Source organism: Peromyscus eremicus, chromosome 1 (genome assembly GCF_949786415.1).
Source record: "Peromyscus eremicus chromosome 1, PerEre_H2_v1, whole genome shotgun sequence".
NCBI lineage: Eukaryota > Metazoa > Chordata > Mammalia > Rodentia > Cricetidae > Peromyscus > Peromyscus eremicus.
The window spans coordinates 37,056,307-37,200,485 of NC_081416.1; the positions used below are offsets into that span (position 1 = coordinate 37,056,307).

At 41.6% G+C, this 144,179-nt stretch overlaps 2 protein-coding genes and 1 pseudogene across 3 annotated transcripts; 2 read left to right on the forward strand and 1 right to left on the reverse strand.

Moving 5' to 3' along the window:
- Window positions 1-51,931: 51,931 nt before the first annotated feature.
- On the forward strand, window positions 51,932-98,793 carry LOC131908429 (zinc-regulated GTPase metalloprotein activator 1). Of its 2 annotated transcripts, none has more exons than XM_059259474.1 (15): window positions 51,932-52,192; window positions 55,778-55,864; window positions 58,418-58,514; window positions 60,592-60,683; window positions 66,002-66,061; window positions 67,248-67,285; window positions 73,027-73,073; window positions 74,615-74,701; window positions 78,134-78,178; window positions 83,879-83,935; window positions 87,603-87,651; window positions 95,767-95,835; window positions 95,938-96,003; window positions 97,434-97,563; window positions 97,874-98,793. In XM_059259474.1, exons 1-15 carry the CDS (start codon window positions 52,042-52,044, stop codon window positions 97,978-97,980), a joined length of 1,182 nt encoding a protein of 393 aa, XP_059115457.1. In that variant the 5' UTR covers window positions 51,932-52,041; the 3' UTR covers window positions 97,981-98,793. The 2 variants fall into 2 exon arrangements, with proteins under 2 accessions (XP_059115457.1, XP_059115465.1); XM_059259482.1 differs by lacking the exon at window positions 51,932-52,192 and adding an exon at window positions 52,279-52,299.
- A 1,675-nt stretch (window positions 98,794-100,468) lies between these two features.
- On the reverse strand, window positions 100,469-103,961 carry LOC131902815 (oligosaccharyltransferase complex subunit OSTC-like; annotated as a pseudogene).
- Window positions 103,962-109,774: 5,813 nt separating this feature from the next.
- Window positions 109,775-111,121, forward strand: LOC131896752 (forkhead box protein D4-like). Its single transcript, XM_059247529.1, has one exon. The coding sequence runs from the start codon at window positions 109,775-109,777 to the stop codon at window positions 111,119-111,121; it is 1,347 nt and encodes a 448-aa protein (XP_059103512.1).
- The last annotated feature ends 33,058 nt before the right edge of the window (window positions 111,122-144,179 follow it).

Consider the following 144,179-nt stretch of genomic DNA (forward strand, 5'->3'; position numbering starts at 1 on the left):
GTTTTTGTACAAATTAGAAGGAAGTGTATCCAAATGTTAAGAACTATTAATTTATGAGTGGTGGAAATGTGGGTATTTTTTTCCTTTTGGCTTACTACACTTTGCTATTTTACTTTTACTGTGCTTTTGCTTCAGAGACTTTTAAATTCTACGAGGGAACAAGGGAATGTGGGCCAGGGAGATGACTCAGTGAATAAAAGCACGTGCTTGCACAAGCCTGATAATGGATAACGTGTGTTCAGTAAAATGCCTGGAACCCAAGGAAAAAGCCAGATGCAGTGATGCACATCTGTAATCCCAGCACTCCCTCTGTGGTGAGATGGGAGGGAGAGGCAGGAGGAGCTAGTGAACCAGCTAGCCTGGAGAACACTCCAGCAGAAACAAGACACACCTTGCCTTAGTAAGGAGGCAGATGAGAACTTGTAGTTGGGGTTTTGGGGTTTTTTTTTTTCCTCTTTGGTCTTTGGGGACCTGCTCCCTGCTCCCAAATAAATACACGGAGTCTTATCATTTATGAATTCCCAGCCTTAATTAGCTTGGCTTAATTCGAGCCAGTTTTTCTTAAGTTAAATGATCCCAGATCTACCTTTTGCCTCTGGTTTTCACCTTTGTTTATTCTATATATCTTTCTTTTCTTCTTACTCCATGGCTGTCTGTGTTGCTGGGCAGCTGGCCCCTGGTGTCCTCCTCTCCTTCTTTTCTCTCTCCTCTCTTCTTATATTTATTCTCTCTGCCTGGCAGCCCCACCTATCTCTCTCCCGCCTTGTTATTGGCCGCTTCAGCTCTTTATTAGACCAATCAGGTGTTTTGGGCAGGCAAAGTAACACAGCTTCACAGAGTTAAACAAATGCAACATGAAAGAATGCAACACATCTTTGCATCATTAAACAAATATTCCACAGCATAAATAAATGTAACACATTTTAAAATAATATTCCACAACAAGAACTGACTCCCAAAAGTTGTCCTCTGATTTCCAAATACACACACTCACACACAGTGTCTCTGTTCTTCTTGCAATTTCTGTTCTCCCTTCCGCTCCCTCGGGTAATTACTTTATGGAGTTGCACTTGGGTACAAGCGTGTGTGTGTGTGTGTGTGTGTGTGTGTGTGTGTGTGTGTGTGTGTGTTTATTTGCAATGATGACCCTCAATTAAAAGAATGGAGACCTGGAAACTGAGCATGGTGGTGTATGCTTGTAACCCAAGCACTTGGGTGGATGAAGCATAAGGATCATCATGAGCAAGCTGACAGATAATAATAAGCCTAGATGCTTATAGGACCAGGAATAGTACATTTCTCTTGCTCTAACCTGTAATAAAATTGCCTAAATTATTACTTAGTGTCTAATTGTTTGCCATTGAAAAGACCCCAGTGGCCCTACTTCTTCAGAGTTCTCCAGCAAGGAGACCAGTAGGCTCACCTCCTGCCTTTTCATGCACGTGTGTTTGTGACATCATCCCATGCCCTCTCTAGCTCTGTATGGAGAGCTGAGACAGGAGACCTGGTCTCTGAGCTCTATCTGTCCCTGGGGAGCCATATGACGCTGTGTTTCCACTCCATGGGCTCACAAGGAAGTAAACATTGCCTTCAGAAATGCATGGGGAGGGTCCTCTGCAAGACAGTTACTTGCTTTTAACCACTGAGGTGTCTTTCCAGCCCCAAGCTGTTGATTTTCTTTAAACTTTATTTTATTGATTATTATTGTGTGTATGTACGTGTGAGTGAAGGGGTGCAGGCATGACCACCAGAAGACAACTTTATGGGGTCAGTCCTTTCCTTCCACCTCCGTGCGAGTTCTAGGCATCAAATGCAAGTTAACAGGCTTGCACAGCAAGACCCTTTACCATTGAGCCGTCTCCCCACCCCTTCTTTTTCCCTCTCTTCCTCTCTTTCTTTCTTTCTTTCTCTCTTCTTGCCTTCCTTCCTTCCCTTTCTTTTGTTTGTTCGTTCTTATTTCTTCAGTGCTGGGCTTGGTCCACGCTGGACAAGTGCTCTGCCACTGAGCCGTACCCTCAGCCCTCTTTTTACATTTTAGTTTGAGACAGGGTCTAAGTGGCAGAGGCTGCATTTGATCCCATGACCTTCCTGCCTCAGCCTCCTAAGTAGCTTGAATTACAGGTTGGTACCTTGGAGTTGTTCTTGAATGAAACCTGTATGTAATTTTATTCTTCTATAGCCCCTGGTTTTTATCTTCCAAAAAACTCATCCTAATGACTGGTATGCCTAATGCTTTGTTTTACTTTTAAAAACTTGTAATTGTATTATCATGTGTGCATGCTGTGTGTGTGTATTACCATGTGTGCATGCTGTGTGTGTGTATTACCATGTGTGCATGCTGTATGTATTATCATGTGTGCATGCTGTGTATTACCATGTGTGCATGCTGTGTGTATTATCATGTGTGCATGTTGTGTGTATTATTACCATGTGTGCATGCTGTGTGTATTATCATGTGTGCATGCTGTGTGTATTATTACCATGTGTACATGCTGTGTGTATTATCATGTGTGCATGCTGTATGTATTATTACCATGTGTACATGCTGTGTGTATTATCATGTGTACATGCTGTATGTATTATCATGTGTGCACGCTGTGTGTATTATTACCATGTGTGCATTCTGTGTGTATTATTACCATGTGTGCATGCTGTGTGTATTATCATGTGTGCATGCTGTGTGTATTATTACCATGTGTGCATGCTGTATTACCATGTGTACATGCTGTGTGTATTATCATGTGTGCACGCTGTGTGTATTACCATGTGTGCATGCTGTGTGTATTATCATGTGTCATGCTGTGTGTATTATTACCATGTGTACATGCTGTGTGTATTACCATGTGTACATGCTGTGTGTATTATCATGTGTGCAGGCTGTGTGTATTATTACCATGTGTGCATTCTGTGTGTATTATTACCATGTGTACATGCTGTGTGTATTATCATGTGTGCATGCTGTGTGTATTATTACCATGTGTACATGCTGTGTGTATTATCATGTGTGCACGCTGTGTGTATTATTACCATGTGTACATGCTGTGTGTATTACCATGTGTACATGCTGTGTGTATTATCATGTGTGCACACTGTGTGTATTATTACCATGTGTGCACGCTGTGTATGTATTACTACAATGTGTGCATGCTGTGTATTATTATCATGTGTACATGCTGTATGTGTATTATTACCATGTGTACATGCTGTGTGTGTATTATTACCATGTGTACATGCTGTGTGTGTATTATTACCATGTGTACATGCTGTGTGTGTATTATTACCATGTGTACATACTGTGTGTATTATCATGTGTGCATGCGGTGTCTATTATTACCATGTGTGTATGCTGTGTGTATATTATTATCACGTGCATGCTGTGTGTGTATGAATGAGGGTGCTTGTGTTAACAGTGAATGTGTAAAGTTCACAGGACAACTGTGGAGAACCAGATCTGTCTTTCCATCTAGGGTAGGTTTCTAGGTGGTCAGACAAGTGCTTTTGCCAGCAAAGTCATCTGAATGGCATGTCTTTCTCCTTTCTAGAAAATTTAATTTTTTACTGTTTTATTTTCATTTTTATTCACAAATAATAACTACCTATTTATTGAGTATAGTGTGATACTTCAATATAATACAAGGTACACTAATCAAATCAATAATAAGCATTTTCAACTGTTATCATTTATTATAATTTTTATTTGAGAGTTCATGTACCATTACAATAAAATATGATCACATCCACCCATTTCCCTCCTCCAACTCCCCTCATATTCTTTCAACATGTCCCCCTCCCAACTTCACATCTTTTTTTTTCTTTTTTAGTCGCACTAAGTACAGTTTGTGCCGCTCATGTGTGCACGGTGTGGGGCCACCCATCTTCAAGAAAGAATGATTCTCTCCACTCAAGTAGCTCTCAGCCGCCACTAGTTCCTCATTAGGGGGTGGGGACTGGAGAGCACCTCCCTCACAGGGCTGGAATTTTGGCTGTCTGACACAATGCTTGGTAGATAGTAAATATTGTTACTTCGTTATTTTAAAACAAAACCAAGACACATCATGATGTGGTGAGTAGGAGGGCAGGATTCTGGAGACAGACTGAATAGAAATCCCAGCTCTGGCCTTAATTAGCTGAGTGAGATGGAAATTTACTTAACTTGTCTCAGTTCCATTTCCCCATTTATAAAATGGAGACAGTAATCGTTTCTAATTCATAGAGGTGGGTGAGTTATGATATAAACATTTAGATCCATATCTGCCACATAGGAAGTGTGGTAGTTTGAATGAGAAATGCTCCCCGAGGAGCTTAGGTATTTGAACTCTTGATCCCTTGTTGGCAGATCTGTTTAGGGAGGTGGTGTAAACTTACTGGAGGAAGTACGCTTTGGAAGTTTAAGGCTGGGCGGGGGTGGCGCACTCCTTTAATCCCAGCACTCGGAGGCAGAGGCAGGCGGATCTCTGTGAGTTCGAGGCCAGCCTGCTCTACAGCACGAGATCCAGGACAGGCTCCAGCTACACAGAGAAAAACCCTGTCTGGGGGGTGGGAGTGGGGAAGAAAGTTTAAGTTTTTCCTCACTTCCAGACTGCTGTTTCTGCTTCATGTTTACAGTGGAAGACGTGATCTCTGGGCTCCCTCCTCTGGTAGCTTGTAGCCATGCTGCCCCCTGCCTCCATTACAGACCCTCTCTCTGGAACCATAAGCCAAATTAAATTCTTCCTTCTGTAAGTTGCTTTTGGTCATGGTATTTTGTCACAGCAACAGAGAAGTTGACTAATACAGTAAGAACTATAAAAGACATATTTTCTATTTCTTTCCATCTTGGATGTCCAGAAGGTCATGAATGCCCCCCTCAACAGTTTATATATTTTCTTGATTTATCCAAAGTTCTTGTTTTACTTTAACATCTGATCAAGTTCTACACCTATTCTGTGTTTGAAAGAAACAAGTGATATGGGATTTGGCTTGGTTGGTAAAGCACTTGCCTAGCATGCATAAGGCCCTAGGTTTAATACCTAACACTGTATAAAAGGAAAAAGAAACCAAGGTATTGTTTAATAAATCTTCACATTATTACTAACAATTTCCTACATCTACAAAGGCAGTAAATTTCAGTAATCAAAGAAGTAATTAACAAGAGAGTGCTCCTTGAAGGACTAATACATCTAATACAGCAGTTCCTAAAGTCCCAAACACAAACATTATTGCGACTACCTAATTCAGATCTAGTCTCTCTTCTGTATGAAATCAGGAAAAAACTAAAATCAAGACAAATGCATATTGTTCACCAGAAAGTAAACTTTATTCTTCCAACTGAGAACAACTGAGTGGTAGTTTTATCTTCTATCACTCTGAGCTACAGGTTCTAGAGAAATGTTTCAGTATATACAAGGGATACAGTCATATGAGATGCTCCTAAGCATGTCCTACCTGATGACTTCCAGCACTTGAATCTAGGCTTATGAGAGCATGAGAGAGCCAGAACAACCATGGGGAGACAGCTGCTGGCAGCCTTCTTGACTTCCTCTGGTTTTGGCCCTGTCCCTGCACTGGGCAATGAGGCTTGCAGGAAGCCACAGAAATTTGAATGCACTGGGAAACATTTTTCACAGACTGTAAGACACTGCTCACTCCTTGGTGAGGCTGGGGCACAGAGCCTAGCTCTTCACAATTGTAATTTTTAGTATGTCAGATTGCAATATTTCATCGACAGAAAGAACAGTGGTTTTCATGACAAATATATTAAGGAATATCATTGTTAAATAAAAAGGTGAAAATATGAACTTGTACTAAAAAGTCCTAATGGCCATATTTCGATACAATCTTACTTTTGGAATTTGAGCTATTTTAAAAACTAAGAGACACACATGTAAGGTAAAAGATTTTCTCCATGCTTGACACCACAAAACATCATATTGTCTACATACTATGCACTACCCAGAAACAACATTGTCAATGCTATTACTGAAATGATTTCTTAAGGCTGATTCTTTGCTTTTAAAGGAAATTCTTAAAACACGCGCATCAAAATAGCAGAGGCTTAATGAAGAGTGCTGTCCTGGGAGCAGTCTGTAGTCCTGACTACCACTGTTGATGGTATGGCCTTTCACAAATGACAAGGCCTTGTGCAACGACATCTCCTGCCTTACTTTCCCTTCTCCTCCAGTTTCATTTCCCTCTCCAGGGTAAAACACCTCCAGCTTAGGGGAGGAAAGGGTTTATTTGGTTTACAATGTCAGGTCACAGTCCATCACTTTGGGGAAGTCAGGGCAGGAACTCAAGCAGCTAATCACACCCACAACCAAGCACAAAAGGAGCATACACACACTCTGGCTTGCTCAAGTCTGCTTTCTTCACTGAGACACAGCTCTGGACCGAGTCCATGAAATGGTGCTGCCCACAGCTGCCCACACCGGCTAGGTCTTCCTCCATCAATAGAGAATCTAACACAGCCATGCCCACAGGCAAACCCTCTGGAGACAGCCCATCATTGTGACCTGGATTGTGTCAAATTGACAATTAAAGCTAAATGCATCTTCTGTACAAGATGGCTTGAGTGCCCTAAGGTTTTCTGATAACACAACATCTGGAACACAGTGTGTGATCTTTAAGTGGTGGGTTTTAATGTTATATTACCACTAGGCACATTTTCTTAATAATCCACTCTTCTGAAAGTGATGCCTGCCAATATACAGAAAGGTATAAAAGAGGAAAAGAGAACTCTAAGAACAGAAAAATGCAATTTATCCTCTTTCTGGAAGATTAGAAAACATCTTCCATTTTACCTTCCTACGTGGGCACTTCCAGTCAATTAGAACAAACGTTCTGTTCCAATAATTATGTCTGAGGTTCTCAGCACAGTATTGAATATGTGAGAGACATCAGCCCCAAGGAAGCTCCAGGGGGCCACTGGCCTCCCCAAACCCACCCTCAAACGATCTCTGCCTAGAAAACCTCCAACTGCAGCTTTCCTTCTTAGGCTCTCGGAGATGTTGGTGTGAGAGATGGCAATGACCATGGCGAAGCTAGGCACTGATACAGCAGTTAACAGTTATTTAACATTTACTCGGAGCCAGGCAGTGTCAGCACCCTGTCCCTACTCTACTCCACTGAATCCCCCTCACAGTCAGAAGAGGGAGAAACTCTGGTCGGATATCACGATTATTCCCATTGACACAGCACCCAGGGATGGTGGTGGACATCTGCAATCCCAGCAACTGGAAAGCTGAAGCAGGAGAACTTTTTGGAGTTCAGGGCCAGTGTGGGCTACAAAGTGAGACCTTGGGGAGACTGAGGGAAGCCGGGGAAGGGGTCAAAGTCGAGAAAGATTTAAAATGTGTATGCCCAATGTTATATAGTCAGTTTACAAATAAACAGCCCGTTTGTGAGCAAATTTGATTGTACCCTGGCTCTTGGTTTTTCTAACACTGTTTTGTTCGGGTGATTGTCTTTGTTTTTTTGTTTGTTTGTTTGTTGCAAGATCTCTGTATGAAGCCTAGAATGGCATTGGACTTGTGATCTTGTTTCAGCCTCCTGAGGGCTGGGATTATAGGCAGTCCACCACATCTGACTCAAGACCTTAATTCTTAACCCTTGAGTTACACCAACCCCTTAACTCCTTGCAAGAGTGCCTCCAGGGTTAACTTAGGCCTGGGCCAGTCACTTTAGATCAGTATCACTCCACCTGAATCTCTCACATTCTTCCTGCCCTTGTTCCTGTTTCCTGACTTGTTTCTTTCTCATGACAAAGTAAGGAGAAGCAAGTAAGCAACCATGACATCCCCCCAAAACTCCTATGAATAGCCCTTACTGCCCCGTAACAGCCGTGGAACCCCAATTCAGAAAAAGAGCTCTGGCAGGAAGACTGTCTGCTATAATTTATGACTTTAGACTAGCACCCTTTAGCCTGCAACACTTGTATACAGTCCACATTAATAATTAAACTGATTTGACAGATGAAATAGTGAGGTATGAGAAATGGTTTGTTCGCAACTACACAGTGCAGCTCCATAGGCCCTCTGAAGTCCTTAACTGCTCACTATTAAAGGATGGTGATTCCTAGTAGCTCAGGCTCCACTCACTAGCAGCCCAAAGATGAACTTACTGTGAATCAACTTCCCACAGGCTCAACTGAAAAAAAAAAAAAAAAAAAAAAAAAAAAAAAGCCAAAAACAAAAACTGGAAATCTTCCCGAGGGCTGCCCTTCACAGTGGAGTTCCACATTATCTTTTAGCCAGGCAGTCTTGATTTCCCAGGTCAAGGCAAAAATGCCCCTGAATGCTTGTCAGCAGTTTTCAGTGGGGGAAGCGCTGCCACTCAAGTCTACTGAGAACTCTGAGCAGTCAACACATACAGAGAGAGCCTGTACAACTCTGATTATAAATCGGAGATACCTGTGTCCTTCACTTTGCTGGCGCGCTCTAAGTCTTTAAACGTCAGCTCATTCCTTGTTGCTTATTTAAATGAAGAATTTTAAAAATCACTTTTTCCACTTCATTGCTGGCTCCCTTTGGACCAAGGAATAAAAATAGCGATGTCATCAGGAGCCAAGATCTTTTCTGGAAGGGGGGCGGGGTTAAAAGCGCCCTAACCCTGGCACCGACCGACGGGTCTGCTTCAAAGCAGAGCGGATTTCAGCCACTTCGCTTCTTTCCCCTCTTCCCCCCCGAACTGGAAGGAAGGCGCAATTTGCAAGACAAGTCTTGGCGCGCGCGCCACTGCGCTCTGGGCTCGCACGGCGCTCTCCCGGCCCCGCCACCTGTCAGAACAGCGAGGGGGCGGCTCGAGCCACGCGGGGTTGGGGAGGTGGCGCGAGAGGCTGCTCCGGGAAGCAGCCCAGGTGACTGAGGACAGTGGGGACCAGGCTGAGTCCCCGCGCGCTCGCCGCCCCGCCGCCGCCGCCGCCGCCTCGGGGACCCGCGCGCCCCGCCGCGGACTCGGCTTACCTGTTGATCTTGAGCGCGAAGGCGCGGCGCTCGGCGCTCGGCAGCGTGGCCATGGCGCGCGCGCGCGCGGCTCGACGGCCTCGGGACTCGGCGGGGCTGCGGAGGGACGGGACCCGAACGCACAGCCGCTGCAGCGCCCGTCGCGCCCGCCGCCAGCCTCATCTGTCAGTCGCGCCGGGAAACTTCCGCATTTCCACCTTGGCGGCGCGGCTCCCGGCGCGGGGGAGGGGGAGGGCCCTGCACCGCCGCCCACAGCGCCGCCCGGCCTGGCACGCACCGAGCGCTCGGCGAGGGTGTGGACGGCGCGCGGAACCGCGATCCGGATGCTCCGAGTCGCCGGCCGCAGGCGCGCGCTTCCCGCCGCTGACCCCGGGCGGAGAGGAACGCCGGCGGCTGAGCGGGGACCGCGAGCGCTGGCCGGAAACGCCGGCGGCCGGAGCCACTGGGCAACTGGGGCAGCGCGCCCGGTCCAGGAGCAGCCTGGGGCTCTGGAGGGGACTCCCGGAGGGTTGACGCCATCCCTGGGAGACAACAGTTTAAAAACAACAACAACAACAACAAAACCGCAACCCCGTAGGACCCTAGTCAACTTTTTTTCCAGCTGAATGCACACTATCAGTCATGGAACACTTTATTATAATAGATCCATCCCAGGAATGAATATTATAAGTTATATGATTTTTCTTTCTACAACCTAAGATACCCCCCTCCCCCGGGGGAAACACTACACACAGCATTGAGATTCACCTGCATCTCAACTGAGCTGAGTTTCACTTGCAGAAACTTGACCAGCCCAGCCCTGGCACACAGGTGAAATCTGGAAGAAAAAAAAAAAAAATTCCCAAAAGACGAGGATGGAAAAAACCTGTGCCTATTTCAAGTCATTTCTCTTGGTCCAAGCTGTGCTGTGTGAACACTCTGTGTGTCTCTACTTGTCAACTTGCCTTCGAAAATATGAAAGGGGTGTATTTTTGGTTCAAAGCTGTAGTGTCTAGATATGGAAGCCACAAGCCACATGTGGCTGCTGACCACTTGAATTTTTGGTTAGTCTGAAATGAGATGGGTTGGAAAATAAATACACACCGGGTTTCCAAGACAGTACAGAAAAAATAATGAAAAAATGTCTTAATAATAAATTTTTGTGTTGATTGCATGTTTAAAACCATCCTTTGGAATCTGTTAAGTGAAGAAAAAAACATATTATTAAAGGTAATTTCACCTGTTTGTTTTTCCCTGTACTAAATATGGTCCGAATTAAGAAATACTTAGGCAGCTCACATTTGCTGGCACATTGCATTCTTACTGGGCAGCACTGGTCTAATACAACTTAATTTGTAACCTGATACTAAAATGCTGTGGACCATATATTGTCTGCTCTTGGCAGCCTCTTCTTCCTCTGCTTTTGGATATGTAGGTAGTTGAGTAAATCTTCAGGGCTGGTTAGGTAACTCTCCCCTCCCTTATACCAATGCCTTCAAGCACATAAGACAATGTGCATTAGCATAAAAATATAGAAATTATCAAAACAGACCCTAAGAAAACATGTCTCTACTTAAATTTTTTTAAAAAAAAAAAACATAACAAAGCAAAACCAACTATTAATTGTAACCCAAACCTGTAATCCCAGCTCCTCAGAAGGCTGAGGCAAGATGATCATAAAGTCAAGGCCTGCCTGTGGGACAAAGTGAATGCAAGGCCACCGTGGCCAACTTCATAGACCAGTAGTAGTAGTAGAGAACTTGCCTAACATGCTCAGGGGTCTGGGTTCATTTCCAGTGCCAATTTCTTCCTCCTTCTCTCCCTTCCTTCCTCCCTCCCTCCCTCCCTTCTCTCTCTCTCTCTCTCTCTCTCTCTCTCTCTCTCTCTCTCTCTCTCTCTCTCTCTGTTTTTTGAGACAGGGTTTCTCTGTATAACAGCCCTAACTGTCCTGGAACTCCCGTTGTAGACCAGGCTGGCCTTGAACTCACAGAGATCCGCCTGCCTCTGCCTCCGGAGTGCTGGGATTACAGGTGTGCACCACCATGCCCAGCTCCAGTGCCAGGTTTTTTGTTTTGTTTTGTTTTTGTTTTTGTTTTTTGTTTTTTGTTTTTTGTTTTTTTTTTTTTAAAGGCCTTTGTTGGGGAAGTTCCAGCAGATATCTGCAGCTGTTTTGAGTCTGGAGTGTTACATCTAGCTTTGATCTGGCTTTTGTGATTGCTACCTTTTGTCTGCGTACCTTCTGTTTGAAGTATGTAAATCTTATCTGAGAGTTTCCTAGGGTTGCAAAGCCTTATGTAAAACTTGGTTGGGAGAGGACCTGCAAACTGGGATGTCTTTTAACTGAGAATTTGCATTTGACATTGTCCCTTTGGGGACCTTAGATAAGAGGTCTTGGTATAGGAAATTGACTTGCTAAAAGTATGAATTGGATAACAATAAAAGGGTCCTTTGCTAGGCTACAGTATGTCAGTCCTCAAGAGGCTGATCCGCCTCAGCTGGAAAATGCTAAAATCTGTCCTTAGAATGCCTCTGTGTCTTCTTTCCATGGACCAGCGTAAACCCACACCGGATAGTGCCAATTTTTTAAAAGGCCTTTTTTCAAAAAGCTGTTGTTTCTGACTTGCAAAGGTCTCCTAAAGATATTTGCTAAAATAGAATTTATGGGGAAATATTTGGGTAGAAAAATATTAAAAGAATAATTATATAAATGTATCTTCAATCTGTAATCAGTAAATAATCCATTGAGAAGTTTTTACTGGAGCTTTTGGTCCACTTACAGATGGACTTGTCTGGGTTTCTATATGTTTATGGCATGAACTTCCATATAGAATCAAAATATATACTTGCTTCTACACAAACACAGGTAAAATGTAATGAGAACATCTCAAATTTTCAGAATTTTCCACTAAGAAAACTTGTTTGAGATGGTCAGGAGAATAGCATGAAATATTACACCTTGCCTCACATTATACTATGTTCAACTTAGTATTTGATACCCTAACCATGGAGGTTAGACCAGCATCGCTATCCATGTTGTTAATTCATACTTAGAAATAACTCTGCATTTTCTTAACGGTTGCCTAACTCATCAAGAACGTGTTATCTGTGAAGTTAGCATAGCCTTATCTGCTCTTGAGCGTCTTCACGGTTCCCCAGCAAACTTCAGAAGCAGCCATACAAGTGTCTTCCTTCTGAGTTCTCAATTCTTCTCTAGTTCCCTAATCTGAAGCTTCTCTCTTTATGCCTCTGGCACAGCTCACTCTGCAAGGCTTCCCTTCCTCATTTGCAGGCCTTTCCTGACCTTCCTCTTTCTCTAGAGCATTGTGTCATTCAATTTTGTTTTTCCTTTTCACAAAAATCTCGCTCGACTCCTACGACCGACTAACCATACATCAATTATCTTAAATTCTCACTTAGGTTTCCCCAAACTTTATTTTCCTTTAAATGACATCTTGCTGTATTATTGAACAAACAACTAAATAACACCTGAACCAGGCACCCTTTATAAATTAACCAGTTAATTAATTAATTCATAACAACCACTAAGTAATGTCATTATCTCCACTCTACAACTTGAGGAAACTTAGGATCAGATGGATGGCAGTGACTTGTCCAAGGTCACAGAGTAGTGAGGACAGGGCCATTTCCAGTCCTAAAGTTCTGCCTATCACCTGGACACTTGCACTTAAAGTTTCCATCTTCAAGCTCCACAAAACTAAAATTCTCTATTTCCCCTACCCAACCGGAAGCTGGCTGTCCCTCTATAATCACTCGTTTCTGTTGTTGGCAATACTTCTCTGTATTTCAGGTTTAAACTTTGGAGTTATTTAGTAGGGGAAAGCCATCGGTTGGGCTATGGCTTCAGCTTTGAGTTAACTATGATCCCAATGACACCATCTTTGGATCAGTCCTTTGTCTTGGAAGAACATCACTAGCTTGCTGCTCTCTGAACTATAAGAAGGTGTCAGTTGTGGTGATTTATTGGACCCTAATAAAATTTGCCTAAGATCAGAGAGACAAAGGTACAAGCCACCGCCATGTCTTACCTCTAGGACTCCTCAGGCTGAAAAGCTTCAGTTCCTGTCTCCTCACACCTTATATACCTTTCTCCCAGCCATCACTTCCTTCTTAGTACTTCCCAAGCAAAGGCATGAGATCTCAAGTGCTGGAGTTAAAGGTGTGCGCCACCACTGCCTGGCCTCTATGCTTAATCTAGTGGCTTGTTTTGTCCTCTAATCTTCAGGCAAATTTTATTAGTGTACACAATATATCACCACAGTCAGTTCCAGCTTTGTCCTCACCTTTATCTTGCAGCTCTAATCACCTGCCAAGGGCTGCCATGCATTCTTTATAAAGTGTCACTTTATAAACATACCAGTGTTCTCACTGCTTTCCATCCTGGCCTATGAGTTCATGTCAGGATAACAAAAACCAAACTTGAAATGGCTCCCCTACCGTACTCGTTGCTCATTCTGGTTTAATTGGTCTCTGGCACTCGGTTAAGTCCCTGCCAACTACCCTTAGTAGTTGCTCAGCAACCTCTGTGATCAAGTATATCCTCCCCTCAGTGTGTGACAGGCCTGCATCAGTCAAAGCAGGGCAGATCCCCAACTCACCTCTGGGAAGACAGTGTTCTTTCTTCTGGGGCGCGCTCTATCTCTGTTAGTCTCCTGTTCTCTTTATCCTACATTACCTGGTCTCTCTCCATCTTCAGTGTGTGAGACAAATTTTCATGTCCCACACAAGGGAGAACTTCTTTCAGTTTGCCAGCACTCTTTAATTGGTTAGGAAGTATATCTCACTGTCAATAAACACATCCTAGTAGAATTCAAGATGCATGAGGGATGGTCTATAGAGAAAACTGAGGCTGTTTTTATATCTCTTCCCTTCTTCCAAAAAATGGTATCTCCACAATCTCCCAAGATTCCCCAGATTGTGCTCAAATGTTACCTTCCACGATACTGCCTAGCTCCTTTTCCAAATTTGTTCTTCTCTGTAAACCATACCTCTCCTAATATCCAATATTTACATGTTGAAAGGTTAAATGAATGAAATGAGATTCTAGTAAGAGGACAATATACTTTTCATGGTACAGTGCAGGCTGACTACAAGATGTTGTCGAATGTAATTTTTAAGGTGTGTTACTTTTGTTTATGTTGCATTTGTTTAACTCTGTGAAGCTGTGTTACTGTGCATGTCTAAAACACCTGATTGTCTAATAAAGAGCTGAACAGCTATAGTGAGGCAGGAAAGAGAAATAGGTGGGGTTGGCAGGCAGAGAGAATAAATAGAAGGAGAAATTTGGGAGAAGGAAGGAGTGAGAGAAGGAGGAGGACTCCAGGGTCCAGCCACCCAGCTACACAGCAAGCCATGGAGTAAGAAAGAAAGAAAGAAAGAAAGAAAGAAAGAAAGAAAGAAAGAAAGAAAGGAAGGAAGGAAGGAAGAAAGAAAGAAAGAAAGAAAGAAAGAAAGAAAGAAAGATAGATAGATAGATATACAGGAATAGAGACAGATAAAAGCCCAGAGGCAAAAGGTAGATGGGATAATTTAAGGAAGGCTGACTAGAAACAAGGCAAGCTAAGGCTGGACATTTATAATTAAGTATAAGCCTCCATGTGTGATTTATTTGGGATCTGGATGGTGGGCCCCCAAAAGAGTAAAAAACAAACAAAATAACACTGTGTTATATATTTTGCTTATTTTTAATTTATCACCTTTCATGCTGATCGTACAAAAGTTCCACAAGTATAGCAGATATTTGTGTTTGGCTCATGGTTATATCTCCAGTGTCTAGAACAAAGCCTCACACATAGCTGGTACTCAACTAAGTAAGTAGATGCACACATTCACTAACTACTTGTTAAAATGAACCTAAGTAAAAGTGTTCAAGTTGCCACATGTCTTTCAGAAGGTAGCAAGATCAGTATGTGTTGTTCTCTTGTGCATTTTAATTGGCCTTTTGACGAATATTTTCCAGCTCTATTTTGTATTTATTTCACATCAGCTGTTATGGAATTTTACTTTAACTATGTGAAGGTGTGTTACATTTGTTTATGCTGCATTTGTTTAAATATGTAACAATGTGTTGCATTTGTTTTACCTTGCCTGCCTAAGGCACCTGATTGGTCTAATAAAAAGCTGAACAGTCAATAGCTAGACAGTAGAGGGACAGGAGGGACTGGCTGGCAGAGAGGATAAGCAGCAGGAGGAACTAAGACTCGAGGAGATGAGAACAGGAGAGGAAAGGAGGGAGCCAGCCAGGCAGCCACCAGCCAGCCAGACATGGAGGAAGCAGGAAAAGTAGCACATACAGAATGAGAGGTAAAAAGCCCCAAGGCAAAATGTAGATGAAGAGAAACCGGTTAAAATAAGTTATAAGAGCTAGTGGGACAAGCATAAGATAAGGCCGAGCATTCGTAACTAATAATAAGTCTCCATGTCATGATTTGGGGGCTGGCAGTCCAAGAAAGCCTGTTACAACCAGCACATATTATATTTTAGTATTTTCAATATAAGATTTGGACTGGATCCAAATGTGGGGATTCTGCATTCAGAAATAGTCAAACTACACTCTACTGTAACTAGAAGGATTTTGGATTCATTCAAAAATGCATGAATTTCCTCATTGTCTACACTACTATTCTCCAAACACTCTCCAAATGGTCACCATAGATCAAGCTGTGTCCTGGGTGACAGCTGGAACAAAACAATGAACAATACTGTTTTCTGACTTCCTAGAACTCATGGTCTAGGAATGAGACACTCACACAGAAGGAACAGGAGGCCCGGACTCTGCAATAGCACAGGAACCTATTGCTGTACAAAAGTCTGGGAGAGTGAGGAAGCCCAGGCAGGAAATGACTTAGTCTTGAGGGAAGAAGGGAGGCAGAGAGATTGACACCGAACAAGATTGGCTTTGTTGCCATAGTGATGTGGGAACTGAGACTCAACGCACAAGTTCAGCGGGCAGAGAAGAGTTATTGAGGATATCTCAGGCAGAAAGAGCACCATACCACACAAGCACAGAGACAGGAGACGCCAAAGTCCTCTCAGAGGGAAAAAAAAAAAAAGTGGAGAAAAATGAAGCCTTGGTAGACAGAGCCTGAGTGCCAATAACAATTGCTTTTTGCATATGCAGGTTATTCCTCTGGAAGAAATCTCTTTCCACCTGGTTTTCCACAATGAGGATGCAGCTGATATCCAGGAGATATGAAACAGCCTGAGATGGGCAATATACCTCCTAGTTCTGGCAGCTCTTCTCAATTTGTACACAAACACGGATGCTGATGGAGGGAGGCGTATTGTTTTTGAGAAGTAACTTAGGCAACACTCGTGTATGGCTTTGCTCATCCTGGTGACCAATAACTGACAAAAAGCAGTTCTAAGGAGAAGGGGTTTATGGGGCTCACACTTTGAGGGCACAATCCATCCCAGTGAAGAAGGTGTGGTGCTGTGGGATGTATGGCAAATGTGTTGCTAATTAATCAATAAAACACTGATTGGCTGTTGGCTAGGCAGGAAGTATAGGCGGGGCAAGGAGGAGAATAAAGCTGGGAAGTGGAAGGCTGAGTCAGAGAGACACTGCCATCCGCCACCATGACAAGCTGCATGGGAAGATCCCGGTAAGCCACGAGCCATGTGGCAGGGTATAGATTAATGGAAATGGATTAATTTAAGATATAAGAACAGTTAGCAAGAAGCCTGCCACGGCCATACAGTTTGTAACTAATATAAGTCTCTGTGTTTACTTGATCGGGTCTGAGTGGCTGTGGGACTGGCGGGTGAGAGAGATTTGCCCTGACCGTGGGCCAGGCAGGAAAACTCAAGCTACAGTGTGGGTACAAGGTCCGGCTCATGGGCATGGCAGTAAAATGTGAGACTCCTTGCTCACATCTGGGCAAATCAGGAACCAGAGAAAGGAGAATGCTTGTAGCATGAATCTTAAATGGTCTTATTAATAAAAATAAACCCAGAGCCAGATATTGGGGTGAATGCTGAAAGATCAGAGAAGCAGAACAAGCCACAGCTTCCTCACCTTGCCTATTCCTCAGCTGATCCTGTTTCCTCAAACTGGAAGCCTCTGTGTCCTCATCTGGAATGGATCTCAGCTGAACTGCTGCTCAAAAGCCTGAAAGCTTAACCAGCTCTAGTTCCTGGTCCTCACACCTTATATACCTTTTTGCTCCCTGCCATCACACCTGGGATGGGTGTGTCACCATGCCTGGCTGTTTCCAGTGTGGCTTTGAACTCACAGAGATCCAGACGGATATCTGCCTCTCGAATGCTAGGATTAAAGGCATGTGCTACCACTGCCTAACCTCTATGTTTAATATTATGGCTGTTCTGTTCTCTGACCCCCAGATAAGTTTATTGGGGTGTACAATATATCAACCACAAATGCTGGCACTCATTCTTCCTTTTTCATTAAGTCTAGAATGGGAGTGTACTGCCCACATTTCAGGCAGGGTTTCTCCCTCTGTTAATTACCCCTGGATATGCCCAAAGGTGTACTTCACTAATACTATGGACATTTCTTAATCCAACCAAGTTTATATTCACAATTAACTGTCACCAAAATCATATAGAGAGGTGGGATTTATGGGGGGCCATAAGTTGAAGTATTGGTCCTCTAGACTAGCTACTTCTGCCTCTCCCTGGAATACCATATGGTTCTACAGCAGTGGTTCTCAACCTTCCTAATGCTGCGACCCTTTAATATAGTTTCTTACGTTGTGGTGACCGCCCCCCCAACCATAAAATTATCTTGTTGCTACTCCATAGCTGTAGTTTTGCTATTGTTATGAATTATAATGTAAATATCTGTTATAAAGGATATCTGATATGCAACCACTAAAGGGGTCGCGACCTACATGTTGAAAACCACTGCTCTGTAGGGTCTCTGTTCACTTCTGACTCCCCAGCATCTCCCTGTCCGCCACCCCCCTCCTCCTGAAGGATCAGTCTCCTATCCTTTGGTTAGTTCTCACGTTTGAACAGTTTCTCAGGAATCCTCTAAACCCTTCCACTCCTCCAGTTCCTTCTGCTTCTGCAGGGAGCGAGCAGCGCTGTCCTGTGTTTGAGTGGTTAGGTGGTAGACGTCCATTCCGGGCTGCAGCTGACCACCTTCTCCTTCAGAAAAGCAATCTCCTTCTGAAGACTCCCTGGCAAGTCTGCATGAAGAAATAACTGTCCCGCTGGTTTGTACTGGTCTGACTTCTTATAGCCCTCACGATGCTAAAAGAGAAACTCCTGCCTACCTCTTCTTACCTTCAGGCACACAGCAAAGCAGTATCATGCTGGACTATGTCTTTTCTGTCTTCTTCCCCCATGTATAGTAAGTAGGTCCACCGGGTCTTCAGTAGTTTAAGCCAGAGGATCTGTGAGCATCGTGAAACATCAAATCCACAACTCTTACTGGAGTCACATGGAAGAGAGCCTTTCTTCTTCTTCTTCTTCTTCTTCTTCTTCTTCTTCTTCTTCTTCTTCTTCTTCTTCTTCTTCTTCTTCTTCTTCTCCTCCTCCTCCTCCTCCTCCTCCTCCTCCTCCTCCTCCTCCTCCTCCTCCTCCTCCTTCTTCTTCTTCTTCCTCTCTCTCTCTCTCTCTCTCTCTCTCTCTCTCTCTCTCTCTCTCTCTCTCTCTTTCCTTTGGTTTTTTGAGACAGGGTTTCTTCGTGTAGTTTTGGTGCCTGTCCTGGATCTCACTCTGCAGACCAGGCTGACCTCGAACTCACTGAGATCCACCTGGCTCTGCCTCCCGAGTGCTGGGATTAAAGGCGTGCGCCACCACCGCCCGGCAGAAAGCCTTTCTTATTCCACAGAGAAGGACATAGGAAAGGGTGCAATTCTGCATCTGTGGTGGCCATCAGTGGCTATCAGGCCATCTGCCTCCACCAAGAACTGCCCAAGCTGGGAGGAAAGCAGAGCTACCAAGTGAAGAGGAGGAGACAAATTCCCAACAAGTCCTCTGGCCATACTTGGATATTCCGTCATGTGAGCAAATAATAAAACTAGTATCTGTTGAGTAGGCTGGTGTACCAAGAAAGAATATATTATTTTCATTAATTCTGGCCTTGAAAAAAAATGAAGTAGGCATGACATTGCCTCCATTTTAAAGAGGAGGGCGCTGAGGCATAGACTAAGCAACTACACAGCTAGTAATTGGTTGTAACAGGATTGGAATGTGGGAAGTTTGGTTCTAAAAGCCGTCCTAGTGACCATTCCACTGTGCTGCCTTCTGAAACAGAGCACAAGAAAGAAAATAACCATTTTCTCACAAGCATGTTAGCTTACTCTTCCTCATTGAATATTTAGTAAGTTTCTGTCCATTACATACATAGTGATTTATGAAAATACGCTTTTGCTTATGGGGGAGGCAGGATAATGTGGTTGTTTCTTTCTGACATCAAACTACCTGGATTCACATCCCTAGTCTTCCACTTCTAGCTATGTTAGTTTGCTTTGCATTGCTATAACAAAACACCTGAGGTGTAGGATGTAAAAAGAGGAAAAAATATTTTGACTCACCATTTCAGGGGCCTGTGACAGAGCAGAACATCAGGGTAGAAAGCATAAGGAGAGCAAAGTTGTTCATTCTAGTTGCCAGGAAGGCAGTCAGTGGGGGGTGGGAGGGTAGGTGAGGGGGTAGTGAGGGTGGTGGGGGTGGTGAAGGGGGCCATGAGTGAGGGGAAAGAGAAAGACATTATCTATAGTTTCTTCAAGATTATGCTTCCAGAGACATTGCTTCTTTTACCTTAAAGATTTCACCAGCTGGGAACCAAGTCTATAACACAGGAATTTTAGGGTGACTGTTCAGATCCAAACTCTCACACTGACTGTGTGACTTTTGGAACATTACACAATGTCTCTGTAACTCAGCTTCCTCATCTAGAAAACGGTTAATAGCACCTACTATCTTTTCCACAGAATCTGTTATAAAGATCGAACACTGCAGTGTCCTGAGGGCAAGGGACACGATATTATTTCCACTATTATCATTATGTGTGTCTATCAGTAATGTCTATATGTCTACCAACAAGACAAAAAAAGTCTAACTGAAAGACAGAAAAAGATGGTGTAGAACCGGATAAACCACTCAGCAGTGCCATCAAAAGCTGGGTTCTTTTGGACCCGCGACATCATCTTCAAGCTTTCTGTGGTTCTCCCATCCTTCTTGCAACCTCATGACTATGAAGTAGTGCCTGGGACTCTGAGCAGCTACGTCAGCAAGGAAGGAAGGCTGGAAGTCCGGGAAGTCCGGAAGTCGGAGACTTTCTCCAGGAAGAGGCTCCATCTTTCTCGAAGTCCTCTGGGAAACCTGTGGAGAATGCTCCCTGGCCTAAAGTGGGTCAGATGCCCCTCTGCAGCTGCTGGAAAGGTGTCTGCCCTGGAGGAGAAGATAACCTTGGTTAGCTCAGAGCTGATTCTTGGGAGCTAACAGAACAAGAGGAGGGAGGGGAGAACAGTGGTGTGGGCCGTGAACAAAGGCTGCTGCTCGGTTTTACTCAGAACCTTTTCCAGTAAGAGGGATGAGACACAAAACAGAGCGCACATTGCTGTGAGCGTCTTATGCTCTCTAAACGTAGTTTCTATGGCTTTTATTATTATGTGTCATCTGTGTGTCTTTAAACCCTATCAACAATCTTTCATGTGTTTATTATTATTTCCTCATAAACAGATTCCAGAAGTAGAATTTAATTAGGCCCAAAGTTGTAAACTCCTACCAAATGTGCCTTAATCTAATCATGAGGAAACAGACAAATTTAAATTGAGGAACATTCATTGCTTATCTTCTTGGGGGAAAAAAAAAGTATCATTTTCATAAGACACAAAGGATAGACGAGGAATTGGTACCAATTAAAGATCACAGGCTCAATGAATGCATGAGGGATCCTGGAGTGGTCCCTGGGTTAGGAAAACCTGCTCAAAAGAAAATTGCTGAGACATTCAGCACAATCTACATATGAAGAAGTGAATCTGTGTTTGATAGTGATGTCGCACCAAAGTTATATTCCCTGAATAAGACGCTCATGCATAGTTATATAAAATAATATTCTTAGGCAATACTGAGTTAATCAAGGTACAAGGAGCATCGTACAATGATGCAATGATTCTATGGCTTACTGCCAGATGGTCTTCAGTGATATTAATAACATTAAATAAAATGTAAAATAATTAAAAATTAGAGAATGTAGGTGAAAAGTAAACAGAGTTTGATTCTGTTGTGTTTTCAAAATAAAAAGTTTAAGATGACATGTTATCAACATAATTTTGGCTTTTGTTGGTTTGTGTCAATTTGTAAGCAATGTTATAAACGACTTTATCCTGGTGTATTAACATGGAGCATTGTCTCTTTTAACTCTTTGCCACTTTAGTAGGCTAAAAGTATTTTAATCGGCAAAAAATACATTTGTATGTGTGTATTAGGTGAACTGCATATTTTTTATGTTCACTGCATAGTTTTTATTTTCAAATCATTGACTAATTAATTTCCTTTTTATTAAGTCTTTAAGTTAGCATACAAAGTGATGGGTTTTATTATTGCATTTTTATGCATATAAGCCATTATCCATTTTTTCTTATTCATCTATCTCATAGTTGTATTTTTTTTTATTGAGTAATTCAGCATGTCTATTAGGCTCTTGTGTTCTTTTTTATTTATGTTCATTTTTAAATTTTAAGCTACTAGTCTGGGGTATCTGTGGTCTCCTTAAATACATTAAGCCGTTTGAAGGACAGAAATGAGGTACATTGACAGAATCTTTAGAACTTTTATTGACCCCAGATATCTGTCAATGTTAAGCCAAAGTTTTTGTGAACGGTTGAAGTGCTTTTTCCCATTTTAGTATTAGCCAATTTCCTTCCTGTCTGTGTCCCCACAACTCAAGCCCCTGCTTGTCACTGTAGCAATTCAAGCATTATGAAAAAAAAAAAAAAATGCCCGGATATCTCTAGAAGAAGGAAAGGCAAGATATGTGGTAGTCTCTGCCAGACTAGCTTGGCTCAGTTCCTCCTGGTCCTTGCTCACAATGCCCAGGCAGAACACTGGTTGTCATACTATGTTGCAATTAACTGTGGGGCCCCTGTGACTCTCAGCATAACAGTACTGCTGCTGAGTAAGAGAGGAACTTTGGATGCTGGATACAGGAGACGTGACTGTGGTCCTATCCCATCACCACTACAAGAAAAAAAGTTCTCAAACATTTTTGGAGTCCAGAATATCTGGAAGAGATCATGATGAGCACACAGGTCCGGACTCAGTGAAGTAGACTAAGGCATAGATCTCCTCATGTCGTCCAAGTTTCCTGAGTGGTTCTGTTAGGTACTGAAGTTTGAGGACCATCATTCTCTGTACTTGAGCTGTCAACCACATTGAAAGTACATCCAAAGATCTGATTAAAAACTTCTCCGTAACTTGTTAGGCCATGGGATATCCCTGGGAGGCCTGCTTTTTTTTTTTTTTTTTTTTTTAAAGGGAAATGGAGGAGGAGCAGATCTGAGGGAGAGCGTTGTGTGGGGGGGACTGGGAGGAGTGGAGGGAGGAGAAACTGTGGTCGGGATGTAATATATGAGAGAAGAATAAAAGAAAAACATTTCTATCAAAGCAAGTGAATTGGCTCCGTGGATAAAAGCACTTTTAGCACAAGCTTAGAGACCTGAGTTCGATCCTCTGAACCCACATCAAGGTGGAAGGAGAGAACCAAATCCGAAGCTGTCCTCTGAACTAACTCCACGTGTGTGCCTAAGAAGTGACTGAGGTAGTGCTGTCTTGTCCTGACTCCATTTGTGTCTGCTCAAGTGCTTTTCAGCCCCTATGAACAGTCACCTTGACAGCACATTCAGAACTTCCCATGACTTTGAACATGGCCCAAATTTGTAACCAAAATACCTGCTGAATGTATGGCCAAACAAATGTTACTAGGTTCCTCTGACCTATATCTGACAAAGAATGATGTCACTGTGATTTTTTCCTTTAAAAAACACTCTTCGGTGTCAAGAGTCTTTCTGAGGCTCTAACCTACTCTTGGTCATTGGCTGTTAAAGGACTCTAATTTGACCTATGTGTGTGGTCATCTGTAATTTTCTCACCTGGACTATAGCATCCACATGCCCATTATTCACAGATACACTCAATAATAATACATCTTTTTAAGAGGTAGAGGTTCAAATCCACCATTTAAATATATCAATCATTATCTAAGTCTTTGGTTGATTTTTTTTTTAACAGAATGGAGAGGAATGATTTTTTAGAAGGCTTGAATTCTTTTTTTTTTTTCCGTTTTTGTTTTTTTTTTTTTTTTTTTTTCGGGACAGGGTTTCTTTTTGTAGTTTTGGAGCCTTTCCTGGAACTCCCTTTGTAGACCAGGCTGGCCTCGAACTCACAAAATTCTTTTCTTTAATAGAATGGAGAGGAATAATTTCTAGAAGTAGCAGGCAAATTAGGTAATGTGAGAAGTGAGGTAGCTAAAAGGAGTATTAGAACTCAAAAAAGAGAGAGTAGAGATCTAAGAGGGTCTTTGTGCTGGCCTGGGCAGACAACTGTGAGCTAAGAATCCCATATGCTTCTTTCCAGAATTCAATCTCTGTTTAAAAACAAACTCAAAAAACCCTAAGGGCCTTGGATTGGCCCACCCTAACATCTACCCCATCTGTGACCTCCTGGAGTAGGTGAAGGGACTGGTCCTGTGGAACAGTAACTACAGAATCTCCATGACTCAGGGCAACAGCAGGACATCCAAGAGGAGTTTCGCTGAGGGTCCAGTGATGACAGTGTGCCAAAGAACTTGAACCAGACCAATGGCTCATTGCAATGAACATTTTACAGGGGGGCTGATTGGACAAAAGGGTATACTTCGTGACGTACTGCAGCTTCCGATGCCACCAGGATGAATGAAGAGATAGTGGAAAGATGGAGGAACGAGGTGGGTTTGTGTGTTTTGTTTTGTTTTTAATTGATTTTTTTCGCGGGGATGAGGGGTGCTGCAGGGGTGAGGGGAGGATATGGAGGGACTGGGAGGTGAGCAGGATTGGGGTACATGATATGAAATTCTCAAAGAATCAATAAAGAATTATGTTTAAAAACAAAACCCTGAGTATGCAAATACAAATGCTCACATGAAAGTGTCCATGATTCTTCCCTTCTGAGGTAAAAATCCTTGGTTGAAAATATGGCTTAATTACCTGGCGTTGGTGATGCACACCTTTAATCCCAGCACTCGGGAAGCAGAGGCAAGCAGATCTCTAAGAGATCAAAAGAGAGAGAGAGGGAGAGAGGGAGAGAGAAAGAAATAAAGACAGACAGAAAGAAAGAGAAAACAAAGAAGCAAAAGAAAACATGGCTTCACGTCTGAGACCAGACTATGTCCTCGAGATATCAATCACAGCTCCATCTTCCCCCAGAGGTTGTTCTCCAAGCTGTCTGTCTGTCTGTCTGGAGCAGGAATGGAGAGGAAGAAGGCAAGGTCGTTTTCTCCACTTTGTTCCACTTCTTTCTTCCACTGTAGCTGGGGGCCAGTTTCTGAGTTCTTGAGGATGGGGGCGGGGGTGTGGTATGAGAAATGACAACGTCTGAAAGATCTGACATGGTTGGGCTTCCTGTGCCTGGTGGACATTCAATGCTCTCTTTCTTGAGGTGTCGGGAGGTTATTTAAAAGTTTACTCTTTATTCTATCCTAGAGCTCATCATTTCTATTCCTGTGGATAGCTTGTAGCCTACTAACAGGCTTTCTTTCCATTCTCAGAAGTTCCATTCTTCTACACGAGCTACATCTGATCCAGCGGAAAAGCTCATTTAGCCTGGCGACCCTACCAATCTCACTAAAGCCTGTATACTCTGACACCCCAGGCTGCATTACCCCCTGGACTGTGGTCAAGCAGAATCCTCTGGGTCTGGCAGCTGCAGAAAATGGTCATTTTAGGTTCCCTGGAAGGTGTCTTAGAAGCCTGAGGAGGAAGTGGCAGCTTTTCCTCAATCCCTCCATAAAGAGAATGAGGACTCTCCTGAGTAATATTCCTCTTTAAGAATCCTGTGGGACAGAATCAACTAGCCTGGGCTCCTCTAGTCTGGCCTCATAGGGGGTCACAGAGACTGAACGGACAACCAGGGAGCCTGCCTGGGACTGCCCTAGGCCCTCTGCATATATGTGACAGTTGTGTAGCTTGGTCTGCTTGTAGGACTCCTAATAGTGTGAGCAGGGAGTGTCTCTGACTTTTTTTGGTTTTTCGAGACAGGGTTTCTCCGTGTAGCTTTGGTGCCTGTCCTGGATCTCGCTCTGTAGACCAGGCTGGCCTCAAACTCACAGAGATCCTTCTGACTCGGCCTCCCAAGTGCTGGGATTAAAGGCGTGTGCCACCACTGCCCAGCGACTCTGCTCTTTTTAAATGTAGTACTTGAAGCCCTAGCTAGAGCAATAAGATAAGGAAATGTAAGGAGTATAAATGGAAAAGGCCAAGTTATCCCTATTTGCAAATGATATTATGCACAAGAGATTCTAAAGACACTTGCAGCAGCACAGAAGGATACAAAATTAAATTACACAAATTAGTAGCTTTTCTATATGCCAATGACAAACACTCTGAGAAATAAATCATGGAAACAAACCCCTTCCCAGTAACCTCAAGATAGACACATATACATCCATACACAACCCCACAAAACCCAGACTGTATCATAAGCCTAACCAAGGAGGTGAAAGACCTCTGCAATGGCAATTTTAGATCTCTGAAGGAAAACAATAGAAGTTGAAAGCCCTTCCATGCTCGTGGATTGGTAAAATTAATATTGAAGAAATGCCCACACCTAAAAACAATGTGCAGATTCACAACATTGCAGCTACCTGATAATCAACAAGATGCCAAAATACATACAGGAGGAGAGAGCGCTTTCAATAGACGGGTCTGGGAAACACTGGGCATCTACATGGACAAGAATGAAACTAGACCCTTAATCTCTTTGCACAAAACCCAACTCCAACTAGATCAAAGACTCCAGTGTGAAACCTGAATCTCTGAAATTCCTATAGGATTCTCATTCATTCATTCATTCATTCTCTCTCTCTCTCTCTCTCTCTCTCTCTCTCTCTCTCTCTCTCTCTCTCTCTCACACACACACACACACACACATCCCTACGACAGTTTCCCCTTCCTCCTCTCCTCCCTGTCCCTTGTCCCTCTGCTTCCCCCCCCCCCATTCACTCCTCCTCTGTTTCTATTCAGAAAAGGGCAGGTCACCCATGGATATCGACAAAACATGGTATATCAATTTGTAGTAAGACTAAGCACCTCCCCTTGTATTAAGGCTGGGCAAGGTGACCCAGTATGAGGAATAGGGTACCAAAAGCCAGCAAACGAGTCAGAGACAGCCAGGTGGTGCACACCTTTAATCCCAGCACTTGGGAGGCAGAGTCAGACGGAAACCCTTTCCTTGAAAAAACAAAACAAAAAAACTTGTGGATACTGACTTTTGGGGTTGGGGATTTAGCTCAGTGGTAGAGTGCTTGCCTAGCAAGCGCAAGGCCCTGGGTTCGGTCCTCAGCTCTGAAAAAAAAAAGAGACAGTGCTTGAGGTACATGGAGGGAACAGTCTTCTCATTGCTAATTTTAATAAGATTGCTTCAAGTTTTTCTCCATTTAAAATGATATTTGCTGTGGGCTTGCTAGGGCTTTGATTTTACTGACATATGTTCCCTCTGGTCCTGTTTCTCTAGGATTTTTTTTTTCTTTTTGTTTTTTCAAGACAGGGTCTCTCTATGTAGTTCTGGCTGTCCTGGAACTCACTTTGTAGACCAGGCTGACCTCAAACTCATAGTTTGGCCTCTGCCTCCCAAGTGCTGGGATTAAAATGTGAGCCACAACTGCCTTGCTTCTCTAGGATTTTTATCATGAAGGTATGTTGGATTTTGTCAAAGGCCTTTTCTGCATTTATTGAGGGGATCACGTGATTTTAGTCTTTAAACCCATTTCTGTATTATTTTACTTATCAATTTGAGTGTGTTGAGCCATCCTTACCTCTCTAGGAAGGCTACCTTGATTGTGTAGATGATGTTAAATCCCAAACACGAAACTGCTAGAAGAAAGTATAAGGACTACCCTACAAGGGAAGGACTTTTTGAATAGGACTCCATTTGCTCATGAATTAATACTAGCAATTGACAAATGGGACCAAATGAAATGAAAAAGTTCCTGACCAGCAACGGAAATAGTGAACTGAGTGAAGAGGAAGGCCATAGAGCGGGAGACAATTGTTGCCAGCCACACATCCAGTAGAGGATTAAGATCAAGAGTATGTAGAGAACTCAAAAAATGAAGCATTAAGAAAACAACCCCCCCAAAAAAAAAGAAAGAAAGAAAACAACCCAACTTAAAGCCTGCGTTTTCCACCTGTCTCCTCTGACTCAAGGCCCCCACTACTCAACAAGAGGGAATTCATTCTTGGTACTAAAATCCTAGCCCAATACCTGGTGTTAGTGTGATCACTGATTGTAGACAGGAACCTCCTACTACCTTGACTGGACCAGCATAATTCCTAATTACATTCTAAAACTTATCCTTATACTCACAGGTAAGGCCAGCACTCCTCTCATTAAAGGAGCTTCTTTTTAGAGGGTTGTTGGTGGCAGTGGCACATGCCTTTAATCCCAGCACTCAGAGACAGGAGGATCTCTGTGAGTTCAAGGCCAGCCTGGTCTACAGAGCAAGTTCCAGGACAGCCAGGACTACACAGAGAATCCCTGTCTCAGAAAAACCAAAGTTGCTGGGCGGTGGTGGCACATGCCTTTAATCCCAGCACTTGGGAGGCAGAGCCAGGCGGATCTTTGTGAGATTGAGGCCAGCCTGGTCTACAGAGCGAGGCCAGCCTGGTCTACAGAGCGAGATCCAGGAAAGGCGCAAAGCTACATAAAGAAACCCTGTCTAGAAAAAAAGAAAGAAAGAAAGACCAAAGTTATAATTTTTTTTTAAAAAAAGGAGCAGCTGCTTCTTAACCATTACAGATAATCACAACTAGTCAAAGTGCAGAGAATAAGTAACCATGGAGTCCCTATCCCCAAATGGGGTATCTGTAACACAACACTTACCAAAGTGTAGACTGAAGTTTCTTGGTTCCTCCTAGTCCCCACTTAACCCCCCTCCAACTCTCCCCACACACACCCTGGGCAGCAGCTGTTTTTATAAAATAATTAAGAGGCTTAATATTATTTACAAACTGTTCGGTCTATGGCTCAGGCTTATTGCTAGCTAGCTATTACATCTTAAATTAACCCATTTCTATTCATCTATGTATCCCCACATGTCTCATGGCTTTACCTGTGTTCAATTATGTCTTGTTCCCCTGTTGGCTATAAGTGTTTGTCTGGACTCTGCCTTTCTGATCCTTTTCTCCCTGTATCTCTCTTGGATTTCCTGCCTGGCTATATCCTGTGTTGCCATAGGCCAAAACAGCTTCTTTATTAACCAATAGTAGCAGCAATATTCACAGCATACAGAAAGACGGCCCCACAGCACCCAAGGCTCATGGAATGTACTAGAAGAAACAAGAGAAAAATTGTAGGAGCCAGAAGATTGGCAGGACTATGAAATAGTGTCTTTTGGACGTGACAGGGATGTTACACCCATAAACTCCCAACATATGGTTACCCGAACAGGACCACACCTGCCAACATTCCAGAATGGATCAGGGAAGGGCACATAAGGCCCCACCCCGGGTGAAGAGCTATAGGCAGTCAATGACTTGGTGGCTGCTGAGGGAGAGAGGGTCAGTTTTCTTTACGGACAACCTGCCTCCTGATGGTTCATTCTCTAGTGGTTAACCCTCTGCCAAGAATATATAAGCAACATTAACTGGACTCATTCAGGGGTGTGTGTGTGTGTGTATGTGTGTATGTGTGTGTGTGTGTGTGTGTGTGTGTGTGTGTGTGTGTGTGTGTGTAATTACAGAAAAAAAGGGAACATGGATTTGAAAGGCGGTTATAAGGGAGGACATGGAAATGAAGGATGTACTCATGTATGAAATGTGAAAATAAAACCTGTGGGATCTGAGACAGAAATTCCTTAGTAAAAATTCTGCACATAGTGATCCAGTTTTGGAAATGCTATCTTAAAATTTGGTTATTCTGGTGCAACTTACGTTTCAATACCCCTCCCCCACCACTGTATAGCTTTAGATGTTCTATCAGGAAGCCACATTTAGGGAAGTCACTGTTTGCACATTCTATTTCATATGTAGAGCCTCTGGGAAGAGGAGCAGATTATTAGAAAATGACAGATAGTCCGTGCTATATTTGTGGATATAAATGCTATGCTATACAGTCCATATTTAATTCTGTTATTGATGGGTAAAGTTTACTCAGTGTGTAACATACATAGAAGTCTGTAGAAATAAATGAACAAAATAAACATACCTCCATCATGAGGACCTAGGGCAAGGAAGAGAACAGTGGCAGCTACAATCAGCCACATCACAAGTCTTCTTGGTTGTTTCCCCACAATGAACATCCCAACCATCAACACCATAAGCCACTCTTGCCTTTGAAGTTGAGGTGAAACCCTTTGTGTCCATCCAGGATGTTTCTTAAGTTTATTTGTAATGCTGCTTCCATGAGGAGACCATCTGTTCTCATTTCTGGGTAGCCATCTCGTGAAAAACCCCAGACAACTAATATTTAAACAATGACTGTGTCTCTCCAAGGTAGCTTAAAGTTTAGCTGCAGTACCCCTAGACCTGCAGTACCCCCAGACCTACAGGACCCCCTAGACCTTCCCTAATTCTGAGCAGCATCCACAGGAAGATTCTCAAGGCTCTCTAAAGACATATAGTACTTGTCAGAACAAAGCAGTTGAACTTTCTACACACAAAAACAATACTATGTGTGTACAAAGGTAGGCTGTTTTGAAGAGTTACTTTTCCTCATTCTTTATATTTCATCAAATCAATTTTTGGTTTAAATTTGGCTGGCTTAGAGTTTTAGAATGTTTGAGGTGGAGAAAACCATGTCGCTGAGAAACATTCTGCCTGAATTCTGATAATGGTTGGATGACTTTCCATTTCCTTGGGAGTTATGATAAGACCTTTTATCACTTCGATCTCAGAAAATTCCAACCAACCTATTTACAGTAACAACCAGAAATCTGAAATTCATTTCTGAGTATTACTTATATTGTATTTATGTATTTCACTGTGTTTGGTGCATTTATAACTATGTAATAGCGTTTTTCTGTTAACATGAAAGGTTTCAAAGCATGATAGCTTATCATCTGAGAAAAAGACAGCCTTACAGGTTTTATTTAGATAAAAATTCACATCTTAAAGTTGCACAGAGAAAATTAGTATTTTCAAACTTGCCAGCCTTTACTTCTTGGATTAGTAATTTAAAATGTTCAAACTGGCCTGGCGGTGGTGGCACATGCCTTTAATCCCAGCACTTAGGAGGCAGAGGCAGAGGCAGACAGATCTCTGTGAGTTCGAGGCCAGCCTGGTCTACAAAGCGAGTTCCAGGAAAGGTGCAAAGCTACACAGAGAAACCCTTCTTGAAAAAACCAAAAAAAAAAGTTCAAACTGGATATGGTACCTCACACCTATAATCCCAACAGCCAATAGGTACAAGCCAGACTGGCTATAATGTGTGATCAAAGCCATTCTGAGCTATTTGGCTAGAACCTGTCTCTCAAAGGCTAAAGATATAACTCAGAAGTCTAGCATGGCTCTGGGTTTTATCCCCTGTGCTTAAAAAAAAATATATGGTAAAATATTAGCTATGCTCTGAATAATAAATGAAAGGCATCACTGACTTTTATAACATCCTACTCAACAAATGCCTAAAATTACATTAATTCAGGCAGAGGTTTATGTGAAGCCCAATTTGTACATTTATATATACTAGTCAATAGGCACCTGGAATCACATGAAGACTAACAGTATTCACACCATATTTAGAAATCTATGATCTAATATAATAGGGGATAAATATACCAACACATAGTTTTATTATTTTTTACACTTATTTAAATGAGTGTGTGTGTGTGTGTGTGTGTGTGTGTGTGTGAGTGTGTGTGTAGATGCCCATGCCACTTGGCATATAGGAGTTCAGAGGACAGTTTGCAGAGTTGGGTCTTTTTCTTCCACTGTGTGGCTTCTGGAGAGTCAAACTCGGGCATGGTGGCAAGTGCCTTTACCCAATGAGCCATGTCAACCATCCCCAACAAGTAATTTTTACAAAGAGTGATTAGTAATTATTGCATTGCTAAAGGACATTTCTTCCTTCCTTCCTCCTCCCTCACTCCCTTTCTTCCTTCCTTTTTTTTCCCCTCCCTGAGATGGGGTCTCATGTATCCAGCCTGGCCTTAAAGTCACTATGTAGTTGTTGGGGTCCAGCCCTGACCTGTGGAAGGGTCCTTGTAGCGGGGAGTGAGCAATTGAGAAATGTTAGATAGGAAAAAAAATATAGACATGGATGAAGAAAAAGAGACATAGGATAGCTTTGGGAGGGCCCTGGGTCAATACCAAGTCACCTCAAGTTTATTCCTAATGGGCTTTTTATATACTAGCAGGGGAAGCAGCAAGAGACCTCCCCCTTTCAAGATCAAGGTACAAAGTACAAACAAGTGTAGAATCTTAATTTTCAAAACACCTGGTAACCATGCCCCACGGCAAAGCATCTTGTGATTAGGCCCTGAAGCATAAGACACCTGGTAACCATGCCTTTGGCCAAAACATCCTATTATGCAGCCTTGGAGAGTAACATAAACTCTGACTCTCTGACCTTGAGTCAAAATAGAAACAATCCACAAGTTGGAATCTTTGTGGGCTCCCACATGCAGCTGAGAACATTGAGCCTATAGGCCTCTTGCCTCCACCTTCCAAGTGCTGGGATTACAGGTGTATGCCACCACACCTTGTTTGTACAGGTGAACCTGGGAATTCAACCCAGGGCCTCAAACAGACACTCTAGTAACTGTGCTACAGCCTCAACCCGACTAAAGAGGGTTCTTTATGTGCCTTATGAGCGCTTGTATGGCACCAAATTGATGCCTGAGAGGCCATAGAATCTCTCCCCAAAATGTGATGTGTGAGGTGGGCAAAAAAATGTAGGTAGGCCAGGATTTTGCAGAAACTGAAACAGCTGAAAGACTGTTCATTGATACAGGGCATACAGTGTAGGGTGCTGAACTGGAGAAGGAGAAAGGAACAATTAAATAAGCTGGGACATGGAAATGAACATTCAAAAGCCCTGGCAAGAATTAATCTTTAAGATAATACCCTAAAAATGTATAATCTTAGCATTTGAGAAGCTGAGGCAGGAAGATCTTCACAACTTCAAGGACAGTCTGAACTACTGGTGAGTCCCAAGCCATTATGCTTACAGAGTGAAACTGTTTCAAGACACAAAAGAACAAACCAGCATGGTGGGATAAGGGGCTTGGGAATCAGCCATTTTGGATTTGGATTCAAATTCTATCTTCCCCACTGAAAGGCGGTAAAATTGCACAAACCGTTTGTTGTAGCTGAAGTTTTTCAGTGTCCAGCCTAGCCCACAGTCGGGACAAATCTCTTTCACCCACCAGTCCCGCAGCTGCTTGGACCCAAGTAAACACACAGAGGCTTATATTAATTAAAACTTCTGGCCATTAGCTCAGGCCTACCACTGACTACCTCTCACATTTAAACTCAGCCCATTTCTGTTAATCTATATGTTACTACGTGTTCTGTGGCTTTACCTGGGTGCCATTGTTATGCCCAGATAGGGACCCCAAAGACTTCACCACAGACCTTAGGTTCAGAATGCAACAGCATGGTTTATTTCTGTTTGTTTACAAGCCACGGGCAGGGAAGCTCGATCCAAAGCACTCACTCGTAGTGGTGAGGCCAGGAGGAACTTGCTTTTTCTTTGTGTGGCTAGCTTTTTAAAGGCAAAATCCACAAGCCCTTCAGGGGGTTGGGGGAGTTTTGCACGGGTGCAACTGGGATTGGTTTATTTCGATCTCTGTTCTCTTTTAATTGGGTGAGGGTATGTAACCTTTGAATTTACTGGTTGGTGGTTACAATTTATTACTTTGGGGGCAGTCCAGCACAAGTCCCAGGCTTTGTCCTTGAGCCACCATGGGGGCTGGCTGGCCAAGCAGTACTGCACATAACTCTAAGTTGGTGAGGGGCCCCAGAAAGTAAATATCTGGCTGAACTTTGAGCAGTCAGAGTGCGTGCAGAAAGGGAGCTACTGCAAGGACTATGTCTTTTGTTCATGGCCCTCCCAGAAACTGCTTGCTCAAGTCTCAGGAAACTGAAATTGAGGCCTGATCTCTGAGAGAAGACTGAGCAGCCAGTTATGGCATCTGCTTGGTCCTTTCACCATCACATGCTGCTCACTGGACGGCGGGCTGGCGTCTCCTGACTCAGCCTTTTCAGAGCCACAGTTTCCTCATCCTAAAATATAGAAAAAGATGGATACTCTCAGGTTGAAGGGAGGATTAAATAGGCTGACACATATAGCATTGCCTAGGTGGTGTCCACCACACAATGAGCACTAAAAACTCAGTCTGGCCGGGCGGTGGTGGCGCACGCCTTTAATCCCAGCACTCGGGAGGCAGAGCCAGGCGGATCTCTGTGAGTTAGAGGCCAGCCTGGACTACCAAGTGAGTTCCAGGAAAGGCACAAAGCTACACAGAGAAACCCTGTCTCGAAAAACCGAAAAAAAAAAAACAAACAAACAAACAAACCTCAGTCTGTTATTGTTACAAAGTGGCAGCTGGAGTGTTAGTCATAACCTTGAACTACAGTCTATGACTAAGGTCAGAAGGTAGGATATTTCACAGGATCCCTTTGGCTGTAGTTACAACTACTTCTAGTTTCCTTTTCTGTCCACAAGCGAGCTATAAAAGTGAGAAAATATGAGTCAAAGGTATAACTTCTGTTCCACCGACACAGTTGTTGACCAAATACGTTAAGAGTGGAAATGTCCTGTGGCAAAACTGTAAAGCAGGCCTGTTTGTTCATCTTTACCCTCTCGAGCCAGCTTTTAGTTTGCTTGCACAAATGCAAATTCTAAGCAGACGCAATCAGTGAAATACATGTGTGTGCTCTGTTTTTTTGCTGAGACCCAGTAGAAACTACAGTAAAGGAGATGTTTCTGAAGGCAAAACCCACCAGGAGGATGATTTAGGAAGACAAAAAGAATGTGATTTGGGATTGAGAAGCCACATAGATAAAGCAAAAACTTATTTAGTTGGCCTGAGAAAAATGACCGCTAGATATGTCTTGGTGAAAAATGGGAGTTACCTGGTATATGAATTTTCCTTGGGAGATGTTGATGTTGAAAGCAAAAGAGTGTAAAGGGCTAGTTTATGTTTTGGCAACATGGCACTAATATGTGTATCTGTACGAGTCAGCTAACATTGGACATGGGGACGTTGTGAATCAGCACAAAATGGCTGACACCAGATGTCTGGGGACTCCCAACATAAACAGTGATGTGATCTGCTACGTAACTACTTTTGGCAGAGTGCCACTTCTGTGTGATTCTGTATAAATATGGTCTTGGGTCAGAGATAGTAGCTTTTTGCCTTCACCAGCTTGCCTGTGTGTGTCTATAGGTCTGCAGACTGACCAGAGAAATGATTCCACCCAAGTCTACCTTAGTAAACCAGTGAATTTGTTGAGGTTCCAGGATTATGTGTGAGGGTCGTTTACTGGAGCAGCAGCTCAAAGGCAACTACATCCTGTTATGAATGATGGTTCACAAAACCATCTCTGGAGGTCTGTACACAACTTGCAGGCAACTGGGCTACCAGGAGTTCTTCTCCCTAGCAATTGATACTGCTTATGTAACAGGGATGGGGTGGGGTGTGGAGTATGATTCTTGTAGGTTTCAGCAGCCTCCTGAGACTTCTAAAGTGTGTTTACTTTATGAGCCTTATACATTTTGTTTGCTTCCCGAGTCTTAAAGAGACTTTCATCTGCCTCCAAGAGGGACACTATTTCAGTTTGGTGGCAATAGCTACTCAGTATCTGGTTGTATCAGAGGACTTCTTTCTTGCTTTGGCAGTGGGGAGGAAGGTGAGGTGAAGAACAGGAGTGAATTAGAAGTCTGTTTAAGAAGTGGTTCTTCAGTTCCACACAACCCCAGAACTAACCTGACCGAGGCTGGATAAGGTATATGGCCACCTTCTGGAGGAACACTTGGCAAATGTGGACGTGGGGTTCAGTTCTATAAATGGGGAGAATTCTGGGAACATTCATGTTATAACACATTAAAATCCCAAGTCTTTCACTTCCATTTTAATCCATGATCCTGGAGATCAGAAAATCTGTCTGTGCTATCTGACCACTTGCAAAAGAAAGACACGAAGATACAGTTGCCAACATCACCCCGGGACGAGGGTGGGAGTGGGGGGCTTTGGTTTCTTGTGGAGCCTTTCTTCTTGGCTTGCAAGTGGCTGTCTACTCACTGTGTCCTCATAGTCTTCCATTGGCCAATGCCGCTGTGTCTTAATCTCCTTTTCTTTGCTGCTGTGTCTTAATCTCTTTTTCCTATCAGGCCGCTAATACTGAATGAATTAATGCCTGCCTATATGACCTCCTGTTACCCTGATTCCTTCTTTAATGGCCTCATCTCCATGTATTACACTCTGAGGAACTTGTGAACTTGGAGGTAACCCAATCCAGCTAGTGAAGAGTAGGAAAAAGTGAAAATCCTGTAAGAGTCTGGGGTAGGTTTAGAAATAGGCAAAATGCTTAGTGCTTTTTAAGGGATCAAAGCTCATGTCTTTGTGCTAGTTAGTTTTTTGTTGACTTGGCATAAAGTAGGGTCCCCTTGGTAGAGGGAACCTCAGTTAAGAAGATGCCTCCATCAGATTGCCTGTAGGCAAATGTGTGGGGGCATTTTCTTGATTAGTGATTGATGTGGGAGGAACTAGCTCATTGTGGGCAGTGCCACCTCTGGGTAGGTGGTTCTGAGTTGTATAAGAAAGCAATCTAGGCAAGCCATGGAGACCAGGCCAGTAAGCACATTCCTCTATGCCCTGTGCTTCAGTTCCTACCCTGAATTCCTACCTGGACTTCCCTCCGTGATGGAGTATGACCTGAGTTGTAAGATGAAATCAACCCTTTCCTCCCCAAGTTGATTTTGGTTGTGGTCTTTATCACAGTGATAGAAAGCAAAGTAGGACAGACTTTGACTTCAAAAATGCAGACAAGATGCTGATATGCCGTGATGAACAAGGGTAAACGTCAAGCAAGAGAATGATGAAAAAGGTCATGTGACTAAGACAGAAAGCAGATTGGTGGTTATCCAGGGCCTGAAGTGGAGAGCAGACTGATGGTCAGCAGACACAAAAGAACTTTAAATTTTTATTATTAGTGTGTGTGTGTGTGTGTGTGTGTGTGTGTGTGTGTGTGTTGGGGCTAGCATGTGCCACAAAGTATATGTGACAGTCAGAGAATAACTTTGTGTAATTGGTTCTCTCCTTCCATCTTTATGTGGGTTCTGGGGCTTGAACTTATCTTGTAAGGATTGTACAGCCAGCTCCTTTACCTGCTGAGCCAACCTGCCAGTCCCAAAGAAATTTTTGATATAATGAAAGTGTTCTAAAACTAGATTGTGGTGATTTTTGCACAGATGTATAAATGCATTTAAAATTCATTGAGTTGTACAGTTATAATATGTATTACATAAATTATGCATTAACAAAACTATATTTTAAGAAACAAGAATGGATTATAAATTAGCTCACTAAAATATGATTAAAACAACAACAACAAAAGAGATATCAGGGCATGGTGGTACACACCAGCAATTCCCAGCACTCAAAGCGGAGGCAGGATAACTGTGAGAATGAAACTATCCTGGGCTGCATAGTGAGTGCAAGGTCATCTTGGGCTACACTAGAGAGGCCCTATCACAATCAGACAGACAGGCAAGCCAACCAACAAATCAGCAAAACAAAACCCCCAAAGAGGCTTGGGATATATCTCAGTGGTAGAGCACTGGCCTAGCATATATAAGATCTTGAGTTCAATAGCCAGTACTGAAAAGGAAGTGGGTGGGGAAGGGAAGCAAGATATTTGCATAGTTCTAAAGTATCTCAACACTAGGTACTCATTAACCACAGTGGGGAAACAGTAACTTTATGGTGGAGAACGCTGGCAGGCACTTTAACCACGGGATCCATGTCAGCAGGGTAGTTAGGGGTATGTGGACATTGGGTTCTTTCTAAGGTGATATATGGAGAGGTGGTCAACATTAACTTGTAAGCATCCTTGCCAGGAATGTGTAATCTGAATTTAAGCACGAGAAAAACAGTACAAACCAAAGTTGAGGCATGATTACAGAATAACTCATCAATTTGAAAATAACTCACCAAGTCATGAAAATTAACCTTATGAAAGACAGAGACTGAGCAAATAAGACAACAACATGTAGCATGGCTTTGTGGGTTGGTTCCTGGTCCAGAAATCCCAGAAATAAGACTTTATTTTATCTTATTTATCTATTGGGTTTTTTTTACTTTTATTTTTTGTTTTTGTTTTTTTAGATAGTGTCTCACTATGTAGCCTTGGCTAGCCTGGAACTGTCTATGTAGGCCAGGCTGGTCTTGAACTTGTGACAATCCTCCTGCTTCTGCCCACTCCCCACCACAGTACTTGGAATTCAGGAAGGTAACATTGAACCCAGACACAAATAGGACTTTCACAAGACAGATGGCAGCATTTAAATAAGGTCTACAAAATAATTAATGACAGCTTACCAATGTTAATCTTCAGTCTTTGGTGACAGTACAGCAAATGTAAGATTTGCTGAGGAAGCAAGATGAAGGGCATGTGAGCATCTCCTTAAAACAACTGTAACTTTTGTAAGCTGAAAGTTTCAAAGTGCAAAGTCAAACTATAAAGGCAGGTTTCATTTTCAGCTGGGTAAACGGCAGTGGTTTGATAGTGAGAAAGAAACGGTGAAGACCAAAGTTCTACCCATTGCTCCGAAAGCAGCAGCTTAGAGAATACCGAGGATTGAATTCATCAGTTGCTATGTTAACCATTTTCTCTTTCCCTTTCTCCTTCCAAATGGAACCACTGGGTATACTATGCTGCATTTTTCTTTTTCTGCTTAAAGATGTATTTTACTTAATCTAATGTTTACAAAGTATTAATTTATAGCCTATATAAGGTATCTTATAACAATTTGTTCTAAATAGTAATTTATTTGTTATTAATATTAATACTCCAGGGTTTTTATGATTACACTCAAAAGATAGATCTCCATCTGCTTTTTTGCAACAATTTTCATGAATTTTAGGACGTATATTGTGTAATTTTTTGTGTATAATTACATGATTGCAGGCAAATGCATGCATCCAGTGAACAATACAATCAAGGAGTCGCTAATTCTGTCAGTCCCTAAATTCTTCGGTGCCCTCCCTCACTTTAGAACATACTGATCATATAAAATAATGGCTCCATCCTGACATTTTCATACATGCTGTACTGTATTTTGGTCATATCCACGCACATCCTATTTGAACCTTTATGCCCATCCTTCCTTCTCAGTCTCTCTTACTCCTTTGTCCCTTGAACTTTCATGTTCTGTTGGTTTTTTTCTGACTCCACATATATGACACTGGTCTTCCAGAGTCTGGCTTATTTTGCTTAGCATGACAATCTCCAGATCCATCCCTTGTCCTGCCAATGACAATTTGTTCTACTGACTAAATAAAACTTCTTTGTGTATAGGTGCTGCATTTAGAAGTCATTTTAGCTGCTGGGGACCACCTAGGTTGATTCCATTACTTGGCTTCTATAAATTATGCCACAATAAACTCAGATGTGCACAATTCTTTGTTGCATGGTGATTTGGATTCTTCAGATATATACCCAGGAATAGTATAGCTAGATCATACAGTAGTTCTTTTTGTTTGTTTGTTTTTTGAGCAACTTGCACGCTGGTTTCCATTGCTGCACTGATTTCCATTCCCACTAACAGTGTAAAAGGTCCAATCCCCCACCCCCTTTCTTCCTTGCCAATGCTTGTTGCTTTGCTTTTCTTAGTGATAGTCATTCTGACTTGAATGAGGTAAAAATCTCCATGTAGTTTTGATTTGCACTTCTATTTTCTTGGTCATTTATTTTCCTTTATGAGCTTTTCAGTTCATTTGCCTGTTTATGGATTGAGTTACTTGTTCTTCTGATGTTTAATTTTTGAATTATTTATATATTCTGGGTAACAATCCTATCAGATGAATAGCAGGCAATGTTTTTATCCCAATCTGTGGGCTAACTCTCCACTCTGCTGTATCTTTCTCTGTGAAGAGCCTTTTAATTTGATGCAATACCCATCAATCCTTGATATTATTTCCTGGGCTAACAGTGTATCTTTTTAAAATGATCTTGTGTTTTAAGCCTAACATTTTGATTCAGTTTTGCTAAATATTAAAAGAGAAATTATAATTGATCTCTAAATTTGCATCTTAAATGCAAATACTAAAAAGACAGAATCATTCACCCAAGAACATTTGAGCAAAGCATCATGCTAGTGTAAATGCCTCTCAGAGAAGATGGGTGAGTGTGTGCATTCTGGAGGCCTCAATCAGACCACAAACAAAGAGCACTAGCCAGATGGGGCCAAGGTCCAAGTGGGTGCCTCAATTCTGCTGATAGGTTAATTACATGCATGTTTCTATTATGATATATTAAATTTTTTTCTCAACAATATTTACTGAGAAGGAGCAAGCCAACTGCTCACTTTGGAATCTTTGTTTAATCTCCTGACAAGACAGCCTTTCACTTTAAATCATGGAGTGACCATAAAACTACAAAACATATATTGAGGAAATTAGACTGGGTGAGTTTATAAGGCTTGGATGCTATAAGGAATTAAGTTTGTATTTAAGGTGTAGATTGACGTTTCACATCTTACAGCATGGGCTTTTTTTTTTAATTAGAATGCTTCATTCAGGGCTGGGGTTGAAGTTCAGAGGGAGTGTGTATTAACAGTCATGAAGCACCGAGTTCAACCCCAAGTCCCCCAAACAATCACACATTTCATCCAAGATCTTTTTTGCCCATTTTTCCCCTTAGAGACTGCTAAAAATAGAGTTGGTCCTAGCAACTTCTGTAATACAATTAGCCTTACTCTCATGTAAGCCAAATTATTTAGCTATTTCTCTGTAATTGAATAGTTTTATATGCTTCTAAGATTTTGTCCTTAAGACCATGCTTAGAATGTTATAAATGTCTGCATCTATGTGTCTGTAGGACAAATTTCTGTCATAGCATTTCTAGCTCAAGGGTATATGCAATTAACATTTAAAAACGTTTTTCTGGCCGGGCGGTGGTGGCGCACGCCTTTAATCCCAGCACTCGGGAGGCAGAGCCAGGCGGATCTCTGTGAGTTCGAGGCCAGCCTGGGCTACCAAGTGAGTTCCAGGAAAGGCGCAAAGCTACACAGAGAAACCCTGTCTCGAAAAATCAAAAAAAAAAAAAAAACGTTTTTCTTTCACAACAGAGTTGTTGATGTCTATTTCGTTTAAACAATCCTATGTCCTTTTGTAAACAGTAATACAACAAAAATGTAGGTTTTTCTTTTTAAAAGTAGTGACATTTTCCCTGTTATCTGACCAACCTCTCTAAGGTAGCCATGCTATTGCAAGGATGCACACCCTCCCAAATATACTGCATCTGCCAGGTAGAGTTGTAATTGAGTTATTATTAAACTGTATTTAATGAGAAGTTCTGATAACTAAAATAACCAGCTAGAGTAGAAACAAAGCTTATTGTCAAATAAATAAGACACAGCTACTCCAGATACATTCTTATACTGTTTATTTAATTTTTTCATCGAGACAGGGTTTCCTCTGTGTAGCCCTGGCTGTCCTGGAACTCACTCTGTAGACCAGGCTGGCCTCGAACTCACAAAGATGTATCTACCTCTGCCTCCTGAGTGCTGGGGTTAAAAGTGTGCACCACCACGTCCAGCTCTGTCTAACATTTTGAGATGTCTTGCTATATAAAGTCTGGGCTGGCCATAAACTTGTGATCCTCCTGCCTCAGCCTCCAGTGTGTTGGGGTTTTAGGTTTGTACCACCCTGTCTGGTCTCTTTCTTTTTTTTAGACGGTAGTGATTTTTACCTTGGATGCATGTTTTAGAGAGGTACTTAATCAATCTTATATTTGATAAAATTATATGTCTCAATTATGGAATGAAGTGGTTAAAAATAAATGTATATATAAATGTAATAATAAAATTTAAATTAGGTGAGCCTCATGTTTAAAATATAATGCTTTCATTCATGAGAATTTCATATAATGTATTTTGGTCATATTCACCCAGTTTCTACCTCTGTCTCCTTCTAAATCCACTCTCACCTCCCTTCCTACCCAACTTATATTATTATTATTATTATTATTATTATTATTATTATTATTAATTTTTTTTTTAGGTAACCCAATGAGTCCAATTTGTGTTGTCTATATACCTGGTTGTAAGGCCAACCTTTGGAGCGTGGTTGACCTACTCAGCCACACTCTTAAAGGAAACTGAGTCTCCCTTTTCCAGAAGTCTGTCCATGAACTGTCTATAGTTCCTCAGTTAGGGGCAGGAGCTCATGAGCTCCCCCACCCCTCCATGCTAGAATGTTCACTGACTCTACCTTCTGCAGGTCGTGTGCTGGCAAACATAGCTTCCATCAGTTCATGATTGCAGTGGTCCTGTAACGTCCAGGACTGTTTCACTGTAGTCTTCCCTGACTGCTGCCTCTTAGGATCTTTCTGCCTCTTCTTTCACAGTGGTCCCTGAGCCTTGAGGGATGGCATAGATGTCCCATTTGTGGATGAGCACTTCACTGATAAGTATTCTCTGCACTTTGGTCAACTGTGAGGGGTTTTGTTTGTTTGTTTTTTGTTTTGTTTTGTTTTTTGCATTTATCACTGTCCACTGCACAAATAAACTTCTCCAATGAAGTCTGAGAGCTGCACTAATCAGTGAGTATAGAGGCATGAATTTAGAGAGTAGTTCGATACTATTTCTGTTTAGCAAGAAAGTAGTGGGTTCTTGGTCAGATTTATTGTACCAAGCATGTGTTTCCGTCTGTGGAGTGAGCCTTAAATCTGATCAGAAAGTTGTTGATGACTCATGTAATATCTGTGCCACTCTAGCACCCATGGAGAAAGCATCATTCTTATGAGAAGAAAGCATCACCAGTGCACATTTTCCTGTGAAAAAAACCAAGTTCCAGAACAAAGCCTATATGTATTCTTATTTATGTTAAAAGCAAAAGATACATTGTGCTCTAACAAATAAAGCTTGCCTGGGGATCAGAGGAAAAAGCCAGCCACTATATTAAACATAGAAGTCAGGCAGTGGTAGCACACGCCTTTAATCCTAGCATTTGGGAGGCAGAGATTCATCTGGATCTCTGTGAGTTCAAGGCCACACTGGAAACAGAGCCAGGCATGGTGGCACATGCCTTTAATCTCAGCACCAGTTAACCATAGAGGTCTGAAGATCTATACAGACAGACAGGAAGTGATAGAGCTGGGTGGAAAGAGGAAATGATGTAGCTGAGGGGAGAGAGGAAGTAAGACGGCAGGAGACAGAGAGGTAATAAGGCATCAGTATACAGAAGCAGCTCTCTTGGGCTGAGGATTTCCTAGTGGTAAGAACTTGCGGCTGGCTTGTTTTATTCCTCTGATCTTCAGCTTTCACTCCAATATCTGGCTCTGGGTTTTTTTTTTATTAATAAGACAGTTTAACAATTTGTGTTACAATACATATGCATACATATGCATATTAAATTATTTAATATGTAGCTGCAAAGCTATAGGTCACAAATTTAAAACTAGATTGGCATTCATTAAATTGCTCACACTGATTGGACAGTCAGTGACAGAAGAGAGACGGACAGTGGTGAGAAAGATTGCCTTTTCAGACCTCTGTTCTGTTTAAACATCACATCCAGGGGTTATCCGTGCAATTCTGAAGATGGCTAACCAGATAAAAACCTCATATGGGTTATGATTTGTTTCAGAAGCATAAACAGAAATCTAAACAACATGCAGGTTCAATTCCCCTCTTCTGTGGTTTCGTCAAGCCCTTGGCAGGCACTGACCACAATAGGGACTGTTTCCAAGTCCCTGCTCCACTTCCTCCTGTGTGTAGCTCTCATCTTCAGTAACCAGGATGCACTGCAGCCATCACTCCCACATCCTGGACAACGGGACAAAAGGAGAAACGAAGAGAGATGCCACGTTCCAGGTATCTGCCACATGCGTGTGTCCCAAAGCCAGAACATTCTCACTTGGCCACATATAGATGCAGAGGAGACTGCGATGGATGGCCTTCACTTCTGAGTGACATTTACAAAGTTTAACCATCAGAGTTTAGAAGCAAGGAAGAGAGAATATGTCGCATCTGTCTTTCTGGGTCTGGATTACTTAACCCAGTGTAATATGTCCAGTTCTATCTATTTACCCTCAAGTTTTACTCTTCTTTACAGGTTAATAGAATCCCACTGTGTGTATGTACCCCATTTTCATTATCCAGTCGTCAGGTGACGGACGTAGAGACTGTCTCCATTTCCTAGCTATTGTGACTAGAAGAGCAGCGAGCATGGCCAACCAGGTGTCTCTACAGTGGGATACGGAGTCCTTTCGTGGTGTCTCTTATTTGTAGATCTTTAGAGTATATAACCTGGAGTAACTACAGGATCCAGGAAAGTAAAATGGGACCATGGGGTGGGGTGGAGGCTCCCAAGGAGGGGTCAGAAGGACACTGGTACTATGAAGGGAGAAAAGGGAAAAATAGGGCCAGTTTAACAGGTGAGGGGAGAAGGGTAACACAAAGGGAAAGCAAGGAAGAGGAGCTAAGTGACAGGATGTTTGAAAAAGCCATGTCATTTTATAAGCTTACTTAAAAATACAGATAATATACGTGTATGCAAATATATTTACATATCTCATTTATATGCAATTACCCTACATGGGGTGATAATGCTCCCCATAAGAGCTATAGACCAACAAAAGCCCAAGTGTCACACAAGGGAAATCTCCCTTTGTGTCCCTGACTGGGGGGATTCAAAGGACCCCCAAACAATATAGACTAGCTATTGCCATTGTCTTTGGTCACCTCACAGAACTTGAAGGTAAGACTCCATTGCTGAAGATACCAACCACTTGAGACCCAGGCCTTGGAGGAATCAAGCTGGTCTGACCTGGAAGCTTCCTCCCTGAAGGCTAGCTCTCATAGGCTCAGAGGGTGCTGTGCAAGCTGCCAAGGGAGAAAAGTAAAGACCTACCCAGCTATAAGGTCTGGGAATCACAATGATTGACCTGGCAAGATATCCCCAAGAATTCGACAGTGGCACTTTTATCGTGAAGATAGCCAACAGCTGTCTGGTTGGACTTCAAGCCAGTTCAGTAGGAGGGAACTTGTGCTGGTTAGTTCTTTGTCACTTTGACACAGTCCAAGGTCATCTGGAAACAAGGAACTTCTGCTGAGAAAATGCCTTGCTATCAGATTGGCCTGTAGGCAAGTCTGCGGAGGCATTTTCTTAATTGATGACTGATGTGGGAGTGCTCAGCCCACAGGGGTGGTGACACCCTTGAGCAGATGGTCCTAGGTGGTATAAAAAAGCAGACTGAGGCAGCCATGAAGAGTAAAACAGTAATCAGCATTCCTCCATGGTCTCTGCTTCAATTCTTTTTTTTTTTTTTTTTTTTTTTTTTCCTGAGACAGGGTTTCTCTGTGTAGCTTTGGAGCCTGTCCTGGAACTCTCTCTATAGACCAGGCTGGCCTCAAACTCATAGAAATCTACCTGCCTCGGTGATTCAAGGCCTATGCCACTACTGCCTGGCTCTGCTTCAATTCTTGCTCCCAGTTTCTTGCCTTAAGTTCCTGCCCTGACTTCCCTTCACCATAGACTACAAGCTGTAAGCTGAAATAAACCCTTTCCTCCCCAAGTTGCTTTTGGTCATGGTGTTTATCACAACAATAGAACTAAGACAGAACTCATCATGCCTGGTACTGTAAACCTAGCCAAGAACTTACAGCTGGAGATGTCTTAGACCCTAGCAGAGGACATACTAATGCCATTTTCCTAAATCAATCTAGCTTCCAACTGCACTGTGTACTAAATACTTATACCCACAGAGAAGTTTAGCTCTCAGCCATCACCAAAGAAGCTTCTTTGTGCAGCAGATTGATGGGGGAATGTCTTTTTGTATGCTGTGAAAATATGTTGCTCTGATTGGTTAATAAATAAAGCTGTTTGGCCAATGGTGGGTCAGAATAGGGTTAGGCGGGAGGAAGAAGAAAGGCAGAACAGAGAGGATGCTGCCAGTTACTACCATGAGAATCAAGATGTGAGCCATGTGGCAAAATATATATTTATAGAGATGGGTTAATTTAAGATACAAGATCTAGCTAGCGAGAAGCCTGAGCCAATAGGCCATACAGTTTGTAATTAACATAAGCCTCTGTGTGTTCATTTGGGTCCGAGCGGCTGTGGGACTGCAAGGATATGGGAGCCGGGTGGACACAGGAAAACTTGCAGCTACAGCAAATGGATGCTACTACAGAGATCCACAACTGGAACAAACACAGAGAATAAGTGACAATAGGGTGGGTAGCCCCAAATGATACATACACAGTACAACCCCCTATACCTAAGGCTCGGGGACATCATGGAAGAGGGGATGGGAAGATTGTAAGAACCAGGGGACCAGGATGCCTGCTGTGAGAAGGTGTCTTCTAGACATATGACAAGAATGCTATACTCAGAAAATCTCAATGCATCTTCCTGAACAAGATCTGCACAATGACCATACCGGTAGAGATGGATGGGGAAAACTTCATGAGACCTCATATGTAGATGAGGTAATCGATGGCTACACACACACACACACACACACACACACACACACACACACACACACACACACATACACACTCACTCACTCCCATTATTAATTATAGAAGAAGAGGTCATGAATTTGAGAGAGGGTGGGAAGATACTGGAGAAGTTGGAGAGGGAGGACTTGAAATGATGTAAATGCAGTGTACCCATATATGAAAAATTCTCAAAAATTATTTTTTTAAGTAAGGAAGGGGAGGACAGGTAATAGAGTCCTTAATCCAGAACTTCCCAATTAGTTCAGACTTTCTCTGCGCCACTAAAACAATATGGTCACTATGTAGAACAAGAATGCTGAAAGTTGCTAATCTGAAGAAAGTTCCCTAGAGAAAGATGATATCATGAGGTGGAGAGGAGGAAGTGACTTGAAAACTCTATGCCGCCTCCAGTTTGGAGCAGTCCACACTGAGACTCCAGGGTGGGAAGGAAATGTTAGATTAAAAGGAAGTAAACTAATCCAAGGAAAAATTCATTCGTCTCTCCCCAGAAAAATTTGGTGACCGCTGTGTTCTGAAGGCATCCCCTATATTTGTATGTTGAAGTTTGACCCCCAGTGTGATTAGTATTAAGAGGTGAGGCCTGCGGGCGGTAGTGGCGCATGCCTTTAATCCCAGCGCTCAGGAGGAAGAGCCAGGCGGATCTCTGTGAGTTCGAGGCCAGCCTGGTCTCCAAAGCGAGTTCCAGGAAAGGCTCAAAGCTACACAGAGAAACCCTGTCTCAAAAAAACAAAAAAAAAAAAAAAAAGAGGTGAGGCCTTTAGGGGTGAGTGAGTCACAAGGTTTGTCCTCATGGAGGAGATTATTGATCCCATAAAACAAAAAATGGACGGGAGATTTTTCTTGTTTGCCCGCTGAGGACACAGCACCTATCTCCTCCGGAGGGGCCCAGGCACCAGACCTTCAGCAGACAACAAACCTGCCCAGGCCTTGTTCTTGGACTTCACGGTCCCTAGAACTGTGGAGTCAATTCTCCTGCAAGTTCCCCTGTCCCATGTTCTGTTATAACATCCCGGGAGAACTAAGGCAGTGGGGAATTTAGGCAGAGGGAGTTGGAGGAATCCGAAGATCCGGGTCTCCAAGTCAGGTAGCACACACAGTGTTTGTTAAGTGAGGGTCACACTCTTTAGGGGAGATTGGGATAGGGGCATGAGGAAGAAAGGTGGAGAGGTTTCATGCATTTCTGTGGTTTTTGTTTACATTCAAGAAATACTGAGCAAGCACCTGCACGTTTGGAGTATACTTCCTTAAAACTGTGAATGTTAGAAAGTAAAATTTAAAGCCACAAATGATAGCTTCAAATTTCTATTGATAAGAAGATTGCTTAAACTAGTTCCCTAAGCAATTACAGCATAAATTATTTCAGTGTGTGTGTGTGTGTGTGTGTGTGTGTGTTTGTTGGTGTTGTTGCTCAGGGTAGCTGCTTGCTTGGTACTATTAGATCTTAGAGACAGTGGTGCTCCATTCCATCTAGTCTGCCTGCAGGCTTTCATTAGTGTTTTGTTTTGCTGTTGAACTTGTAGGAAGCTGGCTTTTTAAGTGACTGACATGTAAATTTTTTTTTTTTTTCAAGACAGGGTTTCTCTGTGTAGCTTTGCACCTTTTCCTGGAACTCACTTGGTAGTCCAGGCTGGCTTCAAACTCACAGAGATCCGCCTGCCTCTGCCTCCCGAGTGCTGGGATTAAAGGCGTGCGCCACCACCGCCCGGCCAAATTAAGACTTATTAATAGCATTATTCAACCACCACAAGGTAACAAAGTTCAAAAGTATTACCAATAGCCTTTGACATGAAAGCCGTACCTCCTAAAACATGTAAATGTACATATTTCAACTGCCAGCCAATTTCAATATTCTGGTGAGGAGATATTATTTCTTTAGAGTGGTTGTGTATTTTAACACAAGATTATCAAGTACTGAGTACCAACAGTCAACCTTAACTAAAGCAGTCACAAGAGTGGTTGCCATTACTCTGAGGCCTTTCAGATATGTCCCTAACATGTTCATGTGCACTCAAAAATGCATCACACTGGTAAACCTTAAAAACTTATAAAACTCTTTTGTTTATTTATTTGCTAACTAAGAAGTGGGCTGATTGTGAAACTCTCAGTTTCCTTTCCTCTAAGCCAGGAGCTATTGCTGGCTGTGAATGCCCCAATGCAGGAAGTTGCAAAATAGAGAGAAAGAAGAAAGGCGAGCTGGCATTATTTTCCCTCTGCTTTAGATATTGTCACAGTGCTTACCTTTTCTCATGGCGACAGATGTAACTATTCAAGGAAGAAAAATGAAGCAATGGGGAGTGACAGGGAAATATGCCCAAGGACTTTGGTACAGCAGGGTGACACACAGCTGAGCCGTTAGAATCTAGACTCCCTGGGAGCTTATCTGTTTTGCTCCTCATTAGCAGGGATCCTACTCTGAAAAGATCACATACCATCCAACTTAGGTCTCTCCCGACTTGGGCAGGAATAACGTAATAATTTACCCTTCTGAGCTTCAGCCCCTGTTCTGGATGGTAGTAGGCTTATGGTAATTGTGATGCACAAAACTGCCAAGCAAGAGTTTGCTGAAACGCTGAGAGGTTTATAACTCAAATTTAAGATAGTGAGTTGTTTTGTTTTGTTTTTTTTTTTTACTAAACTTTATTTAGCACAGTGCAAGAAAATATTACATTACTTTGCATCAGGAGCTGATAAACCACAGCTTGCTGCTTCCCTTGTTTTGTATGGACTACAAGTTGTGAATGGCTTGCACAGTTTTAAGGAAACTGAAATTTAAATTTTAAAGGTTGTAGAAATCTGTCTTTTCCTTTATTTTACAAATACATTGCCCCCATATTTGCTTTTGGGCCCATTAAGTCTTAAAGTGTTTATTACATGTTTGTTTGATTTTGTTGTTTTTAAAGCTTGCAGATCCCTGGGTTGGCAGAACATGGAATTTCTGGTAAGGCAGATCTGGAGTGAGCCACAGAACTGTCACTTACTGTTTGGATGACCTTGAGCATGCTACTTAATTTCCTAAGTTTAGTTTCCCGTCTATGAAGTGGGCATACAAGAAGTATTTACCGTAGAGTTAAATGTATTTAATATACTTAATATAATATTCATTAGATAGTAAGAACTCCACGCATTGTAATTATTGCTGTTATTATTATTTTACCGTAAATTTATTTTGAGGATATAAAAAATATCAAAGCTGAGTGTGGAGAGAATTTTAAGATAAATGAAAAATTGTGATATATTCTACCATATTATTTGCAGGAATTGATTCTACTTACTTTAAAAGACATTTTGAATTGAACAATAATAACAAAGGCTCACTTAGAAAAAATGGTAAATCTTCTGTTGTGATAGAAGCAATAAAGTCAGACCTGGCTGCCTAGGAGAACTGAAGCTCTGAGTCTTCGAGTCAGCCAATAGATTAAAACCTTGCTCTTCAGAAATATGCTTGCTAAATTCTGCTCAGTTACTAGAGTGAGAAAAGAAAATAGATCCATAGATTCAATGGATAATTTTTGTTTGTTTTGTTTTTCCAGACAAGGTTTCTCTGTGTATCAGTCCTGGCTGTCTTGGAACTCACTCTGTAGACCAGGCTGGCCTCGAACTCACAGAAATTTACCTACCTCTGCTTCCCAAGCGCTGGGATCAAAGGTGTAGGCCACCACTGCCAGCACAGATAATTATTTTATTGCAGGGGAATATGCAAAAACACTAAAGGAACCATTTTGCCAAGTTGTAAGCTTTATGTTTGTACCTGAGATCAGAACTTGAAACTGATAAAGTCATCAATTCCCTGTGAAAAACAAAATCTTCCCAACATTTGAGCAAATGATGGCCCTTAAGTAAAAAAAATAAATAAATAAAAAATAAAAATAGTTAAAAAAAACTCAAGTAAGATACAATTGACTAACTTAATAATGTGCACAATGCAGTGGTTTTCAGTGAATTCAGGATTGTTCTACCACAATAATGACCAAGTTTGAAACATTTTTTGTTTTGTTTTGTTTTTCGAGACAGGGTTTCTCTGTGTAGCTTTGTGCCTTTCCTGGAACTCGCTTTGTAGACCAGGCTGGCCTCGAACTCAGAGATCCACCTGCCTCTGCCTGCCGAGTGCTGGGATTAAAGGTGTGCACCACCACTGCCCGGCCTTGAAACATTTTTATTACCATAAAAATACATGGTATCCATTAGCAGTGCCTCTTAAACCCCCAGTTCTTTGCCACTACAGACCTGTTTTCCGTCTCTAGACTTGCCTATCGTGGGCATACTATACAAATGGACTTACACAATGTGTGGTCTTTGTGAATGGCTTTATTTTTAGGATGTTTTTGAGATTTGTTCCCCTGGTAGCCAGTCATCAGTACTTTGTGCTTGTTTGTTCCCAATTCATTTTTCCCTGTCTGGATACACCACTTTATCTGTCAGTTGATGGGTATTTGGGGTACACTGAACACCCAGTGTATTTTCTTTTGGGCCACCAACCAGCTCCCAAATCATGACACAGAGACTTATTATTAGTTCTGAATGATCGACCTAGCGTAGGTATGTTTCTAGTTAGCTCTTTTAACTTAAATTAACCTGTTTCTCTTTATCTACTTTTTGCCTTGGGGCTTTTTACCTCTTCTTACTTTCTTGCTGTCTCTATGTCTGGCTGGCTGATGGCTGCCTGGATTCTCTCTTCTCTTCCTTCCTCCTTTCTCTTCTCTCAAGCCTAGATTTCTCCTACTATTTATTCTCTCTGCCTGCCAGCCCTGCCTATCCTTTCTCCTGTCTAGCTATTGGCTGTTCAGCTTTTTATTAGACCAATCAGGTGCCTTAGGCAGGCAAGGGGAAACAAACACAACACATCTTTTCATAATTAAACAAATGCAGCATAAACAAATGTAACACACCTTTACACAGTTCAAGTGATATTCTGCAGCATAAACAAATGCAACACATCTTTGCCTAGTTAAAATAAGATTCTACAACAAACTCTTTCTACTCTGAGAAAAGCCTCATTTTGACACAACATTGCTTGCTAGCCATCTGGACTGAACTGTCCTCCTAAGGCCAAGCATTAAATATGGCCCAAACACATAAAAACATGCTCAATCTTGTTCATAAACCAACAAAATGCAACTGGTGATCATACTGGGGTATTATTTTGTATGTAATTGGTTAAGGATTAATGTCTGCTAATACTGGGCATTAGATCAATACAATCTCTTCCATTGTTGGGAAAATGTATGAATGCCTCAAAACAAAACAGCAACACCTAAAAACAATTGACAGGAAATTCAGAAGTGAAGCTGGAAATACAGCAACCCCCAAGAGATTATACACATTGTATGACACTCTTTTTATGAAGTTGAAAAACAAGCAAAATTAAACAACATTATTTATGTGCATGTGTATAAGGACACAACAAATATGCAAAGGAATGTTCAGCAATTCCAAGCAAATTCATGATTTTAGTTAGTATTCTAGGTTAGAATAGAAGAGGTGCAATTTAAGGTTTTTGGGTTAGGGGTGCTGTGAAGGAGTCCACTATAACAAATGCAAAGTAGTGTTCTCCATGGATTATTATGAGCCATCAAATTAAATAATGGACTGAGTTTACCTGATATCTAAGTAAACAACAAGAAGTAAACAAAACTAGCATAAATTATTACATTTTAAAAGATCAGATAGCTATACTGTGTAATTATAATTGTAAAAAGTTGCGATAGTTATCCTTCTGGTAGAAAAGTTACAATTTAGAGCATGACTTCATAATCACTCTTTTCCTTGTGAATGAAAAAAAAAAAAAGGACTTACTGAGAGTAATTAAAGTCTGTCCTGTGGGAACGGCTTTGGTGAAGCCGCTCCAAGTCCTAACCTGCCTAGCCTCAACCCTAGCGACAGACAGACAGTAGCTAGCTGCAGGAGCCCTCTCCAGCTTGGAGGCAAGAGAGCCCCTAGCGACATATCAATACAGTGCAGCTTGGCTCGCCCTCAGAGGACACGCCCCCAGAGCGTGCCTCACATCCGGGGGTGTGTCCCGCCCTGTGAGGGGCGTGTCCATTGCGAGTGTGGGCGGGCTCATCTCAGCATAGGGGCGTGCCTTCCTGGGAAGGCGCGTCTAGTTCAAGTCGGGGCGTAGCTGAAGCGTCAGGCTATGCGTCGCGTCGTGGTGACGTCATCAGCGCCGCGCTGACTGAATCCAGTCGCAGGAAGTCTGCTGTGGCAGCTTTTTTTTCCCGCTGAGGGGCGGTGTACTGCCGGTGGCATGTTACCGGCTATGAAAACTGTGGAGGCGGAAGAGGAGTACGCGGAGGATTGTCCCGAATTGGTTCCCATTGAGACCAACAACCAAGAAGGAGAGGAAAATCTTGACTTCTTCATTAAGATTCCAGTCACAATTATCACCGGGTATTTAGGTAATTAATGGTCGCTCGGAGAAGGCCGTGACCTGTGCTCTCGGAGGGGGGTCTGCCGTGTCTCCTCAGGCACCCGGGTCTCCCGGCCGAGGACGAATGTCTTCGAGGTAGGGGCTGGGGTCTCTTTCCCCTCGCGTTTTCAAAGGCGGTTTAGAAACTCAGACTCACCTTACTGTCCTTGTGGCCTCGTGATACGCTGGCTTCTTACCTTTGTGCGGCTCATCCACCTCAGTTTAGAAGGAAAATGATAAACGTCATCTGAGTTTGTTTTCTCAGCTGAGAAAAACAACAACAACAAAACTGACAGTCTATTGTTATTAAAAGATGCCCTGATCCAGAAAAAAAGGAAGGAAATAAAAAGATGCCCTGTATGCAAAATGCCTCACACCCTGCTTAGCTGAGGAGAGTCCACTTCTCAAGAACCAAACTCTTCCAGCCATTAGTGGGACGTTTTTACCTGTCGTAACCTGCCCCCACCCTCTTTTGGGGGGCTGCTTGCAAAGCCCTGCAGGACTTAGAGTAAGATCTTTGCCTTGAACACTTCCTTAAGCTGGGACTACAACAGGGGACACCCGAAAACACGGATTTGCGAACAGGGTGCAGTTTTCTGAAGGACAGTTCATGTGCTTATTTTTCGTTGGGAACGTTTCCAAATATCCTTTTAAAACAGTATAGGTAACAGAGGGCAACAACAAATGACTAAAAATGTGAATTAACTCATCCCTGTGTGCTGCAAGAGACCTGGCACTCCTTTTACATCTGACTAAGAAATCACTGGTGCCTCTCACCACCCGTTTTTTTTTTTTTTTTTTTCTTCTTCTAGAGTCAGACCAAGTATATTCTAGATTTTTACTAGATTTCATAAAGGAATAGTGTTTTGGATTCAGAGGCTACTCCACAGAAGTTGAGCACATTCCTTGTTCAAAGAGCACACTTCAGACTTGCCCCTCTGTCCACATTTTGTTTACTGGTATGTGAAAGGAACAGTCAGGTAATAGTCTGAAGCTTGGGGTCAGGACTAACCCCAGCAACCTCCTTGTTGCTGACTGAACCTAGGGACAGCGTGCCTCCTCTGCCATTTTTTTCTTTTGGAAATAGTGGGAACACTGTTGCACCTGCCGTCTACGTTTTCCTTCCTAGTTTCCACCTATTTCTCCGGCTTCCACCCTTTAGTTTCATTTCTGTATAGTTTCTGTTTTGATGTCCTACAGACAGCTCCAGACTTAACATGTCCAGCATTCCATACACTAATATCTCCTCAAACCCTGCTCCTGAGAATCCAAACCACCTGCAACACTAACTGTGTCTCCTAACTACAGTAGTACCGAGTCTCCCTGCTCCTTAATGTAGCCGTGTGCTAGCCCGACTGATCTTTACAACGTGTTAGTTTGATCGTGTTACACTCTTTAGTGGCTTCTACTTGGATGGAAGTTCAGGTTCCTTAGCAGGAGTTCAAGGACCTTTGTGGTCTGGTTCTTGCCTACCTCCTTAGCCTGTCAGATGGCCCAACATATTGAACTCATTTTACTTTTTTTTTTTTTTTTGGTTTTTCGAGACAGGGTTTCTCTGTGTAGCTTTGTGCCTTTTCTGGAACTCACTCTGTAGCCCAGGCTGGCCTTGAACTCACAGAGATCCGCCTGCCTCTGTCTCCCGAGTGCTGGGATTAAAGGCGTGCGCCACCATTGCCCGGCTCATTTTACTTTTTAAAGCAGCGGTTCTCAACCTTCCTAAAGCTGCAACCCTTTAATGCAGTTCCTCATGTTGTGATGACCCCCAAACATAAAATTATTTTTGTTGCTACTTCATAGCTGTAATTTTGGTACTGTTATGTATCATAATATAAATATCTAATTTACAGGATGCAGGATGGTCTTAGGCGACTCCTGTGAAAGGGTCATTTGACTCCCAAAGGGGTCATGACCCACAGGTTGAGAACTGTGTCTTAAAAGTACCCCTTGGAATATTTCTTTCTGTAACTGCTCTGACTAAATAGCCCTCTTAAGTTCTCCATAGTATTTTGTATGTCTCCTCTTAAATGATCAACTTGTGACAAAATAGCTTCCTAATTTATATCTGAGTTCTCCACCCACCCCCCAACATTTTTAAGCTCTATGGAGGCAGAGCCTTAAATTTGATGCACAGTAGATACTTTGAATGAATGTAGATTATATCTTGATGTCTTTTTCTTCATAATGTGGTTAATTATTAAACTAGTAATTCTTCGGAGGAAATCTCTTACATTCATGGCTTTCAACTTTGTCATTGGCCTGTACATAATTATGTTCAGGGCCTCTTGATTTAAGACTTTCCTTATGGTTCTGTGTTCTTTTTTTTTTTTTGGTTTTTTTTTGGGTTTTTTTTTTTTTTTTTTTTTTTTTTTTTTTTTTTTTTTTTTTTTTTTTTTTGGTTTTTTTTCGAGACAGGGTTTCTCTGTGTAGCTTTGCGCCTTTTCCTGGAACTCACTTGGTAGCCCAGGCTGGCCTCGAACTCACAGAGATCCGCCTGGCTCTGCCTCCCGAGTGCTGGGATTAAAGGCGTGCGCCGCCGCCGCCGCCGCCGCCGCCGCCGCCGCCGCCGCCGCCGCCGCCGCCGCCGCCGCCACCACCACCACCACCACCACGGCGGTTTTCTGTTCTTAAACCTGTCTCTCCTTCATGCCACCCATTTATGTTGAGCTTCAAAGCATTTTTAAAAACAAAGTGTCATCTCTTCAAAAACTCTTAAAAGGAAAATGACCTAAAACATTGAAGATATTGGTACCCTGTACTCCCTGACTCTATCCTGGCTATACCCTAGGAAACTTGCAAATGTATTTTAGTAGACATGTGTAAAGCATGTGACAGTAAAACATTGGAGACACTCAAAATGTCTGCCTACAGAAAAGTGAATGATACATTCCAATAACTGAACTACACTGCTGTGCAGTTAAGGTGTTATTGATTTTTTGAAAATATATATTCCATTATGAACTTTGGAATATTTGGTTCACAAGATTAATGTTTTTCTTCTGCTTGAGTTGAACAAACTAGGTTTCTTATGCCACCTGCTGGATAAAGTTAGTGTAGTTTTCCGAATGTCTCTACTGAATAGTCTGTTGTGTACTATCATCTCTGCATCCCATTTTATAAAATCAGTTTTATAGTAATAGACTGCTTAGACATACTAAAAGTAGCTTTATAGTCAACCTGAATTTATAGCTAGTTCATGGACATTGCAATAGGTTGAATAAATTTAGGGAAGTAACCAAGTATTTTTACTTGAGAAAGGGGGCATCATGAAAGAAATCTACATATTTTTTATTTTAGAAGTGACATTTCTTAGAAACCATAATTCATTATTTTTTTATTAGGCATAAGTTTTAGATGTTCTTTATTGCTATATTATAAGCTACAGACATATTAGTCATTAATTAGAAAACTGACTCAATTTGTAAGATTATTTGTACGTATTTATAAAATATACATAAGGAATATTATGATAGTTTTCAAAGACTGTTCTAATCTCTCCTGTGAAGTCCTCTGTGCTATTGTTAGGTATGTCTTGAAAATTAGTCTCTGAGATTTGTTGCTTTAATATATTTTATAGGTGCTGGAAAGACAACACTTCTGAACTACATTTTGACAGAACAGCATAATAGAAAAATAGCAGTTATTTTAAATGAATTTGGAGAAGGTAAGTAAAGTTCATTAACTGTCTAACTGTCGTGTTGTAATAATATTTGGGACCCTTTATTCCACTGGTAAATTGATACTTTGTACTTAAAATTAGATCAGATGCTAATATGAGGCCACTATGAATAGTTTCAGAAAATTAAAATTAATTTTTATTAAGCTAGCCTGGAGTATGCAATGTAGTAGAAGCTAGCCTGGAGTATGCAGTGTAGTGGAAGCTAGCCTGGAGTATGCAGTGTAGTGGAAGCTAGCCTGGAGTATGCAGTGTAGTGGAAGCTAGCCTGGAGTATGCAGTGTAGTGGAAGCTAGCCTGGAGTATGCAGTGTAGTGGCAAAAGGCAACGAGAGAGACCCTACCTCAGCCAGTCGAGAACCACCTCCCAAAAGTTTGACCTCTGCATACAGTCTGTCCACATCAAACACAAGCCCTTCCTCCATACATAATAAGTAAAGTACATTTAAAGAGACTGATTGATTGATGGATGGATTGATTGATTGTGGTGTAAGGTTTCCTGTATGCTAAGAAAGTTCTCACTCTAGTCTCTCTCTGAGCTATGCTTTTAGCCATTAATAATTGGAAGATTTCTTTGTTTTTTCGAGACAGTTTTTCTGTATAGTTTTGGTGCCTGTCCTGGATCTCACTCTGTAGCCCAGGCTGCCCTTGAACTCACAGATATCCACTTGGCTCTGCCTCCCAAGTGCTGTGATTAAAGGCGTGCGCCACCAGCGCCTGGCTGGAAGATTTCTTTTTTTTCTTTTTTTTTTTTTTTTTTTTTTTTCCGAGACAAGGTTTCTCTGTGTAGCTTTGTGCCTTTCCTGGGACCCACTTGGTAGTCCAGGCTGGCCTCGAACTCACAGAGATCCGCCTGGCTCTGCCTCCCGAGTGCTGGGATTAAAGGCGTGCGCCACCACCGCCCGGCTGGAAGATTTCTAATAGTCCTTTTCCAGCTTTTTATTAATAGGTATTTTCTTGTACATTAGTTATATTTATTATTTCTTACTGTTTTTCTTCATTTTGTATGGTTTTTATGGTTTTGCCTTTTGCAACATCCTCAGTATTTTTTAATGTTTTATATAGCCTAGTATTATGTGATACTCTACCATCACCCAACTGAAATATGAACAGAAAATACATAGTTAAAAAAATGTAAATTTTTTTTCTATTTGAAACTTTTCTGTGGCATTGTTCCATTGTATGGAACATCTATCTAAAATCATTCATACTTATTTCCCAGGTAAACTTTACTAAGAGACTTTTTTATTTGAATAAAAGTTTAATTTTTTAAGTGATTACATGATACTTTGGCTAAAAACCTTTGTCAGAATGAAGTAGTGTTTTAATATATATTTAGAATCCTGTGTAACCTTAGAACAGAAACCACCAACTTAGTGAGGAATTAAAAGGAAAACAATCTCATAGGAGGTTGAAGAACATACGAAACCCAGTATTTAAAAGGCATATCAGTATATTTAGAAAGTTTACAATGGATAAGAAGAAAAAATATATTTTTTTTTCTTAACAGCTCCTCTGTTAAGAGAGAGAATTAGACAAGTTAGAGTCTGAAGGAGGAAGGGGATGTAGTTATTAATTTTGGATTTGTCTTCTTAGAACTTAAATTATTTATTTAATATTTTATAAATACTTTATGTATATAAGTGTTTTGCCTGCATGTATGTTTATACACCACAGGAATGCCTGGTGACTGGAGAAGAGGGTGTTGGATCCCCTGGAACTGGAATTATAGCCAGTTGTGAGCTGCCATGTGGGTGCTGAGAATCCAGGTCCTCTGCAAGAGCAACAAGTGTTCTTAACCTTTGAGCATCTCTTCAGCCCCTAGTTGTTAAAGTTTTTAATTTTTTTTAATAATTTTTTTTTTTGTGTGTGTGTGTGTGTGTGTGTATGTGTGTGTGTGTGTGTGTGTATGGAGGCCCTTTGGAGGCTAGAAATGGACCTTGAATCCCCTGGAGCTGGAGTTATAGGTAGTTGCCAGCTATCCTATCTAATGTGCAGTGTGTGTGTGTGTGCTGGAACTGAACTCTGGTGTTCTGCAAGAGCAGCAAATACTTTTAACCACTAACCAGTCTGTTCAGCCCTTGTTTATTTACATTTTTTAGATAAGGTCTCACTGTGTAGCCCAGGCTGATCTGGAAATTGCCCAGTTGTATCTTAGATCCTTCTGCCTCAGGCTCCCAAGTGTTGGGATTGCAGGTGTACACCATGCCTGGCTTATTTAAATCTTAACAGAAAGAAAAGTGAAAATCTTCTAGAGTACCATAATTTGAGTATTTACTGAATTAAATACTGACTTTAGATTTACTTTTTGTTGTTCAAAAAAAGAGAGATTCTGGCTTGCATCACTGAAGAGTCATCTATATTCTTGAGACTTGTAAGCTATTAATAGAATTTGAAGTTTGTGATTGATTTAGAGTTATGAAAGAGTACATGTTCTAAGCTGTAGTTTCTGCGTTGGAATCTACTCTGTTTATAAACATCTTCCTCTTGTTTTTGCTTGGCTAGTGAATATAATCTAAAGGCTGCCTGTTTCTGTTTCTAGGAAGTGCAGTAGAGAAATCCTTATCTATCAGTCAAGGAGGAGAACTCTATGAAGAGTGGCTGGAACTTAGAAATGGTTGCCTCTGCTGTTCAGTGAAGTAAGGAGCGCATTTACTGTGTGCTTGTTGACTGACTTAGGATGTCTCTTGATTATATTTCCAGCTTTGATTTTTCTGTGTAATTTAACTGAATTTACTTACATAGCTTGTACCATTGTATTTTTGGATAGGATATACATTCATTAGATTGTGCTTTCTTTAAGTGTTTTTTGCTATTATTTTCAATTTGTTCTAATGTTCTTATTTTTTCATTGAATTTTTTGTTTTGTTTTGTTTTGCTTTTTTCTTTTTTTTGGTTTTTCGAGACAGGATTTGTCTGTGTAGCTTTGGAGCCTGTCCTGGAACTCCCTCTGTAGACCAGGCTGGCCTGGAATTCACAGAGATCCACCTGCCTCTGCCTCCTGCTGGGATTAAAGGTGTGCGCCACCACTGCTGGCTCTTTCATTGAATTTTTAAAATTATTTTCAGAGTCTTATTTCACATGTTAAAAAAAAAGATTATTGTGAATTTAATGTGTCATTTATCTTATTTCCAAGTATTCAACCTCTTTTTTTCTTTAAAAAGTTTTTATTTTATGTGTATTGGTATTTTGCATGCATGTATGCCTATGTGCCACATTCATGCATGGTGCCCACAGAGTCCAGAGAGGGTGCTGAATACCTTGAAACTGGAGTTACAGACAGTTGTAAAAGTGAATTGAACTCTGGTCCTCTGGAAGATCAACAATTGCTCTTACCCCCCAGTCATCTCTCCAGCCCTTAAGTATTCCGTCTCTTTCAACTAAAAAAATAAATGACTGTCATAAAAAAGAGTAACTGTGGGCTGGGAAATGTCTGTGGTAAGTGCTTCCTACAGAAGCTTGAGGACCTGTGTTTAAAACCTCAGTATCAACATGGAAAGTCAGGTGTGGCAGTGCAAGCTTGTAATCCAGTGCTGGGTAGGCAGGGAGACTGGTAGATCCCTGGAGCTCTCTGACTGGGCAGTCTAGCTGGTGAGCTCCAGGAGCAAATGAGAGACCCTGTCAGAAAAAATGAGGTGGGAAGCCATTGAGAAAGACACTCAACATTGGTATCTGTCCTCTGCATGCACACATGCCTACATATGCAAACACATAAGAAAGAGGGAAGACTCAGCTAAGCCTGGTGACACAGATTTGTAATCCTAGCTACTTGAGAGGCTGATGCAAGAGGATCCCAAATAAAGGCCTACCTGAGCTACCAAGTGAGTCAAAGCTAGCCTGGGCAACTTAATGAGATCCTGTCTCAAAATAAAAAGTAAAGGGAGGACTGGGAACGTAGCTCAGTAGTAGCGTGCTTACTTAGCATATGTGTGGCTCCGTGTTCAAATCCCAGTATCAACATATAAACACACAGAGAAACAGAGAAAGAACCTTATGTTAAGTTACTACTTAAGTTTTCATGGGCAGTTTCTTTTTAGTTTACTAAGCTACCTACCATTGGTCCTAGAAGAGTACCTGAAATAAGAACAACTCAGATAAATTATCTGATAAACTCTTGGATAAATGATAATAATACTACACGTGCTATTGATTTTTCTATATTATAGTGAATTAAATTTCTCCTGCATTATTTACAATCGTAGATGTTTGAAACTGAGTCAAACTTTTTGGAAAGAGGAAATAGTTATAAAGATTTTTTTTAACTTTTGGTATTATGGGAATGAAAAACAGGTAATAAAAGTCTGTAATCCCACCATTTGGGAGGTAGAAGCAGGAAGATTGACAGTTCCAGCCCAGGTTGAACTGCATAGTGAGAGGCTGTCTTTATTTATTTATTTATTTTTTTTAAGAAAATTACAATGTACCCTAGTTCAGACTAGAGTTAAAAGGTATGCAGTGACAGTATTCCTTTAATTTTATTAAGAACTACTCTAGACAATAAATTTTATCATTATTTATACTGGTTTTCTTTTATAAAGCTGTAAAATAAATACTGACTTTTGTTAGATAACATCCCCTTTGCTTTTAGGTTTTGTTTTGTTTTGTTTTTTGGTGTGTGTGTATGTGTGTGTGTACCTGAAAATATTTTTGTGTTGTGTTGTAACTATTTTAAAATGTTTAGGTAGTCAGTTATTACTATGTTTTTGGTATTCTCAGGGACAGTGGCCTTAGAGCTATAGAGAATCTGATGCAGAAGAAGGGTAAATTTGATTACATACTCTTGGAGACCACTGGACTAGCAGATCCTGGTAAGAAATGACATTATTAGTAACCAGCATTTAGTTCTTTGATATCTTAGAGAAATAGTTAAAATGAGATTAAAGCCTTATTTTTGCATATGTTTGTGTGATGTACATCCATATATATGTGTGTGTAGCCAGATTTCTAAGCTGTCTTATTAAGTAAAAAACACAGAGCCAAATATAGGGATGAAAGCCTTAGATCAGGGAAATAGGGAAAGCCACCAGCCAACCTTACCTCACCAATTCTGCAGCTTCCAAATGAGTGACTTCCTGTCTACCCAGGCTTTATTGCCTTGCTTTTCTGCCCTCTCACTGGCTCTTAGCCCAGCTACCTCACTTCCTCTTCCTACACAGCTCTATCACTTTCTGTCTGTCTGTACAGACCTCCAGGTCTCTATGGTTGGTACTGGGATTAAAGGCATATGTCACCACACTTGACTCTGTTCCCTGGTGTGACTTGTGTTCCCTAGTGTGGCCTTGAACACACAGAGATACTGCCTGCTAAGGGATTAAGGGCATGTGCTACCACTGCCTGACTTTTGTGTTTAGCTAAAATGTCTTGCTATTTCCTCTGATCTCCAGGCAAGCTTTATTTATTAACGAACAAATAAAATATCACCACATGTATGCATATTCAAATGTGTGTGGGATTTCTACCTTGGGTGTTGATGATGCATAGTCTTTCAATGAATTAAGAGCTGAGCTTGTCACTTTTGCTGGTCTGGCTATCCAGCTTGCTTCAGGAGTTCCCTATCTCCACCTTCTCTTTGTTTACTTCCCCATGAAGAGTTACAGGTGACTGACTGTGCCCACCAGCTTTTCCGTGGACGATTCAGGTCTAGTCTTGGCTCTTGCTTTACCTGTTGAGCATTTCATCAGCCCTAAAGCTTCACTGTGGGTTTACTTTTTGTTATTGTTCAGAGGAGGAGAAATTCTGGTTTGTGTCCTATAAGAGTCATCTGTGTGCTTCTTGAGACATTTAAGCTGTTAATAGAATTTAAAGTTTTATTAATTGATAGAGTTATTGGCAGGAATAAGTTATTTTTATAAAGATTTATTTTTATGTGTGGGTATTTGTGTGAGTGTGTGCCATATGTATACAGGTGCCCAAAGAAGCCAGTAGTGGGTGTTGGATCCCCTGGAACTGGAGTTACAGGTAGTTGTGAGTTGCCTGACATGGGTGCTCTTGAGATTGGGTAGGGCGTCATTGGTCATTAAGGATGAGGCTCCAGGGGTACTGGAGAGATGGCTCAACAGTTAAGAGCGCTGGATGTTCTTCCAGAGGACCCGGGTTTAGTCCCAGAGCTTAACAGCAGCTGATAACCATCTGTAACTCCACTTTTAGGGGGTTCAGTGCCCTCTTCTGGCCTCTCTGAGCCCCAAGCATGTAGAATTTAAAGTTTTATTAATTGATAGAGTTATTGGCAGGAATAAGTTATTTTTATAAAGATTTATTTTTATGTGGATATATGGTGGGTGTTTGTATGAGTATGTGCCATATGTATATAGCATATGGTGCAGATATATGTGCATGCAAAACACCAGTGCACATAAAATTAAAAAAAAAAATAGATCCCTAATGTTTACATAATACATCAAAAGTCACTAGGGTCAGGCCTCAAATGGTCTGGTAAAAATGTGGGAATTTGTTTTTCTTTTTAGCCATTTTCCCCCTACACTTTATTTAAGGATGTTTTCATTTTTTTCTTACTGTAAATATTTTTTCTGTCAAATTATTTGGTTCTATATTAATGAGACCAGTTTTCTTCATAATGAATTTTATTTTGTTCTTCTAACTAGTCTAATTTTCTTTTTTAAATCACACTAATTTGTTTATATATTCATGTTTACAAGGAAGGGGGCTTGAGGGGGTGATGGAGGGAGAGGGAGAGAAAGTGAACGACTATGACTAAAGAGAGTGAATCTGAATGTATATGCTGTGGTACACGTCTGCGGGAGTTGACTCTCCACCATGGTGGCCAGTTCTCTCTCTTCACCATGTGGGCCCTGGTTTGACAATGTGCGCCCTTGCCTGCTGAGCCATCTCTCGGGCTTCTGATTTCTTTTTTACTGTTTTTGAGTACCTTGCACATCCTAGGTAGGTTCTCCACCACTAAGCTATGCCCTTAGCCCTATTTTAATTGTTCTGATTTATCTTTTGCAGCTATGTTTACTCTGATAATCTTTTTTTTTTTTTTTTTTTTTTTTTGTCTTTTTCTGGAGCTGAGGACCGAACCCAGGGCCTTGCACTTGCTAGGCAGGCACTCTACCACTGAGCTAAATCCCCAACCCCTTATTCTGATAATCTTATGCTTTCCTTATGTCAATAATCGCCCTCATACTTGTTTCTTGTTTGTTTTTTACTATTGTAAATTAATTTATTGGTTAAGCAATGGTGATATTAAATTGATTCCAAATATATTTCATTAGTGATACAAAGCCTCAGAATATTATTCTGCTCCTTTTTTTTTTTTTTTTTGGCCTTCAAGCTTGTTTTTGTATTGTATTGCTTTCATATTTTTTTTTATAAATAGCTACTTCAAAGTTTTATTTGATTTCTTAAATTGTTTCCTTGCAGAATGAATCTTTTGACATTTGTTGTGCTATTAAGTTACTCCGTTCTTTTTCCCTTCCTGGCATTTATCTGTATTTGTTTTCCTCTGCTGAAATCACATACATACTTTTGTACCCCAGATGGGAAGGTCAGAGGACTTTCCTTTACCTGTGTGCCATCGATGAGGAATTCCTTTTAATATCTTCACTATCTTACCCAATTTTTTTTTTTTTTGAGCCCCGGTTTGAAAACTGGGTATTATTGGGACACCTGAAATGAGAAGCTAGTGGAAATGAGTGACCAGACAGACAGATGAGGTAAAATGACTACTAGCTTCTGCCCTCGAATATCCAGTGTGGCTGTCTTGGGTTTGTTCCGCTCACCTGGTAGTGCATAGCCAGCCCTCGCTGGGGGGCATCATTAGACCTCAGAGCTCTTGTTCCTTTTGCCCACGGTCCCACAAAGTAATTCCCCTGACATAGAAGTGACTAAAATTTTTATTCTTGAAATATTTGTGGTTATCATTGACCCCCTCCCCCCTATTGCTTTCCAGTTAGTCCTACGTCTTGCCTTTGGGGGAGATGTTTCTGATAAGTAGTAGGATTTTGTAAACTGTTCTTCTGCAACCTCTTTTGTGGATGGAAATTGAGTTAGCAAAGACCACAGTAACACACTATCTTAGCCATGTTCTTTTGCTGTGAAGAGACACTATGGCCACAGCCACTCTTACAAAGCAAAGCATTTAACTGAGGCTTGCTCACAGTTTCAGAGGTTGAGTCCATTATCCTCTTTATCAGGAGCATGGCAGCACACAGGCAGACATGGTAGCTGAGAATTCTACATCTGAATCTGAGGGCAACAGAGAGAGAGAGAGACACTGGGCCTGGCTTGAGCATTTGAAACCCCAACACCCATCCCCAGTGACATACTTCCTCCAAGGCCACACCTCCTAATCCCTGTCAAGTAGCACCACTCCCTAATGGCCAAGCATTCAAATAGATTAGCCTGTGGGGGCCATTCTATTCAAACCACCACACTCACATAGAACTTTGTTTCCAATTTTGACTATTACACTTCTAAATTTATGGTTAGGGAACTGATCTTTTCTTATTATTTGGTTGTTCTGATAACATTTTGATATTTTAAACCTTTTTTTTTTGTTTGTTTTAATCAGGTTTTGAAGAAGGGAGATTCTATAATGTAGTTCAGAATTTCTCGGCCTTGACACAAATGATGTTTTGGATGACCAGTCACCTTCTGTGAGGGGTGTATCTTGAGCATTATAGAATGTTTAACAGCGCCCCTAGTTCTGCCTGCCAGTAGCGTATTCCTAGAAGCAACTAAAATTATCTTCAGACATTGCCTAATATTCTCTGGGGAGAAGAATCACTTACTCCATTCCCTCATCTTTACTGTTCTTAAGCACCTACATCTATAGTTCAAATAGTTCTTTCTTGTGCATCCTGTAAGGATTGTATCAGATGTAAATGATATTTACAGTAAAAGCTGTAATACACATTTACAATTCATCCTCATAAGAAGTAAGGTTTAAAGCCATTTATTTGAATAAAAAGCAGTAAGGTTTTAAAGTTATGAAAGTATGATCCTAACATACCTATGTCTTTGGCTAAGTAAATAAATTAATACGTTTTTGTATCTTATTGTTTGGTGTCATGATGTGCTAAATTTACTTTCTTCTCCTTTATTAATTAAAACCATGTTTTTAGCCAAGAAAGTGGAAATAATTCTTATTGGCAATTCAGTTGTTTCTCGCTTAGGAGACTGACACTCTCCAGTTCTTAGCTAAATAATTGTCATGGTAAAGTAATTTCCTTGAAGAGGACAGACATTGATTCTGCTCCTGTTACTCACAAATCCTATTTCAGTCAAATTGGAAAACTATTAAGTTTTTGGGAAAAAATCAATAGGTATCAGGAAACCATTAGATCTTGTGGCCCTTGCTATATCTTGCATGAGTAATCACTGTAAACAGCTGACAGGTGTTTCACTGTTGACACAGAGTGATGCTTAGCAGGACCACATCTTGTCAGAGGAGGTAGACAGCTTTAGACAGTGGAATGAGTTCAGTTATCCTTGTTTGCCCCTGTGCTCATTCTTTCAGACAGCACCATCACTAACTGGGATGGGGATGCTTTGAAAAATCAAATGCTTTCCCTTGCTGTCAGTTTCTTTTCCTTGAATCGTGGCACACTAATCAGAATGTGTGGTTTTGTGTTAAACCAGTTCCTGTCAAAAACATTTTAATTTCTTTCTTAGAAATAATTTTCCTTCAGATGCAAATTTTATGTCCAATACTAAGTAAATATATGACAATGAATACCACCAGAGAACTTGTAATTTTTCTTGTTATTTGACTTATTTGGGGCAAGTGATTTTTGGAGTTAATGTGTTTTATTTGCTTTTCCTTGGGAGGAATTTATTATTTGTGAACTGTATGATAATCATATTCAGGAAATAAAAAATGTCATGTATTTTCAGCTATTATGTCCAATTTTATTTCATAGTATATATTGGTAAATTATTTTGGCATCAATAGAAGCATGATGTGTGATGAGTGCTAAGAGTTTATTGTTTTTAGAAGTAGGGAGAGGAATAGAATGCAGTCAGATCTTGAAAAGTCCTATCACTGTAATTCTCATAAAAAGATTGACATATAGGTTTAGTTTAGCAACTGATTCCACTGGTGAAAAATAAGACTGATAATCATGTTTTGCAATTTGAAGAATATTATTATATTATATATTTTCAGGTGCAGTGGCTTCTATGTTTTGGGTTGATGCTGAGTTAGGGAGTGATATTTATCTTGATGGTAAGTTAAAATAATTTGTTTTTAATTAAGATTTATTTTTTGGTTGCGCTCATTTTGTTTATATTGCAGTTTTAATTCCTACACCATTGTTCTTCTCAAACTTGTTTAATTTTTGATGAATCAAGTTTTTGTTCATAGGGGTTCTAAAGTCCTAGACAGTGATAAAACCAGACTGTTAGGTATTGCTCTCAACTCTGGTTCAGGATTTCTACTGAGGCTTTTCTTTCAAAATGCTCCTCCATAGATTGCCTGTGTCCTCCGTTGCCATGGCACACAAAGTATAATGCTAGAACTTTGTAGTTAGTCAAGAAGACAATGGAAAGATCATATTCTTGCTTTCATTTTTCCTTGAAGATAAGACTTCAGAATGTTGTACACATACATACACTATTTAACTCTTGTCAGTCTGAATAAATTTATAAGCTTGATACTACCTTCTTAGTATAGCAACTATATTCACTATATTCATTTCTCCTTCTCTTTATATTTCTTTAAACTAGTCACATAGACTATAGGGTAAGAATCATTGAATCTAGGTTTCATTAGGCAGATGTGTGTGTGTGTGTGTGTGTGTGTGTGTGTGTGTAGGTTTCATTAGGCAGATATATATGTGTGTGTGTGTATATGTATATATGTATATCATGTAGCTTGTTTTGTAGATATCACATTATACTGTTATATTTTTCAAAGTGATTTGACATATATTCAGAAATTACTGAATTAATTGATCTTTTGAGAACTTAGCTACTAGCAGAGGTTAGGAATATAATGTCCTAAGATGCCTCAGATTCTTTAAACAATAAATACTTAGAAAAGCCTCATTTTGACTGTGAAAATAAAAAGAACCTGTCTTGTATAATTTGTCTTATTTCACTATATATTATGGAATGTGTCTTAGTTTGGACTTTAAACTTTTAAATACCAAAGAAGTTTTATTTTATTGTTGACTTAATTTTTAAATTTTATAAATGTTCTAGTTTCTTAGAAACAGAGCTAGTCATTCAATATATATTTGAAACATTTTTGTGTATTCCTGAGATTGAGTTAGTTTGCCATATTGATAAGAGAAAAAATAATTTATTGAATAGTATTTGTGAACTAAAGGATATTTTAGTTTTCCTTCTCAAGTATAGTTGCATAAAACTGATAACTTTAAAGAGTAACTAACATGTTTATTTCTTTGTAGGTATCGTAACTGTTGTAGATTCAAAGTATGGATTAAAAGTAAGTTGAGCAAATATAACTTGCTAATTGTCAAGGAGTCAGAATGGAGGAGTTGGTTGTATTGTTTTCTCTTTCTGTTAAATTTTTCTTAAGAAAAACCTTTTTCAAAATAATAGTCCAAGTAAAAGATACACTTTGATTGTGTGTGTTTATACTGTTATTATATGGTTTTTTGTTTGTTTGTTTGTTTTGTTTTTGTGTTTTGAGACAGGGTTTCTCTGTGTAATTTTGGAGCCTGTCCTGGATCTCACTCTATAGACCAGGCTGGCCTTGAACTCACAGAGATCCGCCTGCCTCTGCCTCCTGAGTGCTGGAATTAAAGGTGTGTGCTACCACTGCCCGGCATTATTATGTGGTTTTAAACATAGTATTTATTTTAGTCTGGTTTGGTGTTATGATAAAAATTGGAGTTATTATAATGTTTTATAATAAGGTTGTAGGGTCAGTATAAAGTTTGGATATGTGTTACTTGTCACTAGAATCCATTCCCACTACAGAAAAAAAAAAAATCAGCTTAATAAAATATATGAGATCTTAGTTTTTGTTAAGAACTGTTAGCAAACATGAACTATAAATTAGTTTTTTTTAAACAAAATACTGATTTATTTAATTTTGAAAAATAAATATTAGTGCATAATAAGAAGAGATTCTTTATTAAATGATACTCAGTTGTGCTTTTGCCAACTGCTGAGGTCTTTAAGTGTATTTATTTAGCCTCAACTTATAAAATGCACTCAAAGTGCTTAAAAGCTTATTGCTGCATAAGATAAAATGGCACTTTCCAGATTTCAAGTGAACTGAGAAAATTTTTAAAGAAACGGAAATGTTGCACAAGGCATTGGAGAATAAGCTTACCTCTGTCCTAGCACCAATCCTCCACCCCACCACCTTTCAGGCATATGGATTGGAACAAGTAGTCATTTCATGGAGGCTGAGTATGGTGGTGCACACCTTTTGTCTCAGGAGTTGGGAGGTAGAGACAAGTGGATGTCAGTGAGTTGGAGGATAGCTTGATCTACATAGTGAATTCCAGGCCATCCAGTTCTATACAGTGAGAACCTGTCTCAGAAAACAAACAGAATTTCTTGGGAGTTAAAAATCAGTGTTTAAACATTAGTTAGGTGTTTTACCTTTTGATGTATCTAAACTTAATTTTTATGTTGGTCCTTCTTCCAACTCTTCAATGAAATTATGTTGTGGGAAAATTTATCAGGTCTGTCCAGATGGCTATCAGTCTACTTTACTGGTCCTTTACACCCCCAACTCTCAGTACCCTATTTGAGACATTTGAATCCTGTTCTAGAGTTTACAATTTAAACTTATGAATAGAATAGGACTCAAAGAAAGTTTGCAAATATTATAGTTTTACTCAGAAAAATTCTAATGGCTGTGTGTGTGTGTGTGTGTGTGTGTGTGTGTGTGTATGTGTATGTGTGTGTATGATGGTCCTACTGTTTAGCCAATGTAGTCTTGAATTTGGTAGGGAACCCAGGCTGCCCTCAAACTTATAATCCTTCTAGATCTCCTGAGTACTGAGATTATAGTTGTGGGTCACCACACCTTGCTTAATAGGTTTCTTCTAAAAAGAATAGTTGTAATTTGTTAAAAAAAAAAATGTCTTTAAACATAGATTTAACTACAGGCATTCAGAGCTGGGTAAGAGGGAGGGAGGAAGAGGAAGGGAGAGAAAGAGAGAGAAACAGACTGACTTAGAAGAACACATACGTATGTGTGAGTGTGCACTTTTCAACAGAAAAAAATAATGTTAATGGCCATTTTCAAATCATATTTTAAGAAAATGTGAATGGAGATAGTAAAAAAACAAAAACCCACTAGAAAACTTAAATTTCCTCATTTTGAACTTTTTTGTTTGTTTGTTTTTTGAGACAGGGTTTCTCTGTTGTAGTTTTGGTGCCTGTCCTAGATCTCGTTCTGTAGACTAGGCTGGCCTCGAACTCAGAGATCCGCCTGGCTCTGCCTCCCGAGTGCTGGAATTAAAGGCGTGTGCCACCGCCACCTGGCTCGTTTTGAACATTTTTATAGGTATGTTTGAATTAATTTCCTCTATAAGTTGATTCACAAATTTGGGGTACATAAGATAGCAGGTAGGACATTTCATTGATTTTTTTTTTTTTTGTATAGACTTAACATGCTTTACCCAAAGTCAAACTCTAATGTTTTTTACTTACAGAAATAGTTTTTTATATATAGTTGGATATAGAGAGGAATTAAATAGAATCTTTTTTTTTTTTAATAGAATCTTTTACTGGCATGATAGAGACCCCAAAACAAAGCAGTGTTCTGAATAATGCAAACACAGTATATGTTTAACCCCTTGCCACTTTGATAAAACCTCTTAAATTATTAAATCAATATACCTACACAAAACTGACATACTGTCAGAATAATGGAAACTTTAGATTTTCCAAGTCAGATGTCAGATAAATAACTTTGCCTTTATATAAAGAATTTGCCAACTTGTTCAATTCCTCTGGTTGCAAAGCTTGACCTCAGTAGCTGCTTGTGATTCAGAGAATTCTGAGGCAGTACAAGTAATGACAGTTGGATAATGGGCAGCAATTTAAGGGTGTCATGCTTCACAGAGCCAGCCCATCACAAGTAAAGCTGAGAAATGGTACCCTGTGGCCAGCCAGCCAAATTGAAACTGAAGTGGTAATTGATATCATAGGCTATCACTCTAATGGGATTGTCACCCATTGATCTGAAATATTCATTTTTTAATCATGGGCAAAGAATTGGACAACTTAAAATGACAGCTCTCTATTCTCAAAGCTTGACATCTAGGCACTGACATTGTTCTTTTCAGTTCTACAAATGTGACAGCATTTAATGCAATAGAATCAATGAATGAAGTTTACACATAAAAGGTCAAGTAAGAGGTTCCTTTCTGAGTCTTCTGTTGTATTGCACAAGCTATTGAAACAATTCAGTCAGAAATCAGTTTGGCTTGGAAAAGTCCAGAAAAATAAATAGACTGACATTATGCGATATTTTTTTCAAAGCTGAAACCACATTAGATGTCTAACCACTCCTTGTGAAAAAACAAAAACAACAACAACAACAAAAAACCATGCTGCTATTTCTCTCCTTTTTCTTTGTCTGATGTCTGACATCTTTGACATTGAATTTGTTTCCACTGTGGTCAGCACAGTTCTTTCTTGGTTAATGAATTTTTAGACCATTTTGATTTATTTTCTCTGTTTGCTCCTGCTTTTTTCTTTATTTCTGTAGGAAAGAACTCCTGTAGCCCTTCTTGAAGTTGTGACTATAGTAGTAATTTATTTTTAATGATTTCTTTTTGTTCCTCATCTTTATTGAGCCATAAGCCACAAATAAAAATTGTATAGATTTAAGATATACAATTTGCTACCCTGATCTGTTTGTGTAGATATTCTAAAACATTGTGAAGCAATCAGACACTAACCTTGTCCACCCACTTACATAGGTACCAGTTTTTGATCACTTGGGAAATTTCTATTATTCCATCCCATAGGCCTAATTATAGTTGCCATGCTGTAATTAGCTTTCCAGAATAAATTTCCAGAACTTATTCCTCCTGCAAAATTAGAACTTGTGTACATTGGCTACCATCTCACTTCCTTATTTTGTTTGTAGTGGTAGGGCACATTGGGAGTTTGAACCTTTACTCTTTGAATATGTTGGTTTGTTGGGTTCATTAGTACTAAAATTATTATTGCCTGTTTTGAAATATAAACAAAAGCTACAATCTCTAGCAGAGATGAGGAATCCTTTGGAGATAGGTGATTTTTTTTTTTTTTTACTTTTATAAAACTTTCATTGTATACCTGTATAGGTAGAATAGAATATCAGAATTTACATTTTTGTTATTTTACAAATGGAGGTCTGACTTATGACCAAATATTTTCTGCATAGCAAACAAGGTTTGGGCCTTTTTTATTAAGCTTGGCTTGGGGAAGTAGAACTTTCATAAGGGAAATGTAGGGCTCATGCCCAGAAAAAGAAATGTTAATCTACATTTACTACTTTTCATATTTAGAAAGCTTTCATATGTGCATAGGCAGGGCATTTATCTCTTTCTGTAATTATCACATGTCCTTGTAATCAAGTTGTACATATTGGCAGGCTTTTCTTTTGGGAGTTTTTAGGTTATTTTTGTTTTTAATCTCTTACCTGTCTAGAGGTAATCAAATGTTAGTCTCTGAGTGAAAATTTATCTTAGATAAATGACTCAAAACATTGTAAGTTGCTTTGTGAAACTGCCAAGTTTTTTTAATTACATTTAAGAAAAATTTTAAAGTCGTTAATTTTAATATCTTTTTTACATGTTACAAAGTCACAATCAGATACATCTATTGATATGCATGCAAATGAAGCTTCCACTAGAGCATCTTAAACAATATTTCAGTTTTAAAGAATGTTGTATAGGATCATCCAGATGCAGATGTATCATTTTTGACTGCTTAGTGGAAAGAGATGTGTTGCTACATGTGTATAGCATTTTTCAAATAACAGAATTTATGTGTCTATGTCAACAAATGGTTGTGTTAACTACAGTTCATTTATAGACTGTTCCAGGGACTGATGATAACTTTATTTTCTAGATGCAGAGTATATCATGCTAAATGGATTTGTTAACAATAAGAAGCCATGAACAATTATGAAAATATTAATATTACACTTTGTCCTTTGGCATGGAATAATTATTGATATACTCTATGGTCTGTGAACTCTGTAACTAGGGAGTAAGTATGTGGTTGAATTTATAAAATTGGATTAAAAAAGGAAATGACTATGTCACTGTCATGACTTTGGTTCTGATTGGTTCTGTTGTACCTAAATGGTATTTGGTAAACCTTTAGAAGAAAAAAGATCACCTCTGTAGTCTTAACCAAGTCTATTAAATAATCCTCAGTGTGTCTTAAATCCTAAGCTATAATAATCACCTCCCCATGAGTTGTGAAACCAGCCTGAGAAAATATGATATAATTTGTACATAATTTTACATATGGTCTTATGTAATTATTAAGTAACATTCTAAATAAGACTGGTTGTACATGGCATAAAAGCTTTTAAAAAAGATTTTAAATTGTGTTCACTTTACTTCTATCAGGTGTACTTTTAATAAAAAATAATCTGGTGGTGGTATGTAAAAACAATATTCTGTGATGATGAGGGCATTAGATTTAAGTGTTTATATATATATATATAAATGAAAATAGCTACTTCTCATGTCATCATGCCTAAATGAGTTAAAATGTTTTAAAAGTGAAATAATTTATTTTGGTTGTGAGTCTAGCTTTTAACAGCTAAGCCATCTATCTCTCTAGCTCCACAATTAAATATTTATAAAATTCTATTAGAATGTAAAATGTTAATATCGAGTTGTCTGTAGTCCTCAGTAGCCAGCTTTTTGTTGTGATAGAGAGTCTCTGTTGAGAGGTAAGGTGATAGGTTGAAAACATTAATTTACAGAAGACAGCTCCTGGTAACCTTATGGCATAGATGACTTCAGGATATAAATAGTGTTAGAGAAGGGCTGCTTCTGGAGATGAAAAGTACCTAATGGCCTTCTAAGTCAATTATAGTAACTAACTAAATCTTTCTGCATTTGTATTTCATAATGGAACTTAAAGTCTCATTAAGACAAAAAACAATAGTTTTAAAGTAAAATTCTTTATGTTGACATTAGATTTTTGTATTGTATTATAGTAATTGTTTTAAAATTTTGTTTTGCTCAGCATTTAACTGAAGAAAAACCTGATGGCCTTGTCAATGAAGCTACTAGGTATTCATATTTAAAGCTTATATTGATTGCTAACCAGCTAGAAGAAGATAAAGTAACATAAAAACAAACAGACAAACAAAAAAACTGAAAAACAATATGAAGATAGTTAAGGCAAACTTACTTTCTTTTCCTCCCACACATTATTGCTATCTACCCATCACGGACTCATAACTAGCATTTTATTTAAACCATTTATATTGTGGGAATAAATGAATGGTGGGCACAGGACGTAGTTGATTTTGATGAACTTAGAAGATTCTTAACATTTAGAAGCATTTTATTTTCATGCCACTTCTCTGGAATTGAAGATGGTTAATTTGCTCCCTTAGACACTGCCTCGCTCCTCACTTGGTACTCAGTACAGAGGAACAAATACTGAAAGACTTTTGACTTGGCACTTAAAATGATTTTTAGTAACTTCTGTATTCTTAATTGTTTTGTCTGTAGACTTACAAGTATTTAAATTAGTTTCCCTACCCTAAGCATATTTTCACTAATGGGATATAGGTTTTGAAACCAAATGTGCTGCTAGGCTTAAGAATGAGGCCGCCTGGGATTTGCTACAGATAATCCCAGCACAGGACATAAAGACTGTAAGCAAATGAGTCCTTGTTATCTTGGAGTTTGATAATTCTTTTGTAGCCCTTCCTAAATATTGTGTTGTTGTATAATTGTGATTTAAATTAAAATTAATTTAAATAGAATTATAATTTTTTCCTCACAAAATGGTTATTATAGAAAATATACATAAGTCAAATAGAAAATACTAGAAAGTTGTGAAGTCCGTGAAAGATTAAATGGAAGGTCTCCAACTTAAAGACTGTAGCTGTTAATATTTGGAAATGTGTGCGTTCTGTCGTTCGCCACATCAACTTACTTAAACAGAAGTAGGATTACGATATACAGTCCAGAGTTGTTTTTTCAATTTTGCTTGTGTTCTTTGATTTATATCTTAAGAACAGAAATAGAAACTAGTAGTTTAGTGATTAGAATTTCCTGAAGAATTGAGGAAAATAATCTGTTATGTAGCATTTTATCAGTTAACTTCTTTAACTGGGATTTCTGTGTATCTATTTTACAACATTAATATTCATAGGGAAGATATTATACAAGATCTTGATATATTTTTAAAGTATAGTAATATAAAGCAAATTTTTAATGTTAAGTGAACTTTTTCTCTGTATTTCTTTGAAAATCATGGTAAATTTTGCAATTTTTCTCATATAGGCTATCCTTATTCCCGTCATAAGGGATATCTGAATTTTATACTTTTCTTTAATAACACACACTCACACATACACCATGAATTGAAAATTATTCTCTGATTAAAAACTCTGGAGGCTTATCTTTATAGAGTTAGTAACATAATTTTTGGATGAGCTTACATAGTGATATATGAAATTCTTCTGCAGAATGAGTAGATTGGGAATAAACTGAACCCAAGCTAGTTTTTAATTGAAATGTTGACTTAAATGTTGTTTCTAAACATTTTTGTGATTTCTTAACATTTTTCTTCTGATACTTGTTCTTTGCCGTTTTAGGCAAGTTGCTTTGGCAGACATGATTCTTATCAATAAAACAGACTTGGTTTCAGAAGAGGAGCTAAACAAATTAAGAACAACTATCAGGTACAGTAGACAGCATTTGACTATTGTATTTTAAAAGCCAGAAGAAAGAATGTTGGAGGAGATAGGTATGTTTACCTAAGTGTGTCAGTCTGTACATGTATTACACAGCACCCCATCTTTATGAACTGTTTTTATATGTCAATTAAAAATAAACCTAATTCATTTTTAAAGAACAGTGAAAATTATAAGTATGTTATATTGGTGAAATTATTAAGGCCACTCCACGTAGTTAAAAGGAAGATTTATTTAGTGGGTAACTTACAAATGAAGGGATAGGTAGGTCGCGGGATCTGGGGAAGGTGTATCGCAGTCCACCGGTGTTTTCTGGAGCTCTGCTCAGTCAACCTCCACCGTCAAAGATCAGGAACAGAGAGCGAGCTGGCCCATCCCGATCTCGTGTCTCCAGGGTCTTCCCTTGACCCCGCCTTGTAGGCGTGACAGTTGCCAAAGCCTCAATGGGGGTTGAAACTTCCAGATTAAAGCTGGAATGGCTACCCACTACAATGTTAAATGCCTTCAGTTCTAAGTTTTAATTTGTAAAATATTTCTTACGATGACTGTTACTCTATAGGAACATAAAGTAAGATTCAAGGTTGACTGACTTCAAGGATCATTAAGGAATCACATATATTATTCTTGACTAATTGGCTGTTAAATAAATAGGAATGTATGAAATAATTCATCAGTGCTTGCAAAACAAAATGCAGAATTTTTAGGCTGATATTCTAGGTCCACTAACTCCCTTTATAAGTTTTCATTTCCTGTCTTTTCTTTGACTCTTTCCTAAGGTCAAGCCTCCATAACACCCTAAGATGGTTAATTCACTTTTTCATGTATGTGTCTTACCAGGTCCCACCTACTCATAATGTTTTCTCAATTGCCGGTTTCAGAGTCCATCCTCGCCTTTATAATATATAGTATATATTTTCATCTGTAGAGCCTATTTTCTCTTTTCCTCCCATTCCTTAATGAAGTCTTCCTTACTCAAATTTTGTCTCTTCTCCTTGAATCCTCCTTGATTTTAATGGTTTCCTTAATTGTCAACTATGATTTGTCTTCCAGCTTGCCTTATGTCTACATTGATGTGCACAACTAATTAAAATAGAATAATATGAATCATACTGTTATTAATAAATAGCCATCAAAATTATTTTGGAGAGTTCCATTCCTTTTGAAACCAAAGGTGGACTTTTCAAATGAGGGTGAAGTTCAGGGACTGTGTCTTGAATTATTTTCTAAGACCTAAATTAGACATTGCCATATATTTTAGTAACTTTCCCTATTGGTCACTTTTATTGACTATAGAGTTTTCTCTAATGGACTAGCACTAGCATATTTAATAAAATTTTTATTGACCTTACATGTTGACTATAGTACCACTAGTTTATATAGTATATGCTATAAAACTGAGTCAAAAAATATATCTCATTAAAGAGGTCATTTGTAGTGATTATGATTACAAGAGAAAGAAATTTGTACTTTTTCTTTTATATTTTTCTCTTATTTTAATAATAATATCCTTAGGTTTTACTATGAAAAGTAATGTCTCCTGTAGAAGGCAGGTAATATTGTATAGTGTTTAGGAATATGGAATTGAAGTCTACTTTGGTTGCAATCCTTGATCTATTTCTCACTGTTCTTAGGGGGTTTTATTTAAGCTTCTTAAACATCATCTTCAAAACAAGATTAAAACCTATCATATAAGTTTGCTTTAAGTGGTGCAGGAAACCTGTGAAATTGCTGGTGAACCATGCAGAGGGCCCTGCACTTAGTAAGTGTGCAGGAGACCTGTGAAATTGCTGGTGAGCCATGCAGAGTGCCTGGCACTTAGTAAGTATACAGGAGACCTGTGAAATTGCTGGTGAGCCATGCAGAGTACCCTGCACTTCGTAAGTGTGCAGGAGACCTGTGAAATTGCTGGTGAGCCATGCAGAGTGCCCTGCACTTCGTAAGTGTACAGGAGACCTGTGAAATTGCTGGTGAGCCATGCAGAGTGCCTTGCACTTCGTAAGTGTACAGGAGACCTGTGAAATTGCTGGTGAACCATGCAGAGTGCCTGGCACTTAGTAAGTGTGCAGGAGACCTGTGAAATTGCTGGTGAGCCATGCAGAGTGCCTGGCACTTAGTAAATGTACAGGAGACCTGTGAAATTGCTGGTGAGCCATGCAGAGTGCCTGGCACTTGGTAAGTGTACAGGAGACCTGTGAAATTGCTGGTGAGCCATGCAGAGTGCCTGGCACTTAGTAAGTGTACAGGAGACCTGTGAAATTGCTGGTGAGCCATGCAGAGTCCCTGGCACTTAGTAAGTGTGCAGGAGACCTGTGAAATTGCTGGTGAGCCATGCAGAGTGCCTGGCACTTAGTAAGTGTACAGGAGACCTGTGAAATTGCTGGTGAGCCATGCAGAGTCCCTGGCACTTAGTAAGTGTGCAGGAGACCTGTGAAATTGCTGGTGAGCCATGCAGAGTGCCTGGCACTTAGTAAGTGTAAAGGAGACCTGTGAAATTGCTAGTGAGCCATGCAGAGTGCCCTGTACTTAGTAAGTGTACAGGAGACCTGTGAAATTGCTGGTGAGCCATGTAGAGTGCCCTGCACTTCGTAAGTGTACAGGAGACCTGTGAAATTGCTGGTGAGCCATGCAGAGTGCCTGGCACTTAGTAAGCGCTTCCTGAGCTGTTACTACAATAGAGATTGGCTTTTTTGAAGAGAAGATTAAGACTCTTGTTAAGTAGTCCAAGAGTGAGACTTACCTCAGAGTCATTGTACACATACCCAACAAGCAGCACAGACTTTGGATATGTATCTGTAAAGAAAAGAGAATTAATCCTTTAAAAGTACATCGGTGTTCACGGTGTTTAAAGGAATTAAAGTGTCTTTTGTGGCATACAAAGGGGACCATTTTCCTTTATTTTGTGTTCTGTATTTACTATTTCTACAAAGTATATGGGTTAAAATTGACTGTCATGCAAAAGTTTTTAGTATATAAGAACATTAGGAATCCCTGCTTCTTATGAATCATCTTTTTCCTTCCTTTTCTTTTTGGCAGTGCTGGGGTTAAACCTAGGAGTTTTGTGCATGCTAGGCAAGCACTGTACCAAGTTACATGCTATGCAAAGACTGTACCACCGAGCCACATCCTTACCCCTTTCCTAAAGTGAAGGACCTTTTATAACTGAGAGTCCTGCTTAGCCTTTCAGTTGTATGGCAGGCTTTGAATAGCAAGTTTTCTTAAATGCACAACTAGATTGTGCTAGATTTGTGGTTTGAAGAGAAAGAATCTAATCCATAAAAAAATGCAAGTTTGTTTTTCAATTTTTACTAGTTCTGGTTACACTTGTATCTGTTTACTTTTGTTTTAGGAATGATTGATTTTGTATGCTTTTTTAAAAAGTTACTATTTTTTTTAACGCTTTCCTTTTGCTTTTTATTTCAGATCAATAAATGGACTGGGGAAAGTTTTAGAAACTCAAAGATCAAGGTACTTTTTAAAGTTATTACTAGGACTGAAGGTACATGTCAGTCGGGAGATTGTTGCCTAACATGCATAAGGCCCTGGAGTTGAGTGCAGCACTCATAAACTGTGCATAGTGCACATACCTATAATCTCAGCACTTTGGATATATAGGCAGGAGGCTAGAAGTTCAAGATCAGCCTTGACTATGTAGGAAGTTCAAGGATATGCTGGGCTACATGAGGTGGAAGAAAAGAAAAAAAAATTATTATTAATACCAACAACAAGTAACTTAGCCTTTAGTTATTAAAAATTGATAACTTGATTGTGATGTAATAAGGACATAGATGCATTAAAGTCAGACCTAAATATTGTATGAATGCTCTTTACAAATTAATTTGCTGTATTTAGTTAGTACCTTTGCTGAGAACTACACAGCTATGATACATAAATCTGGGAAAGCATATTCAGGAATCTTTTTTTTGTTGTTTTTTTGTTTTTGTTTTTTGAGACAGGTTTCTCTGTGTAGTTTTGGTGCCTGTCCTAGATCTCACTCTGTAGACTAGGCTGGCCTTGAACTCACAGAGATCCACCTGGCTCTGCCTCCCAAGTGCTAGGATTAAAGGCGTGCACCACCACTGCCCGGCTCATATTCGGGAATCTTAATTTAAGGCCTTTAAGTAGCTTTTTAATACTTTAAAACCTTAGTGTTGCAAGAAACTGCAGTAAGAATACATGGATTTTTTTTATGTTTAATTTTAATGCATCTCTTTATTTACATCTTCTAATAGCTTCATGTAGTTCTGTTCATAAAGATGTGCATAATCTTCTGAAATAGTTGTACTCTTTAAAAAAAACCTCTGTGACCTGTACTTTTGTAGATTGAACTGTTTTCCATTGAATGCTGCATGATTTCAGAAAAGTTCAATGCAAGGGTATTTTGTTAAGCTCATGTTGGGAACAAGGGTGGCTTAGTAGCCAATAGACCCTTTTGAGACACAGCTGGCAGCCTAGTGCCACCCAGACTCTAGCTGAGAGAGTCTTCCATTGTCAAATTCAGAAGAAGCCTTAGCTGTGTGGCTTGCTGCAATAGCAAAGATTAGAGGTGCTGACAGACTGACAGAAGTGTGAGGCAGTAACAGAGGCAGCTGCTCTGAGCATGTGTGCAGCTGGAGAATGAATTTGTAGGCATTTGCAGGCACCCCAAATGCCTTTGCTGTGATCCTGCTACAGGCACTGTGAAGCAAATGTGCTTCCAGATTTTTCAACTCTACTGTAGAAGCATGATCATCTAACACATGCTCTAAGCCATTCCTCAATATGTCTTCTTCCCATCACAGTTTATATTTGTTTTCTCCTTGATTTTCTTTCCTTTCTAAATGACAGACCATCTTCATAACACTTAAATTAGCTTTTAAGAATCATACCTGTCAGTAATGGTGTTTCTGTTGTGACAGCATGTATTCAGTTTGTATTTTCTTTATTTCTACTTTGAAATTATTCATGTTCTAAATAAAGTTCCCTCTTGACTAGCTTATTATGTAATGGTTTCATTCATCATGTATTTGTAACATTTGCTCTCTTACAAGAATATTAATCATGCAGTGTTTATTACTTAAGAATGAGGGTGCAAGTGAAAAAAATCTTTATCTTCTCGTTCTTCATTATCTGCTGTTGGCAGTGGATCTGAGACTAAAATAACATGTCCTTACTGGGAACACTGGAGTTAAGTTAAAGACCTTGTCCATGAAGATCAGCTATGCGTAGGAGTCTTATTGTTGGGTCATGAATCTTACGTTAAGTATTTCCCCAAATTCCTTGAGATATATGGCAACTTGGGCTTCCCAATGTAGAAACTAGAGATTTAGTTCTTAGCAAAATAATTGGAGTCATTTATTTTTACCATTTTAATCCTGTTAGTATTTTGAGGTTGGCAAAAGCGAAAGTGCTATAAGCATGTATAAGCAAAAGCTCTCCTTGACTTTGTAAAAACAGGAGTAAGAATCATGTGTGGGGTTGTCTTACTGGCAGTGTTTAAGTGGATTGGCAGGCAAGTACTAGTTCTAAGGGACTGAATAGACTTCCGAAGTAGGAGTGGACATTGGATGGCATGCATTCTTATCTTTTCTGGACTTTTTTGAGTTTTAGAGATTCAAGTGAATTGAACAGAGGAAAATCAAAATGCAGCTGGTCAATAATAAGTTAACCATTTCAATTTTCCACTGGTTCTAGGCATTTCAGGGTGGGTTCAGGATTAAGGGACAGATAGAAGTTCTTTTAAGACACTGGTCATTTGGGAAAAACTGAGAAGTGAACAAGCAAAAAGCAGCACCTTAGATGTTCTTAATATATCACAACCGAAATATTGTCTGCACAGAGTTCTGTAAGAATAAGAAGGCAGAGAAATGACCATTCAATTTTTCTTGATGAAGGGTCGGGAAAACTTAACTAGGAAAATGATTTAATTAAGAGTCCTAAACAGTGAATGGATGTTTTTCCAGATCGCCTGGAGTACAGGTGATTTTTTTCCAGGTGTACAGAAGCCTTTATTTCAGAGATACTATTTTAGAGTGACTAGGACACATGGCTGCATGTAGCTGAGAGGAAAGGTATAGCAGTCTTCCATAAAGGACCATGAATGCCATGACACATGGGATTTTCTGTTGGCAGCAATGGGTTACTGAAAGATTTCACAGCAGTGAGACGCTTGAGGGGTGGACTCACTGTGGTCTAGTGTCTGAAGTTTAGGGCATATAGGAAGGCTGGAAAGACTTGGGTAGAGTAGGATGGGTGTGGGTTTAGAAAGGGTAATGAGAACGTTTGGACCTTAGTGCTAGAGTTTAGCACCAAGTTTTTGGAAATGGCGGCAGCTGTGTGGACCTGGTAAACCCTGTGGAAAGACTCACTGAATTAGAAAAGATGGCTAGGAGGCACTCTCTAAAGTTGCAGCTGCAGCCTGTCTAAGACAGTAGGAGAAGAATGAACTTTTGAGGTTTTTTTTCCCTTCTTTGATTTATTTCCCTATTTAATTTAAAATGATAATGGTTTTTTGATCTTACTGTTTGAATGTCTTGGAAAATATCTAATATTTTTATTTCTGAAGGAAGAAATTAAATGAACATCATCAATGCCATGAAAATTTTTCTAGTCATGTTTTAAATGAGTACAGACTTTCTTGTTCAAAACACTGCTAGTTTGGGGAAAAATTCATAAAAACTTCAATGTGTAAGCTTATGATTTATCCTCTTATACTGACTGTTGAGAATTTGATTAGATTCTCTGACACTCTGTTATTATTCTGTTGTTGGTCTTTTCATTCTTAGAAGTACCTAAAGGATGTGCTGTAAAGCAGAGTTATCGCTAAATGATGGTGTTTTCAAGGACACTGTCACAGTGGGGCAGGGGTGTTTTTAGAAGGGTGGTTTTTAATGCAGAACTGGCTAGTCACAGAATTGGTATATAGACTTTTCTTTAAACTATTTGCTGAAGTGAAGATGATGAACTTGTGTGGTTTTAACTTGTCTTTATTGATAATTGTTTAATTGTAAGATGGAAAAGGAAGTATGCTTAATGCTAGGATTTTGATCTCTTAGTGTAAATTGATACTCAAAAATTTCTTCATTCTCAGAACATTTGCTTCCTTACCTGATCATTTTCCTGGCTCAGAACATCGAGCATGTCCAATATTTGAAGTATTGATATAGTGTATTAACATAGAATGTTGGTATTTGTTGTTAATAAGATGGGAATTTGTCTGTCTATGCTAAGATAAGTGTTCATAATCTCGTAGAGTGCTGTCCTGAGTGTGTGGCTGATTGCTGCAAGTGAACAAGGCAAGCATAGCTGGCCAGTTCTGAGCTAAAGGAGATATTTTATCTTACATTTGTATGCTTAATCACACATCTTGAATGTGACAAATGAACTTTGTTTTCCTTGTAAAAATATATTTAGAAATGTCTGACAAACTGCTTGGGTCTAGTGTTGAGATGTACTTTTGACTGTAGTTTTATCTTCTTTGAAATATTTCCTTCATTTTAGTTTAACTATGAAGTCACTGTTCTCTGCTCTTCCATGGGCTTATGTTAAAACTGAAAATCAGTCATCCATTTTATGAATTTATCTATGTATTTAAACTAAAGCAAGTGCTGGTTGAAGTTGGTTCTTAGTGATTTGAATTGCTGCATTCCTAATTAGGTTCAGTCATAACTAATTTTCAGAGAAAGCATTTGTTCTGACAGCATTGTGAACTGGGAAGCTTCTCTTCTTTACTCGTGACCGCATTCTGAACAAGTACAATCAAATGTGTGGCTCCAGAGGGAGCTCATATTAATTCTCACCCTGGTGGTTTGACTCCTTTTGGTGTTTTTTGTATGTATTTTGCTATTTAGGATTGATTCCAGAGTTTTACATATGCTTTGTCAAGGGGCTGTACTTCCAGCCCCAGAGTCCTAGTATCCCCACCACCACCACCAGACAGGGTCTCACTATATAGCTGTCCTAAAACTCATTATGTAGACCAGGCTGGCCTCAGACTCACAGAGATACATCTGCCTTTGCCTCTCAAGTGCTGGGATTAAAGGTATATACCACCATGCTCAGCTTTAGAGTCCTAGTATTTTTTTTATAATTTATTTATTTTATGTACTTTGGTGTCTTGTCTGTATGTATGTCTGTGTGAGAGTGTCGGATGCCCTGGAACAGGAGTTAGAGACAGTTATAAGCTGCCATGTAGGTGCTGGGAATTGAACCCAGGTCCTCTGGAAGAACAGCCAGTGCTCTTAACCACTGAGCCTAGTATTTTTATATTATCTCTCTCTAGTCCTAGTATTTTTTTATTACCTATTTTATTATAGAGAAGAAATTAAAGAATTGGGAAAATCCCAAAGGCATTTGGAATGTGTGTAAACCACTGTCCATGTGTTACTTCTTTTATTTGGGGTCATAGCTGCTTAGAAAAGGTTATTTAGATCATTTTTAACTCTAAAAACATTTTAAAGCATGTAGAGTTATAATTGAAGGACAGACAATCAGAAGTGGAAAGGAAAACTTCCTTCTTTTTTTTTTTTTTTTTGAAGCAGTAACAAGTATTTATTTATTTGTTTGTTTGTTTGTTTATTTGCCTGATCTTTACCATTCAGCTACTTTTAGGAATTTTAGGTAGAATTCTCTTTTTTTCTGGCCTGTCATTTAATGTATCTACCTAAATGTAATATGCTAGTTTTTAAAAATATTTATTTTTATTTTGTGTGTAGGATTGTTTTGCCTACATGTGTACCACGTGTGTGTCTAATACTCATGGAGGTCAGAAAACAGCATCAGATCTCCTGAAACTTGAGTTGTGAGCCACTGAGAAGTGCTGAGAACCAAACCCAGGTCCTCTGTAAGAACAGCATATGCTTTAACCATTCAGCTCTCTCTCCAACTCCAAGGCTGATTATCTTTATGTTTACATATTTTGATAAAGATCCTTAGGCTGATTATCTTTATGTTTACATATTTTGATAAAGACCCTTAGAGATTTTTCTTTTTGAGACAGGGTCTCATGTAGCCCAGGCTGACCTTGAACTTACTCTGTAGCCAAGGATGTGTTTCAGATCCTTTTATCTACCTCCTCAATGCTGAGATTTTAGACCTGTGCCACTGTGCCCAATTTAAAATTTTATTCTTAATCAATTGGATATATTTCACAAAATTTTCAGCTGTTTAAATGCATTTCCTTTCTTTTAGAGTTCATCTCTCAAATATATTAGATCTTCATGCCTATGATATTCTCTCTGGAATAAGGTATGTTTTCAATATATTGGTTGTTTTTTATGTAATGTGTTTTATTCCTGTTTCCTATTATTTAAGATGCCATTTCTTTGACATACAAGTTTGTTCTTTGTATTATTTTCTGAATAAAAAGAAAGTCTTAATTTGTAGCACAGGCTGGTCTTTAAACTTGTCATCGTCTGCCTCAGCCTCCTAAGTACTGAGATTACAGGCATGTACCACCACACTTGGCTCATAAGATCATTTCTAATTATGATCATGAAAGCTGTATCTACAGAAATTATAATGTAAATGATAATTAAGCCTAGAAACTCACCAGTAGTTTTGTGCCAACCATTATAATAACCCCCCAAAAAATTCATGAAATACATGGAAAAATCTAACTGACTGTTCTCACAGACCACTCCCTTCCCCTTAGCAATAGATTAATCTTCTGTCTCTTTTTGGAGGGATCTTTATGATAAGAGATGGAAAAATTTATTCTTGGACATCAGTGCTTTGTTGTTGTTTTGTTTTCTTTTGTTTTGAGGTAGGATCTTGCTATGTAGCTTTGGCTGGCCTAGAACTTGCTATGTAGACTGGCAAGCCTGAACTCACATAGATCTGTCTGCCTCTGCCTCAAGAGTACTAGAATTAAAGGCATGTGCCATTGTGTCCACCTCAGTTATCTATTTACTTTTCTAATTGTACTAAGAATATATAACGTAAGATCTTTTTAAGTTACAATACAGGATTGTTAACTTTAGGCATGATGGTCTATAACACAGACTTGTAAAACTCATTGAATGAGAGGTCCTTATCTTTCCCTCCTGGAAACCAATATATTCAAGTGCCTGCTTCTGTGGGCTGTGGTATTTTGTCCTTCAGTGACAGGTGGCAGGATTTCCTTCTTTTTAAAGTCCACTTACATATATACACAAACAAAGTACACACATTTATTTCATCTATTCATCCAAAAATAAACATTTAGGTTGTTTTCACATCTTAGCTATTGTAAATAATGCTTATAGTATCTTTCAAGTTTCATATGTGTCTACTCAATATCATGAAAATAGATACTTCTCTGAATATTTTTCATTAGTAAGGCTGTTATTCTTATGAGTAGGTATAGTGAGTGGTTCTGTACTTGTGAGCTACAAGTAGGCATTCTGTCCCCATGGCTTTAGTATTGTTCACCCTTTAAAACAGCTTCTAAAATAACTCATGAGGACATGACATGTGTTTATTGGACCTCTTTATCTTATAGAGAATTTTAATACCCGTTTACTGTGATTTTTAAAAATGGGACTACTTCAGTGCCTAGATGTGTGGAATATGCAAGGCAGCTATTTCCTCATGTTTTAAATGGAAATCCAGAGAGGTAGCTTTGTCATCCTACAAGTCAAGGACTAGAACTAGTCATTCTAGAAGTTAAGTCCTCAGTAGAGAGCTACTTCCACTCATTGCTTCTGGTGTTGGACTTTTAGAGAACCCAGGAACAAATTAAAATGCCCATTGCTGGAACACCTGAACAAAATCTACTCCGCTTTTCTTGGTCTAGTCAGGAGGACGATAGGAATGCTTGGTATATGTAAATCACTTACAACTGCATATTTATTTAAATACATTCCTATGTATATGGTATGGTCAGAGCTCCTGATTGTTGCTTTCCACAGTGTGAAGTTTTCCTGACCCATTTTCCTGCTGTACATTTTGAGCACTCGAGAGTTTTTTTTTATGCTAAATGATGGTTGCATATGAAACTGCCTCTAGTGAATGCACCAGGCTCTGCTGACTCCCCATGGGAGGCCTTACCTTGTGGGAGGAGGAAATGAGGGGTGGGTTGTGTGTGTGTGTGGGGGGGAGGCTGGAGGGGTGGGAGGAGAGAAGAGAGGGGGATCTGTGATTGGTATGTAAAATGAATAAAAAATTCCTTAAGAAAAAAAAGAAACATGAAAATCATTAGGAATTACACTGGTTATTTTTCACACAAAAGATTCTGATTAATAAATTTCAGGTTTTAGTAGTATATGCTTGTCCACTAGACTAGAGTACAGTTCCTTTTCTTTTTATGATAGGACTAAATTAAGGGCACACAATTCTGAGACTTACTAGGAACTAATCCTAAATGTTCCTTGTTAATTTTTTTTGATGTTTTACTTGCAAGTGAAGTTGTATGTACTCACTGTCTGACAACACTGAAACGTGATTTTCCAACAATTTTCTATTTTCCTTCTGGGTTTGATTAAGAGCAGTTATAATGTTTTAGTAATACTTAAAGGAGTATGTGCGTAATGTTTTCCCCCAGTTGTAGATAAGGCTTTCTTTTTACTTAACTGTTAAACAGGAGATGTCTGTCCTAAGCAACCAGCTGGGAAGGATTTAATTTGACACTTTCTCCCTCCTAAGACCCCCCCCCAGTGTGAGTCATTCCTTCCACAATGGTTCCTACAGCCTAAACTTGCTGTTACTAATTTACCCCTCACTGTGCTTCAAGACAGAACATCTGCAAAGCTTTAAGTCCCTCCCTTTCCTCTGCCCTGTCACCATCACTGTCTAAATGTATGCTCCAGTTGTTATGGTAGTAATTTGTTCTGTGTATTGGTCTTCTGACTCTTCTCATAACAGAACGATGCATTCTTAAGATTCTGACTTGATTTTTTTTCTTTCTTCCTTTCTTCCTTCCTTCCTTCCTTCCTTTCTTCCTTCCTCCCTTCCTTATTTATTTATTTATTTATTTATTTATTTATTTATTTATTTATTTTTTGAGACAGGGTCTCGCTATGTAGCTCTGGCTGTCCTGGAACTCCCGATGTAGACAAGGCTGGCTTTGAACTCACAGAGATCTGCCTGCCTCTGCCTCCTGAGTGCTGGGATTAAGGCTGTTCATCACTATGCCTAGCTTCATTTTTTTCTTTTTTTTTAAGATTTATTTATTTATTACATATACAGTATTCTGCCTGCATGTGTTCCTGCAGGTCACAAGAGGACACCAGATATTACAAGTGGTTGTGAGCCACCATGTGGTTGCTGGGAATTGAACTCAGGACCTCTGGAAGAGCAGTTGGTGCTCTTAACCACTGTGCCATCTCTCCAGCCCTTCATTTTTTTCTTAACTGGTAACTGACTATATAAGAAATTTATACTTGGATTCTATATGTCCTTTAATAATATATATGTACATCTTATGGAAACCCTTAACAAAGGAAAATTTACATTCCTAACTTTTTAAAGCTATCAACATATTTTCCTATCAGGAAGCATGGAGAATTAAGAAACTTGGAGCACTACAGAATGACCATGCATATATTTCTAAGCCTGTTGAAATCATTGTATTAACCTGCTGGGATTTTAAAGAAATCTACTGACATATTTAACAATCGAATGTTGCTGAAATATTAGTTTTTCTCTTCATTGTATGATACTTATGATGTGATTGTGTATACATTTAAAAGCATTTTTTATATCTTAGATCTGTCAGCTTTTCTCTACATATATCTTAGATCTCTCAACTGTTATATACAGATATTGATTGCATATATGTATAAATTTAGAATATATGAAGAGTAAGTAAATTGGAACTTTGTGGTAGATTCAATTATGAAATGTTTGTTCCGTAATTGGCCTTGTGTCTTTGGGTAATGGATAATATTAAATCAGAAGTGTACTGATCTTTGAATCTGTAACTGGTTGTTCTTAGTTTGCAGAAAAAACTTCAGCATGTGCCAACAGCACCCCACCTTGATCAGGTAAAATTAAAATTTTAAAGTGTCTCTTTCAACTAAGTTGATTCTACTTAGTATACTTCTTTTTAGATCTCTTTCTAAAATAGTATAGATTAGCTTGGCAGTTTTCAGAGTTTTACATGTCTTTGGAGGTGTGTAGTCTAGTTTAACAGGAGAATTTGTCACGTGTTAAGCATTCTAATCCTCCATGTGTCCTGATATTTTAGAAAGTCCTGTATTCAAGCTTATTTTGATGAGAATTTCTACCTAAATGAAACCTGGAGGTTCTATCTGCTTTCTGCTTAACCTGTATTTAACAATTGATTAGAGAAAATAAAAGATGGCTTATTTAAATAAAAACTTACCTGAATTTTACCTTCAGTGGCACTATAAATTTGAATTCTGATTTTTGAGATCCCCAGGATGATATTTAAGATGCTAGGAACAGGGGGGGTTGGGGATTTAGCTCAGTGGTAGAGCGCTTGCCTAGCAAGCACAAGGCCCTGGGTTCAGTCCTCAGCTCTGGGGGGTGGGGGTGGGGGTGGGATGCTAGGAACAAAGTTAATAGGTTTTCTCTAATCCATGTTTCTCCTAAGCAAGTCTTAGAGGGTAGAACTTTAGGGTGACTCCTTGACTTCATTTAAAGCAGTAAGAGGACTTGTGAGTGAATTGTGGGCCTGGCTCCTCTGTCTAGAAGCTGTAACTGAGTTCTCAAGTCTTTATCATTTGTAATGGGGCCAAGATAACAACAGTCACTTGTGCATTTGCCTTCGTCTGGGCTCGTGTTCATAGGGGCTGTTCCACTTATGTGCATGGTGTGTTTCTCCGAGAATATAACATTCATTATCTCTAAAACGAGTAAGTGAGAGAAATATTAAGTCCTTGGCAGTGGAATTGTAGGGGCAATTCAGTGATTGTGGCATTTAGTAGCAGTCCTAGGATGAGGTTTAAGCACATTCTTATTCAGCTCCTGGGTTCAAGATATCACATTAGGAATCTGGGATTAAAAGATGAAGAAAATGGAGTCCTCACAAGAACCTTTATGATGGCCAGTATCTACATTCATGGTATCCTGAGTGCACCCCATCGTGGTATTTATAACATCATGCAGTGTGATTTGAAATGCTTCCCCCTTGAATTACTCTACAGATTCTTTAAAAATAATTGTTCATTGCATAGGTAGGATTTGATATGTAATAGCATCTCAGTGAATAATTGTCAAAGGAATGAAAAGCTGAGATTCTCAAACAGTGGTGTAATTCAGAATCACTTCAGATATTCCATAGTTCCCCTCAAATCTCCAGAAATGAGGCTTAGACACATATATATTAATGATAGTTTAACATTTTACTATGAATATTTTCAGTGCTGTGCAAAAATAAGGAGACTAAAATGGATCTCTTGTATACATCATTTAGTTTAAACAGTATCAACATTTTGCCAATTTTATTTCATCTGTCTTACCAACATTCTTTTGCTGGAGTTTAAAAAACATATTTTTAAATAGTAAATTTCAGACATATATAAAAGTAGAATTGCATAAAGAACCTGTATATACTTATGACTCCTGCTGCAGTATGTTGAAGCAAATCCCAGACGTTACATCATTTCTCCAGTAAATAGGGCATGTCTGTTTTTGTTAAAAATCAATGTGAGTCTCTGATAAACTGCCCTGCTTTAAATGCATAAACATAGGGCAAAGGAATATTCTAGACAAAGAGTCCTAGGATTCAAGCATGAACCCTTTTGTTGGTTTATTGGGTCAGAGTTGTAGAGGAGGAACTGCATCTCATCTTCACTCATTGGCAAGGTCAGGGCTGAAGTCCCCATCATAAGGCAGATTAGCAAGAAAAAAGCATACAGTTTTACCTACTTAGTTTATATGATATGGAAGTCTTCATAATGAAATCCTTAAAAACTGGTTAAACCTGAATGTTTCTGTGTTAGGTTTGATTAGTAATAGAGAGTTGTGGAGGGATAAGATAGGGGAAACAATATGGTCTAACAATACTAAATTGGAAATTTTTAGCACAAGTTTGTTTAGACTCTTCTTTGTGACTTTTATCTTCAGACATAAGCAGTGTGTCCATCCTCTTCTCCAGGGACTTGGATCTGACTAGGATGGTGAGAGAATGAAGAAAAGACAGACACAGGCTGTCAGAAAGAAACAGAAAAGCTGGGATTGGGTGGTCTGGACTCTTGACTGAAAAAACTTCAGCATGCCAGAAGCTCAGGGTTTATTTTATAGAGTTGAACAGAATTTATGGTTTACAGCATGATCAAGGAGACAAGTTTAGCTCATTTTGGTAGGAGCAGTCTCTGTAGGGGGCAGACCTCAGACCATAAATATCTGGTTAGTGGTGGACATTCTCTACACACACCGTCCACACTTGGTCCCCCAAACAAGGCTTTGCTGTTCCTCTGAACCTGAGCTGGTGCCCTGACATGGCTGAGCCTGTGTCAACAACACATGTTCACTCAGGACTTCACTCACTCAGGGTTTCCTCCCTTCCCTACAGATAAGGATGCTCATTTCTTCTTGGCACTTCTCACATGAGAATTGTAAGATCGGTTACAGGGAAAGCTCAGAAAAGCAGTCCTATGTTTATGGCTAGCATCAGGGAAAAGCAGAGTGGGTAGGGTGATGGGTGAGAGTGGTTTTCTTGCTTTTATTTTTCAAATGCCAAAGTGCTATGTTTTGGGCTAGAATGTTGTACTGGTTACTTTTCTTGTCACTTTAACAAAACACCTGACGAGAGCAACTTAAGAAGAAAGGATTGATTTTGGCTGACAGTTTGAAGTGTGGAAGTCATGGCTGCAGGAGCATGCGGCAGCTGGTCGCATTGTATCTGCAGTCAGGAAGCAGAGAGAGATGCATGCTGGTGCTCAGCTTGTTCTGTCCTTTTTTTTCCTTTACTGCATCCTGTGGGATAGTACCTGCACATCCAGGATGGGTCTTCTGCCACTTAAACCTTGCTGGAAACATGCTTAATTGTTTCCATAGTGGTTTTTTTCTTTTTAATTTACTTTTATTGTATGTGCATTGGTGTTTTGTCTGCATGTTTGTCTGTGTGAGGGTGTCAGATCTTTCGGTACTGGAGCCACAGAACGTTTTGAGCTGCCATGTCATTTCTGGGGATTGAATCCAGGTCCTTTGGAACAGCAGCAGTGCTCTTAACCAGTCCCAGTCACCCAAGTCCAACTCTTCAGCCCCTCCATAGTGTTTCTAAATCTAGTCAAATGACAATGAAGGTTAACCGTTACATCTATCCGTAACCTCATCAAAAGCTTTATGAAAGGTAGTATTTTTCATATAAAGTAAATCATTTGGGTTTTAGTGTGTAATTCAGTGTTATTTGTATACACACACACACACACACACACACATACACACACACACACTCTCGTCCATGTGTACAAACACCTACCTTTATATCTCCTACTCAGATCAATATAAGTGTATCTAAAAAATGTAATCTTATTATTTAATAATAATAATAATAATAATGTAATATTGTTTAAGTCTTCTTATTTAATAAGATTGTTTAGAAATTTGTCTACAAGAGAAGTTCCTTATGCACCTTCTGGTCCAAGAAAGGGCAGTTGCCATTCTGATTTGAAAACTAAAGAGAAATTTTGAACTAGTAGGGTTTTGTTGGCTGGTTGGCTGGTTTCTATGTTTTTTATTTTTGTTGGTTTGTTTGTTTTAGTAGATACAGTGGAAGGGGAGAGGTAATCCAAACATTGAAAAGTGAGAACGAAAAACAAAAACAAAAAAAAAGGAAAGTGAGAACGTTTGTCCAAGAGAAGCAGGCTTTTAGTGCAGAAGAAGTCTTTTTAGGTGACTGGAAGTTTGTTCTAAGTGTTGAGGTATAATTTGTAAGGCAAAGAAGGCTCACACTGCTGTGTGTCAGTGTTAGAGAAGCAGGACTTGTCTTTGGGATCTAGAGACCAAGCATGAAGATGCTATCCCATGGAGTGAATACCTGTGTACAAACAGGGTAAAGCATGAGCTATCTGCATATGGATGAGTAAGAAGAGGGAAGAGTGGTGGGAAGTGGAGACTAGCTAGAAGAGCCTCGAAAACTCTAGAAACATCTCGAGGACATAGATTTGAATGAGAATGCCACATGCTCAGCTTGGCATTTGGAGGTACAAAATACCACAGAGGCAAAGAGCATCAAAGGCTGGAGCATGGAGACAGAGGTACTGAGTTTGACTGCATTGCTGAGTTGGTTTTTCAGATGAAGAAACCATGTAGAAGTTATTGCATAGTAGATCTTATTTATGTAAGATATAAAACTGAGAATCTAGTAAGTTAACTGGGAAAATAAGCCAAACCAACAAGCCAGAATTACTGTTAATTTATTTTAGGGGAATTTCTTTATTAGGCTTTAGTTTTCTGAATTATTGCCTCATTTTTTTGCTTTTGTGCCATTAGCCATGAGAAGAGACAGTTTTAGATCCAAGCAGAAATAAATTTCAAAATCTAGTCTGAAGGTGGTAATACCTAGGATATGCTATATATGAGTTATTGAAGCTTTATTCCTGAGAAATAGTTACTGTGATTCACCTTTTTTATTTTGCATTATTCCTTGTTTAATCCTAATAATGATGAGCTGGGGTGGGAATATAGATGAGAAAGCCCAAGTGACAGTCTATGGTTAGTTTTATTTGTAGAAGCAATTTTGAATTTTGACTTTTTACCACAATTTATAGCTTTCATCATCTTTGAGTTTTTCTCATATGAAAAGAGTCTAATTGGTATGAAAAGCCACAATTCCAAAGTAGGGGCATCCACCTTGAGCCTTATTATGTATTCTCTTTATTTCAAGAATCATTTGTGCCTATCGCTGGAGTTAATTACACCCTTTTAAAATGACTAAGTGATAGCAAGGTGTTGCGATGCCTGTCTCTAATACCTGTATTCCTGCTTCTGAGGAGATTGATGCAGGAGGATTAGCAGTTCAAAGCCAACCTGGGTTACTTGAAACTGTCTCAGAAAACCAAAATTAACTGAACGAAGTCATGTTGCTAGTCTGCAAAAGAAAAAAATGATTTTAAAAGTTTTTAAGCTAACAATAAAGCAGCAAGTATACTGAGTCCTGTGTTAAGACATTCTCAGTAGTAAATGCTAAGTTATTAAATTTAAATGAAATACATTTATGCGTTTTTTGAAGACAAAATTACTTTCTTTGGAAACTGACACATTGTGTTTCATTTGGTAACCTTTTACAATATAGCTGGATAGAGGATTCTAGGCACTTAAAGTGATCTCTTTTAATGAGGAAAAAAAAAAATCACAGTTTTAGTTAAACGCATTGTTGGAGCCCACTAGGTTCCCTAGTGGCTGTACCCAGCAGGACTGCATAAGAGGTTGAATGGACCATGGGCCTGGGTACCAGGTGACTGTAACTAGCAAGGGGGAGGTCCTTTGCTCCACCCTTGGCATTGTTCTAAATAGACCTTTGGAATCAAGTTCTGGGCCCCTTTGGATAAGGATCCAGGCCCACCCGAGTCTATCCCGTGGTTTTTCTCTGCGTCTTAACTCTCTAAGTGTCTTATCCCTCATTCCTCAAGAGTTCCTGGGGTGAATAAGTATGGGGGCTGGTCCTCTACAATGCATAATATTACTTTGAACTACAAAAAAACCCAAATAGTTTTAAAGTAGGATATGTTTACTAAGATCTTAAAATAAGTACTTTGTATTGTTGTGAAAAACAACAACATCAAAAACTGCTGAAGTTGCTTTCTGTCCTCCAAAGAAATCCTAAATGTGCATTGTTTTGTGTGTGTGTGTGTGTGTGTGTGTGTGTGTGTGTGTGTGTGTGTGTGTGTTGTACAGCAGGACTTGTGTCTTGTGGGACTCACGGGACTCACTGAACAGCAGCTGCTCGGTGCTGCCTCACAGCACCGAGTAGCTGCCGTTTAGTTTTCTGATTTCTGTAAGTTTACTGTTTTAAGTACTTAATACAAGTGGAGTTGTACAATATGTATTCTGTTCCTGGCACATTTCATCTAGTATAGCATCCTCAAGGTTTATTCACATTTTACTATATGGCAGAATTTCCTTCCTTCCTGAGACTAAATAATAATCCATTGTAGGTACTCATCAGTTTTTTAAACTCATTTGTTGATGAGCATTGAAATAATTTCTAGCTTGTGGTTTAATTATTGTAACAAAATACAGGTAGAGCCCTCACAATCTATGGTTTCCATTCTGTGTAGCCAGCTGCAGTCCAAAATATTAAGTGGAAAAAATCCAGAAATAAATAATTCATCAGTGTGAAACTGTGTGCTGTTCTGAGTAGCATTATGAATCCTCTCACCATTCTGCTGTGTCCTGAGTGTTGTGTGAATCATCCCATTGTCTGCTGGATCCATGCTGAATACAGTACCTGCCCATCATTCAATGAGTTGGCATCTCTGTTGCCAGATCTACTATTACAATATCATAATGTTATGTTCATGTGACCCTTGTGTTACTGAATCACCTCCTGAAGCACAATACTAATAATGTTGACAATACAATGTGTCAAAGAGAAGCTGTAGAGTGCTTCCTTTATGTGAAAAGGTGATTAAAAAAGAAAGGGGGAAAATCATATATTGAGATTGCTTTTTTTTTTAATTGAACACAATTTTTATTATATTTATTGCTAATTGAGAAAAATTGATGGCTGATTGGATGTTCAAACCATCAATATTATATTCCATAAAATCTCAAATATTTTGTGTTGCTAATTCTGGTCAGAATGAATTTACTATCCGTGACATTGTGAAGAAAGAAAAAGAAACTTGTGCTAATTTTGCAGTTGGAGTTAAACATGGAAGTTATAACCACGGCATGTAAGTGCTTAGTTTAAACTGGAAAGACATTACCTTGTGGCTCAGTATTATCTGTAGTTTCATACAAGTACTGTATTGTATGTCCCACAGATAAGGAGAAGTGATTTTATAAGTCTTACATTTTAAAGTCCAACAAGCTTTTTTAAATTGACTTTACTTCCGATGTTTGAATAAGAAAGCACTCTGCTTTGCATATTGACAATATCATAGGATTAAGTGTTAGCATATCAATTGTCCTACATTGATCTTTAGTGCATCTAGCTAGTCTCTTAAGTTTGCATAAAAAATAATTCTGAAGCTGGGATGCTGATGCACACCTGAAGCCCCAGCATACTAAGCTTGAAACAGGGGGATTTTGAGTTCAAAGCCAGCTTGGAATACATAACAAGACCTTGTTTCAAAACCATGAAACAAAAATTAAATAAATAAACAAAACAACTCAGACCTTTTTATATTTTCTTCTCCAGTCTTGTGAGGCCTTCTTGGGGAGATGAGCATTTCTAAGATGTCACACAGAGTCTCTGCCCTCTTTCTTCCTGTTAGAAACGTTCTGAGCTTGGCTTGAGCAGCCTACTCTCCAGGGTGGGAGTGGTACCTTTAACGATGTGCTTAGCCTCTGTATTTTCATTGCTAAGTTTGAGGTTTGGGGTTAGATTGTTGTCTGAGGGAGGTCTGAGTTTGAATTATATAACTTGGTAGAGGAAACTTGAAGCATCTTTAGAGAAGACAGATCTTTTGAGATCAGGAGGAAAAATAAATCTGAATTCTGTAAGTGATGCTCCAAAGACCCACTGCTGCCTGCCAGCCTCCCTGAGAATTCCTTTCACTCAGCACAGTGCTTGCTCATTTAGAGACCAAACATGCCTTTCTTTCTGAGAGAGCAGAATTACACTTTTGTTGTGAGCAGTGCTTCTGCATCAGGGTAGTTATTTTTTCTGAGCTTCATTTACCCAACTATAAAGTGAAATAGTCCCCACTTCCCGGGATTGTCGTGAAGAGCAAAGGAAAAGATAGGCCAACACAGGCAGAAGGCACACAGGGTGTGCTACATTCCTGTTTTGCTCAGGCCCCTTACCTGAAAAGGTTTTTGTTTGTTTGTTTTTGTTTTTAAATACTGTTGATCTACTTTGTAGAATTGATAAGTCCCAAAGAGGGAAATAATGATTAATAATATTATTAGTCAGCTAAAGCTCCATAAGTATGACTTTTCTTTTTTCATCTTAAACCTGGTTATAGTTTTAAAAATAGGTGGATGATTCTATAAAAATTATGAATTATTCTCTTGATTTACAGAGTATTGTTACAGTCACATTTGAAGTACCAGGAAGTGCAAAGGAAGAGAGTCTAAATGTATTTATCCAGGTGAATGCAATTTTTAACTGATTAATGATTCATCAGCTGTTTCGTTGCATAGTTGTTGCATTTGCAGTGGTTGGTCTTATGAAATTGTGTTGCCCAATACAGAATCTCCTGTGGGAAAAGGACGTGCAGAACAAGGACGGCCACTGCATGGAGGTCATCCGGCTGAAGGTGCAGTATGCAGTTTGCCCTCATGTCAAAACCAGATTTGGTTTTAAACGGAAAGATACTTTTATGCAAATAACTTTTGTCTGCCCTCATTTTCATAATTTCCATCGCTGAAAAGGTGCTTTAGAAATCACTGTAAAAACAACAGCAGCAGCAGCAGCAACAACAAAACAACCTGTGTGCCTTGGCTCTTTAGCCCAGATCTCTGCCTGGTGTTCCCAGCAGTTATCTGGTGCATAAGCTTGACACCATCAAAACTGGTCTCTGCACCAATTGGTCACCTAGAGAAACGGTTTATTTTTCCAAGAGAGCTTCATTTAACAGAGAAATAATGTTGAAAGTTGTACCACTGCTGAACCTTATGTCACGATGCATTTAGCAGACACTATAAACATTTGTCATATTTTATACAGAGGTACAAAACACGGGAATTCTTGTTCAGTTTTTGGAAAACCATTCATATTACTTCACATTTGGATGTGTATGTGTGCATTTGTGTTTGTCTGAATGTTGGTGGACACATAACACAATGTGCAGGAGAAGGTCAGAGGAAAACTGTGGCATCAGTTCTCCTACTGTGGGTTCTGGGACTCAAACTCAGTTTGTCACATTTGAGAGGTAAGTGCCTTTACTCTCTGGCCAGCTACCTTGCTACCCACACATTGAACTTTTATTCAGATGAATATGATAGCTTTCTATTTGATCATTGCCTAACTGTATTGTAATATATTTCCAAAACAGATTCACTAACAAAATACCTTAACTTCTCAAATTTTCTTGTTAAATTTGTGAAAGAAGTACCAAATCATTAAAGGCAAAGAAATTAGTATGATATGGTACAATAACAGATTTGATCACTTTCAGGTTTTTGTTGTGATAAATAACATTGAAAAAATCCTAATATATTAGTTTTATCATTAGAAAAAGGAATCATTGCTAGGCAATGATGCAGAGTCAGGAAGTGGATCTCTAGGAGTTTGAGGCCAGCCTGGCTTGTATAGCAAGTTTCAGGCCAGCCGGGGCTTCATAGCAAGACCCTGTCTCAAAAAAACAAGGCAGAAACAGAAAAGAGAAAGAAATTCTCTATTTTAAAGAAGTAGCCAGGAAATGTGGTGCATGCCTTTAATCCCAGCACTCAGGAGATAAAGGCTGGCAAATTTCTTAGTTTGAGGCCAGCTTGGTCTACACTGGGAATTGCAGGACAGCCAAAGCTACACAGAGAAACCCTGTCTTGAGGAGTGGGTGGGATCAACATACATAAAATGATTGGAAGTTTTTAAAAAAAAAACTTAAAATATGCAAATAATTGAATCAGGTGATTTTCATAGCTTTGTCATGAGTTTGTCTTTTGAAAAGTAATATTTTCAAATTTGATGTACTGTTTCTGCTTGCAAATCTGAACTAGAACTGAATGATCATTGTCCTTTGAGCAGGGGCTGGTGTCCATCAAAGACAAACCACAGCAAATGATTGTACAAGGCATCCATGAGCTGTACGACCTGGAAGAGAGCCTAGTAAGCTGGAAGGACGATGCTGAGAGAACAAATCAGTTGGTCTTCATTGGTAAGTAACAAATTTCTGAAGGAAAATATAAAATAGGTTTGTAGGAGATATAGTATGTTGTTTAACCAGTATTAACTAAATAAGCTTGTGTATTTGTCTGAATTACAGATAATGTAAGGTTTTGCTAGAACTTTGCTCTTTAGACAACTTAGAAAAGTGCTAACTTAGATTTGAGGATTATCTAGAAAGTTGTAGAAAGAATTGTGCAGTTACTGTTAATTTTGTAGATCACTAGAGAACACCATGCATTTAACACTCTGGAAATTAAAATGTTGTTTTAATAAACCTCACTATTTTGTTTTATTCTCAGGCAAGAATTTAGATAAGGATATTCTTAAACAGCTCTTCATCACTGCTGTAGCAGAAACAGAAGAGCAGACAGCACCTGGCAAAGATCAAGATTGTCCATCACACTAGAAGCTATTTCTTACCAAAAGAGCTGATAAGAAAAACAAGGATCAGTTTCCTACTGGATGTATTTCAATCCTCAATTGTTTCATTACCTCTCTTAGGAGTTAGGAGTATATTTTATGATAGTATTTATTTTATAAAATACATAAGGTTTTAGTAAATCATTATAAAAACATTTGATATTGATATAATAAAATATGTCCTCTGAAGGGTTTTTTTGAGACAAGTATTTCACAAAAATTCCAGAATTTTCTTGGAAGTTTAAACATGAATTCTGACAAGTTATGCTTCATTAGTTATAAAAATGATGGCAAACTTTAACATTTTCATTTTCCCTTTAAACTTCAGATAATTGCAGAGATACAATGATTGCATTGATAGTAACAAAAATATTAAATGCTGTCATTGTATTTAAAAAAAATGCTTAACCTTTATTTTTATGTTATGTGCATGGGTGTTTTGCCTGCATGTGTGTCTGTGCACTATGTGCATCATTGCCTGAGGAATCCAGAAGAGGGCATTGGACCCTCTGGGACTGGAAGGTCCTCTGGAAGAGCGGCCAGCGTTATTAACCACTGAGCGTCTGCAGCCCTGTCACTATGTTTTTAATGGAATGAGGCTCTCGTGTTCCTAAAGATGTAAAGAAGAAGAAATCCGAGTCAAAGAAATTAAACTGTTTCTTACAATCTGTGCCAAACCTTACTGATAGTGTAATGATACCTCTGCTCTTTGTTCTGTATTATGCTTAGAAGATTATCATTGTGGAATGTTAAACTGTAGTTTTATTGCTGGCATTAAATTCATCTTGTCTATTTTGAACTGTGTTAGTTTTTTGTATAATCTGAGAAGTAATGAGGTACACTACCTCTACTAACCGTAACTGCAGATAACGTGTGTGTGTGTGTGTGTGCGCGCGCGCGCGCGCGCGCGCGCGCGCGCGCATGAACACATGTAGATCAGTGGACAACTCTTTTGAGTCAGTTCTCCCCCTCCACCTTGTTTTGAGACAGGTAACTTATTTCTGCTACTGTGCTGTGCACACCAGCCTTTGGAACTTGCAGCCAATTCTCCTGTCTCTGCCTCTCATCTCACTGTAGAAGTGCCAGAGCTGGGGTTATAAACTCAAAACAAGCCTGAATTCTAGTTGCCAAAGGTTTATGGCAAGCACTTTACCCATAGCTCAGCCATCTTGCCTCAAAGATAACTTTTTTTAAAAGATTTCTAAAATTTATGTTTATGTTTGTTCACATATGTGAGCATGTGTAATGTCTATGGAGACCTGGAAAAAAAGCATCAAGACCCCCTCAAGCTGGAGGAACATGCAGTGAGTCACTGTTCATGCTGGCACTGAATTCAGGTCTTCTGCATGTTAACAGTAAGAGTTCTTTTTTTTTTTTAATTAGAAAAATCTTTTATTTCTGCTCCTTTCATGCTTCATATTGTCCAGGAAACATTCTTGCATATGTATCTGAAATGGCATAGTACCACACACATTGTTTAAAGGCAAAGGACCACTGGAGGAACTGACCAGCTGTCCAAATTCCTCAGACCTCAGGACCTTCTCAAGTTACATTAATCTGAAAATCTGAAATACCATGTCCAAAAAATGGCTAGGGGTGTGTTAGTCATGCTTCTCTAGAGCAGTGGTTCTCAACCTTCCTAATGCTGGGACCCTTTAATACAGTTCCTCATGTTGTGTGACCCCCAACCATAAAATTACTTCATTGCTACTCTTATGAACCATAGTATAAAATCTGATATGCAGGATATCTGATATGTCACCCCTGAGCAAGGGTCATTTGACTCCCCCAAGGGCTTGCCATCCACAGGCTGAGAACCACGGCTCTAGAGGCACAGAACAGATAGAATGCCAACAATGGCTGTTTCCTGACAGGAAGAGTCCCGCAGTTGTTCAGTCCACAAGGCTGGATTCTCAGTTGGGATCCCAAAGAAGGAGGTTCTAATCCCAGCAAAGGAGTGCCTCAGCAGCAGGATAGATGAACTTGACAAGGCCAAGTGGGCAACAAAAGCTTCTTCCATGTCTTTTTATGTGGACTGCCAACAGAAGGTGTGGCCCAGACTTAGGGTGGATCTTCTGACCTCAGGCCCCAATCAAGAAAAATCCTTCACAGCCATACCCAGCAGCTTAGGTTTTAGTTGACTCCAGATGTAGTCATGTTGACAAGCAAAATTAGCCATCATGAGGGTGTTGTAAAAAAAAAAAAAAAATCACTTTATTCAATATAGTTTTAGAAGTGGACTACATTTCTTTTAAGAAATAAACTAAGTAGAAAATGCTGCCTAACCTAGTTGATGCCGTGATGCTGGAGTGAATTCCGATGCCGAGGGATCTGGTCTGAGCTTTAATGTGCCTGCTAGGTTGTCATTCAGTGCTGCTTTCACTCTGCGGTTCTTTCTTTCCCACATGGCACAAGGAAGTGGTTCAGCCTTGAAAACTTGGTTAATAGGAGAACATCCGGGATCCACTGGTTTCTTAGAAGCATTCGCTCATCAGATAACCTGGCAATTTTGTTCTCATGAATTCAGTAGGACACAGGTAAAGCCAACGAAGAGAAGAAGAGGCCTATTGAGTTTTGGAATATTTGGTACATTGGATCTGTCCAGGATGAGGAAACCTAAACCACCATTTATCCTTTCATAATATATTGTCTATTTACTTGGTAGCCTCTGGTGCCCCTGTTTATCAGACACTGAGCCAGCACTTGGAGGTTCAGCAATACGATCATAGATTATTCCTTCAAGTGATGTGTAATACAGACACTACCAGGGCATATGCCATCATGGCCAGTGCATGTGCACCCAAGATGGCTTCTTCAGCTTCAGGTTGGGGCATTCAAGCACTAGGAACTGGAATTGGTGGAGTCTCCATGTCGGTGGTGGCAGGGCCAGTGCTGGGGCCTCCAGCCATCCCTCCAGCCTCTCAGATAACTTTGTTTTGTTTTGTTTTGTTTTTGTTTTTGTTTTTGTTTTTCGAGACAGTTTCTCTGTGTAGCTTTGTGCCTTTGCTGGAACTCACTCTGTAGCCCAGGCTGGCCTCGAACTCACAGACATCCTCCTGCCTCTGCCTCCCAAGTGCTGGGATTAAAGGCGTGCGCCACCACCGCCCAGCTTCAGATAAGTTTTGATAATGATTTTTATGTGTGTGTCTGTGTGCAATAACTCAGTTTTCTTCTATTCTTACTGAAAGCCACGCCTGCATTAACTGCTCAAATTGTATGTGTGGAGTATAATGAAGCGCTTTCCCAAACTAACATTTGTTGAACATCAGAGAATGCTCTTAAAATGGCTTTGAGGATAGCCCACCCCCAGATTTAATTAATTAATTAGATCAAATTAATTACTTTTGAGAAGGGTGTCACTGTGTTAGCGAGACAAGCCTGGAACTCATAACCTTCCTGTCTCAGCCTTCCAAACGCTGAATGGTTGTACTGACTGCCAAGGGGAGGCTAATGGATTAAGTAATCTCGGATTGATTATTGCTGTTGTTTTCTTGTGGGCATATCAGTGAAGGAGAACTTGTCTTTCCTTCACATTAGTGTTTATTTTTAAAGTTTTTCTTATCAATCATCCCTGAAATCCTTTCTCATAAAAAATGCATTTATTTTATGGCAATGAGATTTTCAATAGAAAGTTAGCTAATATTTCAGGCAGGTCTGGGCTTTATGTTTATTCATTAAAAATTATTTTTTAACAATGCCACAATACTACTTGGCAAATAGTAAATGTTTAAACGTATGGGTTCTGGAACATGGAAAAGAACTTGTAGTTTGTGTATCTTGTAGGAGAAATGCATAAAATAGTACTGTATACTTTCTAAAAATTTACTTTTATTTTTATTTATGTGTATGTATCTGTGTGTGGGGATGTGCATGTGTGAGTACACTGCCCCATGCTGCCAGAATCCAGGATCCCCTGGAGCTGGAGTTACAGGCAACTGCGATCTGCTGGATGTGGGTGCTGGGAACCCACACCAGGTCCTCTGCAAGAACAAGTGTTCTTAACCACCAGGCACTTCCCAGCTCCTCACATTCATACTCCTCACAAGTCTGTCTTTGTAAGACTTGTGTGCTTTGCCTTTAAGTGTTTCTCACTGCACATGGATTGCACACATACACTGGGGTTTAAAAATACAGGCCCTCCTCTTCATCTTGGTCACGCAGAAGTCTTCTTGTTTCCAAAGTCAATTATCAGATCAGAGTCATAGTCTAAAGTACCTGTCTTTTAAACTTAAAACTTGACACAGATAGCCTCAAGGTTTTAATATTTATGTGTGTTTAATAAAATATATGTGATAGTGCAATTTACTTAACAGTTTAGGATATTTCTATGACACTCCAAATAAACTTTATTCTTTAACTGCTTTGTGAAAAAAAATCAGACTACAACACAAAATGCATGCATGCTGTAAAACTTTCTGGAACACTCTCAAGTTTGCTTGGTATCCGTGCCTGGGCACTAATGGCACACAATGGATAAAGCCAGGTTCTCCAACCACATAGTCTGGTGGAGGGCAGACGTAAATAAGAAAGGAGGAAGTAGAGCTAGGCCACCTGATAAAGATGAGCTTTTGATGGAGTGTTCACGGAAGGCCCCTGTGGAGAGGAGACCCTTAGAGAACTGAATCTCAGGTGTCATACATAATGGGGTGGGTGGGGCGGGTCAGAGAAGACCTTTAGGTGGGGAGCAGCATAATGTGTTGGGAGACATACAGGGAAGGAGGCAGGGGTGGCCCAGTGTTAAAAAGCAAGGGCATACTGGGTTGGGGATTTAGCTCAGTGGTAGAGCACTTGCCTAGCAAGAGCAAGGCCCTGGGTTCTATCCTCAGCTCCAAAAACAAAACAAAAACAGAAACAAAAACAAAGCAAGGGCATAATACAGAACAGCCAGGTTTGCTATTCTTTGTGGGACAAAATAAGCGCTTGGATTTTTACTTTCCTTTCTTTGAGATACAGTCTCACTGTAAAGCCAAGGCTGGCCTGAAACTTGCTGTATAGAACATGCTGGCCTCAAGCTTGAGAGATCTGCTTGCCTCTGCCCCCAAGTGCTGGGATTAAAGGTGTGTCACTATGCCCAGACTACACTTTAAAAAGGTACTGTTGGGGTGGGTGAGAGCTATGGCTGTGACACACGTGTAAAGGTCAGAGGACAACTTTATGGAATTGATCTCTCTCTACCTTCACGTGAGTCCCTGGTGTTGAACTCAGGTCATGGCTCTGTTCACTGAGTCATCTCGTTAGCCCTTGGATTACTCTTATGGCACTGGGGTGCAACTAGAGCCTTGGGAGCTGAGGGATGATTCAAGTAGTTGTCCCTGGCTTGAAATCGAAAGTGGTGCTGGTGTGAACATCGTTGTGCACACCCCTATAGGAATATTTCTTCAGAGTATGTGTGTGGAGTCACTAGTGTGTAGGATTTGCACATTTAAACTTTTAATAGATATTGATGAATTGCCCTACAAAATCTATGTCTTTCCCCTTCGTTCACTAGTATATGAAAGTACCTATTTTCCTAAATATAATTAAACCATATTTCAGCTTTTGCTGATCCAAGTGGACAAGCTTACCACTGTTTTTTATTTTATTCTGCATATTTTTATTCCTTAAAAGATATATTGTCCTGCTTTTTTTTTCTTTCATTTTTCCCAGAATGAAGAATGTCCCAGTGATCAGCGTCTTATTCTAATTGTAACTTTTGGAGACTTTGTACCTTACTTCAGCTATTGTAAGGAGTTGGTTTTTTGTTGGTTTGCTTTTTTATAATGCAGCAATAATGTGGGCCACCGAAGGGGTCCTATAGACCCCCAAACATCACAGTCTATTGCAAATGCTATTGGTTGCTCTCCACAACCTGATGGTAAGACCTACTGCTGAGGACACCCGTGTTTATGGCACAGAACATAGAGAAATCAAGGCTGGTACTTTCATTCCCACTGGCTAGCACTTACAGTGCTGGAAGGTGCCGGGCATGTTACCAGAGGAGAAAGGTAACTGTCTGTTTCACCCGACTATGAACCCTGATTGCTATAACGACCTGCCTGTAAGATATGCTGGTGCAATTGTGGCACAAACGTTATTGGAGAACCAATTTTTTTTTTTTTTTAATTCAAGGCCCATTCCATGAGTTGGAACCCATACCTGACACCGTTAATGAGGCCAGGAACCTGAGACTAGATAGGTCCTGTGCCCTACGGGAAAACCTACTATTATTCTCCTAAAGGAACATAGCAATAAAATAACTCCTGGTGTCATTTGCTGTATGCATAGATCAGTATATTTCTCAACCTCATTAGAGAAGTTTCTCACAGTAGATGATAATTGACACAGATAATTGAAATGAACAACATGTAGAGAGTAAGGGACTTTGGAGTGCTCAGCCATATATGGGATCACAACCCCCCCCCTCAAGGCTCAGTGATGTATGCAGAAGAGGGGGCTTAATTAATTAATTATAAATTTATAATTATTAATTATTAATAAACTAAGAAATTTGGTTATATATAAAAATAATAATGTGGGCCACCCTTTGCTTTGGAAGGCTTGCAGGGTATTCTGATGATGGTGATCAAGGTTTAGATATGGTTTACCTAAGACTTTACAGTTTATATGGGATATAGGACCAAAGACTACATTTCACTGAGCCCCTGTCTCCCAATTTATAAAGTGGAGGTAATAATACACAAGTTTCTCTGGATTATCCCAGCAACTAAATGTCAAGTATGCTGAATAAAGCATCCCGGCAAATGTGAATTTCCACTTTTTAGCAAGGTTTGCTGTACAGTTCAGCCTCTTCATAACACAAGCAGGCCTTTGGGGAGCTTTTCTCAGCTCTAAGTATAAAGGGTTGAGAAAATTGGTACCAACTTTAAGACAGTTGTGGAAGTGTCGGTGCAGTTGCGGGGGAGACTAGATGACTGAGAGTCAGCTTAGTAAAACCTTGGAGCTCAGGCCTGCAGTTTCCCCTCTGAGTGGCTGTCAATGTATAACCTAGAAAAGACCCTCGAAGTTACTCACCTAAGCAGACTTGGGGGCTTCTGATTATCTCCCCTTCTTGGAAACCCAGACTTCTTTTGTGGACTTTTGCTGAATTATATAGATTATAAAAATACAAAATATATTTACAATAAATGTATTTTATTATATATCTAATGTATATTTAGATATTAGATAAATATATGATACTTACATTTAATTTTTATGTTATATAGTACTATATAATATTAAGTATAATATTGATAACATAATATATTTTTATTATATAACACTATAATATATTAATATCTATTTGTGTAGTAAATAAGTATATAATATTTATAATATATAAGAAGGTATAGAATATATATAAAACATAAAAAGACTTTTAAATCTTTTGGGGTCTGAGGCTATAGTTCCATAGTAGAGCATGTGCAAGTCTTTAATTCCTAGACTGACTGTTGAAGGTAATTATCAGCAAACTAAAGACTTCTAAAGCAGTGATGGCCAATACATTGTGATAGTAGGGCTTGGTGGCAATCTGTGAACTAGGTAATTAGTACCTTTAGTTTACTAGTCTAGGTGAAAAAACTATATTTATATTGCTTTGAAAGGACTTTTTCATGTCTAGAAATGCCTTATATTTGTGGGCATGATGTTGAAAAAAGTGAATTCTGCCTTAAAATGCTAAGTCATTTTCTCAGAATGAGGCTTTTTAAAACTAGTGTTTCTTCTGGAAAAACAATGGCAGCAAAACTGTTCAGTCTTTGGAGAGTTGATCACCAAGCACTGTTGAGTTCCCACTGACCTGGGGCTGCTTCAAATGTCCAGGAGAGTTGATCACCAGCCCTGTTGAGTTCCCACTGACCTGGGGCTGCTTCAAATGTCCAGGAGAGTTGATCACCAGCCCTGTTGAGTCCTCACTGTCTTGGGGCTGCTTCAAATGTCCAGGAGAGTTGATCACCAGCCCTGTTGAGTTCCCACTGACCTGGGGCTGCTTCAAATGTCCAGGAGAGTTGATCACCAGCCCTGTTGAGTTCCCACTGACCTGGGGCTCATTTCAAATGTCCAGGAGAGTTGATCACCAGCCCTGTTGAGTTCCCACTGACCTGGGGCTGCTTTAAATGTCCAGGAGCTAAGGAAAGAGAAGAGAAGGGAAGACTCAAAGCTTAAACCCCATCAATGATGTGGAACACTGTCTTTTCTTTTGTTCTTCAAAGTGAGGAACCATGATGGACTTCCCCCAGGGCATTCAACTTAGTTTTCATTGCTATAGCTCTTTGCTTTATTCAATTCATACTCCCATACAACTGACACCTTTCTTTCCTAAAGTATACAATTCACAGGTTTCACTAAGTCCACAGTTAGCTATTACAGGTATCTAATTGCAGAACATTATAATTAACCTCCAAAGAAGCCCTATGTCCCTTAACAAGTACTTCCCATGTTCCTTACACTAATCTCTGAAGAATTGTATATTCAAACTCCTTAGCCTGTTTCTTCAAGGCCTATTTGAACGAATGTGTATGAGTACTTCATTCTGTGTTCCTGAATAATATTCCATTGTATGGTTACATCATACTCTGTGTAAATCTACTGATCAGTTGACAGATACTTGAGCTTTTAGGTTGTTCTGCTTATAATCACCCCCAGCCCCTTTGCATGATGGGGAACTGAATGCAGGGCTTCATATGTGCTTGGCAACTCTGTGCCACTGAATTGTACCCTAGCTGTTCTGGTTTGCTGTTCTGTTGCTGCGTTAAACCATTGACCAAAAGTGACTTGGGGGGGGGGCTTATTTTGACTTACCTTCCAGGTAATAGTACATTAGCAAGTCAAGTCAGGGCAGGAAGTCAAGTCAGGGACTTGGAGCAGAAACCATAGAGGAACAATGCAGCCAGTTTATGCTTAGCTTGCTTCCTTGCAATCCAGGCTCACCTGCCCACAGTGAGTGACCAGTCAAGACAGTCTCTCACAGATGTGACCACTGGCCAATCTGATGAAAGCAGTTCTTCAGCTGAGGTTCCCTCTTCCCAGATGACTTTAGGTTGTGTCAAGCAAACAATAAAACTAAGCAGTACACCAGCCCTCTTCCTACTTTGAGCTTAGAGCTCACTAAATTTCCCATGCTGGTCTTAAATGCACTCTTAGTAGACCTAGCAGGTCTTAAACTTGGAATTCTCCTGGCCTAGCTGTTCTAGAGTAGCTAAGGTTACAGGCTTAATTCACCAGAACTGGCTAAATTTTTAAGAATTAGTTGTCTTGTATTGTGATTGTGTACACACCTATGGAGGCCAGAGGACAAATTTAGGAGTTGTTCTTCGGCACCATTCTCTTTTTTTCTATTTTTTTCATCGTCGTCGTCGTCGTCGTCGTCGTCGTCATCATCATCATCATCATTTCATCCTGAAACTCTCCATCATCATCATCATCATCATCATCATCATCATCCTGTCCTGAAACTCTCCAAGTAGTCTAGGCTAGCTGACCAGGGAGCCTCAGGGATCTGCCTGTTTCTACCCTTCTAGCCCTGGGATTACAAGTGTGCTGCCATGCCTAGTATTTTTTTATGGGTTCTGGGGATCCAACTCAAGACCTTGAGCATGCAAGGCAAGCACTTTACCAACCGAGCTATCCAATATCCAGCCCTAGGATGTGTTAAAGGTTTAGGTTTATAGATACGCCAACATCTCACCATGGGGGAAGGTCAGAGTGTCATTTTTATCACATCAAGCAGCTACACATCCACATGCTACATGATAGTGGATGTTGGTCTTCAACCCCTGGCTGAGGTTAGATTAGATTAGATTGATTAGATTTCTCCACAGGAAAGGCTCCTCGTTCCCTCTTTCTGTTGTACTTTTTGGGAGAAAAATCTCATGTGTGCAGCCCACACAGAAAGTAGTTGGGAATTGGGCTCCATCTCCAATAGCTACGTAAGTTATTTGAAATTCTGCAAGAGAGATTTCCTTTATTGACCTAATCATTGATTTTTAGCAATGTGGACACACAAATATATTTTAGACATTGAGTTATAACTCAGCTCAGTTATAACTGTGCTCGGGATTGCACAGATTGCCCCAGTTTTGGCCACAGGGAGATCTTTAGTTGGCCCCCTTGTCACCTTTGAGACCCACCATAATGTGGGATTTGGTTTTGTTTTCGAGCATCTCCTTACACTCTTTCACTTGTAAATAACCCAAAGCCCCATAGAAGTTGACTTTAGGAAAACCAACAATACTTCTTTCTCTCAGGTAATCAGGGAGGGGGCCCTGCATCCCTCCAGTAGGGGGTGAGGGCAGCATCTGGGGGTATCCGATTGAATGAGACACCTGCCTGGCCCTCCTGCAGTTTAGAACCACACAAATAATCATTGGTCAACTTTGGATTCAAACTCAAATCTGTCAGGCTCAGACCTGTTGTTTGTTCTACCTGACCAAATAGCCACACAAAACAGAAGCCTTGGAGAGTAAAAACCTCCACAGAGCACGAAGCTTAACTCGGGCTTGCAAGGGAGCTGTTCTCCAAAAGGAGAAACATCTTTTCATACTGTGTTTTATTAGATTCCACCTCAGGAGTTCCCCAATATGTACCATGGTGCTGTATTTTGTCTACAATCTCTATTCATGTAACAAACACATTCTACCATATTGCTTCTTTAGTTGCTGGGCTAATTTACATGAAGCCAATCTAAAAGCTTAGGTACTCCAAAGCCTTCAAATACGTCCTGGGAAAGTGTGGGTGCTTCTCGATGGACCCCGACTATCTAGTAGCAGAAACGCTGAAGCCCAGCCCTTCCTCAGGTTAATTTCAAGCTTTATCACTAAAGTAAAAGCGCTTCGTGTTTATGGATGGATGTTGAGGGTGGCCGGTAGGGGTAAGGGCAGGCAGGCAGGCAGGCGGGCAGGCAGGCACACCAGTACACTGAGGGCATTCCTTTATTTATAGGAGCTACTTTGGGGAAACAGTAGTTTTTATGGTGAAACCAATGTAATTGGTTAAGCCTATTTTTTTTAAAAAGAAAATGTCAGTTGTCATTAGGGTGCAAGAATGTCGCTTTCCTGAAGCCTCTTCTATGCATATCTGAATGTATGTGAAAGATAATAATGCACCGTTTTGGAGAACAGGGACTGTAAAGAGACTAAGGAAATCCGATTTTTTATTTTATTTTATTTTTTTGCCTTTTAAAATTCACACTGAACTTCCACAGCTTATTGCTAGGATGTTTTAATCTTTAGGGAAATCGAGAACAGTTGGTGGAGCCATTTCTCTTGAACGGGGCATATAGCATTAAGTCGGTGAGCCATTCTGTCTGAGATACATTCCTTTACCCTCTCCTTTGCCAAAGTCAGCACTCGACAGTTCTGAATGTCGATGCGGTCACAGGTCTTTGGGTTTCATGTTTTCCTCCCTGCGTTTTACTTGCGCAGTTTTAGAGCAAAATCAACAAAGCCTAGACAACGTCAGAGCAGTTTGGCTGGTTAAACCAAGCCCAGAGCATCTTCCTTGGTTAGTGGGTGGGTATGAAGAGAGGGCCGAGGACCGAGGACCCTCATCATTGGACCGCGTCAGGAGGAAGTGGCCCCACTCCGAGGAAGGGAAGAAGGATATATAGCGGGAAGTCCATCGCATACGTCTCAGAGAAATTTAGAACACTAAGTGCACGGTGTTGGAGAGAAGGAACAGAAAGAACAAGGAAGCCTAACCCAGGAGCGCTCCCGCTTCCCGGCAGACTCATCCCAGCTAACCCACCCACCCCGAAGCAGGTGAGCTGCCACCCCGTCTATCCCTTCCTCTCCCTCCCATCCTCCATGAACTTGGCAAGAGCTGGGCACCTTCGCTCCCCTCCGCAGCCCAGTCCCCTAAGCTCCGACCAGGATGAGGTTGAGATCGACGTGCTGGCAGAGGAGGAAGATGGAGACCAGACGGAGGAGGACGACGAGGAGAAGGCCGAGGAGATAAGCCAGAAGTGCCTGGAGCCGCCGCTGCCGGGGCCCGGAGCCCGCACGCTTCCCGGGAGGAGCGCGGGGGACCGCGGCGGTCTGAGCAACTCCTCGGGATTCATCCGTAAGTTCCGAGCGCCGCGGACAGCCGCGACCGCCGCCGCAGCCGACGGCCCGCAGCCCGCCAAGCCGCCGTACTCCTACATCGCGCTCATCACCATGGCCATCCTGCAGAGCCCGCACAAGCGCCTGACGCTCAGCGGCATCTGCGCCTTCATCAGCGGCCGCTTCCCCTATTACCGCCGCAAGTTCCCCGCCTGGCAGAACAGCATCCGCCACAACCTGTCGCTCAACGACTGCTTCGTCAAAATCCCCCGCGAGCCCGGCCACCCGGGCAAGGGCAACTACTGGAGCCTGGACCCAGCCTCCCAGGACATGTTCGATAACGGCAGCTTCCTCCGGCGCAGGAAGCGCTTCAAGCGCCACCACCCGGCCCCGGGAGGTCCCTCCCACGGCCCCTTCCCTCCGCCCGCTGTGCCCGCCACCCTGCACGTCTCCCACCCCAGCCTCCTGTTCCGCTCCTCTGCCCCGCCGTCGCAGCCTGGCCTCGCAGCCCATCCTGCCGCCCCGCCCGGGAGCCGCCCGTGCGCGCCGCTGCACCCGCATCCGCTCCGCTACCTACTGCTCGCCGCCCCCGCCTACGCCGAAGCGCCCAGAAAAGCCGAAGAGGCGGACCCGGCTACACCCCGTGCCATCCCCGCGCTGCAACCCATCCTGGGTTCCCAGCCTTGGGACTGGGACGAGGGCTCCGGATCTCGGCCCGGACGTGGGTGTACCTCCTTCACCATCGAGAGTATCATGCAGGGGGTGAGAGGAGGAGGAGGAGGAGGAACCGGGGCTGCTCTGAGTCCGCCCTCCGCTCCGTGGAGCTACTGCCACCTGCTGCAGCACCGGTCCTGCCTGCTGCACCCCCAGGCCGTTTCCCCTTTGCTGCAAGTGTCCGCCGCTGCCCGGACAATGCTGCAGCAGCAGCCTCAGCAGCAGCAGCAGCAGCAGCACTGTGCCCGGAGCTGCGCTCCAGGTAAAGGCATGCGCCTGGGCCGACACCTGTCGGCCGTTGCGGCGCTGCTGAGGCATCAGCCTGCGGCCGAGGACTGCAGGCTGACAACTCTGGCCGCTCTTTCGGGCAGAGAGGGGACCTTGCCTGCATTTTAAACAACATCCGCGCCCAGCCTCCAGGCTGATTCACCCTGGCACACCTGAAGCCAAGTGGCAGGGTGGAACCACTCGCTGTCTGGGTTTGTAACCCTCGCCTGCTAGGCTTGTGCGTGGAAAACCAGCAGCGGAGCATGCACTAAGTCCCGCCAAACTGTTATTACTGTGTTCTGCTCCCTTGGTGACCCGAACGCAGGGAAATCTGGGGGCTTCAAGTCTCGCTTTGTCTTGTCCGCTTCAGTTGTGGCTTCCACGGCTTTTCCGATTTGCATACTTCCTGGGGACCTATGAACTATGAACGTGAGTGAGATGTTTCGTTGTTAATAAAAACAGAACATCTGGCAACACAAAAACACCTTCCCCCCATCTTCATTCCCTAGGGACTGCAAGTGTTCCCCAGTCAAATGCAGAATGCGTACATGCTCTGATTCCCGAAATCCGTATGTAATATAAGTAGAACAATTTCGGAACTTTTATTTCTTGTATCTGTGGCGTGCCCTACTCCAGCGGGGAGTGTTAAAATTAAACCTAGTCATACAGATTGAATAAAATGCTAAATCGGGATGCTATATCGCTTGTTTCCTTTTATGTCTCTTTATTCGCTTTCATAAATGGAATTTCTTTTAAAATTTACATTCTTATCTAAAAATTCGTTTTCATGCCTTATATCCATTAAAAAATATCAGGAATGACACATTTTAAGTATGGGCTTTAAAATTCCGAATATTTGTGGACGAAAAGTTTATCTTATAAAATAGTTTTAATATTTATGAAACTTCTAGAAGGAAAAAAATTAGGGTAATTAATACAGCCTCCATTCTGTCTCACCCCCACCCATCACTTTCTTGTTTTGGTTTTTGAAAGGGGAGTTTCCGCGGTGTGGTTCTTCGTGGCCCAGAACCAGCGACCTTCCTATTTCAGCCTCCAGAATTCTTAGCATGCCCCATCACGCCGAGTTTATTCGTTATTTTTCGAAAGTTGATTATTTTTCTGAAGCAAACAGGAGGATGACTGCAGATCAATTTGAAACAAAGCGCTTCTACTCTTGGAAAATAAACGGCTATTCGGTATATTTAAACAAATACTAGTATTTTCATGGCCTTTTCCTTAAAAAATAATTTCTGAGAGGCCTTGGCAACAGCGATTCAGCTTCAGGGTGCAGGGAAAACAAGACAATGCCCATCACTTACGGCGGCCAGAAAAGGCGGGATTTTAGAGGTTGGGTCCATCATAAGCGGGTTCTATAATTAGTGGCTTTGGGGGAGAGGTACTCTGAGTAGAGGAAATGGTTCTCACTCCCCACTCTCAGCAACGAAGTTCACATTTTTTATTGCTTACACTCCATAGCCCAGAACTCCACCCCATCTGCTGCCTTGAGTGCTTTGTGGGACCTTCTGGAAAGTTCCTCAGCTCAGACCTTGGTAGCTTTGAGCATTCAAGCAGGCGGCTCTCCTCCGCTCGGCCCCTGGCCCCTGGGTCCTCACATTACCAGCTCTTCGGTGGCCAGCGGCAGTCTGAGAGTTTAGAAGCAAATAAAAAAGACAACGGTCTTCTATCCCTCTTCTCCGTTGTGCTGTTCTGCTTTGCACTTTTTGTGCAAAGATGTCCTGAGCCTGGCCACCTTCAGGTATTCAGCTAACACTGCCTCCCCGCTGCCCCCGCGCAGCGTTCCAGACGACCCCAGGGCAGGAATGATTCCTGCCTGGGCTCCACGGAATTCCCATTCCTTCCAAACCCGGCCCAGCACGAGGATGAGCGACCAGAGCCTGGCCCAGGCTCGCCCCTCAGTTGTAATGCTTCTCAAGTGAAACCATAACAAGACCAGACTTTCCAAGACCGTTGCTGGAATGGCGAGGTAAGATAAAAGGTCGTTCCAGGAGTCCACTGGACCAGAGCGCCCCGAGGACTGGGACAGCTCGAACCTCCTCCAGGTGCTACCTGCACCGCGCCCGCTCAGTTGGCAGAGGGGACCGTGCCGCAGTGGCGGCTCCTGAGAACCCGTAGCCGACCCCGGCCGGGCGTCCTTGGAGCACTGGAGGGCGCGTGGCTGGAACGCAGCGTGCTCAGCCTGGTCACGCACGCCGGCTCCTCCAGACCCACGGTAGCCCCAGCCCGCTGGTCTGGATTACACGTCTTGGGGTGGGTTTTAAAAACCATGTGGCTTCTGAAACCCGAAGATTGGAGGGTCTCGTTGAGGACAGACTGACTGGGTGCGCCCAGAACGGAATCGAATGCTGGCCATTCCCACCAGCCGCGGCGAGCAGGAGGGGACTGACGCAGTCTCTGCCTTCCCGGAATGAATGCCATACACCATTGGCTGCTCTCTGGCCCCCTACTCCTGGTGCGCCAGGCACTAAATCCACGGCTGTACCTCGAACACTCACTGAGGAACACTTTGTAGAAACCCACCGTTTGCAAAGGAGAACTTTCCAACTAGGAGAAATTGTCTCCTAAGGACCTCCAGGGGGCAGCGTCCAGGCACGTGTGGTTTCTAACCCATGAACTCTTCCCGGGGGGAGGCCTCAAGGTCAAGACAGGGAGCCCACCAGGTCACTAGAACCGAAGCAGCTAGGAAGGAATCAGGAAAGAATTCAAGGAGTAACTTGGTTCTGAATCTGGTGACCTGGAGTAGGAGAGATTTCCCCAAAACCCAACATGCAGGCCGAGAGCCACCTCCTTCCCATAGCCATGGGAGCAGTCCCCAAAGTCACTTGCTCTCCTGTCCGCTGCTTGCTGCTCAGGACAGGGAATCCAGGTGTTTTGAAACGTGCCTGGAAGAAAGCTTGAAACGGGAACAGCGGGCCAGCGGTGCGAAGGTACTGTTTCTCAAGTGCCCTGGTCTTTATCGAGCTTAGGATCCTGAAACCGCTTTCATCTCTAGATGCAGAATCAGCCACTCCTTTGGTTGAGATTCCGTGACAGTCTACAGCCGCACCAGAAAGGAGGGGTGAACACTGGCTTCAACAGTGTTAAGGCTGGCAGAGAGATGAAACTAATGGTATCTTCTAAAATGGGACCTGTGGGAGACTGTTGAGCATTTACAGAGACTATTCAGGAAAAAATTCCGACATCAACATACGATTATAATCTACACGGAAATGTTGCTTGAATTGCTAATGTCACCTTGTAATTTTTAGTCTTAATAGCTGCCCCCCCACCCACCCCCCCACATCGGCCCTGAGATGATTTCAATGCTTTTTAAGCGTTGGTTGATTTCCTATGTGCAAGCACTAACGGAAAAGAATTCGTGCAGGTGACAGCTAATGGTACCAAAATTGACTTCCCACAAAAGAAAAATTTACAGGCAGGAAAAGAGCAAACATTTGAGACCACAATGTGAAATTCACTTCCACCTTAGTTCCCTCTGCTCAACTCCCTTAACAAGCTGAGGTACCTGGATGTAAACCCCAGCTCCTTTTCCACAGGGTACAGGCATGTGTCTACTGCAGTCAGTGACTAAGAATGTTTTAGGACAGTCGTGACTTCCGTACAGTGAAGCAGTTTCTCTTCCCCAGCCGGGCAAAGAAAACAATGAGATTAAATGAAGCTTAAGAGGTACGAGTTTTTCTGTGCATACTGTGAGTCTATTTAAGGCAGTACTTATGACCCTTAGGTTATAAATTATGGTGACCATATTACTATCCGTGCCATTTTTCTTTCTCTCTTTTTCTTTTTTCTTCTTTTCCTCTTCCCCCTCCCCCTCCTCCTCCTCCCCCTCCTCCTCCTCCTCCCCCTCCTCCTCCTCCTCCTCCTCCTCCTCCTCCTCCTCCTCCTTCTTCTTCTTCTTCTTCTTCTTCTTGACAGGGTCTCACTTTGTAGCTCTGGCTGTCCTGGAACTTCATGTGTAGACCAGGCTGGTCTCGAACTCACAGAAATCCCCGGCCTCTGACTCCTGAGTGCTGGGATTAAAGGTGTGCACCATCACACCCAGCAGTATGCCATTTTTCAAATGCTAATTTATTCCATTTAAAAATTGAATAAATTAGAACACCGTAACTTACCTCTGTGATAATTACTTGTAGTTTAGTCTGTTGTAACTAACCGGTTCATCTTTGCCATCATACTGTTCTCTCCTCTCCAGGTTATTTTGTGACAAATCCAAGATCATAGCACTTCATCCATAAATATTTTTGAATATTTCTGAAAAGACAAGAATTTCATCAACGTAACATTATTACTATTGTTACACCAAAACATTTCACTGACCATCAATTTATCTAGGTAATATTAAATATCCTTAATTATCTCCAAAGAAAGTTTTAAAAAGTTTGTTTGAGCACAGCCTGGTGGTACAAACATTAGGGAGGGAGAGGGGGGAAGAACTCTGTAAGTTCCAGGCCAGCCAAGGCCACAGTAGTGACACCCTGCATCACAAGACAAAAAAAAAACAAACAAACAAAAAAAAAAAACAAAAAGACAAAAAAACACAAAACAAAGACAAAACCACAAAATGGACCAAAAAAGCTGTGAGTTTGAACTATGGTGATCAGGTGCTAACATTCCATGGACTAGTCTCTTATTTGAACAATGGTGATCAGGTGCTAACATTCATGGACTAGTGTCTTATTTGAACAATGGTGATCAGGTGCTAACATTCCATGGACTAGTCTCTTATTTGAACAATGGTGATCAGGTGCTAACATTCCATGGACTAGTGTCTTATTTGAACAATGGTGATCAGGTGTTAACATTCCATGGACTAGTCTCTTATTTGAACAATGGTGATCAGGTGCTAACATTTCATGGACTAGTCTCTTATTTGAACAATGGTGATCAGGTGCTAACATTTCATGGACTAGTCTCTTAGCTTTCTTTTAGGCTGCCCCATCCTCTTTCCTTGCCCCCAGGGACTTTGAGACAGAGAAAATAACTGAGACATTTCTAGCATTCCAGATTTTTCTGCCCATGGGGGTGATATTCTCATGGCAAAATATACCCAGTGATAATGCTCTTCCTATAGACTTAACAACAACAAACAAAACAAAACAAAACCCAGAGTCTCACTACATTCCCCTGACTAATCAGGAAGTCTGTTGTAGATCAGTCTGGTCTTGAAATCAGAGGGATGTGCCCAGGTCTGCCTCCAGAGTGCTAACAGTGAAAGCGTGCATCAACACTCCTGGCCTCTTCTGCAGACTTTTGGAAGTTCCCAAGCATGGGTCTTGGAAAGCTTATGTTAATTATTCTTAAGTGTAACATATTTAAAAGAATTGATTTTCTTTGGGTGCATTACTAATCAAATACATCATCTACAATTTAAATCTAGTTCTATTGTGAGAAGAAAGGCCTTTATTTCTTTACATTTTTATGTTTCAACATTTTATGTTTTATATTGTGTTATGTTTTAGGATGTAAAATTTAGATTCAGTTGGATATAAGTATTGTTCAAATGACCAATATTTTTTTTTAAAAGTATTATTCACTTAGAACAAACAAGAAAGGCCTGCTTGATAGGTCAAAAAATTACTCCTTAATTTTTTTTTCCAAGACAGGGTGTGGTAGTTTGGATGTAATTGTCCCTCATAAGCTCATGGGGAGTGGCACTATTAGGAGGTGTGGCTTTGTTGGAGTAGGTGTGACCTTGTTTGAGGAAGTGTGTCATTATAGAGGTGGGCTTTGTGGTCTCATATATGCTCAAGCCATGCCCAGTGTCAGTTCACTTCCTGTTGCCCTTGGATCAAGATATATTAATTCTCAGCTCCTTTTCCAGCACCATGTCTGCCTGCATGCCATCATGTCCCATCATGATGATAATGGACTGAACCTCTGAACTATAAGCCCCCTCCAATTCAATGTTTTCCTTTGTAAGAGTTGCTGTGGTCATGTTGTCTCTTCACAACTGAAACCCTAGCTAAGACTGGTGTTTCTCTGTGTCATAGCCCTGGTTGTCCTGGAACTCGCTCTGTAGAACAGGCTGACCTTGAACTCAGAAATCTGCCTGCCTTTGCCTCCTGACTGCTGGGATTAAAGGCATGTGTCAGCACTTCAATATTTAATAGTTCTCATTTCCTAATCATTTTATATCTACTTGGCAAGTAGCTGGGGTTTTTTGTTTGTTTGTTTATTTTTTATTTTTTGGTTTTTTTGAGACATGGTTTCTCTGTGTAGTTTTGTTTGTTTGTTTGTTTTTTGTTTTTTTGAGACAGGGTTTCTCTGTGTAGCTTTGTGCCTTTCCTGGATCTCGCTCTGTAGACCAGGCTGGCCTCGAACTCACAGAGATCTGCCTGCCTCTGCCTCCCGAGTGCTGGGATTAAAGGCGTGCACCACCACCGCCCGGCTCTGTGTAGTTTTGGTGTCTGTCCTGGTGTCTGTAGAGGCTGGACTTGAACTCACAGAGATCTGCCTGGCTCTGCCTCCCGAGTGCTGTGATTAAAGGTGTGCACCACCGATGCCCAGCATAGCTGGTGTTTTATATAGTGCTGACTGTTGTTTCATTTCCTTATACTTTCTGATTCACTACATTTGCACTTAATGCCATATCATATATCATATATCACATATATGTGCAAATAAATTTTAATATGTGTCATATATTTGGCATTCAATAGTTTTTAAGCCTTAATCCTGGATAGATTATAAACTTTAAATTATTTAGGTGCTTACTGTAAGGATATATCATCTGTTTATTGAAATCAAGCTTAGACACTGATGGTTTTTTTGGGAACTAGTTCAGTTTCCAAGGCTAGACCCTGGGGGGGAGTTGAGTCGCTGTGTGAAATCTGTGTGTTTTTTTCTAGCTCTCCTGTTCTTCAATCTCTCTGTGACTTGAGGCAAGCAACTTAACCTCTCTGACCATCAATTTCCCCAACTATATAATGGCCATAGTTTTTCCCTTATGGAGTCACTGGGGGATCATCTATAATAACACAGGCCAAGATCAGTTTGGTGCCATGTACAAATGCTCTGTAAATGAAAGCTATGAATTCATAACTATAACTATGATGTGGGTCTCACTGTTGGTAGAAGCTTGCCTAATATCCTCTTAGTCAGTCTTCACACGGTGGCTTCCTTCACTTACTGCCACACAGGGCATGCTGTGTGGAGGACAGGGCATGCTGTTCCTGCCAGAGATTCCCCTGATGTGACAGACAAACCATGTACCCCATTCATTCCCAGGACCGACAAGACCCACCATTGTCCTGACTCTGTTCACAGACACCTGGCCTCACCATGCACTGAAGCCCCACAGAACAGTAAACAACCACACTATCTCTAAAATTTAAATTAGCACACACGGGATGGCGGGGACACCCTCCTCCACGGAGAACCACTGGCTTCCTTTCTGTGTAACTCATTTTCACTGATGTGGAGAACTGTTCCCAATTCATTTTTTCCCGGAAGATATTGACTGGGTGACTACTCTGTGCGAGGCACTATGTCAGGAGGAACAAAGGACACAGCGAGGGGCAAGACAAATAAAGCCCTCACTTCCGGGGGCGTGGGGCTGAGGTCCAGTGCTGTGGGATGGTCTGTATGGCAAATGTGTTGCTCTGATTGGTTAGTAAATAAAACGCTGATTGGCCAGTAGTCAGGCAGGAGGAAGTATAGGCGGGACAAGGAGGAGAAGAATTCTGGGAAGTGGAAGGCTGAGTCGGGGAGACACTGCCAGCCACTGCCATGACAAGAAGCATGTGAAGACGCCGGTAAGCCACAAGCCACGTGGCAAGGTATAGATTTATAGAAATGGATTAATTTAAGATGTAAGAACTAGACAGCTAGAAGCCTGAGCCATTAGGCCAAACAGTTTAAATAATCTAAGTGTCTGTGTGTTTATTTTATAAGTGGACTGTCGGACTGCTGGGGTTTGGTGGAAGCTGGAGAGAAAACTCTCCAGCTACAGTCCAGCCCTGGACACAGTGTCACAAGTGGACAACTATAAAGACAACTGATAATGGCGTGCTGTGCAAACCCACGGTGGTGTCTTTTGCTTGTTTAGATTTTTTTATTTTTAGTTGTGTGCATGCGTGTCGGCACATGGATATGTTCATGCCTGCACAAACTCATGATGTCTTGAGAACATATATGGAGGGAATGGAGGGACTTCTTTTTTTTTTTTTTTTTTTTTTTTTTGACATGGTTTCTCTGTGTAGCTTTGCGCCTTTCCTGGATCTCGCTCTGTAGCCCAGGTTGGCCTCAAACTCACAGAGATCCACCTGCCTCTGTCTCCCGAGTGCTGGGATTAAAGGTGTGCGCCACCACCGCCCAGCCAGAAGAACTTCTGGAAGGAGGAGATGCTAATACAGAGTCCTAAAGGTTGGGGAGGAGCTGCCAGGCGAAAGAGAGGGTCTGTGAGCAGAGGTGTGACTAGCCAGCTTAACTGTCCTGACGCTACATTTTTGCAAGGATATGTGAATATTTCTCATGGACACAAAGTAAATTTCAGCAAGACAGCCAAGTGGTTTCACTTATGTCATGAGCAAGAAAGCCACCTGGAAGTACCGGGGGCCTCAGGAGAAGGGAGCTAAGGTGCCCGCAGAGATTTAGGGCTGTGGGTGGAGTGGTAAAAAGTCATCTGGGGTAGAAATTCATCTGCCCACTCTTGTGAGGACTGCAGATTGGTCTTTCCAAGCAATCAAAGAGATATTTATAAAGACGTCACAGGTGCATCTGAGGTGTGGGAGGGGGTGGAGGGGAAGGGAGGGAAGGAGAAGGGAGGGGAGGGGAATGAAAAGGAGGACAGTAGATGAGAGAAAGGAGACACCCAGCTTCACCATGTGCCGGATGCAGGAGCATGGACGCTGCAGCCACAGTAGGTAGGAGCAGGGTGTCACCCACTGTCCAGGGCTTGCCTAGCACACATGAGAACAAGATAGTTGGTCACCCTATGAGCTATCTCCTCTCATAAACCTAACTTTGGAAGGCATTAGAACACCCCTTAGCAAGCTGGAGAGAACTAGGAGCACAAATGAAGCCCTGCACCTCAGGACAAGTCTGGCAGCTGGCTAAAGGACAAAGTCTTGGTTGTCACCAAGAGGTGACATTTTAAATTTACTGACTCAAGTTTGCGTCATATGACATGGACTCTCCAGAGGACTGCTTTTGTGTTTTTTGCTGTAAAAAGCACACAATGTACAATTTACCATCCCGAGCATTTTTGGGTGTGCTTGTGAATAGTGTTCAGTACATCCAAACTGCCTTACAAAAGAATGGAGAATTTCCTCATCTTGAACGAGTGCAATTCTGGGTCCATGTAGCAGCTTGTTCGTTTCCGACCTCACCTCAGCCTAAATCCTGACATGATGGTTAACATCAGTTGTCAACTCAAAGGCAAACCACGTGTGCTCCTTCACTGACGTTATGTAACAGGACCCCAGACCATAGCACAACTGACTCCATGATGGAAGTTTCATTTAGGCCACAAAACAGCCCGTAGATATCACCACCTGCCAAAATGAAAACAAAGACCTGATCCATCAAAGTCCAAAGTTCTGGAAAAGTCTCAAAATGTACTAACCTGATTTTTGGCTTCTGTATTCTGCTTCTGGCTAACTGTTCTTGTTAACTGAAGTGCGTTAACCCAGATTATGGTTTTTGTGCTTAAAAGCTCACCCTGAGAAAGATTTAGGGCTACACTGGGATCACGAATACCCAGTGTAGTTGCCGGCTGGCTAATAAAGACCTTCTACTGGCTTAAACCTGTGTCTGAGCACTCTTCTCTGGTGGCTACCCCACAAAATTAGGTCCCAGCTTGGCCTTCCAACATGAACTGGAGACCGGCTGCTCTTTAGGAATTCCTTAGGCCTTCAGCACCAGATTGGATCTGCTGAAGCACCCAGCCTGTGGACCGAGAAACTACTGGTTTCTGTTGAGGAATGTTTGTTTAACTATGCAAAGATGTGTTGTATTTGTTTATGTTGCATAGTATTTATTTAACTATGTAAATATGTGCTGCATTTGTTTAACATGTAAAGATGTGTTGCTGTTTTACATTGCCTGCCTAAGGCACCTGATTGGTCTAATAAAAAGCTGAATGGTCAGTAATGAGGGAGGAGGTAAGGTGGGACTTCCTGGAAGGGAGAGTAAGTAGGAGGAATTTAGGCTCAAGGAAGAAAGAAAAGGAGATGACAGGGAGACACCAGGGGCCAGCCAGACATGGAGGAAGCAGGAAAGTAGGACAAACAGAATGAAAGAAAGGTAAAAAGGCTTGAGGCAAAACATAGATGGAGAGAAACAGGTTAAATTAAGTTATAAGAGCTGGTGGGACAAACCTAAGCTAAGGCTGAGCATTCGTAATTACTAATACGTCTCCACGTCTTTATTTGGGAGCTGGTTGGCAGCCCAAAGAAAAATCACAACCACAGAGTTCTCTGCCTTTCTAAGTGTGAGACAGACATTTTTGGACCTCCCAGACTGTGTTGTGTAAGCACATCTAACAAATCCCCCTTAGTGACCTGGAAACCTGCATTCTACCCCCAGAGATCTTATCCTGCTTTTTAGAGTGATACAGGAAGCATGGATGGAGGGGTGAGTGCCCTGCCTGTGTAGATTAAGAGCACTAGAGAGTCGCCTCCCGGTTACACTTGGCTGCCACACCTGTTTGCAGATCTCTCCTCTTCCCTGGGAGATGTCGTCTTGGCTACTGGTATTTTAGTGCCTGGCACAGAGCTTGTCACCTAGCAGGTGCTTATGAGGAACCTCTGATCTATGACCTGAATGAATAGGCTTTTCCCCCTGCTGTTACTGTTTTACAGAATGTATGTTTGTGATAAGAAAGTTCTGGAAGATAGAACATCTGGGATCAGTATAGCTCAGAGGCAACTGGACTGTGTGACAAGATGAGTTTTGAAGAGTGTGAAGAAATGAGGAGATCAACAAATTATGGTCCCTGCTCTTTGCTGCCTCCTGTTTCTGCCCTTCATGTCCTCTCCCAGTATCTTTAACAAGGTGAGACTCTCCCTTTCATTCTGTGTAGCCCACCCTTCCCACTTAAGCATTTTTCTGCGCTCCCCCTCCCCCTGGCTAACTTGGCCTTCTGTTAATGTGCCTTCTCCTGTGGTGTCCTGGGACTGGAACTACCCATTTCTGTGGGTGATGCACCGCTGTCACACCAGCCAGTGGCACTAGTATATAGTGTTCTCAGCCCATTGTTGCTCTCCACTGCTCTGTCCCCAAAGAGAGTCCCCCCTTTCTTCTGTCCTGTAGCTCCCTAGTCTGGACCAAAGGGCAGACTTTTTTTTTTTTCAATTTAATTTCCCATTTCCTCAGGAGGCTTCAAAATCAAAACCAAAAACAAAAAAATCCTATCTGATTGATCGTGAACCATAAACACACACACACACACACACACACACACACACACACACATACACACACACACACACACACACACACACACACACACACACACACACACACCCCTGTGATGCTTGGCTCCAGGTTCTCAATAGCGACTCAAATCTGCACATGCCCAAGACCCTTCTAGGAAACGGTGTCATGTAACACAAACTATGCATCTCCTCCCACACACTTTAAAAGATGTCTGGATGTCTGTCATACTGGATACGGTATGTTGCTCCGTGAATGTCTGATGTACTGTTTTGTTTAGGGAATAACAACAACAATAACAGAAATCCCATGTGTTTATTACAGTTCACACTGCCCCCCCGTCCTGAATAATTTCTACCCATACTGGACCAACTGTGTCAATTTTTTTTACCTTCTCCACATTGGGACACAGCCTCTTCAAGCAGTCCAATGCACCACAGTAGTGATGTGTGTTTCATAGCACAGCCTTTCAGTTCTGTTTCTGGTCAGGCCGGTCCTCTCACTGGTGGTCCCAGCACTGCCATACAGATCCCCCTCCTCCAGTCCCAAGTGCCAGACTATTCCATCTCTGCCAAATCCTACACATCCTTTCCTAGCCCTGCTTGTATTACGCGAGGCAGCTTCCCGGGTCCCCCCAGCCTTATTTTCCTCCGGAGTGCTGTAGCACTCAGATGAGAACTCTGCAGCACGTTACTCATGTGTTTTATTTGTGTTATCATATTCCCTATGACTCACAGTTGCCAGCTGTTCCTCTCTCTGATGACTTCATATTATCTCAATACAGCTAAGCCAGAACCACATTTCCCAGAATCTCTCTCCGGTTGGCTCCAGGTTAAGCTTAGCCACAAGAAAAATTTGTGCGAGGATTGGAAAATGCAATCACAGACAGCCTCTGTGATGTCTGAAAGTTGTGGGACAACACAGGGCACTGGGGACAGGTTCTTGTGGCCTTACAGGTGAGCCTTCGTGTCCCATTGCTCCATGTGATGTCACTCTTTGCTCTTCAGTCCAGCTGGGGATGCATGTGTGCACTGCTGTGGCTGGGGTGCTACTTTTCTGGCATCTTTCACGGTCAGAGTCTATGCAGCATGGAGATATTGATGGTCAGCGTGGCTCTAGATCATTACTTCCATTTCATCCGCGCAGTATGGGAGACGTGGGCAAGGTTTAGGGGTACATTGCGGAAGACAGTGGGGGATTCAGAGCCAGGGAGTTTGGTGTGTAGCTAGTAGGGGAGCTGATGGGGAGATGAGACCACAGCCCAGCACCACAGTAAGAAAAAGCAGTGATGGACTGAGGACTCTCGCGACTTAGGAGGGAGCTGGGAGTTGTGAGATTAGGGAGAAGTAGGGAGGCTGAGAAAGATGAGGAAGAAGAGCATCAGTGAGGGTAAGTAAGGACCTCTCCCCCTGGGCACTTGGCAGCGATGAAGATAACATTGTTAAAATGTGTTAAGTGGGGCTGGAGAGAGATGGCTCAGTGGTTAAGAATGCTATTGTGCTCACAGAGAACCTGAGTTTCCTTTCCAGCATCTGTTGCTCATAGCTCACAACTGCTTCTAACTGCAGTTCTTGGGGTCCACTGCCCTCTTGTGGCCTCTGCAGGCACTGCTACTCACACGCAATTACCTTCCCATATAAATATAATTAAAAAAAAAATCCTTAGAAAACTCTCTTAAAGTCAGTGTTTTTGGAAATATCTTTAAGTCTTTAAGTCTCTGTGGTAAGCACCCCCAATGTTCATTTTCCTGTAAATAAGCAGAGATGGTGGGGGATGAAGAAACAGACTCAATTAGCAGCTCTTGGCTGGACCTTCTCTTGCTGTCCTGGCTCTCTTGAGCAAAAGGACTATCGGTCTAGCACCACCTGAACTACCCTTATGCCAGGACCAGCTGTCTTGAGTACTCCACAGATGCCTTGAGATAACTATGCCCAAACCACCTGTAGCTGATTGCCCTGGCCCCTGGAGGCACAGCATCAGCCAGGGCTGTTTGAAATGAGACCTTTGCCTATCACAAGCCTCAGGAAACATTTCCACCTTTGCCGGAGCAGGGTGCTTCTTGTGGTCTAATGGAGGACTGCTGTGTCTGTTGCTCAGGCAAGGCCATGATTGGTCCAAAACATAAGCCTCAAGGACTGACTGGTACTAAGAGACATTTGGCTGTGATGGTCACACACAGTCCCTTCCGTGGCTGTAAACACAGACTTCTCAGAAGCGAGGGGGTAGGAAACACTGTCCTGTGCCATCTGCTGTCCCTGGAGTTAGAACATGAGCTTTTCTTGCTAACTTTTAGTTTTGCAGACTGAGCGGGGAGCATGAAGAGGTAGAACAGACAGCAGGGTGGTGGGGACAGCAGTGGCAGATGTAGCAGAATGTCAGGGGCAGCTGTCCCTAAGCCATCAGTAGTCCAGGCTGTGAAAGCAGCATCTGGCTTTTCTCAGCTGAGCGGCCGTGGAGTGGCCAGGCAGGAAGAAGGGAGGTGAAGGAGGGGACAGGGAGGCTGGAGAGCAAGGGCTGCCGGATAAAAGTCTGTAAGGAGGCAGAGGAGAGCACCTGTAAGCCCTGGTTGCTGAACCAGAGAGCTGCCAAGTCCTCAGGGTCAAAGGTCTCAGACCCCAGACCATGAGCTCTGACAATGGTTGATGGCAAGGGCTGAGTGTCACTGTCTGTGGCCTGTACCAAGACTTTAACACTAGAGGGCGCCATTTCCACTGCTTCCTCTTGCCTGATGCCTGTGGCTCTCCATCTAAACAGGAAAGAGAGGGGAGCCACCTGCATTTGAGGAGCTTCTCCTTGCCTACCCACGGTTTCCCTCTGGGTGTAGCAAAAGGACTCTCAGACAGCTGGCTGGAGACACCGTGTGACTCAGAAGGTCACATAAAATGCGGGCTGGGTGTGCCACAGCAGTTTATATGTAAAGGAGCCTTAGATCCAGGAGGAAGATTGTAGTGACCTAAGGGGCATGTCCATTTCATAAATATGCCCAAACAAAGCACCGGAAACTGGGTGGCTTAAAACAATTGTCTCATAGTTCTGGAAGCCAGAAATCCAAGCTGTTGGTAGCCCCGTGCAGTCTCTGAAGGCTGCAGGGATGGATCTATTGCACGTCTCTTGGTTTCTGGTGTTGCTTGCCAGGCTGGGTATGTTCCCATCACTCCGTGCATCAATCACTGTAGAGAGCCGTGCACGGCCCGCACCGCAAAGATGGTCCCGGCATCCGGCTTCCGCCTTCCCGATGGCAGGTGCTCCTTATTTGGCTAACGCTAGGATCTGGCTTGCTTCCGCACACCTGGACCTAATCTGGCTTGCTTGCGTATGTCTGACCCTATCGGCACTGTCCACGTGGCACTACGGGGTTGATTGCCCAGTGGCTATAAAGGGCATGGGCTAGAGAGAGAGGGGGAGGGGTAGGGGGAGGGGGAGGGGGAGGGGAGGGGAGGGGGGGAGGGGAGGGGGGAGGGGGAGGGGGAGGGGAGGGAGAGAGTGTGAGAGTGTGAGAGTGTGAGTGTGTGAGTGTGTGAGAGTGTGAGAGTGTGAGAGTGTGTGTGTGTATGTGTGTCAGGGGCGGGGAGGAGGAGGCAAGTGGTAGAGCTGAGCGGATCTGGACAACACAGCTCTGGGAATGTTGAAGGTGTCCAGCGAGTAAGTCGAGAGCAGGTGTCGGTGTGAGCAGCTGGAACATCAGCTCGGGGAATGAGCTCCACTCTGTGGGTAGAAGATAGGGAAGGGTTCTGACCGTGGGAACCGGGAGGGGGGCAACCTACTCATGCTGACGGATGGCACCTCGGGGGCACCATCTCATTAACCTGAAAACTGTTCTGGAAGGCCGGAGGGAAGCCCCATATTCCTGGTACTCGCCTTTCCCTGCCACCCCAGGATTGCGAACACTACACCACCCCATCACACTCGTTTTTTTTCTTGCTGTGTGGTGGCCTTCACCTGGATGGGTGGGAGGCCAGAGAAGGATGTGAATGTCTTCATCTGTTGTTTTCCATCTCCTGCCTTTAAGACAAGTTCTCTCATTGAGCTTAAAGCTTGCTGTTTCAGCTAGGTTGGCTGGTCAGCAAGTTTCTGGGATCCTCCTGTCTCCACTCCCCAGTGCTGGGGTTAGAGACACAGGCAGCCATGCTCTATTTTTATGTGGGTGCCAGGGATTCAAACTCAGGTCCTTATGCACGTGCAACAATCACTCTTACTCACAAGCCGTTTTTACAGCCACACTCCCTTTTCCCCTATGGATTCTGGGGATCACACTCAGGTCCTTGTGTTTTCAAGGTAGTGTTTTGCTGACCAAGTTGTTCTCCAACCCTTGTGCGATTCTTTTCTTAACACATTTTTTTTCTTTAGAAGCCACTGAGGTAACACTGTCTCATCAGAGTCCTTTCACTTCTTAATAGTTTTAGTTGAGTAGTGAAAAAAGGGCTCACATCATAGCTCTGAAATTTTGAGACCATATTCAGCCACTAAAGTCCCCTGTGGAGTCAGGAAGAGTCCAGCTGGAAGGCAGGCTTTAAGAAGGTCAGGTGGAACTCCCCTGTAGGCTGGGGAAGTGGCCCATGAAAGCAATTGGCCTCAAGCCTGCCAACCGGAGTTTGTATCCCCAGAATTCAGGTAAAAGTCTGACATGGTAGTTTATACATCTAATCCTAGTGCCCCCTACACAGAGGGTAGCTGAGACAGGAGACTACCGGGGAGCTCATGAGCCAGTTATCCTGGCTCAAGGCAGTATCGAAGAGACCTTTCTTCAAACGAGGTGGGAAATTGAGGACTGACCCCTTAAGGTTGCCTCTAATCTCAACATACACACCACGGCACCCCCATGCCCATATGCTAGAACATGCACACACTCAGACACTCACATAACACACCCCACACGTGAACATACACACTCCCCTTTAACGCTCTCAGTTCTCCGTCTTACAACACTGTTTACAAAGTGGGCAAAGTTATTGAGTCTTCAGGCATGTTAGTTGCTACACATATGATCATTAGGGTAAGTATAAATGATAAAAATCATGAATTTATAAATTTAAATCCCACACCCTCCTCCATATGCAGGCACATGTATTTACACACACACACACACACACACACACACACACACACACACAGAGCAGTGAACTTCCGTTTATTAAAAAAATCTATCCTACAAAAACAAATCACGTAAGGAGGGGGGATGGGTAACTCCATTGTGAAATGCAGAGGCCCAGGGAGATGGGCTGATACCGGTGTGGTGGGAGGAGGCTAGAGGAAAAAGACAGAAGCAGCAGATCAGGTGAAGCGATCTGGTTTGGTAGGGAAAGGGAGGGAAGTGAGGATCAGGGCGTGGTGACATGTTCTGTTTTGTGGAGATGTCAGGATGCTGGCTTTTACACAATCACAGCAGGGTGGGCAGGGAAAGTGAACCAATACTCCAAGCTTCAGAGAGGACTAATGAGGTAACAACATACAGCCTTCAGCTGGAGGGCATGCTTATTTGTTGGTCTCCTTCAGTCTCCTCAAGCCAGAGAATGAAACTAAACAGGGTCACCAGCTGGCCCCCGGTTTGCCCAGTTCCCTTCTGGCTTTGGGGTACAGTGATGGAATGAAATACGGGGACTTACTCCCTAATTCACTGAAAGAGCGGAGGTGAAGGGATGGACAGGGATGATTCTTTTGACAACTGGTGGATGATCTGTTTATTCATCTGTGGACTTTAAGGCCATGCATCTGTTTACTGGTTACGGATTTTTGTTCTTGCCTTATCAACAATATGGTTATGGATTGACTGTTCTCTAATCACTTTGTGCCTATGACTTCCACCTACAGCAATTACTAATGCCAGAAATTATGCTACTTTAAGGACTCATGTACAAAGGTCTTTAAAACATTAATTTATTGTCTGTGTATGTATGTGAGAGTTTATGTGTCCCAGCAGGCATGCCACAGTGTGTGTGTGTGTGTGTGTGTGTGTGTGTGTGTGTGTGTGTGTGTGTCTAGGTCAGAGGACAAATTACAAATTTCTTTCCAACTTGTAAATAAGTCCTGGGCATGTAGCTCAGGTCGTCAGGCATGGTGGCAAGTGTCTTTATCTGCCAAGGCATCTTGAAAGCTCACATGACCAGCTTTCTATATAAGCTGGGTGTCCATATCCTCCACTTTATCCTGCTCCCAACCTGGTCCCGCTAAAATTATTTTTTAAATAGAGCTGGGTTTGCACTAATTAAGAAAGGTGACCAGGTTTTCTTGTCTTGCTTTCTTGGAACTGCCATGTCCCTTTTTCCACTACCGCAGGCTGCCATACTCAAGAGGTACAAAATAAACCCACCAGTAATAATAGAATGCCTAGCGTTTTATTGCTTACTCAACAAGTGTGAGCGACTACACTAAACGACACAGAAGCGCTGCAGGGTTTGCCCCAGGGTGCTTCAGGACGAGGGAAGGATAGGAGTACAGCGTGGGGCCTAACGGCCGACTGGAGTTCGAGTCTGTTCTTTGTGGACAACTGTCAAGAATTACATACCAAGATACCTTTTCATAGTAGCAATGAGACGGAATCAGCCAAGCTATACATCGATTAATGAATAAATAATGAAAATGTTACACATACATACAAAGGAATTTTACTTAGAAGAAAGTTTATGCATAAAGAAAATTTTTATAAAGACAAAAATGAAATGATGGAATTTGTAGGAAAATGGATGGAACTGGAAAATATAGTGAGTGATATAATCCAGGCCTGGAAAGACAAACACCATGTGTTCTCTTTCATCTGTGGATTTTCGCTCCTAATTTTTAGTATATGTGGGAGTGTGTGTAAAGCCCAGAAAACCAGACTGGGGCCCATGAGAGGGGAAAAGGGAGGCGTTAAGTGGGAGGGGTAGTAGAATGCAATTCTGCAAAAGTGGAGAGGGGAATGCTGGGAGTGGAAAGGATTTTGAGGGGAGGATGCAGGGGGATGGATGAGAGGAGGGTCAACTAAACTAACATTCATGAAAATGCCATAAATAAGTCCAACACTTGGTAAGCTAATTACAAAAAAAAAAAAAAAAGAGCCTGGAGCAATGGCTCAGTGGTTAAGCATGCTTACTGCTCTTGCCAAGGACATAAAGAGGACATGAGTTAGGTTTCCAGCACCCATGTTGGGTGGCTTGCAGCCACCTGTAACTCCAGCTCTGGGAGCTGCACTCAAGTTCACCATTACATACAGACACATACACATACACAGAACTAAAAGCTGAAAATAAAACAGCAGGGCATGGTGGCACACACTTTTAATCCTAGCACTCAGGAGGCAGAGGCCTGTGGATTTCTTGAGTTCCAAGGCTACATAGTGAGACCAGTCTCAAACAAAAACAAAAACAAAACAAGACAGGTGAAAAGTTACAAAGACAGAAGCTTGCATGGGTGAATAAAATTGCTCCCAGAAACTATATGTTATTAAAAGAAAATCCCAGTGCTAGGGTGGGCTAGTTTGCTACAAGTTTTGGGCAGGGAGGCCCCCCAAACAATATAGTCATCTACCATTGCTACTGACTGCTGTCTTAGAGGTTCTATTGCTGTGAGGAGACACCATGACCACAGCAACTCTTATAAAGGAAAAACATTTAATTGGGGCTGGCTTACTTTTCAGAGGTTTAGTCCATTGTCATCATGGCAGGACATGGTGGCATGCAGACAGACATGGTGCTGGAGAAGGACCTGAGAGTCCTACATCTTGACCCACAGGCCACAGGAAATGGACCAAGTCACTGGAAGTGGCTTAAGCATATTTGAGACCTCAAAGCCCACCTCCATAGTGACACACTTCCTCCAACAAGGCCATATCTACGCCCACAAAGCCACATCTCCTAATAGTGGCACTCCCAATGAGCTTATGGAGGCCAATTACATTCAAACTACAATTGCCTATGGTGATATTTTATTTGTGCTGAAATATGATTTTATTTGTATGTTAATAAATAAAGTTGCCTGGGGGTCAGAGTTAATAGCAAGCCATAGCAGAAGTCCAGCAGTGGTAGCACACGCCCTTAATCCGATCACATGGCAGGCAGAATCTGTGTGTTCAAGGATACAGCCAGCATGGAGACACACTCCTTTAATCTCAATACCAACCATAGAGACCTGGAGGTCTGTATAGACAGGCAGTGACGAGGAGGTCACGAGGTTGGGTTTACAACCAATGAGAAGGCAGAACAGAAAGTCAATAAAAGTACAGACACACAAGAAGTAGGACTCTTTTTCAGGGGAAGAACAGCAGCGGCAGTGGGTGATAAGAAGGTGGTTTTAGTCTCAGCTCTTAGCTACTGCTCTGACCTCTTGGGCTTTTAACTCTGCATTTGGCTCTGTGTTTCTTATTTAATAAGACCGTTACATCTACAGTTGTCCATCAGAACTAGCTAGTAAGAATCTGTTGCTGAAGAAACTACATACTTCAGTTGCAAGACACAGAGAAATCAAGTTGGAACTGGTCTGGAAGCTTCTAACCCTTCTAGATAGCTCTCATAGTGCTAGGAAAGATGCAATGCAGATCACCACTAAAGAGTTTTCATCAATAATCTGACTCATCTATTGCCTACTAACTGGCCAGGCAATAAGTACCCAGTGGTGTGGTAGTAGCACATCTGTTGGATGGGTAGCCAACCACTTTCAAATTGGATCTGAGGCCTGCACAACAGGATGAAATTCATTTTTTATATCATAAACCTGGTCGACAGCCATGGGTAGGGAGGTCATAGGCCCTGGTGGGGAAGCCACTGCTGTTTTGTAAATGGACGTGATGTCCTCATAATGTTCCCTTGTAAATAAGCACATTTGTGCCCATGTATTAGCGTTGTTGTGTGCTTTTGTCAGAGAAGATTCTTCTTGCCGTGGGCAGTGGTAACTCTGGAGACTTGTAACTGATCAAAGTGGGGTGGGGGGAAGGTGGGGTGGGGAGCAGGAGCAGGGATGGGAGGGGGATCTGTGGTTGGTCTGTAAAATGAATAAAAAAATAGCTGATCAAAGTAATGAGAGTAAGTAAAGTGGAATGTTCATCTACAAATAACTCAACCTGCATCATCCTATTCATAGCTTGGGGAACATTGTAGAAGTGGCAGGAAGAATGTAAGCACCAGAAGGTGAGCGAGGAGTGGCATGGGATGCTGACTTCTGGGCATGCTGTGGCTGCTGCACTCTTGAACTCATAGCATCTGTAGTAGATGGGTGAGAATGGCCCCCGCAGGCTTCATATGATTGATGGGACTGTTTGGGAAGGATTAGGAGGTGTGTCTTGTTGGAGGAGGTGTGTCGCTGGGGGTGGGGCTTTGAGGTTACAAAAGCCTACACCATTCCCAGTTCGCTCGCGCGCTCTCTCTCTCTGCCTAGTGCTTGTGGATCAGATGTAAGCTCTCAGCTACGGTACCAGTGGCATGCCTGCCTGTCTGCTGCCATGCTCCCCACCATAATGATCACAGACTCCAGCCCCCTGGAACTGTGACCCCTAATAAACATTTCTCTTCTATAAGCTGCCTTGGTCACGGTGTCCGTACAGCAATAGAAAAGAAGCTAAGATAGTGTCTACGATGACTTGCACAAGACCTGCATAAGACTAAGCCTGCGAACACCCTGTCATGGAAGAGGAAAGGGCTCATGAGGCCCACCCATCCTTGAGGATTTGTATGTAGCTAATGACTAGTGGAGAGGAAGAGACATCTTCTTCTGTGTTACAGCCACTGGTAAGGTGCTCATGCTACTGTAAACAACCTCTCACTTGTATTCTTATAAGCAACCCTAAGGACACTCACTGAGTCATTAAAAAAGGGCATGAAAGTAGAATGGAGACTGGTTGAGAAGAGGGTGGAGCACAGTGGGGGGTGGAGGGGGACAAGAGAGAATAGCAGGAGATGAATATGACAAACTACAGTATGTTCATATATGAAAATATAATGAAATGTGTAATTAATACACACCAATAAAATATTTTTAAAAAGAGAGAAAATGATAGACCGAGAAGGATGCTATAGGTAAATGTTTTATAAAGAAGGACCCTGAGGTTAGTTGCTCACACTAACAAATGGCCGTTGAGGGCAGTCATGTAGCAGGCAGGGCCTGAGTCCTTAGCAGGCACCTGTGACAACCCCACTAGTCGGGGCTAGGGTGCCATGCAGTGGGAGGGGACCAGCTCCATGTGTGGAGCTCTGGGGCTGGAGGGGTCAGGGGGCACTGGTCAGAGCTGAGAGAGGCCAAGGCAGATGATGTGTTCTGTCAAGTACAAGAGGACTCAGCAGAGCCACCCAGAAACCCCCCCGGAGGGAAAGGAAGATGACAAGACCATGCACCAGAGAGGTTTTAAGAGGTTACCAGAGAGTGTAAAGGGGAGGAGGGAGCAGCCTGGGGGTCTAGAGCCTTTACCACCTGGAGTCAGCTCAGGACTGAGGAAGTGGTTTTCCTAAGACTGGGAGGGTCTGAGCGGAGGCGAGGGGAAGTAGGAGTGGCCACAGGTGGGACCCTATAGTTAGTTAGTTAGTTAGTTGTCTGAAGACCATCAAGGAAGGGAAGAAAAGGGAGGGCGGGATCTCGGGAGAAAGCAGCTGGAGGAGGGTGGTAATGCAAATCCCTTTGCTGTCTGGGGACTTGGCTGATCCTGAAGAGATTGCTGTTGCCTCTTTGTTTTATGTTTCAAGTTTTCGTCTCTGAAAGCTTGAACTGAGCCGTGTTACAGGCTGCTGAGGATTAAATGGGAATGCACACCTGATGACGCCAGTCCAGGGCCTGGCACACCGAGTGGGTGCTAATTATCCTAATGTTTTGTTACTGCGCATCTGTGATGAACTCATCCAGAACTTCAAAGTCAGGGAAGGCATCATTTACATGTTGACTCATCTTGGTATCCTGTATTTAACATTGTAAGTAAGGGCTCTTTTTACAAAAAGACATACCATTTAACATATTTGAAAGACAACCCTGGTGACGTGTTCGAAGACACATTCTTGTTATCTCTCATGTACATACGGACAGCATACATTTCAATTAAGGGTTACTACGTGAGCCAAGCCTCCCTCTTCGTGGGCCGTGGCTTTGATTTATTTCCCACATCTGTGTAGAAGGATTAAGACCAGCATGCTCTCTGATAAGCGATTGAACTATGCTTTCCCCATTTTGTTGAGAAACCTCCTCTAGTCTGAGACTGAGATAACTCGGTGTTTTTAAAAAATTACTCTTCTGTGGGCCAAAATGATTTGAAGCAGCCACACGTCTTAGGAGAAACTCTTTCCCCGGAGGAGTCTGACCCGGTTCTCTTGGTAAGAGCTCCATGGGAAAAAAAAAAAAAACACAAAATCCAAAAGGAGGAGAGAAGATGGGGTGCTGAGTAAGGGGTGGGGGGAGAGGGGGAGAGAAGAAGAGGAGGAGGAGGAGGAGGAAGAGACTGAGGGACAGCATCTTTTTTTGGGGGGTGTTTTTTGTTTTGTTTTTGTTTTTCGAGACAGGGTTTCTCTGTGTAGTTTTGGTGCCTGTCCTGGAACTTGCTCTGTAGCCCAGGCTGGCCTCGAACTCACGGAGATCCGCCTGCCTCTGCCTCCCGAGTGCTGGGATTAAAGGCGTGCGCCACCACCGCCCGTTGAGGGACAGCATCTTTTTCTTCTCAAGGATACTGGTGATGCCCAAACTTAGTGATGTGACACTCAGTCACAGCCCTAAGAGGGACCCAGCACCTCGTGTCAGACTAATTCCAATGAACAGTCTCACTCAGGCCTGAGAGCAGAAGCAGCTGATTTCAGCAGGAAGGCCAGGTAGACACGGTTGACTTCTGAATTAGCAAACCTCAGCAGTGCGGCTCACTCCTGACGCAGAGTGCAGCTGATGGGGGAAAGGTCACTGTGGTTATGTATGTAGCCCGCCCCCCCATGAACAGTCCTTTTCATTTCTACAGAGATGTGAGCGTATGTGAGGACATACATGGAGCTAACTGGAGAGGTTCCCCATAGATCAGTGTGGGGATAGAACAGCGGAGGGCTTTGTATAGATAATGAGTGTGCCATGAGATAAGGAGTGAGTTTCACGGAGAGAAAAGGCATCGACTGTTTCTTTTTCTATAAAAGAAAATCTGATTAAGTCTCTTGATTGATACTGTGTGTGGTGGGGCTGTGCGTGGGTGTGGAGGTGAGGGGACAGCTTGTGGGCATCAGTTCTATCCTTCTGCTATGCGGGTCTTGGGGATCTAATTTAGGTGGTCAGGCTTGGCGGCAAGTGCCTTTACCAACTGAGCCATCCCACTTTATGGTTTTGTAAACCCAGTCTGGCACAGAAGCATCCTCAGCACACTGTCCCCCTGTTCCCCTGGTTTTGAGGAACTACTCAGGGAAGTCTAGGATGGCTTTCCAAGGGACCAGGGGCTGTGCTTCAGTCAAGGGACAGTACTGGATCCCTGCCTGGAGCAGAGTTTGGGGGCTCAGGTAGGGAAATGGGGGTGGGGGTTTGTCCCGGAAACACCTCATCTGAGATGGATCCTGATTCTCCTTGAGCTTTGTCTGAGGGCTGCAACTCCAGGTTATTTTTATAATGAACATTTCACCCTGTGCCATCTTTCATTTTCAGTCATCACAAACTGAGGTGTTAGTTTTTAAATCTATTTATTTATTTATTTATTTATTTGTTTTGACCTAAACTCAGCCTATACTCCAGATGCTTACATCCCACTCTGAGGGGGTAGAATCCAGGTATCAGGATCTAGAAAGTCCCCTAGATGGTTCTAGCCTGTTGCCAAATCAGAGATCGTTTCTTTGGAGTAGGACTTGATAACCTTGCGCAAATGAGTCAGGTGGCTCTTGTTTAAATGCAGAGGCAGGGCTGGAGAGATGGCTGAACAGTTATTCTTCCAGAGGACCTGGGCTTGGTTCCTAGCACCCACATGATGACTCCCAACTATCTGTAACTCTAGTTCTAGAGGATCTAACACCCTCCTCTGGCCTCTAAGAGCATTGCACACATATGTACAGACATATATGCACAAATAAAACTAACTAACTAAAACCTAAAACAAACAAACAAAACAAAAAAGAAACGCAAAAGCAGATGAAGTAGGCCTGGATGGCCTACTTTTTTATACTGTGCTTTTTAACACTGTTTTGGGAATCTGCTACTTTCTCTGGACTTCCAGCCTCCTTTGGAGATGCTGGAATGCAAGGACCAGGATCTCAGGGGTCAGTAGTCCTGTCTCCCTGGTCAGGGTTTTTCTGGCTGCCGTTTTGCTTGCTCTGCTTCATTTCCTGTCTGCCCCATCATATATCCTGCTTCAGGGATACTGAGAGGGGCAGTGGGCGATGCAGGGCAGTCCTAAAGTGTGTGCACCTACCCCATGTGAATAGATATTTAAAGAATTGACTAGTCGCTGTGAGTTTGTTGTTGTGAGTATTTAGAACAATGATATTGGCTTGCAGCATGTAGTGCTATAGTGTCAGCTCTTTTAGAAAATGGAATTGTGTGTGTGTGTGTGTGTTGTATGTATATGATGTGTGTGGTGCCGGTGTGTATATACTCACTTGGAGGCTGGAGGATGACACTGAATGTCTTCCTCTAATTGCTCTGTCTTTTTGCCTTGAGACAGGACCTGTCTCTGAAATGGAAGCTTATAGTTTTGACTGAGAGCTCCCGGGATCTGCTCGTTTCTACCTCCACAGTTCTGGGTTTATAGACAAGTAGAGCAGTGCTCAACTTCTGAGTGCTGGGGATTCCCACTCAGGTTCTCATGCTGGCATAGCAAGTTCTCTTACCCACAGAGCTATCTCCAGAGCCCTCAAAGATGTACTTAAAACATTTCTATTTGGTGCTGGAGAGATGGCTCAGAGGTTAAGAGCACTGGCTGGTCTCCCAGAGGTCCTGAGTTCAAATCCCAGAAACCACATGGTGGCTCACAACCATCTGTAGTGAGATCTGGCGCCCTCTTCTGGTGTGCAGCAAATGTGCAGGCAGAACACTGTATACAGAATAAATAAATGAATCTAAAAAATTAAAAAGAACATTTCTATTTGTAATTACGTGTGTGTGTGTGTGTATGTGTGTGTGTGCGCACGTGTGCAGGTGTGCACATGCCATAGTGTGCATGAGGAGGTCAGGGGACAACTTTTGCATCAGAATCTGTGACTCCCTTCTCAGCTCATTGAGTCTATTCACTGCCACAGGGCATCCTGACATGTCACCACACCGACTATTTTGCTAATTCAGGAAATCAGTGTAGACATGGGGTGAAGGAACGTCATCCTCCATGGCTGGTAAACTTGGGATATCATTAGAACTGGACCTTCTTCTTGCTCCCCCTTTTGAGTTGTATGTAAGTCAGTGAGTCTGGGACCATGTTCTCAGCTTGTTAATGAACAGAAGTAAATCTCTCCTTCTTCCGTAGGATCCAGGGATGGAATCAGGTCATCAGGTTGGCAGGAAAGTGCATTTACTCCCTGAGCCATCTCGACAGCCCCAAGATATGTCTTACATTTAGAAACGGAGCCACTCAAACACTGAAGGAACGAATCAGCAAAATTATGAAGATAGCACGAGGAGGACTCAAGTTTCACAAATGCTGAGAAAGCAGACACACGGACGGGGCTGTGAGAGCGAAGAAATGGGAGGGGACGGAAGAGCCCTTGACTTTGGTTGGCTGGTGTTATCCTGTGCTAGATCACTTACGGGGCAGGCCTTCTACTGCATTCATGTGCTGCATTACTGGAATAATTCTTTACCTTTAAATGTGTATTTCATATGTACTCACTTTCTGCTAGACATTGTTTTGGTCACTGAGGATGGAAGACAAAAATAAATCATTTATGTCAACAACAGCAACAACAGAAGCAGAAAGTCACAACATAACAACTGACACTCTCCATATTTCCGCTGTCACTATGGGGAAGAGGTCTGTTCATTGACAAGCTGAGAAAGTGGTCCCAGCCTGACCCACTTGGGTACAAATCAAAACAAGGAGCAAGAAGAAGACCCGGTTCTAATGGCATCCTAAGTTTACCAGCATGGAGGACGTTTCTTTACCTCATGTCTATGCTGATTTCCCGAATCAGCAAAATAGTCAGTGTGGTGACATGTCAGGATGCCCTGTGGCGGTGAATAAGCTCAGTGAGCTTAGAAGGTGGACATAGATTCTGATGCAAAATAAGAATTTTTTTATGAGAATTCTTAAAAAAAAAAAAAAGCACAGGAATATAGAACTTCATGACCCTGGGCCTTAGCCTTTGAACACACCTCTTAACTCCTCTGGGCTTCAGTAGTCCCACCCAATGATTTTTAGGATTGGCAATCAGTAGGCTCTCTTTAGGCATGACATTTTAGTTTCTGTAAATTTTCAATTTGAGAAGGGGTGTGCTGTGGTTTAGGTAACTGTCCCCTGAGTCCCCATGGGCTAAAGACTTGGGCATCAGACTAGGCACTGTTAGGCAGTGGATCTCTTAAGAGGTAGGGATTGGTAGGGGGCATTAGCTCATTGGGGGCAAGTTCTAGAAGGGGCTCAGGGACCCCACCCCTTCCTCTGTTCCTTTGTTTCCCATCATGAGGTAGACAGACCTTCTCTGCCACTCTCTCCCACCATGGCAGACTGGCCTGCCACTGGACCAAAGCAACAAGACCAAGAGAACATGAGCTGAGACTTCTAGAACTGTGAGCTGAAATAAACATTTCCTCACGTTGATTACCTCTAGTTACAGTGGCAGAGAGCTGACTGATGTAGGCCGCTCTGTAGAGAGCACACGAGAAAGTGTAGGGCTACTGATGGTGCAGCGAGATTCGGAAGTCTAAGACCCGAATTTCATGACAATTTCTTTGCTTGGTCAGAACTTATGGCCTTGTCAGAAGATGGTACTTGGGATAATGGCTGCATTCAAATGAACAATAAAGTCAACTTTATTCGAACTTAGCAAGAATGCCAGTTCTTCTCTTTGATGTGAGCTGTACAAAAGGCTCCTCCCAGGGAAAATGAAGCCAGAGTTGATATGGTATTTCAATAAGGACCCTGTTAAAGGAGGGATTTAAATTCCCACCTTCACACATATACCAAAGGACTAAGACTTCCATTGTTAATTGTGGGTCCAAGGAATTGAAAGGTGATGGCGACTGCTTGAGCCTTCCCATTTTGGCTGGCTTAGAAGCAGGTCCTGGGCTGGGCAGGCAGTTTAAAGGAATGGCACCTGGGCAGGCTGCCATCGGCAGAGAGGGTGGAGGTGTTTAATACTAACCATGAAGGGTCCAAAGGGAAGGGGGGGGGGCCCAGAGGGCAATGCTGCCCCCTATGGGAGAGATTCTGCCCGTAAGGTTGTGTGTACTGCTAAGGGGAAAGCTTCTTTGTGCTGTGTTCGCTTTTAAGGGGAAGACTCTGAGAAGAAGCTAGTTATGAAGAAAAGAGACAGTTCCCAAAGTCTGGGTTTGCTTTGAGTTTTGCGGGAGAGCCTTGATTACAAAGAAGAAACACTTCATTTCGTATTCCCGATGTAAGGATTCGCTAGGCTATCATTTCAGATGTCAGGAGTCTTGAATGGGAAAAAAAAATTACTTTTCTCAACATGGAGTTTCTCCCCACTGTTTAGTAGAGCCTGATCTAATATTTTCTTCTTAAGAATCTATGTTCCTTTCGAGCGATGACAAGCTAATCACACAGCCTTCCCGTCAACGTCACACTTTCTGCAGATACTGGGGAGCAGGGATGGTACCCGCTGGTTTTGCTTTGGGAATATACAACTCTGTTGCAGTTCTTGGCTTCTGCTTTAGGTGGCGATGTTTGACCATTTTCTCTCTGGAGCCTTGGGTGTGTTCTGAGGAACGGTCTGATATTGATAGAATCCACTTTTTCACATGATGTTCTCTTTGTATTGAGTACAGACAGCCAGTGCTCTTTCTGAGTTGCAAGCCTGAGACGCCTCTCAGATGCCATACAAATAAAGACTTACGGATGATGTAGTGCTGCCCGCGGCATTGTTGGTCTGCTTGAAGTTGGTGGGTCTGAGGATGCCAGGCGGCAGTGGCAGCCTTTAAAAGTATAAATGGATAGTGAAAGGGGGGTATCGTGTTGTGGGATATTTGCACACTGTGTGAAAATGTAATGCTGTGGTTGGTGTAATAAAAAGTTCACTGCCCAAAAGCTGGGCAGAAGGTGTAGGTGGGACTTCCGGGGGGGGGGGGGGGAGAGAGAGAGAGAGAGAGAGAGAGAGAGAGAGAGAGAGAGAAAGTAGGAGATAGTCGAGGTGCAGGGAGATGCTAATGAGCCATGGAGGGAGTTGTACATACAGAATGAAAGAAAGGTAAAAAGCCAAGAGGCAAAATGTAGATTAATATAAATGTGTTAATTTAAGTTATAAGAGCTAGTGGGACAAGCCTAAGCTAAGGCCAAGCTTTCATAATAAGTTTCCCTGCAGTTATTTGGGAGCTGGCCAGTGGGACAGAGAAAGACTCGTTAAGGTATGGGGAGGTCTACAAATCACACAATGTGGACTGATCCTTTGCATATAAAATAAGCTTGAAAAAGTAACCTGACTTGGTGTAGGAAAGAAAAAAAAGGAAGATTTGCCTTGAAGGGTTAACAGGAGAGGTTATCATGGGCTGTTATATGCATGATAGCCATAAACTAAAATTAAATGAAAATGAAGTTTAATTTTAAATTTGTATGTATGCATGCATGCATGCACAGTTCCATGTAGTTGTTCATTATTTTCTTTTACAGTCAGCAAATTGATTTATTTTTTTTCTAGTGGTCTTCTTCCTACAGTCATCGGCCTCTTGGAAAGCTCTTTTTTTTTTTAATATTTGTTTATTTATTTATTTTTTACCATCATTTGATTCCAGAATACTAAGGGATAGTTGAATTTTAGGACTCTGGCTCTGGGTAGGTGTGGTAGTTTAGATACAATTGGCCTCAATAATCTCATAGGGAGTGGCACTATTAGGAGCTGTGACTTTGTTGGAGTGGGCGTGGCCTGGTTGGAGGAAGTGTGTCACTGTTGGGGCGGGCTTTAAGGTTTCCTATGCTCAGGATACCTCGAGTATCTCAGTTGACTTCCTGTTGCCTGCAAGATGCAGGACTCTCCACCACTGCCTGCCTGCATGCTGCCATGCTCCCACTGTGATGATAATGGACTGAACTTCTAAAACTATAAGCGAGCTACCCAATTAAATGTTTTCTTTATAAGAGTTGCCATGGTCATGGTGTCTCTTCACAGGAATAAAAACCCTAAGACAGGGGAGTTGGCAACAGAAATATAGCACCTCTCAGGAGCTCACTGCTTAGGGAAGGGATGTCACTCTTGAAGCTGTGACGCCTGTGGGCATGGTGGCACACCTCTGCAGTTCCAGCCCTTGGGAAGCTAAAGCAGAATTGACAGCCTAAGTGAGAGAGACACCCTGTCTCAAAACAGCACAACACAAAACTAAACTCAAGTGTGACTCCTTTTAATGTTGCACTGCCTATTTCAAAGCAGTGGGTGACACTGGGCTTGTCGTCACTCTCCTTCGTGGAGGGGTGAGCTGGGGGATGATGTAACTGACAAACCGGCTTCCCCTACCCCTGGTGCCAACATCCTGTGGCATTAGTGAGACGACTGTGCTCATCTGGCACCTCTTGAAGGCTATTTGGACCATTATCTTCTCAGAATAAAGATGCCATTGCATTTGTGTGGAGCAATCTGGAAGTGACCTGATGCATTCAGTTTCCTCCCTGTCACGCGTCTGGTGACATGAATTAGACTGTGAAGTCAGGAGATTCAGCAATCAGAGTTTGATATTTTTTAACCCCAGAGAAGAGGGAAGTATTTGCAGCAGTCTCAGGGAATGATAGGGAAATGTCTTGCTCAACTGCAGACTTCCATTTCTCAACAAGCAACCTGTGGGTTGCCTAGAGAACTGGGCGAGCATGAAGACTCCTGCTTACAGGGAGAACTGGTGGTTCCGATGTTAGCCATTAGGACGCTGGTGTGGGATTTCTTGAGTTAGACTAAAGCAGCTCTGGTAGGAAGGCCTCCCAGATCCGTGCCTTCTGTCTTCTCGGGAAAATCAGATTTCAGCCGAAAGTTTGTTAGCGGTGGACTTTGTGCAGCTGAAATCCTTTGGGAACAATGGGAATTATAGGGGTAGGTGTGGCTATGTTATGCACTTAAACACTATTTAGAGGCTGTGGACTTCATAATAATAAGCCAAGACAAACAACAAGCCTCGTGTGTGTTGAAAACATTACCTTCTCTTGTTAGATAGCCGAGCCCCAGCACAGCCACACATTTTCTCCACTGGTGACAGATTTCTCTGGCTGGTGTATGTAATATCCAAATCATTAGACAAGCTTTTGGCTCAGAGAAAGATATTGAATATTGCATTTTGCTAATCACCAGACCTTTCCAAGGTAAGGCTTCACCTCTGCTTTCCCTCCAGACTGTCATTTCTTAATTTTTGAATAAATATCCCGTTGGCTCTCCAGATGGCCTCCAGCAAATGACACAGAATGTTTAGACAATGGCACAGCTTGGCTCGTGGTTCCTGAGTGAACTATGTACAGGTTTTCACTCCTCTGGATCCCTCCTACCTCTGGGACAGTCATGTAAAATAGCTGAATGTCATTGTAGTGAAGGTTTTGTCTATTGATTTTGTAGCCTGTAATTTTACTGAATTATTTAATCAATTCTAACAATGTGTGTGTGTATGTGTGTATGTATATGTGTGTATGTGTGTATGTGTGTGTGTGTGTATGTGTACAGTTTCTTTTGTGTTTTCTATATGTAACAAAAGCATGCCACTACCAGGGCTAGAGAGATGGCTCAGAGAGCACTGGTTGCTCTTCTAGAGAACCCCAGTTCAATTTTCCAGCACCCGCATGATAGTTGGCAACCCTCTTTAACGTCCTAGTGGATTTGATGCCCTCTTCTGGCTTCCTGGGGCACTGCACAAACGTGGTGCACAGACATACAGGCAAATAAAACACCCATACAACAGCCATGCCATCAACAGAGACAATTTCACTTTTCCTCTATGGATGCCCTTCCCTTCTTTCCTTCCTTCCTTCCTTCCTTCCTTCCTTCCTTCCTTCCTTCCTTCCTTCCTTCCTTCCTTCTCCCCCCTTTTCTCTAGTGACTCTGGTGAGGCCTTCCAGTATTCTGTTGAGTAAAAATGGCAAGAGCAGGCATACTTCCTTAATCAAATAAAGAAAAAACTCCCAATTCTTCACCATTGAATATGATGTTACCTATGTGTTTTTAATATCTTTTTTTGGTTGGGGTATATTTCTTTTATGCTTAATCTGTTGAGTTTCATCACAAAGGGATAATAAATGCTTTTTTTGCATGTGTCCAAGTGATCATATGTTTTTCATCTTTCATTTTATTAATGTGGTATATCCAGTTTATTGCTTTGTATATGTTGATCTGTCCTTGCATTCCAGGGATAAATCCCTCTTGATTGTAGTAATTCTTTTTACATGCTGTTAAACTTGATTTGTGAGTATTTGGTTAGGACTTTTTTTTATCCGTTTATCTGTAATACTATCCTATATTTCTTGTAAGTGTCCTCATTTGCATCTGGTGTCAGGATAATGCTGACCACTTTTAGAAGTTTGAGGAAGATAACTTTAAACGTTTGGTAGAATTTAACCATGGAACTATCAGATCCTGGTCTTTTCTTACACGGGTGTGTATTCTGTTACTGAACCAATCTCTTCACCCATTTTTTGTCTGTGTAGACATGTTATTTCTTAACAATTAAGTCTTAGTCATTTTTTAAAAGATTTTAAAAAATTTTATGTGTATGGGTGTTTTGTCTGCACATCTACATATGTGTACCAAATGCGTGCAGTACTTCAGGAGAACAGAAAAGGGCATCTGATCCTTTGGAACTGCAGTTGCAGATGGTGGTGAGTCTCCATATGGGTGCTAAAAATCAAACCCTGGACCTCTGGAAGAGCAGCCAGTGCTCTTAACTGCTGAGCAATCCATCTCTCCAGTCTCCTTAGTAGGTTTTAGATGCCTAGGAATGTATCATCTCTGTTTTATTTTTAAAATATGAACATGTGTGTGCATGCACATGCAGGCTTTGGGTGCTTCTGATAAACACGTAGGATAACAAACTTAAAGCAGGCTGCACAGTCACCTAGACATTAGGTAGTGTTGTGACTGTTGTGTCTCCCCATGCCTCTTCCTTGGCCATCCTTCCTCTTCCCAGCAAGGCACCACAATTTGGACATGAATGCTCATTACATCAAGGCAACCATGGCAACCACACTCTTGATACACTCTCGGTGACTGCTGCCTACCCTGCACATGTGTGCTTGAGAAGCCATCCAGAGTATTCCTTTGTGTGTTCCTACATTTTTACATAAACGGTCTCACATGCCACTTTCTGAAACCAGTAAGGCATTTTCTGTTCTTTTGGAAAATGAAAGGAACCAGGGCAGTGGGATAATGGACATTAATTAGGGTTCCTTTGATTGAAAACAACAGGAAGTAATTCTGCTGGCTTAAACTATAGAGGGATTCAGTGGCGCATACCTAAGTGCTTCATGACTAGGAAAGGCAGTTGAGGGCTGCTCGTGGACAGGAGCTACAGGTAGCTGAGATTCAATTCTCTGGTCCTCATTGTTGGCATAACCACAATGGCCCCAGCCTCTGTATGCCTGGGTCCCAGTCTTCACATTCCTGAGATAGTGAGAAAATCCAATTAAGCCAGGAATTCTTCCCTGAGTCCCCCCGCCCCCCATATATGGTCAGGAATGTAGGATGATGGAGCAGGGTCACTGTAATCAGAGCCTTTCTCAATGAATTGGGGATACTGCTGAGGAGGGCCTGTGAGCTGGGTACCTGAGCAGGTGATG

Excerpts from the sequence above, each read along its gene's own strand:
- LOC131896752 (XM_059247529.1), top strand. The coding sequence starts at position 109,775 with ATGAACTTGGCAAGAGCTGGGCACCTTCGCTCCCCTCCGCAGCCCAGT.
- LOC131908429 (XM_059259474.1), top strand. The coding sequence starts at position 52,042 with ATGTTACCGGCTATGAAAACTGTGGAGGCGGAAGAGGAGTACGCGGAG. Across the intron at positions 55,865-58,417 it reads TTTAAATGAATTTGGAGAAG|GAAGTGCAGTAGAGAAATCC; the intron begins GTAAGTAAAGTT and ends TTCTGTTTCTAG. Across the intron at positions 58,515-60,591 it reads TGCCTCTGCTGTTCAGTGAA|GGACAGTGGCCTTAGAGCTA; the intron begins GTAAGGAGCGCA and ends TGGTATTCTCAG.